Source organism: Nelumbo nucifera, chromosome 7 (genome assembly GCF_055504915.1).
Source record: "Nelumbo nucifera cultivar China Antique chromosome 7, China Antique-T2T, whole genome shotgun sequence".
Classification (NCBI taxonomy): domain Eukaryota; kingdom Viridiplantae; phylum Streptophyta; class Magnoliopsida; order Proteales; family Nelumbonaceae; genus Nelumbo; species Nelumbo nucifera.
This window is the reverse complement of record NC_142655.1, coordinates 8,304,683-8,435,214: the sequence shown is the minus strand read 5'-3', so window position 1 is coordinate 8,435,214 and position 130,532 is coordinate 8,304,683. Positions and strand designations below refer to the sequence as shown.

General features: G+C 40.1%; 6 protein-coding genes and 1 non-coding gene across 24 annotated transcripts in view; 3 read left to right on the top strand and 4 right to left on the bottom strand.

The window, feature by feature from the left end:
* Window positions 1–2,905, top strand: part of LOC104613421 (putative disease resistance protein RGA3) — an 8,150-nt gene extending 5,245 nt beyond the window's left edge. For 4 of the 16 annotated variants that reach the window (XM_088892036.1, XM_088892035.1, XM_010281225.3 and 1 more), the window contains one exon: window positions 2,575–2,905. The gene's annotated coding sequence lies outside the window, so the exon portion shown is untranslated. The other 12 variants (XM_088892033.1, XM_088892023.1, XM_088892030.1 and 9 more) reach the window with 11 other exon arrangements.
* Window positions 2,906–15,995: 13,090 nt separating this feature from the next.
* Window positions 15,996–18,124, bottom strand: LOC104613420 (serine/threonine-protein kinase-like protein At3g51990). The gene has a single exon (XM_010281224.3). It carries the CDS (start codon window positions 17,844–17,846, stop codon window positions 16,326–16,328), a length of 1,521 nt encoding a protein of 506 aa, XP_010279526.1. The 5' UTR covers window positions 17,847–18,124; the 3' UTR covers window positions 15,996–16,325.
* A 5,782-nt stretch (window positions 18,125–23,906) lies between these two features.
* Window positions 23,907–23,979, top strand: TRNAR-ACG (transfer RNA arginine (anticodon ACG)). Its single transcript has one exon. It is a non-coding gene; the product is annotated as a tRNA-Arg (tRNA).
* A 7,702-nt stretch (window positions 23,980–31,681) lies between these two features.
* Window positions 31,682–33,959, bottom strand: LOC104613419 (cyclin-D4-1-like). The gene is made up of 6 exons (XM_010281223.3): window positions 33,448–33,959; window positions 33,245–33,331; window positions 33,037–33,138; window positions 32,698–32,902; window positions 32,456–32,592; window positions 31,682–32,349 (listed from the first exon to the last, which is right to left on the bottom strand). Exons 1-6 carry the CDS (start codon window positions 33,727–33,729, stop codon window positions 32,122–32,124), a joined length of 1,041 nt encoding a protein of 346 aa, XP_010279525.1. The 5' UTR covers window positions 33,730–33,959; the 3' UTR covers window positions 31,682–32,121.
* Window positions 33,960–44,441: 10,482 nt separating this feature from the next.
* On the bottom strand, window positions 44,442–65,976 carry LOC104613418 (protein transport protein SEC31 homolog B-like). Its single transcript, XM_010281221.3, has 22 exons — window positions 65,317–65,976; window positions 64,307–64,361; window positions 64,056–64,178; window positions 62,462–62,558; window positions 62,323–62,359; window positions 62,115–62,220; window positions 61,948–62,005; window positions 60,235–60,332; window positions 59,954–60,073; window positions 59,398–59,440; window positions 57,088–57,209; window positions 56,863–56,990; window positions 56,181–56,742; window positions 55,952–56,044; window positions 50,984–51,169; window positions 50,690–50,900; window positions 48,448–48,563; window positions 48,198–48,368; window positions 47,106–47,231; window positions 46,722–47,007; window positions 45,064–45,302; window positions 44,442–44,984 (listed from the first exon to the last, which is right to left on the bottom strand). Exons 1-22 carry the CDS (start codon window positions 65,631–65,633, stop codon window positions 44,889–44,891), a joined length of 3,390 nt encoding a protein of 1,129 aa, XP_010279523.1. The 5' UTR covers window positions 65,634–65,976; the 3' UTR covers window positions 44,442–44,888.
* Window positions 65,977–87,620: 21,644 nt separating this feature from the next.
* Window positions 87,621–89,506, bottom strand: GLYI8 (Lactoylglutathione lyase / glyoxalase I family protein). Of its 2 annotated transcripts, XM_088892101.1 has the most exons (4): window positions 89,270–89,506; window positions 89,077–89,185; window positions 88,695–88,984; window positions 87,621–88,125 (listed from the first exon to the last, which is right to left on the bottom strand). In XM_088892101.1, exons 1-3 carry the CDS (start codon window positions 89,458–89,460, stop codon window positions 88,724–88,726), a joined length of 561 nt encoding a protein of 186 aa, XP_088748227.1. In that variant the 5' UTR covers window positions 89,461–89,506; the 3' UTR covers window positions 87,621–88,125; window positions 88,695–88,723. The 2 variants fall into 2 exon arrangements, with proteins under 2 accessions (XP_088748227.1, XP_010279599.1); XM_010281297.3 differs by lacking the exon at window positions 87,621–88,125 and having other exon boundaries at window positions 88,612–88,984; window positions 89,270–89,505.
* A 25,558-nt stretch (window positions 89,507–115,064) lies between these two features.
* On the top strand, window positions 115,065–117,353 carry LOC104613417 (xylan glycosyltransferase MUCI21-like). Of its 2 annotated transcripts, none has more exons than XM_010281220.3 (3): window positions 115,065–115,468; window positions 115,563–115,640; window positions 115,778–117,353. In XM_010281220.3, the coding sequence occupies exons 1-3, from the start codon at window positions 115,252–115,254 to the stop codon at window positions 117,088–117,090; spliced, it is 1,608 nt and encodes a 535-aa protein (XP_010279522.1). In that variant the 5' UTR covers window positions 115,065–115,251; the 3' UTR covers window positions 117,091–117,353. The 2 variants fall into 2 exon arrangements, with proteins under 2 accessions (XP_010279522.1, XP_010279521.1); XM_010281219.3 differs by having other exon boundaries at window positions 115,136–115,468; window positions 115,560–115,640.
* Window positions 117,354–130,532: the final 13,179 nt, after the last annotated feature.

Genomic DNA, 130,532 nt, shown 5'->3' with positions numbered 1-130,532 from the left:
TGGAGACATCCAATCGATTGGGAAACTTTCAGTTTTGGAGTGAAAATTCTGTAGAGGATTGGAAGTTGGAATCTGAGTTTGGTGGAATGGATCTTGAATCTGCTTCTCAGAACTGGGAATCTATTTTGGTGGGTTTAGTTTCTTTGCGTGTTTGTTGAATTTTAGTTTGAATGTCGACTGTCATGTTGGTTGGTATTTTAGGGTTTTGGATTCCTTTGGACTTTAAACTTTTATGCTTGATGTGTTGTAGTTATTTAGTTTCGAGGCATAAAGGAACTAATCTATATTTCTACTAAAACTCAGTTTTCTGTGTTTCTGTTGAGTATATTAGAATATAGAGTAACACCAGTGTTACTGGACGGACATTTCTTAATTTTAAGTGGTTTTCAATAAATATTTGATTTTCTTTTCCTGTTATTGCTGCTCTGTCGATTGCTAATGTAAAAAGAATTGATGCTCTGCTATTCTCTGGGTTGTAAGTTTTTTCCTTCTTTCACTCTTTTCGACAAGGAATTTAAGTTATTGGTCCCTCTTGCATGTTTGATTTTGGACTTAATCTTTTTATTTTATTGCTTCTGCTTGTTTGTTTGCAAATGGTTTTCATTGATTTTTTCTTCTTTTGAATTGTATGTTTTATGCATGATGTTTGGAGGAGGATTTAACCAGTTGGTTGATTTTACTGAATTATTTGATGTTTTTTATGCAATTTGATCCTTTTGCAATTTCTTTGCTGGGGCTACGTCTGCAAAATCTATACTTTTGCTCTTTTTATTGATTTTGGTTTTGTTTCCTTATTTGGTTTCAATTCTCTTGTTCCCTTCACACTGTATTAAAATCTTCTAAGCTCAGGACCATAAATTGATTTTTAAGGATTTTCACCATGCCTTTTTATTCTTTTTAGCTATTCTTAGTTTTGAATTCTTTCTCATTTTCGGGAAAATGGCATTATCTAATTTCCAAATTATTATTATAATTTATTGCGTTTAGCTCTTTCCCCATCTTTTGTGTGTTTTCTATTAAATTCATTCCTGTCATTTTGATTCGTAAAGGGTTAAATGGTCTCATGGTTCCCTTCTTTGCAGAAAGCACACAAGACCACACTTTCTGGCCTACCAGAGTTTTGGGGTCATGTATGGAGACCTGAGCACATCCCCCATGTATGTCTACAAAAGCACTTTCTCAGGGAGGTTCCACCTTCACAAGGATGATAATGAAATTTTTGGGGTACTCTTTTTAGTTTTCTGGACTTTGACTCTGATCCCTTCACGAGGATTATATTTGTATTAAGGTCGGATTTTATTTCTAGTAGTGCATTTGTGAGAGCTTATTCAATAGCATCCCTTGTTGATGAAGCTCCTAGGGTGTTCAACGGGATGCCCAAACCAGATTTGCTTATGTGGAAATCAATAGTTTCAGGTTATGGGCCTTCTTGATGCTGGGATAAGGGCTTGGAATGGTTTAGCAGAATGCAGGAAATAGGGGAAAGGCTAGATGGGTATACCATGTTTGGATTTCTCTCAGGTTTATTGGAACCTATCATGCTTCAAGTTGGAAAGGGGATTCATGGTCTTTGTTTGGAAAATGGATTTGAGTCGTACACACATGTGGGAAGTGCACTTGTGACTATGTATTCAAGGTGTGGTTACTTGAGTTCTGCTTATAGAGCTTTTAATAGTTGATCTCAGCATGATTTGGTTCAATGGTCTGCTCTCATACTGGATTCATTCAATCAGGAGCTTGTGAAGAAGCCATGTTCTTGTTCAAGGAAATGAATTTCAAGGGCCAAAAAGCAGATGCTATTTCAATTGCTTGTAGAAGTTGTCTAAAAACTATGGCAGCATTTGGTAATGTATCAAGGGAAGGTTTCTGGTGTTACCAGGTACCAGAAACATTCCCATGGAATGTTACCAAATGGTTCCTAATATACCTTAATTTTGCATCTCCCATGTAAAGATTTTGAAGGTCCCTTTGCTAAATAAAGATTTACCCTTTGATGGTCTGAATAGTCTAACATGTTTTATGCAACTAATCCAATACGTTTTCAAGAGTTAAAATTTTCATCTTCTGTCCCACATTATTTGGAGTTGATACTGAGACAATTGTCTTTAACAACATTTATATGTATGTACATTAAGATTGGAAGGGAAAGAATTCAATTCATTTTAGGTCCTGGTGATGCCAATTCAGCAAATACACTATATGAGTCAACTGGTTCAGAATGCTAATTGGACAACAACAATATTGTAGTATTGGACTTAAACCAGTGTGATACAAAATCAGATATTTATGTTTAATTGTTCAAACAGAAAAGGCAAGTGAAAATTGGCCAACATAAAGGACATTTATGCTAAGTTTCCACTCATCTCCTCTCCTCTGTATATTTAAGTCCATTATCAGATAACCTCAGTGTTCAGATAGTATTTGGAAAGTATAATAGCCATTCCTGAAAGATACTGCCAAGACTCAATTTCCATTTATGAACCCTCATGCAGTTTCCTTTCTGTGGAGTTACTCTTTAAAGGCCCAGATTTCATGTTATTAGTTCCAAAAATTAAACCATTTGATGTTATGCAGGTTTCATCTTCAGCATGGAGATTTACCCAAGGATCTCATTTGAAAGCTTCATGGGTTCTCCTTGAGGATTCATGCCTAACGAAATATAAAACAGGATTCATGTAGCTGATCCCAGATGATGATGATGATGATGATGATAGGTTCTCCTTGAGGACTGCAGTACAAGGTGAATGCCATCTTAAAGCTCAGTGTATCCACAACACCTGCATTATATTGGAAATAACTACTCCTAATCATTTATTTGTATGATTCTCTTCATGGAATCTTGATTTTATATGATGTTTATACAAGATGGGTGCAAATTACTTCCTTTCTGATAGCTCTCTTTTTCTGAAATTTTTTTCTCCAAACATAATACAAGTATGATTGGAACTTTATTTCTAGTAATTTATTTATATGGATCGGGTTTTATAGAAATAAGGATTAAGCATATCTCAGGCACGATGGGTTTTAACTGCACTGTTTTTATGAAAATACAAGTATGTTCAATACAAAACCTTGTATTTGTACTTGTGCTCTTCCCACATTGAGCCTAAATGGCTGATTTGTAATTGATTCAATCATACTACCCAGGTCTTTTTCTAATGATTTTAGATGATTTAAGATGTCTAATAATATTTTCAAGGCGGCTTTAGTATTCAAGATAAATATTAGCAAGAGTGAGATTTTGAAGGCAAAGGATGCTCATAACTTAGAGGACTTCCTTTAAATTTTCTTTTATATTTTCTCTATCCAACCAGATGCAATAGCTTTTCGGTTTCTTGTCTTTTTTCTTTTTCATACCTTTTGTTACTGATGTGGGGCCCACATGGCTGATTTGTGTTTTGTTGGTGTCGGTCTTTCATGTTTCCACTATACATATCTATCATTGAGTATTGCATGTATAATTATGCTATTATTTTGGTTGATGAAAAGAAGGGATGGGAACAGAATTTGCAACAAAACAGGTTCAAAATTGTGCTATTATTATCTTGATTAATGAAAAAAAATGATTGAGAATGAAATTTGTAACCAAATGGGTTAAAATTTATTCTCATTCTTGCTACAAAAAGAATTCATTTTTAGGAAAAAAGCGTTTAGTTCGTGGAACTTTTTTTTCATTCTTTCCATCTTAGAATTTCATTCTTGGTAAGAATTAGAAAGAATGAGAGTTGAACCAAACATGGCTTAAAGGCACAAATGGAACTGAAAACGTTGGTGGAGAAAAGAACAAGGTAATGCTCCACTTTCTGAAATTGTCTTCTTGAAGCCATTTTGTATACGATGCAAATAATGGGGCATAGAGAAAATGCTTTGTATGGTTAATCTTTGAAGGAATGCCTATATTAATGTGAACTATAGAAATTCACAAGATGAACTGTGACCGAAAAAGGAATACACTCACCTATGTCATCCCATTGTTACACAATGCCTGGCATTGAGCTATAACCATACAGCAAACCCTCTCTGTGCATCAATTTAATAAGACCCCTGCTTTATCATTGATCTCCTTTCTGACCCACTTAATAATAACCAAGAAAAACGGGCAGCAGGTGTGGTCTTTCTTAAGAAGTGGAACAGGCTCCGTTAGTTCAAGTAAATAGACTTGCTCATATTATAGTGCTTGCTCCTTCCATTGGAGTGGGATAAAAATGAATATGTTTAGAAATACAGGGTCCAGACAAGAGAGGTACTTTGATCTTAGGGGGTGTTTTTTTTTTTGAATTTTGAGAGGGGGAAAAATTGGTCAATGGGATTTTGGTTCCCATTGACCAAGAACCCCATATTCATTTTTCAGATTTATGTGGGGACCAGGGAAAGTTAATTTTCCTGTGTATCACTTACCCGGGTAAGTGATACCCATCTCCTAGGGAGACGGGATCTGCTCCTCACGAATGGGCGCCTCACATGCACATCCACCGTGCATTGAGAACATCTCCCGTGAATAATAATTAATTAGTACGAGAGATGTTCCCAATGCATGGTAGGATGTGCATGTGAGGCACCTGTGAGGAGCAGATCCCATCTCTAGAAGGGTAAATAACTTTCCCACCTAAGGGGAAATTGCTAACACTTGAATGGGACAAAAATGTCCCTTTTAATAATGGATTTTTATGGCTAAAATGGTCATTACCTTATTTACCTAGGAAATAAAATAATATGGGTAAATAAACTTACCCAGATAAGTGTCTCCCCAGAAAAACTTACTTTGATAATTGCATTTACCCGGGTAAATAACTTACCAAAAAGCAAACAGGGCCTTAGAGGCATTAGCCTCTTCAATGGGACCATCAAATCCCAAATGCAGGTTTCCTGATTGAGATGTATACCTCATACTCAACCAGTTTGGTGTTCACTTGAGTTACCATCAAGTTGCAATTTCACTTTATTGAATGAAAGATTCAATACATGATTAAGATGAAATGAAGAGTGTAGCACCTCAAGAAAAGATTCCTCTTTGGTAGCCATGTCTGGTTACAAATTCTGTTATTTTCTTGTGCCTGATCTTCACCTGATACAATGTGAAATATTGATTCAATTGAAACATTGACCCTTAGTCTTTTCCTCCTTTTCTCTTATAATGACAATAGGAATTATGTTACATGTTTTTATCAAGATGACCAAGCTGGCAAGGTAGGCTCAAAATCAGGCAATCCGAGAAAAGTAAATAATAAAGCATTAAAGCACTTAGGAGACAAGAAGGGCTGAGCAGTAGCTATTAGTTCTAAAGAAACTATTAGTATTGCTTTTCCAAGAAAGAAAGAAACAGAAAAAGAGGGTTTTAATGGAAAGGCAATTTAGTCTTTAAATATGGGCGTGAAGGACACTTAAAATGGTCTTTTATTTTTTTGTATTTGACACTTAAAATGGCCTGGGCCCATAACAAAGTTTCAGTACTTCGAAAGATTAAAGATCAACCACGAATATAGTTGGTCCAAGGATCAGCTCATATCCGAAACCGACGATTCATTTGGACAGTAGTAAACAACCTCCATTAAACCCAGATAATGGAAACCAGCAAAATAGTTGTTAACCCCTCCATCATCTGCTCCAGAGGCTGTTCACCCTAAACAACCTCCATTGTGTACCCTGTACTCCAGAGGTGCAATTACCCTAGTTGGGACTTGGGAGGCCAACCCAAGGGCTGCGTTTGGGACGGCCTCTAATAAGAGCTTCAGCGTTATTGCCTATAAACACCCCAAAAGTCCAACAAGCGCATTTAGAAGAAGCAAAATTTTGGGTTTCGGGCTTCTTTCTTACGTTTTGGAGAAGTCCTTTTACAAAGAAAAAAAGTGCTTATTCAAAAGTTCAACAACCGCTCAAAATATATTTATCTAATAAGCAATTATTGAAAAAGTGCTTATTCAAAAACCCGTTTAAAAAGGAAAAGCACCACCAAACACCTAAACCGTATGAACTCCAAGTCAAAAACAAAGAATGCAATAAAAAATAAATAATAGGCATTGAAATAAGCCCAGAAACAGAATCGGACCAAATTTAAAACCCTAATCGAGGCCAACTGAAAGGCCAGGTTCAGATTGAGCCCAGATTCACACGGGCAAGAGAAAATATCCATGGATCAAACATCAGACAGAGACCAATGCAGCAGTACACCATCAGCGCAGGTGCAGAGATGGCTGATACTGTCTTGTTGGAGTGGGACCAAAGGTCCAGTACGCAGTGATACTCTTTGCCGTGCCTTTGGACGACATCAGGTTCACATTTTCACCAGTATAGACTACTAGAAATGATCAAGACCACCTTTTCAGCATTTGTTCTGATATGTAGTTTTGCTCTGGTAATATCATTTCTCATAGTTAAAAGCTAAACGAACAGCCATGGAGATGGCCCATCACTCAGAAGTCTCAGAACTCAGCTGCTGCTGGGACTGTCCCTCCTGCTGCAAAAGATACTGTTATTGATCGGTAAACATCACCAAATATTATTTTGCACAAAGTGACCGCTGGCCGATTGAATTGGAGATCCGGACTCTAGCCGATCGATTCAAACTAGTGTTCTCATGCTTGTCCGCCAAGACTTCTCCATGCAAATTTGCCATTAAAAAATGCCTGAGGCCAGGAACATCGATCTCTTCTTGTACTTTATATCACCGATATTTCCGATGTGTGGCTGGATGAATGTAGCTGGGACCAACATTGGGTATTGACCCTTGTAATGCTTAATTGATGAATTTCAGAGTTTCTGTGAGTTGGTTCTGGTTGTACTAATCCATATTACACCCATTGTTGTAAGTTGTAACAGGTGTGAAATGGAATTTCTACCTTCCAGATGTTTGTTCATTTAACAACATTTGAGTTGCTACTTGTTGCAGTTGGGTTCTATATCCGTGTGCTTTCCTTGATTGCTTCTCTACCCATGCAAGCTTGTCTCTGTTAGGAGCTTCCAAGAGGAATGATTTGCGATTTGCCATTGTTGGCCCAAAGGTCTCCTCACTCAACAGACTATTCATCAACTTCTCCTGCTCCGACTGTGTTGTGCCTGTTGTTATGAGCAGCTCACACTTCCATACACCTTCCTTCCCGCCAGCAACTTGTAATTTGTGCTTTTACTAATTCAATTACAGCCTTCCAGAAGGGCTATTACATTTCAAAGGGAAAAAACCCATAGGCCGGGATCTTCTTTTCCTTGATGGGGCAATATAATAGAGACAAGGACAAACTGTTCATGCTAAAGAAGAGGACAGCCATGCCTTGCCAATAAAATAAAGTAAAGCATCAGTTGGGAGACCAGAAGATGCACTAAGTCCAACAAATTCATCTCCCCTTGGGCTTGACATTACTTGTTAGCTTTATGCATCATGCCTGTAGACAGCGCCTTGATCAATGGAAAAGGTGGTTTCTTTTTCTTTTCTTGGTTTGGTTTCAGCATTTTGGCAATCCCAAGTGCTGCAAGTAATGAGAGATAAAGAGAGTGTCTGTACTCGGAAAATGAACTCACTTGATAATCAGACGAATCGAGTAGCTATGATATTAATTCACTTCTACAAATTAAGGTTTTCATCCATGTTTAATTAAAGGTCGTAAGATCATGCTTGTGTGAACCATGGTCATCACATCTCAAGTAGTAGTTGGGTTAGCTTGCTTTCTCATCTTATTGAGTTAAAAGGCTTTGCTGAAAGTCCAACTCTAGCTAGTTACTATCACTCACCATCATTTCCCCTCTAATGAAAGGGTTATGAGGAGATGACTCAGGCTGACCCCTTGTACACGTTTTGCCTCTTTTATGATGGAATCCTTGAATTTACATCAGAACAAATAAAGGGTTGAAAAATGGTCAAATTATTTGGTGGTTAGAAGCTAAGAATGATATGATGCGACTGCATAAGGATCAAACGGTCTGTAGAATGTAGTGTCCATGATAAAACCAGCACCACACCACTCATCCATTACTCACTCAATTAATGAGGCTCACCAAACACCAAGCCCCAAGATTAAACTTTTAAACAGACCGGAGGGTTGAAAGCTCTATTATATTGCAGATAAGATAACTTTATCAGTGGCAAGTTCTCATATCAACTTCACTCTTCTCTTCTGTGTGCCACAACTTTAGTAAGGCCATGTTTGGGAGTGTTTAAGTTAAAAATAAGTGTTTATTCAAATAAGTACTTATTTGTATTTGGCACCCAACTTTTTTAAGTGTTTATTTTTAGAGGTGTAAAGTGGGTTGTGGCGGCCTACGCAAAGTGCAGGCCATGCCGTGTTGGCCCGTGGGCCGTCATGGGCCATGCTGCCCTCCCCAATGAAAAATTTAGAATGACCTAGGCCTCTTGCAAGCCCGTGTTGTGATGTGTCGTGCTGCAGGCAAAGCTTTGGGCCAAGTTGGGCCATGCATCGGGCCAAGTTGGGCCATGCATCGGGCCAAAGCTATTTATTTAAAAAAAAATGACAAAAAACTTAAAATTTTAATTTTATATGAATTTTGTGTATGCAATTACTTATATATACAATAATTAAATAAACTAGTGTAATAAAATTAAAAAAAATATTTATTTTATTAATATATTATTATATAATATTATATAAATATATATAAATAGTATATATGGGTCGTGCCGCGGTGCCAGCTCATGGACCTAAAACCCCAGGCCCAGCATGGCCAACATTCCCGACACGGCCCGATTTACACCTCTACTTATTTTATATTGGGCATTTGGTAGCCTTTTTCTCTAATAAGCACTTATAAGCATTTGTGACTATTTTGTCCTTCATTTGCTTTCAAATTTTCAAAATATACCCTTTGAAAGCACTTTTACGAAGCACTTTTATAAAAATACTTTTATGGAAGTGCTTTCATAAAAGTGCTTTTACAAAAGTACTTTGGTAAAAGTGTTTCCATAAAAGTATTTTTATAAAAATGCTTCTGTAAAGGTGCTTTTGTAAGAATTTTTTTATATAATTAAAAATGCTTTTATAAAATTCAATTAAAGCTAATTTTATAAGTGGTATTTTAAAATTTAACCAAGGATAATTTTAGAAGAAAAAATTGAATAAGTACTTATTGTATAAACACTTAAAAAAGATGGGAACTTGAACTTAAAAAATAATGCCTTATTTTTAAAATAAACACTTATTTTTAAACACTCCCAAACGTAGCCTTCTTAAGTCTAGGAGGAAAAAGAGAATAACCTCATATACAGCTAAAGGGGCCTTGGATGCTGATAAATAGACTCTCGTTTTCTTTATTAGCAAGTAGTAACTAGACTAGATCGGCCCCGTCCACATGCAGAAATTAGTGCATGAGCAGAAAAGAAAAAGGGTAAAAAATAAATAAATGTTATCCAGAAAAAAAAAATGGGATTCCTTATAAAGTTTTGACGTCTGGACCTTTCTAATCTCATGAAGCATTTCAATTTTCAAGCCTGCATAACTCCCAAAGCTTCTTCCTTCCGAAACCGGCTTCAATCAGGGCAAATTCATGCCCACACTGTTCTACCAGCCTTTTCCAACCTTGTATTGAGAATATCTCCTCATGAAATAAAGTATATAAGCTGTCCTGACTGAAACTCAGCTCCTTCCTTAAATGGGCCGGTTAATGCGGTGTTGTTTTACAAAATTCATTTAATATTTAAAGGTAGTCCTTAAAATAAGCAAGGCGTACACCAGATGAATCATGAATGAACCTGCTGTTTACAATGATATAATAGTCCCGTACTCCCGGCTATCCCGGGTCCTGGGTCAGACAGAATACGGACCTAACCTTTTTCCATTCTGATTCTTCACAAATAATTAAATAAATACCCAACGCAAGGATTACAAAGTCAACCATTTAATACACCAGATCCAAGAATCATGCTAGACCCGGTTCAAGTCTTAATTATTCAGTTCTAACCTAATTAAACTTGAATCGGTCCTTGTTGGACGGGCTTACCATACAGCATGGTTTGGAAAATCAAATCGCTTTGACTACTGGTCCAACTGTACCCCAAGTCAAACAGTTTTAGAGTTTAAAGCCAAGCCCAGAGCCACAACCAGTTCCCGAGTCAAGTGGTCCGATCCAGTTTTAAAGCCATGCCTTACAGTATCAACCAAATTTTCTTACTTGTTTCTTTGCTCCTTTGCTTCGTATCTTGCTGATGCTGCTTTCTTCGCATGCTGGCTATCTCGTGCAATCAATGAAAAATTCCTTCGCTTTTAGCTTAGTTAGCTAAGGAAGCCTAATTATCCAGGCACTCTGCTAAGATATGGATCACTAATGACAAGCATGGCCTTCTCCGTAATGTAAGTTAAATCCATACATCTGAGCACCAAACATTGATAGAAACTAAATACACTTGTAAAACCATACTAGGAATGGCAAGAGGGCGGATTCAGCCCAGGATCATATTCCTATCCCCGACTCCGATCCTTGTCGGAGTTAAAAGTTGTCTTCCATCCCCATTCTCAAAGGAGTTAGGTTCTCCACAGGGACCCAAATCCCCCAAAATGTTTTACTAATAATATTTTTGGAAAAATAAATTTACTTAAAATAAAAGAAAATTTTAAAATATAATTAATATTTTAAATATATTTTGATAAATAAATAATATATATTTAATTGGAGTCAGGGCGGGGCAGAGACTTCATTCCCATCCCCAATCCCGATTCCCAACCCCTGGGATTCTTATTAATCCCCATCCTTGTCCCCACCCCCACCATATATTGTTAATTGTCATCCCTAAACCATAACCTACAGACCTTGGATGGGCTTAAGATTCAAATTATTGATATGATATATTTAATACTCATTAAATTATAATAGTAGGTTCCGCTGCATTCCCATACCAACGTAGATTATAATTGGATGGGTTTAAGATTCAAAGTATTGATATGATATGTTTAATACTCATTAAATTATAAGAGTAGGCTCATCTGCATTCCACATAACAATGTAGATTATAATTGGTTCATGTATGGTATGTTGGTTGCAATGTATCATACAAGCCATTAAAGTAGATTTTTAGTCTTTTGAACAATATTATTGATGTTTTTTTAAGATTTAGGGAAATTGTCTAAAACTTACCTTGACTTTTCAGCATTTCTCTTAAACTCATCATAACTTTTCAAAACGTCCAGGGAACCCCATGTCAGTAAAAATTTTTTTTTTTCCAAAACTCACCACCTGTTAAAGAACGGTTAATATTCACTAATAGAAGTTGTTTCTCATGACCAAACTGCCCGTGAATTAGAGAAAAAGGCTCATTTAGTGTTAGATTTATTCTCCTAAAACTCTCTCTCTCTCTCTCTCTCTCTCATTTTGTTGATCTTCTCTTTGCCTCTGTCACTCAGAATTTCCAGCCCTGCACCATCTCTCTCTTTCTCTTCACTCGGGTCTCTAGATGCCGCATCGATCATCTCGCTCAGATCTTCTGGTCATTCATAGTCTCTCTCTCTCTCTCTTTTCACTTAGATCTCTAAGGTAGACGTCACACCACCCTCTCTCTCTCAGATCTATAGTAGATGGGCACCACACCGCCCTCTCTTTGCTTAGGTCTCCAAGACGCCACACCACCCACCTTCACTCATATCTATAGTAGGTGGGTGCCGCACCGCTCTCTTTGCTCAGATCTCCTAGATGCTGCATCACCCTCTCTCACTCATATCTACAATAGGTGGGTGCTACACCACCCTCTCTTGCTCAAATCTATAATACGTGGGCACCACATTCTCTTTGTCTATCGCTTAGATCTACTGTTTGAAGGCCGCTGCCACACCACCACTATCCCTCTCTCACTCGCTCATATTTCTGCTTTGAAGATGTGGAGGAACAGATATAATGATAAAAAAATTTTAGAGATTTCTAGTGTTTTGAAATATTTGCATTGTATTGTAAATTTTTACAACTTGAATCTAGAATGTAAAACTTCATTGAGGGCTTTATAAATTTATGCAAAAATAATTTTGTAAATTTTTATCTGATTGTCTAAAATATTTTTTGAAAATTTATTGCAATATCCCTTGGAATATTGAAATATTTTTTGAAAATTTTTGTTTGGTTATGCTGAAAATTTTTATCATTTTATTAGTTTATCTGCAATTTTTTATTTTTTCTAATATATAAATGAGCATTTCTTTTTTTTCTAAAATTTTTAATTTTTTATTACTTTATTTATTTTTTGTAATTGATTTGTTTGAAAAAAAAAGTATCATTTTCTTGTTTTCTATAATTTATTACTCTTTTCTATATAATTTTTTCATTTGATGTATATTTGCACTTCCTATTTTTATCCAATCTCTATATTTTTCGAGTTTTTTTTGTCTTTTTCAGTTTTAAACTTTATTGTTTTTTTTTGCATTTTTAATGTTTTTTATAATTTCTATTTCTTTACATTTTTTTTATTTTCTAGAATCTATAAACTTTCCTGTATTTTTTTTATATTTATTTCAATTTCTGTATTTTTTCTATAATTTTGAGTTTTTTTTCTACAATTTTTATTTTCTAGCTTTGTTTTTCAATTTCTATAGTTTCTATAATTTAAAAATAATTTTTATTTTGTTTGTAATTTCTATAACGTTTTATATTTTTTACAATTTCTGATTTTTTATGTATTTTATGTTTGAAAATATATATACATTTTATATTTTTCTATAAAAGATCAAATAGTAATATATTAACACCAATTTAATCTGTTTAACGTCAAATTAGTGACATGGTAAGTTTTAGACATTTTGAAAAGTTATAATAAATTTAATAGAAATGCTAAAAGTGATGGTGAGTTTTAAACACTTTACCTACCATATCCTAGATTACCTTAGATGAATTCCCATGTATCTCTTAAAATCTGTATTGGGCCCCACACACAAAGTTTTAGCACTGTGTTAGGAATTGAAAGGAAGCGCATACAATTCTGAACATGCCTGCTGGAAAAGTAATTTGGATTTTGGACGGTCCAGAAACGGAACAGAAATTCAACAAGCAATGAATGCAGAATGTAGACGCAAGCAACGGGTTGGTCGTCTCGTGGCCATTTGGGGGGCCGAGCTCTCTCGGGTCAAAGACGGCAAATTTTTCTCTGTCGACGGTGATGTTACACCTTTTTCCCCTTGAAGAGCTTGGTTTCTCCCTGATGGTGTAGCCTGGCTGGATATTGGGATTAACAACCAGAGAGAGAGAGAGAGAGGGACGTATCTATATCACTATATGTGCTTGGCAACTAAAATATGAATTTTCAGTAATGGAGAAGTGAAGATGAAGAATGCAGCACATGCAAATGTGAAGTTATGAGCTGTAAAGCCATAACTTGAGGAAGGAATATAATTCCTGACTTGTTGCTTCTGGGTAGGGACACCCTATATTTTGTTTCAGGAATCAGGATTGAACCATCCCTATCACACCCTCTTCCCGTGTGTAACCAACTGAACTCTAGCATTGTCTGTTGTAGTCCGTATTTGCAATAGGGTCGTTTGTTTTTGCCATTTGGTTGGCTTCTGGATAGAATGACCTGATGCAGAAAACAAATATTCTCTTTCAAGATCCACTTTTACCTTCAAAGGTTTTGCATGTTCTGAGCATGTCTAACAGCATTAGAATGTAGTACTCAATACAAGAAAAGACCCAAATCGTCCCCATTCCAGGTTTACCCACAACCCAAAAGATAAAACAACATAATATGAACAAATGCTTTCAATTGAATGGTATGGATGCTTCTCAAATGCATACTTAATATCTACAGATTTTGTATTAAATATCAATTGTTATAACTTCACAACCCAGTTTTCCAGAGGCAATTAAAAAGAACCTCATATAAAAGAGTTTGTATTATCATTTTTTTCTAGCAAATGGGTTACAAGCACCATCCCCCAAACCTCAAACCCATGCCAACTCTGATGAAGGTGGGAATAGATCCAAATTCACAACAACCAACTGAAACTTTACTGGTCAGCGAGTTGGCGTTGGCACCTTCACCAGAGTTGGTATCTTACCAGGTAGAAATGCTTTGATTATGGAGACAATGACAAGTACGATGTACGTATAACATAAAATAATTCTTCACATGCTTGCGTGAAAGGTATAAACAAAGAATAGGAGTTAATTATTAATTGTATGTACAATTTATGTACAGGCATGCACATGGTATTAACAAAGACTGGATAGTGGAGAGTATTTTATTCATGAGAAAGATACAAAATATAACAATGTAGTAATTTATATCCCCATGGAATTTTCATGTATTATAAGAAAATTCAAGATTATATGGATGATGGGTATATTTTGTTTCCTACTACAATCATTATACTATTAGAGATTACCAAGTATAGAATTATAAATCATGAGCACCCACTGTTTTCGGTTAGCAATTGCAGTGAATGATGTGGTCTAACAAGCTATTTAGTTGGTCTAGGAGGAAAGATCTAACACTCTTAACAAATCAAATGTACCAACCAACAACTTGGTCCTTATTGCATCAAAAGTCAGCATGGAATTGCTTAGGTGGAAAGTGTAAGAGATGACAATAAAAGTAAGTCTCTTCAATTCTTCTGGTATCTAAAAATCAAAAAGTCAGCATGGAATTTCTTAGGTCCATCAATAGTTGACCCAGTATGAAATGTAAGAGATGGCAAAAAAAAAAGGTTTTTCTCTCAAATTCTTCTGGTATGTAATGACATTTAAAGAAATCATGGTGAGAAAAGCTAGATTCAGGTTATTAACCTCACAGAAACTTAGTCACAACCCCATAACCAGGATAAATTGTTATAGATCAAAGAACATATTCTTCTCAAGGGAAGAAGCAAATATTATAATCAGATCCAGATGACAATGCTGCTCCACTTGTCATGAGAATCTCAGTTCAGTGTCTCAAATAATATGATAGTACTGTAGATGAATGAAATTATTGTTTAGCAACTGTTAAAACACATGGAAACCAAAACAATAATAGCCATAACAAGAATAATGACAGATGCCAACAAATGTTTATCTATTAATTTCTTCTGAAAGTACAAAGATGCAAAGAAAAAAAAACCTTGGAACAAGTTCAAGGTACCCGATCTTTTAGATGACTATCCTATATTACTTGCAGTCAACTCTTGTAATGTCAGATTTTGTCACCATCCTTGCTTTGTTATATATATCCAAAGATGTTAGGTGTTCAGCAATTGATGTCTCTCAGTACTGCTGGAGCTTTGACATGGCTCCATCTTATCCATCACATGCCCACAAGAAGTAAACGAAACCCACGATATAAGCAGATCCATGTTGATTAATAGAACAGCCATATGAAATACACCATCAAAAATTTCTAAACAAGCACCGAGAAACCATTCCCTGAATATATGACATCTTATCAACCCTTTGAAGCCTTATATATAAGCTCTCTTTTCCATCATCACATAAAAAGTTGCAAAATATCACACTTTGGAGCCTGATATATTGGCTCAGGACTTATTAGCCTCTAGCATTTGAGCATTAGGAGGGACCATCACTCAGAATTCAGAATCCAGGCTGCAGATTCATGCTTTACATTTTGAAACTTCACCAATACCATTGTTCCCAATAATCAGAGATGGGTATGCCATAAGAAATTACATGCCAGGCCCAAAACCAGAGACAAGATACAGTGCAACTTTTCAAACTAAGAAATTATACTGATCTAATGGAGTGGTAATAAAACTATTTATATAAATTACAGAAATCTTTTATCTAACATTTATCTACATCCAATTAATGGTTAACTGGTAAAGTTCCATCTGAATTCTAGTACTCTTTTCAAGAGATACAAATAAAAGTGAGTGAAACAGAGTATAAAATTTGAGTCACAAAATCCTGCCAAATATCCAGTATAATAGATATTAACTGGTTTACATTGTACAGAGATGCTAATCCAACAATAAAAACAAGATAATGATGATAGCAAACTGTAAACAGGGAGAACTAAAGAAATACACATCAAAATTCAACAGAAGAACAGAACAATTACTGATGACTCAAATGTTTCAAGTTCTATGTAAGTTAAATGAATTTAGCATTTCCAATAGCCTTAACATTGGGAATAAGATAACATAAAATGAAAATGAATAGGAAAAAACAGATCAAAAAATTTAAAAGGAACATCAGAGATGTGCCAATCCTTTTAAATCTGTGATGATAATTCAACAACACAATAATTTATGAACATAAAAGGAGGCCTTTGAGAGAAAGCCTTACATAAATGAACTACTTACTACTCTACACCAATGTGATGTACCAGAAAGTGAAGGATGTGAATGTAAGCCTTGTTCCCTTGTCAAATTGCAACAAGAGATGAAAATGGCCATTCAACTAAACCTCAAGAAGAACTAGACAGGGTCTCTTGCTTGAGCACTAGCTGCCCTGTTATCCTGACAATCAAACCCATTCCTTCTAGTAAATGTCTCTAAGCTTCCTCCAACAGTTCGATTTCTCCTTAATCGGGAGATGCCATCTCCATCATAACCATGAGCGACAGACTGAATTTTCCGCCTGCCAACAAATCCTCCGCTTCCCATTCTATAGCCACAGCCCTGCATTACTACAGGAACAGACTGAGCTCCATCTGCCTCACCCCGGAAACTGGAATCTCCTTCCCTCCCCGCCAGGAGGTCCATTAAATTGTTCCTTGAACCAAAGCCCAAATCAGAGTATACCCTTCTGGAATTCCTCAATTGCCGAGAACTTTTCGTATCCCCCACGTCTCCACTCTCTCCTCCTTGCTGCCTTGACCTTGAACTCAAATGGGTCGCTTCGGGTCCAACAGGGCGACCCACTGCATCTACCATCATGCATGGATTAACAGAGAAGCCATTCCATGAATGGAGTGGAATCGTCTTACTCAGAACAGTAAGGTACTCGACTATCTCCTTCATCGTAGGGCGACGCTCCTTGCTTGACCGCACGCACTTGGCTGCGAGCACCGCCAGTTGCTTCCCCACAGAGGGGTCCTTTGGAGGAGGAATTCTTGGATCATAGACAGCAAGAAGCTTCCCTTTCCGAATAAGTGGTACAGCCCAGTCGACAATTGAAGGAGGAGAATACCCAACATCGATTGCCTTCCTACCACTGATAATCTCCAAAAGGAGAATACCAAAACTGAAAACATCTGTCTTTGTACTCAGATTATCCGGCGTAACATAGCAGGGATCTAGGTATCCGATTGTGCCGGCAGGCGGCGTCGACCGGAGTCGGAAATCATCAACATGGCAGCGCAATGCCAGACCGAAATCACCCAACCGAGCATTGAAATTTCGATCAATTAAGACATTAGCTGACTTGATATCTCTGTGAATTACCGGAGGAATGGACGAATGAAGGGTATCGATAGCCTTAGCAGTCTGAAGGGCAAGCCGAATTCTTCGACCCCAATTAGGCGGACGAGGACTGGTATGAATGACGTCGTAAAGGGTACCGTTGCTCATGAACTCCACGACCAAAAGCCGGTCCTTTGAGTCGTTGGTGAACCCCACCAAATTCACAAGCCGAGGGCTGTAAAGCTTGGAGAGGATATCAATCTCGTTGTCCACTTCATTAGTGCTGTCCGCCGACGACGCAACGCGTGGGGTAGCGCCTCTAGAGGGTTTCTTCACGGCCACGAGGCGGCCACTCCGGAGCACCCCTTTGTAGACGCAGCCATGGCTACCTCTACCCAGAAGCTTCTGCTCTGAGAAACCACTTGTGGCTGCTTCAAGGTCACAATATTCGAACTGTTGGATTTTAACGGGCTTCTCTGATTCTTCCTTGTGCTTGTTCTTCTTGGCTTTAGAGGTGGTGGCGCCGCTGCTGGTGGCGGAGTGGGAATTGGCGGTGAGGATGGCAGAGTCAGCTCTGCAAGACAGATACCCCATGAAGTTCGGATTGGAGAATCCTTGAGAGAGGAGAGAGAGACCAAAACATCAACAAACAAAACGAGGGATTAGTTTAAGAGTTGGCCTTGGGGGGCTGCAAATCCAAATGTACTTGATTTTGTGAACTGTGCTAAAACTACAGGATAAAGAAATTTATCAAGTAATATGGGGATTGGGAATCTGTTCAATGTTCAATGCTCATGCCCACTGGATGGAGGATGCCGAGTGAATTGGAATCATAGGTTTACCGGTCTCCCCTACTATTCAACTCTCATAAACCATAATTATGGTATACCATACCAATCCCCCATATTTTGTCCTATATAATTGACTCTTGGAGGATGCCAGATTGCCAGGATGGGGATAGGAACTTGGAGCTGGAGGATAATAAATTTTCTTGTCAATATATGAGATAGTGGGTCCAGATTTTTCAAGGGCACAGATGGGACTCTAGCCCATTGGATTAGAATCTCTTTAATCTTTGGGTTTTGATTACTATAGTAGTATAGTATACAAAAAAAACACTGCCCGAAATAGGAGATTCCAATCCAATGGTTTTGCAATATTTTAGTGTAAATGCAGCAAAAATGACAACTTGATCTATAAAATATTGCAACAGTGAGAGACTGGACAGATCCGGTAATTGATTGGAGTGACTTTTTGTTCTATAATTACTACTTTTTTGTCACCATGATTTCTCTTTTCTCATCTGTGATTATAGACCATGGAAATTGTACATGAAAATTCAATAGATTTGCTTTTTTTTTCATTTTTTATTTAATTCTTTTTGACAATCATTAACTGTTTGGTTGGTCAAAGTGAAGCAGTAACCTCTATTAAGCGGTCCTTGTATGGCCAGAGGCCCGCAGGCCGCAGCACTTTACTATGTTGTAAAAGCTATTGGTCGGTCGGGCTGCAAGGGAAAGCTTTAAGACTTAAGCCTGACAGGCCCGGGCCCAGGTTTTTTTGTAGATTTAAGCTAGCCCAAGCCGGAGTTCAGCCTGAACCTGAATCTTGCCTGAAATTCCTCAATCCCGGTGGGCTGGCCCGTTTATCGGGGCATCAGCCCTCAGGTTATTAAACCCTCTGCCCTGTGCATTCATGAGACGACGAAGGACGAACTACCTTTCCGAGGAGCTGATGGGCCCGGCTCGCCGACTGTGTCTCCGAGGACTCGGTGGGGTCGCCGGAATAAAAAGACAGTGATGCCAGCCACATATAAGACAACGGGAGCAGGAAACCTGGAAAGCAGGCGGACGGTATAAGTTGATACCGGATGATAGGTACTCGAATAATGATGAGTAAACATTGTTATAATTGAAGGTCTGAAATTAGTAGGCTTGGGCCCAGCACTAATATGGGCTTGGATTGGTTGGCGTCTTGGCGATGCCTAAGAGAGCTTCTGGAGGAAACAGACTCGGAGTAAAAAAAATTTCACCCTATCAGCTTTAATAGCAATAATGTAATATAAGCTATCAAGGTCTATACTAGTAAGCTACATATATGATCTAATGATCCAACAGCTACATCAATTGCTGTGATTTGATATGAGCAGAGAGATGCAAATGGGTCGGGTTACCCAATAGAACCGGACCAATTGAATCAACTGGTTATTGATTTGTGTCCTGGGTCGTGATTGGTTCTTTCTTTTCCAAATCAATTCAGATCCAAATTGGTTATGTTAATATGGGTAAATTTCATAAATAATATATAAAATATTTTGGGTAAAAAACATTTGTTTTAGCTTACTATTTACTCTCATTTTCATTCAGGTTATATAATGAAAATGGGTTGGATTATAATATTGAAAAGGCATGATACCGAAAAAAAAAATTGAGAGAATGGCCAATATCCCTTGGGTCAGAATTTGTAAGTTTAATATAGGTCGGAGTAGGTATCAACTTGGAATTAATGCCAATTCACAGACAGGCATAAATGCATAGAGTATAGGTATCGGTCCATTTGAATGTTTATAGCCCTGCAGTGTGAATCAAAAATCTGCATTGGACAAATCTGTACTTTTCAGAAAAAAATTTCAACCAATCAACCATCATAAAATGCTAATCAGTCAGGTGGTTTTTTATCGAATTCAGGGGGAGGGGATTTATTGGCTAAAGCTCTTTCGGTATTATTCGTTTTCGGTAGCATAAACTTTTTCCTATCAATAATCAAAATTGAAGTTTCAACTTTCCAGTCATTATGATGATAGGCTATGTATAGATGACAAGTACAATCGGGACTAATTAGATCCGACCCAACTATACTTTTTCTGAGTCTATTTTATAGAATCAAATTAATAATCGGTTTGGGACTGTATCCACAGTATCCGGATTCCCGAACCAGAGCAGGTCCATAATCCATTGACAGATGTAGAGATGATTCATGATTCTTTTGGGATTTCAGATTTGATCTTGGAGCTAACCAACTATTGCAATAGGATAATTGGCAAATCTCCCAGATCACACATTTTCCTTTTCATGCATGGCAAGTGATGTCTTTTCGTCTTCTTTTTAATAATTTCTTAATGTGGGGTCCTACAAATTCCCTGGAAAATCTTTTCCCCCTGTATATGAACAGCTTCTTCCTAGGTCTGGGCTCTGGACCAATTTGTCATGGACCACATGCAGTAAAGAGCTGGGCCCATTTTCCAGACAACCTTTTCTCACTACTTTCATATTACAGGAATGATTAACAAAAAAGCTCTTCCATGAATGGATCAATCTTTAATGGGTGTGGGCTTTGAAACATTGACATTGTGAGAAGATGGGTTCTCCACTTTACCTTTTCAGGGTGTGCTCAGGAAAACAAATTGGCTGGGCCTAAGCAAGCTTATATGCAAACCAAACCGGGTTTGATTATTAAAGAGGCTGTTGTGTCTCTTGTTCTTGTTTTCTTGGGTAAGAGGGGGTTCACTCTTCACTTGCCATACGCCTACTACACTTGTGGATAAGGATAGATCCTTATGAGTTTGTCTTTTCTGAGGGTCATCAAGTATACAGAGACCAAAGTGGCCAGTCTACCTTATCAGGTCTATACCGCTTGGACCTGTCAGTGGTTGGATCTGCCTAGAATAGAATAAAATTGAAATATTCAGATTTCAGATTCAAGGCTAAGAGGATTAGACGGAGACGGATAGACTGATAGAGAATACTCGATCGAATCGTAGTTGATGACAGTGTAACTGGTAAACTAGAGATATCTTTCCATAATAACAGATAAGATACCTAGCCTAAAGCTGGCTTAATTTGTTTTATTTACGCTGCTATAAAATAATGTGGTCCCTATTTTATATGAAAAGAGATTGGAGAAAGAGTTATAGGATTTTGAGAGTGTGCATGGCAGGAAATAAGATGATATCATGATCTCCACTTTATATGAGAGAATTGAGGTATGAGCCTATGAGGAATGTGGTGCAAATTTTGCATCAGATTTTTAGATGAAAAATTTGCACTGTCGGTAAAAGCAAATGAGACAAACAAACCCATTAAGGATGCATTTGAACCCAACCCAATCCCTCCCTGACACAGTCCCACCCGTTAGTTTATTATACAGAGTGAGAAGTGAGAAAGAGGGAGAGAGATTGCGTTCGGTTTTGGTTGACACAATGGGAAACCATAACTCAACCCATTTTACTTTACTTAATTGGTGGTTTAACCCATGTCCAACACAATAAGTAAATGGGTGGGTTTGGGTGGATTGTGAATGGGTGAGTTGGGTGGGTCGGGATGGATTAATTAGAAATTGGCAAATTGTAACCCCTCCTTCCCTTCTCATGTCATATCATCATTGTTAAATGAATCCATCCCCATGTGGATGTGGCCATGTGATACATAGATCCTGTTCCTTTTTTTCTTTTGCAAGAAATACAATATTATCATCATCATATCTCATCCCAACTATATGGGGTGGACAACATAAATCCTGTTTGGCCAATAAATTTAATGCTGCCAACTTTCTTTTGGGATCACCTAACCAGACATCTTTCCCTCAGATCTAGTTAACAATCAATCAATCTTCACAACAAATTCAGCAATCTCGATCATGGCATGACATGCTAATGAAAAGGCCCAAATCAATCGTTCTATCTTGATGACAGATTGATGCATCAATCAAATGTTGAAATATCCAGGTGGATCAATTAGCTTACCACCTCCTTTGGAACTCTACCAACAATTTGATTAATTGAAACCAAAAACTACTCTCCACATGGTGCCCTAAATCACCAATCATATCTTGCATGTAATTTGGATGGTTTGGATTCATTGAGAATCAACTTGATCTTAGCACATCATTTGGGGGGGGGGGGGGGGCAGGTCTACAGTCTGAGAATGCAAGACACGCACTGGACAGCCTGGATTGATAATCAACCTAGCTAATTTAGATGTTGGTGCACTGTTAATTCACATTTACTTTCTGGGTGTCATCTTATCTTGAAAATACAGAACCAAAGGCTGGTTTGGATTTTGGAAGTCTTCTGAAGCATTAATTATTGCTTAAAAGTACATTGTTTTCTCATTTGAAACAGAAGAAGCATATTTTATTCACCAACCATCTAATACAACAAGCTCAGAACTGACAAACAATAAACAAATCTATGTGGATTACATGCTCAGAAGTCAGAACTGAAAAGACAATAAAAAATTGTGCACAACCTTAATAATATTTATCCAACCAGCTGTGGAGCTCAGTTGCCAATCAACTGTCTAGAAAATGAACCTTTGACTCTTCCCAAAGCTGCTTTCCTGTGTTGCAGCAGCATAAGCGATCCATTATCTCATCTATGAGCTTCAACCTATCATCTGTGTTCCTTTTGAAGGCAGTTGGTTGAAGCACAAAATAAAGCTTTCATATTTTGTATCCCACTATGTACTGTTTGCTCACAAGAAAAAAGATGATATATGTAGTAGTTCAACATCTTCACCATTTTCTGCCAATAAATAGTACCCTTTGAACAGAATGTGAAGCAGATGAAGTTTTGTTTTGTAAAGCACAGTGGAAAACACTAAAGGACGCATTCGTAGCTCCTTTTGCATTTATTTTTACCAGTAGCTATATTCAGATATTGTACCCCAAATGCCTAACTTCAGCTTGCCATTGACAGTAAAATAGTAAATGAATATTAAAGTTCAGCTAGTTGCAACCATCTCTCCAAACTGCTCCCCATTTTTGTTTACATTGCAGAAAGATGCAATTACAGGTGCTAGAATAAGGAAGCTCATCCTTAAAAGACATGTTTCTCAATTAGAAAAATCTATTTCAAACTTTTTGATTCAAGATAGAGGAGCTTATCTTTTTCCAGATATGGAATCATGTTTTTAATTCAATCACTATAGTTTCACCTCTCTCCTGTCTCCTGACATCCTTCTAAAGTTCTAATACCTAAAACTTTGACTTTCTCTCTTTCACCCATTGCTTTCCTTTCCAGAAAACTCTCTCTCTCTCTCTCCAGTCTCCCCCAAAAAAATCTGCGTTTTTTTTCCCCAGGAAATTCACTCCCAATCTCTAAACTCTATTTGCAGTTAAACTTCATATATTGATTTTAAATAGCTCAATCAATGCATTGAATAACAAAGATGCAATGAAATTGAAGGAGATTATCTCTTTATTTTTTAATCAGCCTGAGGTAATGGCACCATTGATGCACTTGGTCAATCTCTGTCTAGTCCATTTGAATGTAAGAAGATCCAACAGTGAAGCAAACATAAGAACCGACAGCAGTAAAACAGTTCTTGCATGATTTGCTAATCGAAATCAGATTCCTTCCAAACCTGTATTGGGCTTTACAATCTGAAACAAAACATGGTGCAGGAGGAATGGAACACCTTCGACGGTGCCTACAAGAAGAAATACTTTGATTGTTGTGTTAGTGGAAAGGATGAGATACACGAACCCTGATGATATCTCGGCGTTGCTTATGATGTTTTCCTTCTTGTCCGATGATGGAGATGTTTTTGATGGCCGCCGGAGGTGACTCTTGTTGCTTTAATGGAACACCTTCGACGGTGGCTGTTCAACTTCATTCGACTAGATATATGGTCTTCTTCACTAAATGAAAATAATGACTCCATGGCCCAATGGATAAGGCGCTGGTCTACGGAACCAGAGATTCTGGGTTCGATCCCCAGTGGAGTCGCTTTTCGCGATTTCTTTTTTCATTCTATTTTTAGGAAGTGTTGAAACGTTGGGCTGGGCTTAAGCCTTAAAGTCATTAGTAACTGTACTGGCGCTGTCGCTTGGTCAGGCGGTAAGAATGGACTTCAGATGGGGCCATTCCCAAATCTCTAAGGCGAAAATATATATCCCACATTGGTGCGGTTGACATGAGTCTGATCTCAATCTAAGCCCAATCTTAAAATTGGGCCTAACGCCTAAGCCCAAAGTCAAATCTGAACTATTTAATTTGAGCTCAAACTGCACTAGAATTTGGTGCATTCTAGTTGGATTTGGGTTCATGTTGGTCATTAAATTAACACTAAAAATTGATGATATAAATATGTGGGCTGAATCAATTCGTGCACAGATTGGCACAGCCCAAGTTGCACCCCTATAGGGGCCGGCTACTTAGATTCAAGCTTGGAAGGCTGGAAGCTGGAAAGGTTTTAGTTCATCAGTTGTTAGCCGAAAAGCAGGCACCCATGTGAGTTTTTTAAGTTTTTTCCTCAATTGCATGAAATTCATAGTGGAAGTTTGAAATTTCAACAACAGAATCAATTACACACATGGGCTGGGACCTGAAGGAAATTGGAGACATGGCTTGGTTCAAATAGTCTCTACGAGGACCTCCTATTGGACCGACAGTCTGGAGTCTGGTCAAGGCGCATCATCCTCATTCAGAATTCAGAATCAAAAATGCCTATAACCATCTGACTTGTACCACTCTTCAGAGACCCCCCCCCCCCCCCAACTCCTCCCTGATTTGAGATTGAAAAGAACTTTTTTTTTTCAATGGATTGGGTTGGGGTGGGCCGGGGAAGATAAGAAAATGCGAGAACCTGTCCCGACCCAAACCCTATAGGGTCTGTAAGTACCAGCCTACCAGGCCTACGGTTGCAATTTGGATGAATCTGACCTAACCCAACTCGAGTTTTTAAACAGATTAGGTCTGAGTTTTAGAGCTGTGGGCTGGGTTTAGGCTAGAAAACTCTAGTCTGGCCTAAATTTGGGTTGGTTTTGGGTTAAGTCTTGGGTAGCCTGAGCCTGGCCCAACCTGACTTGGGCCCGGCCCAATCCAAACCTGACTGAACAAATACATAAATATTCGTATTAAATTTATATAAAAATATCTTTTTAATAATTATATACATGAATATATGTATATATACATCAAATTCATTTTATAATATCTTTAATCAATTCTACTCTTAAATTGGGTCATAAAACCAAAGATGACTTTATAAAAATATATAATAATAAGTTTATTTCAAACCAAACGAATCCACCCAAATCCATTTATCCTGACCCAGCCGTACCCGAGCCCAAACCCAACCCAAATACTATTTGGTAAGGCTCAGTTTAGGCCTGGGGCCTGGGTTGAACTTCAACCGAATTAACTGCTTAGTAATTTGACAATAAACCTGCAACATCTCTCTCTCTCTCTGGTCTGTAAGCCACAAGAGTTGCTCGCCAATAACATCTTCCTTTTTTTATGCCCAAAGTATCTGTTTTTCTGGGCATGTCAACTTTCTCTTGGCAAATCTTCTTGGACTTCTCTTTCAATTCGTCATATAATCCTCTCTTGGCCTTCATTCTAGTGACACAGTAGGGCGTTCTACTCTTTGGTCGTTGGTTCACTTTACCATTGAAGCATAGGATTATTGTTGGTTTAAGCTTTCAGTTTAGTTTATTTATGTATGGACCTCTGAAGCATTATAGAGACTCCTATATTTAATTGACATAGGCGGTATGTTGCCAAGTTTCAACTTTACGCTTCCATTCTTGAATGCCAATAAATATTTGAAAAATAAATCCAAAAGGGTTCAATTGAGTGATTAAGGGTTAGAGTTTTAATGGCTGACAGAAATATTCTGATGCCTTCTTGTCTCTGTACACATAGCATTCAGTAGTACATTAAGAATATTTTATGTACATAAATGTTAAATTTACGAGGAGATGTTCTCAATATGCGGCTGGCATATTTTGGTATCAAATAAAATTCACTTTTAATCTCCATCTATCAATACTCAACTATAAAAATTTGACAAATGTTTCAATATCAATTGCCCATCTAATACAACCTTTCTCTTTTTTATGCGGGCAGTGAATCAATGGTATAAAGCAAGTCATACTGATGGAATTTTTATTAAAATTCAATTAAACCTAAAAAAAAAAATATGTAATTAAATATAAGTAAAAAGAAAGCAATCAAAAATTGAATAAAGATCAATAAGTGTAATAGATTAATGATGATGCATTAGAGATGATTAATCTGATGAGGGAACATATGCATTATAATTTATAACTCCACCCTTTTTTGAGACAAGCATTATAACTCCACTAATAACTAATTACATACCCCCGCCCCGGGCACAGTAGCTTTGCCTTTTTATAATATTAATATACCCCCACGGAGGCAATGTCCAATGTGGGTCCTCCTCTAACCTACCTTTAGAGCATCCATGATTTGGGTTAAATCTCACTAATTCCATCCATTATCATTGCAAAAAGGCAGAGAGAATTAAATCGACATAATGAGCATGGGTCCCACTTTTGCCCCCAAAATTTTCAATGAAGTTCCAACTTGATCCAAGCACCAACAGCCACCCAAAGCAAAATCCACGGTCTCCGCATTGATGTTAAGGTGGGCCCCCAGTAATAACACCATCTTTTAGCTCCGGCAAGAAGTACGAACGAACATGGTGTGGCTGGTGTTTCCCAAAGGTCAAATTACTTCACCCAAAAAACAACGTCGTTAGAGCCCAAAACCAGATGTATTTAGGCTGCTCATTGATTAGGAGTCGACCACGTGAAAAGTTGGGCTTGGGCCTGGCCCTCGGGCGTACGAATGAAGTGATGGGCTGGACAAGGAGTAGGGGAAGAAAGAGACAGAAAGAGGAAGGATTTAAACGTTGGAGCAATTGCAGTACAGCCCAATTGCCAACTATAATAAAACATTATCTTTTTCATTTATTTTATGGAGGTTTTAATTTTTACAGATCCAAATCCAATCGACCTTTGACGGTGAACCAATAAAAATTTGTGGGATGGACTGAACCATAAATCGAGCTTTGACCGGTCAAGTCATGGACGGCGGATCCACAATTTTAAATGTTATCAAGGCACGCATTCGAAGGGTTGAACCACACGACGCCAACAACTCTCATCGAAGCCTGAGGCTACTGCAACCCGACTAGTTAGATGGATGTAATTGTCGAACCCGATCCGGCCCGCCTCGAATACAGTACGTCTACTGTACCTATACTATATTCACATTTTACTATTTAGGGATGTCAACGGTAGGGTTAAAAACCGGTTTACCTTTAACCCTAATCCGATCACATTTTGGCTAAAGAAACAAAACCCTCGGGTCAAGATGGGTTTACAGTTAAACCCAACCAATTTCATCCAAGATGGTCTGTGTCCACACATTAAAGATAATTCAGATTAGTTGAACGCTTTAGCTGTTTAACGGGCTGTTGAATCAATTATGAGATTTTACGTTAGTATTAAATTTATGGGCTCCATATATTTAACACCGACAAAATTTTACCATTGATTCCACAACACGCTAAACAATTAAAGCATTCAACTAAACCTTATTCATTAAAGACATGGAGGGTTCTAGTTTCAGGGGTGAGAGTGCAAAGAAAATCATGTTGGAACAGTATTATCATGAACAGATACTCAATAGATTGGGTGTTGTTCAAGATAGGATGGGCCACTCTTGAATTGATTATTAATGAATTCTAAATAGAACTAGAATTGTACCCATTATTAATTGGGATATTGGGCTTGACCTGATAATACAACAGCTTCATAGTTGGAACTTCACTCTTGAAATATAACCTTAGACTGATTTGGAAGGAGTACAAATGCAAATATGTAGAGTATAAAATCTTATATTTTATGTTATTTTTCCAAACTGAGCCTTAATAAAAATGACAGTAAATAATGAGTTGTTTATACGTTGATAAACCAACTTTTTTTCAATCAAAATTACCTTATATATGTCTATAAAATCCACCCACTTAAATATAAAATATAACAAAAATATAAGGAGACCTTCACATATTATTAATTACAAAAAATCGGTTTGGGTCTTAATCTATTTGGAAGAGTAAAAAACCAGTCCCAACCCAATTATAATTTTGACACTAACCCAAACTCAGCCTAATACCATTTTTTAAAAAAAAAAACACTAGAAGATTAAGAACCTATAACTTATAGGGAGAATCTCCTCCAAGGGCCAAGGCATCCACAAAACAGGTGACTCTTGTTTGCTAACCAATTTGCTTCTCGCGAAGGATATGTCTATAATCAATCGTCAATTCGTTCGTTTGGCAGACATTGTAATTCGGCCTAATACTAAATTATGGTTGACTTGACCAGAAACCGACAGGGTCAGCTGGCAATTGGCATGGGCTTACCATTTAACCCTACCCACTGACATCCCTGTCAAGGAAAATGTGTGAGTGATTTGCACACCACCAATTCTTTATAAATGAAGTTATTCTTTAGCCTGTGTTTGGTTTGACAGAAAAATATGAGAGAAACAGAAACCTGACCGAAGCTTCTCAACAAATTTCACATTCTGTTTATTTCTCATTTTTCTATCAAACCAAACTCAGCCTAAAGACGTGCTTTTGTTTTAAACAATAATTAGAGATATCCTAAATCATTATTCTTTTTATTATTTTTCTTGTACAAAGGAAAATTGAATTAAATGATTTTCTTCATTTGTATTGTAGCAGTCGTAGGATTGTAGGAACCAGCTAAATTAAATTCTATCTCTATTATACTCAATGGACCCTATCCAATTGAGGTAGTTCCAATCCATGAGAAGGCCCATTTCACATCATTTCAGAACACAATGAGTGAATTCCAATAATTTTTAATAATTTAAATTGCAATCATCATTATGTTTCGCCCATACTTGAGTTGGGCCCCCAATAAGGAGGTTCCAGATATTGAAACGGATCTCACTACAGACATTAAGGCCAGCCACTCAGACACCTTGCATCATTCTAAATCATTTTAAAAATAATAGATTTTAATTTTCATGTCATCCATTCACATTTTTATCCACACTTAGGGTGGGCCAACTCCAACAATTGAGATAGGCCCACCCCACCTGATCTAACTTTCAGTTTAACGAATAATTATAAGCATTACACTAAAGATATACACCTATAGCTTTCTAAGAACAACAACGAATGGGTGTAATACAACAATACAACATTTTTCTTTTTTTTCTTGAAATTTCTATATCAGAAAAGAAAAGAATAAATTGGTTTTGTTTCAGAAAATAATACATCTTTTTGAAATCATCAAAATAATGGCTTTTAAAATAAAAACAGATTTTATAGTGTAGAGATAATATGATTTATAGAATATGAGATTAATTAGAAGGAAATATTTATTTGGAAACCAAGAATTCATGAACATGTATTTGTGTTTCAGTTTTTAAAACAAAAAACACATACATGACCAAAAATGTATTTTTTTTTATCAGATGGTTTTGATTTATTTTTAGAACTGGCAATAAGAAAAACGATGCATATTATATAATACCCCCAAAATAACTTTTAATTTTAGTGACATCCATTAAAATTATTAAATTGGTCGGGTGGGTCTGATCTGGGTCAGGATAGAAAAAGAGATTTGACAATCAAAATCTCATGAATTTTGATAAATACACCTGATTGGTTAACTATACTAGTCGATTAATCGCGAATTTTTTAGATATCATGTCCTTCCAATATTATAGTCAAACCCATTTTTTATTAGATGAGAAGCCAAATCCAGGGTTTGTATTGGGACAATCAGGTGTAACAAATAAGAGTCAATTATAATTAAATTAGTTTGATTCGGGTCTGTTGAGTCTGCCCGACCCATTGATAACCCTAATCAAGATATTGAAATGGGATTCACTCTTAATACTTAAGTGGGTCCTATTCCACTAAGTGAGAGTAGGCCACACCATGGAGAATATGATTCGAAAAAACATGGTAAGCAACCTGATCAAACAAAAGCAACTCCACACTGTCTAAATTCTAGAATCTCATCGTTCACTTTCTAAACCACAGAAATCCATTGACAAAGAGAAATTATTGACTCTATAATTGGCTTCTTTTATTTGAAAGGCGACATACCTATTTATAAAGTCAATATACCAACTTAAGAAGGTTAGTAAGAGATTCAACACTAAACAATTCAAACAAGAGAAATCACGTCACTAGTAAGTAATGCTGCCAGACTGTTGAACTGGTGATCAAGTTAACTTCCTGGGTCCTGGTTAAATGATGGATTCAATGGATCAAATATCCCAGTTCACAACCAAGTGATGGTGGCTTATTTGGTAGGCAGGTTTGGGGGTGGTGGATCTCAGACAATACACTGTGTTACATATGGATACTTTGAATTTGAATCTAGCAATCAGCAGCAACCTTCGTGATAGTTGGGAGCGGTTAGAACTTAGACGGTAAGTTGGTGGGTCCCACAGAAAAGAATGAATTCTGAGTGATTTATTTATCTGGGTAAGTAATACCCTCATGAGTCATGAGACCATGCTAAATTCTAATTTATGATAGGACAATATTATTTCTTCAATAATGACCGTATTATAGATAAAACGGTCATTATATAATCTTATATAAGAAATAAAAGAACACTGATAACTGCACTTACCCAAATAAATATTTATCAAGAAATACTTCGCCAGATAATTGGATGAATAATTTGCCAAAAAATTATCGAAACCTTACAGCTTGATGTGATGGGATGGGATGATAAAAGAAACAACAAAAAAATGGAAAGAATTTACAAAAACAAAAAGAAAAGCCTGAAAGTTCAAATTCACTCATTTCCATTTGCACAATTTAAATGAAACTTACCCACCCATCCGAGCATGGGTAAAGTTGTTGAGGATTAATGAATCACAATGCAGAGGCATTAGAACAAACTACCAAATTGGTTATAGGCAGTAGTACTGTGGAGCCTGGACGACTCAATGAGGACCGCCGACAGCATTTTTAGGTTATTGATTAATCTAATCAATAATCATTAAAAACCAAGCATATCTCCACCACCATTAGAACAAATATTCATTACAACCGCCACCTCCACCCTCCCAAAAAAAACTCAACAAATTAGATTATTGATTACTTAATGTAAAATTAACACAAATTTGTAAATCAATATATTTATAGCAGAACATCTAAATTAATATATAGTTAATAAATTGTTAAAAATTAATTGCCCCCTTATTAACCAAGTAAAAAAAAAAATTCTCTGCTGGTAATTTTTTTACTCGTTTTTTTGTAAAGAACTTTACTTCCTATTGTGGGTAAAATCACATTGAACCTGTAAAGAAGTGTAATTCAGTAATTGTCACACAGGTACTTCATTTCAGTTGGAAACCAGTGAAGCCCTAATAATTTTCCCATCAACTCCACCTTTTTTTTTTTGTTTTTTTCCAATTCGTACGTGTATATGTAGACCACGGTCAAATATAATATGACGAAATTACTTAATTACCCTTAGTCAAAATCAATAAAAATTGTAAAATGATCCCATGTTACGCCCCCATATATCCAAAATGAGCATGGCATCACATAATAACATCATCTCCATTCTTCTACTTCCATCTTCCCGGATCCACCAAGAAAAAAAACAACATAGAGATCAACCGCACATATAGAGAGCACACATATACATACATTCGTGCATGTGTATGTATATATGTACATCTAAAGTATGCTTTTCATTAATTAATTATAATTTATGTAGATTAATGTTTGATAGAAAAATAAATAAAAAAATGGAGACCAATCCGAGAAACCAAACCCACCAAAGTCTGGTCTCCATCCAAGACTACCTCGACTCCTGTCGCTCCTCTCTTTTTCTCTCTGTAAACCGTAACTTCTTTTTTTTTCCTTTTTGTTTCTTTTTCCTTGATTGAAAGTTGAAACTGCATAAGATCTCTCCTTTTAAGAGCTCCTTCATCCTTTCTTTTTCCTTCTTTTCTTCTGTATTTTTCGCTGCTTTTTATCTCTTCGAGAGTCCAATCTGTAAGAAACGCTCGGTCTCTCCCTAGCTGCTAGCTCATGTTTCACGTTCTTCATAGAGTTAACTTTCTTCTCTTCGTTCCCGACCCAGACTCAGCACCATTAATGACGACGAATAAAGAGGAGGAAGATGAACAGGTGGTGCTTGTTCTGTTGCTGCTCTCGTAGCTCAAGAGCGCAGCAGCATCAAGCACCCCGGCTGGGCTCATCGGCGGACTCTTGCCCACACCAATCGAAGTAATAATCTCCTGAACCAGCTCGTAACACTTGAACACACTCTCCTGCATTTCAACAATAAGTAAAACCATTAAAAAAAAATCCAGAAAGCAAGGAAATTTAACAGTCAAGATTCTGGGGGTTTTGTCTGTTTTTGTTTCTTTTGTTTACCTTATTTAGATGGGATGAAGAAAAAGAAGAACAAGAGTCGAATGCGCGTTCGAAATCGATGGTCTGGCTTTCTCCAACAACGGAGATTGCTACAGCTAATGCAATCTCTGATGGCCGGAACTCCAGGAATTCGACGCCTGCCCATTCAGTGAGAGCAATAGAAACAATATATGAAATCTGTCATTTTTAAGATCTTGAGATTGAATATGGAAGGGATAAAGAGAAATAGAGGCGTTAGAAACCTTTGGTGGTGATTAAAATCAGCTCTACGGAACGAAAAATCAGAGATTTGGGGTTTGGGTGTTCTGGGTCTTTGAGTTTGCACAAGAAATACTCAATGAAAGAAAGAGGCGTCACTGCGTTTGTTCTCCATTTAAGTACTGACAGCAACATAAGCTCCATTCTCTGAATCGTCCGAGCTTCGAATACCGGCTTCCCTTCAATCACCTGAAGATGGATTTAAACCGTTAAACCCATCTCAGAAGTCTGAAACGCATAAAGGAATGAACATGGCATGATGGTTTTGTTTTGCTCTCGTTTGGTTTCTGTTCATGATTTGGTGGAATGGGTTTTTGTTCTACCTGTAAATCTATGGGTTGGGGGCAATCAGTTTCCTCCATTTTTGCTGCCAAGGCCAAGCAAGCTACAGAAAGCAACGAGACCATCCATGCCTTTCCACCACGCTGGGGATGAAGAAAAAAAGAGACAAAAAATTACTGGATTGTGTTATCATTCACTCTAACAACATAAAAAAACTCCATTTTGTGAGTTGACGCTTTGATAGCTTACAGGAAGTTCGTACTGCGATAAGAACCGATCCAGATAATTGACAGATAAACAAGCAGTCAGTGGTTCAAAGTTGTAATGGCTATGGACCTTCAGAATAACAACAACAAATCGGATTAGAAAATCTACCCACCATTAAGAAGAAAAAGAATAGTAAAATCAAAAGCAGGAAAGACTGATACTTGGATCGATAATCCGAAACAAACCTTGTAAATCCAGTCAACAGAGTCATTACGAGCAGAAACATCGAGGTCTCCGGAATGAAGCCTGGTCAAGTAATCCTCCTTCGGTACCATTTCTTCTTCTTTCTGAAGGAGCAACAAAACTCTAGTGTCATCGACGGCCGAGTCATCGAAGGAGAATAGCTGTTCCTGCTGGTCCATCCCGCAAGGCTCACTTGCGACTTCATCGACCTCATCGTTGCCCACGATGAGTCTGCGATCTTCGGCGCAAAGAAGGCTCGAGAAGCAGTCCATGGTCAAAGGCATGGAAACCCTCTTCGTCTTAGAACGGTTTCTTAGTCCTTCAAGAATCCGCCATTAAAGCTCTTACAGACTGCAGAGCTTTACAAGAAAACGTAGCAGTAGCAGCAGGCCAGTAGCAGCAACAGAAGACAGAGAGAGAGTGTGTGTGTGTGTGTTGTATACCTGTATATGTGAGAAGGGCAAAGCCCAAGTTTCGGGGCGAAAAGAGGAATTGTCTAAGAGGTGGCGCCCTAATTAAAGCTTGCTTTCGGGGACTTTTATTAAGGAAAAGCAATTAACTTAATTGTTTTATTTCAAAAGTAATTTAAATTTAACGAGAAATGTTAATGTGATGCCACGTGGCCATAAAATTTCTCTCAGATTTAAGTTAGTTACGTGGCAGCCACCTGAGGGTAGATATGCATCCTTTCTAGATGTGGGGTTTATCATTTTATTAAAACCCACTAACAAATATGTTATTTGGTTATGATTTCATTATTTCAAAAGTTGAATCTTCACAGTCTTATCAGCAATAGTCAAGAAATTGGACGGCTAGAGTTAATCATCACTTAAAAAGTTAATAAATCTCTTTTTTGCCTTTAATTGGCGTAATAGATTACTTGATTAGCAAGGACTTTTGGGCTGTGGGTCATCTCAGCATATCGAGTGGTTCAGATTCTGTCACATGTGCTGTATGAATGCTGCAGCTTATCACTCCTGCTGATAGTACATGTGGCCCCACAAAAGCACTGACATGTGCTTGCATTTGGCCCAAATAGAATCTTGGAACCCTAGAAGGGTTGGTCCGTTGAGTGTTGACTGAAACAAGGATTCAAAGAGAAGAGAATCCCTGGGGCTTATTTGGGTGAACCTTTTTTTGGTTTTATTGGAAAAGCTTTTTTAAGAAGTGCTTTTGTGCCGCAGATGACAAAGAGAAAAGAAAGAAAAAGAGCTTAAGAGCCATTGCCCATTGATGGTCCTGGCTATCCAGGGTCTTGAGAGTTGAGACTGGAAATTCAACCTAAGAGAAAAAGAAAATTTTGACTTCCAACAGTAATGACTAATGAGATATCAAATAAATTTAAGTACTTTTATATAGAAAAGAAGCTCCTTTTCAACTTTTTTTACAACGTAAACATAAGTTGCTTTTTTTTATGAAAAATAAATTTCTTTGATTTGTAAAAGTTAATAAAAAAACTTCAATATTACCCAATTGGCCAATTCATTGATGCTTTACTGGGTAGATTTTTCTTTTTACTGCATAAAGATCAAAAGCTCTGTCCAGAAGCTCTTCCAAGAAATTGCTTGGTTAATAATATAATTAATTTGTCCAAATTTATTTCTACCAAACCAATTTCTATTCAACTCCTAGTAAAGGTAAACCTCCATTAGTTTTTCCATATTTATTGGTCAAGAAGTGGTTAGCTATTACAAACTCTAATAAGTATAAAAAGTAACTTCAAAGCAAAAGATTATCCAAGACTTCTTTGATTGATTGAGGAATAAATTAAAGACACAGATGAAAAACTGGGAAATCAATTCAAGAGAACTTAGGCCTGACTAGTGACCACCATCAAGTTGATTAATCTTTTATTTAGCAAATAAGTAAACAAAAAAAAAAAAAAAAACAGTGGAATAGATCGTTTGCTTGTGTGAATGGTAGTCCCTTTTGTACTACTACTATTCTGTTCTTTAAATACCTAACTACCAAAGTTATTTTGAAAGGTTTCTCTAATGAATGTGTGTGAGAGAGAGAGGGAGATCAAATAATCCTGAGCAGTGGACCCTTTGGATTAGATGAAAGAAACCCTCTTCCCCTAAGGCAAAGGCAGCAAGAGTCAATATGTCCTTCACCCATGTCATTAATGGTTCTGTGACTTATGACAAGCTATGCTTGTTTGGCATGTGGATAACCTACCTAACGGAGATGTTGTGTCGGACATGGAGATTTAGAAACAGCATCTTGGTCATTCAGTCAATGGGTTAAGTGGACATACAGAGCCAAACAGAACCGGCCCTATTGTACGGGGTTTGGTTCTGCATTCTGTCCCAATTATAGTTGGGGTTAGGTCCGGTCTTCGTTGTTCTCAACTGATTAAGACCCCAGCTGATTATATGTTACAACAAAGATATCCCAACTCTGATACCTGCCTTTCGTAGTGCTAACCCAGCAACAAAGATACGCCAAAAGTGTCAAGTGGAGTGCTCCCATTCACCATAAAATTAAGGCTCAGTTTGTCAAATTAGGGGGTGGGTATTAGTCAATGTGAATAGTTTTGTTTTCACAAACAAAAATTACTGCCACATCAGCAAAAGTATATTGTCTTTGCTGACATGGCACTTGTTTTTGGTTTTTGAAAACACCCACTTAATTAGAGTTTAGAGGTTAAAAGTACTGCTATCAATTATGTTTGGGTGCTATAAGGTCAGACCCCACAGTCCCAACTCCCAACTAATCGTTGGGTTGGTTCTGGGCTTGTTATCACCAATGTTTTTAAAAATTATCCGTAACTAGAACCGCTTTGGCCACTTGTTTTTGGGTTGATGGTTCGACCGTCCAGTCTGAATGGATAGCTCATTCCGACAAAAATTTAAAAAAAATAATTAAAATAAAAAATGGCCAAAACAAGTTGAATGGGTTGATGATTCGACCACCCGAGTCAACAGGTCATTAACCAATTCAATGGTTTTTGGTCAGGGATCAGGTTTGGGGTAAAATAAAACCGGATGCCAGGACGGTTCCTGGGTTGAACAGTTCGACCATCCAAATTAACAACAGTTCGAAAACCATGATACAGGACCTATACGATCTGGTTTGGAACTGGTTCTGCTATTTTTTCATCGGTTCAGGACCAGATCTACCCTGATCCGGAACAGATACAACTCATTAACAGTAGTACTACATCTAGGCTTAGGTTCACTGTGGTAGTCGGTCTCCTGAAAACTGGACCAGGCTATACTATTAAATATTGAAGATGGGTCTATTTCACTGCTTCATTCTTTTTAGAAAGACAGGACTGTGGTGGGAGTGATGCTCTGTGGTTTTGGAATCAAGTGCTCTGTAATTTGTTTTTTTTTTTCAGTCTATGGCCCTGTCATCAAAATCTATATATGTAAATAATCAACAAAAAATCTTCTTCTTGTATTCCTTACTTTGAATAAAACCCTATTACAATAACCTAATTAAAGATAACAAATTAAGAAAAAAAAACATATTTTCATTTGTTCTATTATTTCTTCCCAAATAATGACTTTTCTATACCCTATTTCTCTATGAACTCTACCATCTGTTGCCACTGAAGATCCATTTCTCCATAAGTTTGTGAATTCTATCTCCACCATATTTATTGTTTTGAAGTATGATGGGTGAGACCATTCACAAACCATGAAAAACTGAAAAGGGTTCATCAAGGTAGAATCATTTTCTTGTTGAAGATGCCAGCTAAGAATCTAAAATATTAAGTAGTGATGCAATGATGCACAAAGAAATTATCAGACTTGATGGATTTCATGGACACTATAATTAATCTCTCTATATTATTTTAATCAGATGGGTGTTATTTTAAAGGCTTGTTTCTTATTTGGTTCATCTTTTATCTAACAATGAGGTTTTATTTATGAAGACAGAAGAAAAGATAAAGAGTAAAACCCTATATCTGACCTATAATGTAGATTAGGGGACCATAGAAAAATCACTAAGAATATAAAAAATAAGCTAAAATATTAATAGCTATACACAGGTATACAATTCCATCAGCCATGTAGTTTGCACAGATCTAGGGGTCCATCTTTAAAAATTCTTCAGTCAATATGGCAAAGATTTAGCTTGTTTGTGTGAATAGGCCCTGGTTTGTGAGGGCTCTCATGTTGCTGCTTTTGGTTTTGTGAGATGGGACACACCCAAAAGCCTGTAAGCCCAAACTGACTATTTCTCAGTGACACAGCTCCTCCTTGAAACTTCAATCAGTGGCTTTTTCAGAACAGCTAGCATTGCTCAGAGAAACTGAACCAAAGCTCAAGCCCTCCCAAATGGGTCCTAGAAGTGGAAGGATCGTCCTAGAATCCTTGGAATTTGATAGCATCCGATGCTTTACTACACAGAGTCACCTTCCTCCATGAATCCATCTCTGCAACAGTTTGAGCACCTGAGTAAATCAATAAGACTGTCTCCATTTTCTCCTCCAAAAGTGGACCAGTGGTGTTCTGTAATTCCCACTAGGAAATAAAGAAATAGTTTACTACAACATGCCAACTTCTTAAGACAAAACCTACTGAAGTTGGAAACTCAGAACTGTATTTTAAGCTGGTTCATTAATGGTGGGCTCAATCTTTTGATGGCTATTCACGACAAGTATGAGGTTCATGAACGTTTTCTTCCAAACCCAAGCTTTATAGTACCAATATGCTCTGAAACAATGTTTTGAATTTTGAACTACTGAGGCTGTCTGTGCCTGGTTTCAGACTCTCAGTGGTTCGACTGAGTTGTGTGACTGGGTCAGCACTCAGCCGCGGGCTAGTCACTCGATCGGTATCTGGCGTAGACTAAAGTCCATGTGTGTCAAATCAGACTAAAGTTTGTTCTCTAAATATGCCTTATTAATAAAATTTAGGTCCAATCACAGGTTGACACATCACCCAAAACTTAAATTTCATTCTGATTTTATAAAATCCCAATGAACAAGAATTGTTGGATGACAAAGCTGGCTCACATAAGTTACTCTCCTCCTTCGAAGAGGGATATACGTGGGGCCTGATCTTTCACATCTAAGGTTCTAATTTGCCACGTGGTCATCACTTTGGCCCATGAGGACATCCAATTTCTTTTGACCATTATTCAACCTTGACGTCATCGTGACGTCGTAATTATTTCATTTATGAAAGAAAATATTTAGGAAATATCGATCAATCCTTTATTTAACATGAAATAAAAGAAAATATAACAAAACAAGCGAATAAATTAGTATTTTTTTTGTTAATACGAAAATAAATTAACTTGAGCACAATGTGGTGAAGGCAACAACGGCTATCAGAGTGAACTGATTCATTTTCTACTGAGCATAGTTTGCATCTGTCTCTAAGATTCTCTTTTTGGATTTAAGGGATAGTCTCTCAAGAAATCGCTCAGCCTAAAAGCTTAAATTGTTAGATGTGGTTATTGAATAATTTTTAACGCCCATCTATATGAAATTTTAATAGTTTTTATTTTATATGTCCTACGTGAAATCTTATTGGGCTTGAAGGATGAACAAGGACAGGACAGGTCCATCCATACTCTGATATCATCTCAAGAAACCGCTTAACTAAGAAACTTAAACTGTTAGATGAAGTTCCTGAATAGGTTTTTATTCTTTTAACATAACCATTGGATTCCCCTCAACTTAGAAATAAATGGTTCCTTAATTGAAAAGGTTTGAATCTAATTACCAAGATTGAAACCCAGTAAGGTGAATCAACTGATAATTTCCATATAAGTATAATGGCCCTGGCAAAATCTAATGGTTAAAACCTCCTATTTTTCTGTTTTTTTTTTTTCTGAAAGAAAGGTTCCATAACTCCATTCCAACACTAAATACCCAGTTGTCTCGACCCTCTAAGGAGTGTAGAAACCTTTAGAAACAGCTCGGTCTCTCCTAGTCTATACTAGGAGGCCATCATAGCCTGAGCCAACTACGAGCATTACCTTTGGAAACACTATCCAATGATATTAATGCTGACTCATTCAAGGCCTATCAAGGCAAAAAGAAGCCATGGAGAAATCATTGAGAACCCAGTTGAAAAACTAGCTGGTTTTTGAGAGCCGTTATCAAGGCTGAACCATAAACGTTTACAGAAGAAGTTACCCTTTTCCAGTAAATTAAACTAGACGACAGACAATGGCAATACGAAAGGAACTGCCTTTGGCCTTTGGGTCTGGAATTTGCGCTCTGGGGCTTCTCCTAACTTGCCACGTGATGAATAGTTGGATGATCAGGACCCATAGTTGGACTGGTCTCACCCACATCATGAGTAAAAGCTTGATCAAAAGCTTTCAACCATCTGGTCCATGAATCACCCAACAGAAATTGCCAAGGGTTATATAGAATATTCTCCACCCTTTAAATATCCTTTTCTTTTTGCTAAGCACACCGTCCAATAACCCATTAACCTGCAATAAAAGAGTAAGTATTTCAACTTTCAACCCTACCCCATCTCCTTTGTCCATCTTCAAACTTTCAAATCCCAATGAACCTCTAATAAAAGATAGAATACTCTTTCTTTCCACCCTCTTTTGTCGATCTTCGAACTTTGAAATCCCAATAATACTCTTGCTTTTCCATTCTCTCTCTCTCTACAGTACTCCACTCCTCTTGTCAAATGAGGTTTGGGTTGATGTAGTTCTGATTGCTTCCATTAGGTTAAAACATGATTGTGGACCATTCTGTGGCATCATCATGTAACTATCACGCTGAAGCCTCAGCTTTGCAGGTGACGAAGAGCCTATGAGTCAGTACAGGAGTAATTAACTGGGTGATTAAACAACAGTTGGCTCAAGTATCTTCCCTATTGATGATAGTCTTGTGTCATCTTTTAGCTCATCAGTTTAAATAATTTGGTGCATTTCATTGAAACTCTAACTTACTTCCAAACTAAGCATGAAATAGCCCAGATTGTATCCTCATGGGATCACTAAATAAATGTATTTGTCAAGCAAGCAATAAACACTTGTCCAGGCAGTCAATATGGTCTATTTCTTTACCAAAATACAAAAGAAAGAAGCAGGATCTATTTGATTATTGATTAACTATGATATCCAAAAGTTTTCTCTATCTTCTTTAATTTCTAACCCGCCACCACCACCACCACCCACAAAATATAATCCAGCATGTGAACTTCATTAAAGAATGAAGCTCTGTTCAAAGTTCAAACAGGATCCAGTTTCTTCACACAATTAAATAATGAATAATGGCCTCTATTAATTTAGTTTTGTTTTAGCAAATAAAGAATGTACCCATCCACACTTTGTTCCTTGTTCTTTTTTCTTCCCTTGACTGATTTTCTTTTCTTTGAGAAAATTTGACTGATTTATTAAGTGATAATTTTTCTTATTTCAAAAATACCTTCACATTTCTTGACTGATTTATTAACTTTATATGCATGTGCACACAAGTATATATTAGTGAACGTGCCCTTATGCTAGTTCATTGAAAAGAACAAAGTTGGAAACTTAAAAGTTGTATTTTAAGTTGGTTTTTAGCCCAGTTAACCTCCATGATTGGATCCATGAAAATGGTGGGCTCAATCGCCAGATGGGGGGGACACCAAGGCAAGTTATGGGGCCCATGAATGTTCCTTTGGTCTTATGTCCTTAGACCCAGGCTTTTATAGTACAAATATGCTCTAAAGCAATGCTTTGAGAGCTGGGCCCCTACTCTATTGAACTGCTGAGGCTGGCAGTGTCTGGTCCGAGTGGTTCTACTATTATTTAACCTTGACATCAGCATGACTTCATGATGACATCTACAAAACAGAAAAAAAAATGTTTCCTAATTGGGTCGAGTAAGGAGTTTCCTATTTATCACACGGAGGGATGATGTGGCCACTTACTACATTCATCACATATTCAATTCAGTCCCATTCATTACAACTTCAAACAGAAACATCCACCACATCAGCAAAACTATGTTGTTTCTGTTCATATTACAGTTTTTTTTTTTGGTAAACACCTCCGTTAGTTGCCCATCACCATCATCATCTAAGTCATATTGTCTTAACTATATCCTATTTTGTCATTCCGTTCTATTCAGTGTCATATCCATTGTTAATTATTAAATTATGAGTGCTTGAATCATTTCTTATTATATCCGTCCAAAGTCCTTTCGGTTTGCCCCTAGCTCTTTTAATGCCTTAAAATTGTAACAGATCAGTTATCTTAATAGATACCACTGACGGTCTTCTATGCACATGAATAAATCATCTTAATCTACTTTCTCTCATTTTAATTATCATCTACATACTCTTTACTTATCCATGTTTTCATTTTTTATCAAAGATTTGTTCGGAATTGAAAGATTCAATCATTGGGCTAGACAGTTTTTAATGAAATTAATCAACTAAGTCAATAGTTTTCAGTTTTCACGGGAATGATGGCTACACTTTGAGGACTGGTGACCCCTTCAATTACCGGTTCAACCATCTGGCCCAAGACGATTGTCCAGATTCCAAACATTGCTCTCGGATTTGCAAGTAGTTATGGCATGAGAGATGCCAACAAATCAATCTGCATGGGTCAAATTTACCCGAGGCCTAGAGAAGCACTGAAGCAGATAGTGCAATATGAAAAATCCACAACTTACCAAAAAGAAGAAAGATGAACACAAAACCCTATAATCAGTTTTTTTAGTGTTTCCAACATGTAAGTTTTTTTTTTTTTTTCTGTGTCCTTGGTTGTTTTGGGCAGATAGAATGAAAGAATGTTGTTTAGACAGGTTTTACATTCATATTCTGCAATTCTATCCAATCAAGATGATAAAAAGGAAGGGAAATGTAGGGATACCCAAAAAAAAGTGGATGAGTTTTAACTGGACTCCATGAAACCCATCAGACGTGAGGCCTACCAAAAAGAAAAAGATACAGCAATAAGAACAGCATAATGATGTTTCAGGAATGAGTTTTAACGGCCTAGGCCGCCTCGTTACTTTCTCAACTTCACATGGCTGGTGAAAATCAAATTCAAATCATTGAACCCTTGGCAACAAATATTCTCGAGTGAGTTATCAGTTAGAAAAGAGTTGGTCATGAGCGTTGTACCGACACTTCAGCCATGAATCCTTTCAAGTTCCATCCATAAAGTAGGATAATGGGTTTCAGTTTCTTTGATTACCATCATATAAAGGAAGAATCATCGAAGGATATCAATCTCTATGTTGCCAATCAGCAGCTTCACCACAACAAAATGAGCGGGAAAAACAAAAAAGAAAAAGAAAAAAAAAAGACAACTATATTCCTTCTGAAAAGATCCTATATATTCGTATCTAGTTGATGTATTTCAAAATCAGAATTTTATTTATTTATTTATTTACCGCTTTGGTAATTGGTATTGAAATTGAGCTGAATAATGGCCCGCTGTAATAAATATTAATGATGAGGATGAGAGGAAGAGAGATGGAAAACTCTTAAAATGCCTGAATAAAATGAAATCCAATTACTCAACCCACCTTTCCATTTCTGAAACTTCCCTCCGTTTTGTAAGAATTATAATAAGGCCTTATTCCTTTGCTGGGAAGTTGTTTATTTGGGTAAATACATTTATCTATGTTCTTTTACCAGGAAAATGTTTATTGGGTAAGTGAGGCAATTTTCCAAAAGCCCCTTGACTTTGTGTATTTGTAGGGGCATTTTAGCCCCACATGGCTTAGCCAATTTTTTGCCAACTGACGGGTGGTTCAGTTGGTTTGTTAGCTGGTTAGCTCCAGCATAGGCGCGAATTCAATAACCACAAAGGCCACAACCACCAACTTTGTTAGCTGGTTAGCTCCAGCATAGACACGAATTCAATTCCCACAATCACCAAATACCAAATTATCAAACGGAAAGTTCACATTCCATGGGCCTTACACTTCCGGCAAAAGAACACAAGGAAGTGGGTCAACTCCCCCCCCCCCCCCACACACGCATGCACCCCTTACCAACAAACGAACAGGCCCTAATAGTAACCTAAGTATCTGCTGCAGTTAATAAGGTCTCCGGCTATAGTTACCACATCTTGGCGTAAAAGTAACTGAGAAGCCAGAGTTGCAAAGGAGACCATTGCAATCTGCTGCAAAGGTGAGAATACTCCAAGGAAGCGTCAGACCGTCCCCCCAACAAAAGTCTGATAAGTAATTCTGCATCACTTTCTAGTTTCAACTATGGCTGAAGAAATTCCAAGAGAGCCGGCAAAACAGGGCTTTCTAACAAAGCAATGGCTTCAGTTATCAAAGCAGGGTTGGAATACAGGGGCATAGCACGAGCAGAGAGCAATTCCCCACGATGTATTTGGTGTTTCAGGGGGTTAAAAGCCTGGTCGATGTCACATGATATGATACACACCAATACGTTGATTCATTTTTAACGTTGCTGTAAAATACCACTGAAAGTAGGAGCAGTTTAATGATGGGAAAAAAAGGGCCCAAAGGCCAAAAGCCTAATGACCACATTGCCCAGCCTACTTTAAACAACACGACAAACAGTTACAGAACATTTCTTAATTTGTGATGGTGTACTTGTTGGGCCTCATCCAGATTCCAGATCTCGTTGGAGCTCGTGAGTTGGTTCTCATGATGCATGAGAATGGAACTGAACCAATTATCAGATCGCATGATGTCTGAACTTTCAGAACATTCCTTCACTCTCAGCGAACCAGAATTCAGGCTCTTTACGCCCCAAATGCCAACAAAGTAGACATGGGAACTCTTCCATATCTGCATATTGGATAACTTTTTTTAATAGATGCATATGAGAACTTGGACCAAGTCCACTAGGATACCGTACGCTACTCGTTGCATTTTCTAAATTTTAGTATTTCTCGTCCAATATCCAAAATCAACCTTAGTTTTGATAATATCTGTAGATGCAAAGCTCAAAATTCAACTCATAATTATCATCACCATCATCTAAGCCTTGATCCTAGTCCAACTATATGGAATCAGCTTAGAGTTTTCAACTCACATGAACACGATACGAACTGAACTGATTCCTTTCCCTCTTTCTGCACGATATTTGGAAAAACCAAACTTGTAGATAAGTATGCAGGTATCTCAACATTCCCAAATGGTAACAGAACAATCAAAATTCAAACCAAAATAAATAGAGCTCAATCACAAGGAGGGGGCAGAGAATATATATTCAAAAAAAAAAAAGAAAAAAAAAAGACTACAAAAGACAACTAGCCTCTTCAATGCCCCCCTAAACAATCTTTTTTCTAATTTTCCTTTGAAGGAGCTTGAATGGGCAATGGCTCAAGTTATTGGAGGACAAGGTAGTTGGACCCTAAAGGAATAACACATGGAAAAAAGGAAAACAAAGAACCTGCAATTTGCTATTTAAGAAGGCCAATCTTGTGTACATGAAAACGAAGGATCAGTGCTCCAAAACTACACCACTCCTGTGTTTTGCCTAAAAAAATTGCAGAGCCGCAGCGAGATGCCTTGTGGAATCTGTACCTTCTAGTTTAATCTCACAGTCTGCCTTGCCTTGATCATTCGCTTAAGTGCAGCGAGCCAGAAATTGCATTCATCCCACTCACTTGTTGTCAAAAGAACCTAATTGCATACATGGGCATTCAATAATGAGGAAGAGAACCCTCTAGGAAACCTTTCCAAACATTCATAAGGTACTTACCTGGATTTGTAAAGCAGTACTGTAATCCCCATTGTCCAAAGCCTGGCAAAGCTGAACAAGCCTATCAGCAGCATTTTTAGATATATCTCCACTATTAAGCTTTGCAAACAGTGCTCCGAATTTCTTTGAGTTGTCTTCAATTTCCCTCTTCTTAGCTGGGTTTGCACGTGAACCTCCCATTGCTTCTGATGTCTCATTGAAAAGTCTTGTCAATGTTGTAATGACAGGTTTCTGATGGGCTGCAGCAATCGATGTAAAAGTTAAAAGTTAGAATGGATAAATGCATGTTTCATAGGAACAACCTTTGTGGAAGATGAACCATAGAAAGAATATACTTTTTGTAGTAAGATGCTTTTGCACTCAGCAAATCAGGACAATATGTTTCCACTCGAAAAACCAAAATTTACAAGCATAAAAGAGTAAAAAAAAAAAGAGAGAGAACACTAACCATCATGACAGAACAGATAGCAAGACACTCTGAATAAGATCAGTCAACTAATCTCAATCATCAACATTATGTGCCAAGATTTCATCTAATCTAGACCATCCAAATACCAATCAACGCAAAGAGTTGTGCTATTAAAGTGAGAGCACATGTGCCGTGACCAGTCACAGCACACATTTGTGACCCCTCAATGAAACACAGAGAAGTCAATGATGGAAATGTTTCATGGCATCACATGAGCTGTGTTTCATTTTCATCATTGGTGTGCCTATGTTTCATTGGGAGATCGCAAGGGAGTGCTGCGACCATTGTCACAGCAGATGTTAACTCTATCAAGGTGATCTCCTAAGATCAGTGAATTCATCTCAACCATTTAAGTAAATCTAACAATAACTTGGGTATATTCTGTCCAATTCTAGCAGTACTATGGAGTGAATATTTTCACTATATGTTTATTTATCTTCTTGGACCATTGCACTGGTTCAAATGCTATAAAAAGCTAGTATAAAATGTTTTAATTCCATATTTTGTAAGGCTTTTCAGATGCCCCATATTCAAATAGCTAGATAATGTCGAATATAAAGTACAATGGATTGCAAGTCCACAATTATTCCTGCTCTGCATAAGTCTTAATTGTCTAAATTGATTTTTCACATTTTTTAGTGTTTAGCTTTTTTTTGGTATTTAACGCAACACAAACTTTAAGGTAGGTGGTAACAGGTAGTGGGACTTCAATCTAAATGTTCATTTTTTTTGTCGCACCTTTGCCATTTAACTTTTTGCTAAGCTATCCAATTAAAGACTCTGAGGGTGAGCCCTGGCACAATGGTTAGATTGTTCTATTGTAACCTGGGTGGCCAGGGTTCAAATCTTAGAAACAGCCTCTCTGTATAGCTGCAGGGGTAAGGCTGTATACATCTGTCCCTCCCCAGAGCCCACATTGGCAGTAGCCTCATGCACTGGGCTGCCCTTTTATCTGAAATAAGAAAGTAATAGAATTTGGGGTGGGAGTGGATGGGGTGGAGGGGTGGGGGAGAGGTAAGTGCTAGACCCCCCAAACTAGGGGGATCCTTGGAGATTACCCTATCACCCTGTCAACAAATTTCAACTTTGACCAGCTTAAATGCCATATCTTACATCCGGGTGGCAGAAATGTTGCAGGTCATGTCAGGATGCTCACTAAATTCAAAGATGTAAACAGATTTTAGCTTACCAGGTACATTTGATGTATCAACTGTCTGCACTGTAGGAGCTGGTGCTGCAGGCACAGGGGCTGATTGTACCTGTGCGGGCTGAGTGGGACTTGTTGGTTGCATTGCTGTCGTCATAGGTTTTTGTACAAACCCTGAACTGCTCACTGGCATAAATCCACTCGGTGTAGGTGTAGGTGCAACAACTTGAGGTAATTTATTACTAGGAACTGAACCTAGTTGAGCTGGAAAGGATCCAAGTGAACCAGTAACAGGTGGGCCATGCTGATAAGTAGGGCTACCAGTTCCCTGCAATTAATATGACAAGGAAATCAGTACACCAGATCTTTCTAGTTGAGAAACATGTCCAAAATATTGAATTTGAGAAGAATGGCAGATGTACAGACAGGATACAGCTGCGAACCCAAAGTGGGATGCTGATACTGTTCCACATTTCGCACCACGGGAGGTGTTGCAGGAACAAAGGGCCTCACTGCAGGTTGAGTGGGAACAAGAGGGGGAGAAAAGTTGGCCTGAAAATCAATGGAAGAAAATAAAAGAATCAACAAATTAGGAACTCTGACTGGTAAAGTACATTTTGTAGTTCAGTAACAAATTAACAATGCATACACAAAGACAATAGTATATCTGTAAAGCATTTATAGTTATACAGCACATGTATTGCAGGGGATGACATACATTGATTTGATAGCATGGAGTTCAAGTGGGTTGAAAAGAAGAAGGGTGCATGCAGATAGTCGTGCAGCCAAAGAATACAAACCAGGCTAACAGGAAAATTATATAAGATGACTACAAAGCTAGCAATATTATATGGATCAGAGTATTGGGTAGTCAAGAAGCAACACATTCAAAGAATAAGTGTGGTCTGTGGTGGACCTCGGATATGCAAAAGTTGAGATGAAAGAGTGTGGCATCTGGAAAACCACCAAAAATGACAGAAATATAAATGAGTATGTTTTTTTTTATGAATGAATATAAATGAGTATGTTAATGTAATGGAAGCCTAATCAGCCTGACTAATTGATGATAAAATAAAAGTAGGCTAAGATGGTTTGGACATACGAATAGAAGACAACCTAATTGGCCTGTACAAAAATAACTGACATCTTGCAACTTAAAGGTGTATCTCAGAAAGTGCTTGGTTTGAAGTAGTGAGAAATGATGTCAGTGCTCACAAAATCAATGGATATGGCCCATGGTACAATGTAATGGCAAAACAAAATTCAAGTAGCCAACCCCATACAATTGGAACAAAATACAGTCAAGAAGTTCAAGTGCATGTAACTTCATCAGTGGAATAACTGAAACAAAAAGACTCTTCAAAGGAGGAGAGTCACTAATATACTCGTTATTATTCAACCAATACTTGAAAAACTAAGATGAAGAAGCTCAATGTAGAAATAAAAAAGCATAACACAACTACAGTGTTTCTGAAGAAGAAAGTATTAATGCTTAGTTACTTTCTGAAAGGAAGATACCTGAGGTGGCTGAGGTGCTTGTGATGGGAGAAATATCTGTGGTGGTTGTGCAGGCTGATATGGGGTAGGAGCAACATATCCTCCTCCATATGAAGCACCAAGAGGTTGTTGATAGTTTTCACCATAGGTACTAGCAGGGATGTTCTGCTGCAGCTGTGTATGTGTTTTATCCTAGTAAAGAAGATAAAGGAAAAATCAGAAAATGCTCAAAACTCATTATTGGCTGCAAGTTACCTGCATTTCAGCTGACCTGATAATACTGTTGAGATCCACCAGCTACGCCAAAACTGGGTTGTTCAGAACCATATATAGGCTCTGGCTGTGGTTGAGTGTTTTCATAAGGCACTGTCTGAGGTACCTCTTTCTCTGCAAATAAAGGTATGGCAAGATCATCAACTCACAGTTGCAGGTATCACCTAAATATTTTTCTCAAGAAGAAATGAATATAGTGCACCATCAAAATTAATGCATTGCTTCTGACACAACTTATAAAAATGATAAAGCATAGAAGACAAACAAGATACAGAGTAGGAGTAATACTGCTCTACAAATGAAAAAACAAAAACAGTCATTTTATCATTCACTTAATGAGAGGTATTTTCAGACAAGAAGACAAATAAACAAAAAGGGGAAAAACTGTTGGTTGAACTGAATAAGAGGTATCTTCAGACAACAAGACAAATAAACAGAAGGGAAAAAACTTGTTGGTTGAACTATTAACAAATGGGAAAAGAATCCATTCCTAGATCTTATCTCAATTGTCTCCAGGTGCATAGCCAACTTTGACACCAAAGATACTTTAAAATAACATATGTTGTATGGTCCCATTCTGCTGGGTTTGTGGATTTAAGTGAATAAGCTCTTCAAGTTTCCTCTGGTAATGAAGTGGTTTGGTTTCCCCAGTTCCAGCAAGGTAAATTACAGGGAAGTTAATAATCCTGTTTATGTCCATTCTCAGCTCAATCACCCCCCCCTTTCTTCTAACAGGGATGATAAAAGAGCAGAGAAGATTGACACCCATGGATGCTTCATGTGAAATCCTTTTATACCAAATTTATAGGAGAATACTGAGAATTTGTTTCCGTGGAAGTGGATCTCATAATCATATAACCCCTCTGAAATTACTCGTTTTTTCCATTTGCACTTGAAATCCAAGAGGAGCGAGGAGCATAAGGAGTGTCCATGCAACACAAGGCCCAAAAACTGTGGAAAATCTCTTGATTCATTGTATCTTCTCCTGGAAAGTATGGATCGACTCTATCCAAGAAACTAAATCATCTTAGACATTAGCCTGGCCAAACAAGGAACTTCAGTAAGAGTAGAATCCTAAAGAAACTTCTATTTGTGATATGTTGGTGTGATGCATATGGAAATATCTCAACAATTAGAAATTTTTCATGGTAAAAAATGTCTACTTTCTATGGGTGTAAGCAAAGTCAAGACTCTAGAGAAAGATCATTTTCTGGACCTTGATTCTAAAGGAGCTTATAGGCTTATTATTTGATCATTTATATAAGAATGGAGAGTTATCATTTACCTACTATTCTCCCATGTGTCTACACTCAGGAACATAATGCTTTCACAACAGAAGTTTACCCTTGTTGACTTTCTATAAAAACATGCTTCCTTATTATTTGAGGAAAGAAAGGGGTATGCCAGCATTTTTTAGGTAAATTGAAAGTTTATTAGAAAAGCATCAATATATACAAGCAGTACAAATAAATAACCCAAAGAGAGGAATGAGATGCAACCTCTCACATAATTAACTCATAAAGACCAAACATCAAATTGATCCCAATTAACCCCTTGCTTGGCTAAAGCACCCACCATTCCACTAGATGATCTTCTAAGCCATTGTATCCTCAAAGTCATGCTGCCAGTTAGCCATTTAAACTTCTTTGTTTCATCTCTATAAGTCCAAATTACAGATTCAGGTTTCTTTAACCATCCCACTACTATCTTGGAATCCCCCCTCAACAATCAGGTTGTCCATGTTCATATCTTTCTTTATCTATATCCCTTGAATTACTGCAAGAAATTCAGCCCTGATCAAGTCCCCCACACCCACTGGGCCCGAAAACAAAGCAACGACATTTGAGTAGATAAGAATTTGAGCTGGTTACTTGTAGATAAGAATTGGTTTGTTTAAGTAGCTTTCAAGGTAGCCTTACGTAGGAATTCAAGTTAAGATTAGAAAATAGTTAATTGGGCATTTAGCAATTTCTGGACTGTAGAGGAGAGTAAATATGTTCAAACCAAGTGAAAATTATGGGGTTTTCCCTAAAAATGTTATGTGCTTGCAAACATGATCTATTTGTTCATGTTATATCAGAACATTTAATTATAAGAATGAAGTAAAATTAAGACCTCTTTTTGAACAAGTTGATTGTCCTTTCCTTCTACCTTCAAAGCAATTGTTGCAGAATATAGGAATAATTTAACCAATGCTTCTTAATATTGTACACAGCAGAATAACAAAAAGAAAGTTTTACCTTCCACAGAGAGAGCAATGCGGTCTCGTAAGATAGCTAGCTCGAAGGATGATGCTTCAGACCCCAAAAGCTTTAAGTATTCCATTGCTGTTTTTAGAAGCCCTTGGCTTGCTAACAGTTCAGCATAGTTCTCAACAAGTTTGGACAGAGATGCACTAAATTGCTTTTGCCCAGTTGCTAAAGCAAGGACAATAGTCTTTTCCATTAAGTCCTACCAACAAAAAAAGAGGATAAACTGTCAATCTGAAGTTGGATCAGAAAGTGTTTCTAGAGACCTGACAAAAGAATATCCACCTGGAGAAGGTCAACATGGGCTTTCCCTTCATGCTCAGCCCTCAGATTCTGAGACCATATTTCCACCGTTTTGTCAATATTCCCAGCACAAATATAGCAAAGAGTTGCAGCTAAAGTGTTCCCCACAAGCATGAGTCTTGAAGCAAGTGTATCACAGAGCAGCGTCCATTCCTCCCTCTGTGCAAACTGTTAAATAATGACAGCCAGATGAAATAAGAAATTCTTGTAAGTCATGTAAGTATCAATGTAATTTGCAGCACAATTACATGTACAATAATGACAATAATATAAAAGTTGGTATTTGCTTTTTTAAAACTAGTATGGATATATGAAAGCAGTTTTATCATTTAAGAGGAGGAACACTCAAAATAGTATTGGTAATATGCTCAAAGCAAAGGAGTGTGGTTGATACTCGATTAGCACGGGGTTCCTTTTCACCTTACCCCAAAGAAAGGTCCTATCCCCCTCACCGATAGCTCAGTGTTATCAGAAAACCAAAAGAAGTATACAAAAATAGAGGTGATCTTTTTTAACCCAGTCCGGCCTGGAAATAACACACCCAACACACATAGTTTATATATGTATATATGATAATGATATGTTCTGAAGGGCTACACAACGGGGAGTAGCCCATCCCCCAACCCAGGTGCAGGCGGGATTTGATCCCAAGTCTCTACTACAACCAGCAGGAGACCTTACCAACCAGCTGCTTGGCACCTTGCATGTGTGTCAATTAATTTATTATACATAATAATTATATATTTGTATAAATTATAACATATGTTTTATGCATATATTATATGTCAAAATATACTATATTAACCAGAGTTCAGCCTGTGAAGAGACTTGACATATCCTATTAGGGTAGCCCTTGTATATTGTACATATGTTTTATTTGGCTTTATTTCTTTCATCCATCTAAGGGCACTTTTGTAATTGTACATAATATATGACTTTTAATATATTAGAGGCCTTTTGGGGGTGTGGTTGACTGATTCATTCAACACCCCTGGAACTGTTCTTTCTGTTCAAACTAGGGATTGACATGGTATCAGAGTAAAGACTGTCAAGAGACTTGAAATATCCTATTAGGGTAGCCCTTGTATATTGTGCATATGGTTTATTTGGCTTTATTTCTTTCAGATACGTAAGGGCACTTTTGTAATTGTACATAATATATGATTTTTAATATATTAGAGGCCTTTTGGGGGTGTGGTCGACTGATTCATTCAACACCCCTGAAACTGTTTTTTCTGTTCAAACTAGGGATTGACATGGTATCAGAGCAGGTCCTACAAACCTATCTTTGATTGAATCTGTTGTTGGGGATTTGAAGGAAGATCCAAGGTTGGTAGATCGACTGTTTTGATCTGTTTAGAAGAGCTCTGGAGACTGTTCTGTTCAGTATGAGTTTTCCTGGGTTGCTCTGGAGCCCTTCTAATCACTATCTTTTTGTTCATAGGAGACTTTAGGGTATTACTATCTTCTTATTATATGTTGATGATATGTTGCTGACCGGAAATGAATGAAGGAATTTGTGAGCTAAAATCCCTTCTTCATAATTCCTTTTACATGGACTTAGGTCCTCTCACTTACTTGTTGGGTCTTGAGGTTCGACGCAGTGATTGATGATGTCATCTGTCAGCAAAAATATGCCACTAATATTGTCAAACTAGCTAACATTGCAGATGATAAGCATGTTGATAGCCCAGTGATTTAAAAGGCGCACCTAGGCGCACAGGCAAGGCGCATTTTAGGGTATGCACTTCGCCCAGGTCCTAGGCACACCCCTTTCAAAAGGCCCTAGGCGTGCGCCTGATGCACCTTGCGCCTTAGCTTAGGCATGCACCATTTTAAAATTTTGCGCTTTTTGCTTTTTTTTAGCCTAATGGTTGGGTGGGGGGCTCCGCCCCCTCCCATGCCCCTCAAGGCAAGCCCGAACAAGTCCATGTTAGGGTCTTAAATTCTTATTTCTCACATAAAAAATAATGATTTTATAACTTTAATTGCCTTTTAAGAAGATATTTTATCCGAGAACCCCCTATTTGCTAATGTTGTTCATTCATTCATTCCAATAAAATATCTTCTTAAAAGGCAATTAAAGTTATAAAATCATTATTTTTTTATGTGAGAAATAAGAATTTAAGACCCTAACATTTGGACTTGTTCGGGCTTGCCTCAAGCGGTGTGATACAAAGGCAACTCATAGAATCAAGAATGCAATATGTTTTACATCACAATAGCTACTTGAAGTAATGCAATTGAGGAAAAAAAGAGCTTGTGGGTTTTGCATGCTAGAAAATGCTTTATATGTTTGCTTTTACTTTTAAATTTTCATTTGAATATGCTTGACATGTTTTTTTAATACGATTTACATGTTATCTTTATGTATTTTAATTTTAGATAATAGGTTTTTAAAACATTTATTTTAAAATTAAGTTTATATTTTTATTAACATTATGTTTAATTGTTTTTAAATTTTTTGCATTTTTTTAATTTTTTGGCTTTTTTTATTTTTTTTACATTTTTATTTTTTAGCATTTTTTTTTGTAATTTTGCGACTTGCTTCAAAAAGGCGCACGCCTCGCCTTGTGCCTCAAGCACAAATTGGCCATTGAGCTTTTTTTGCACCTTGCGCTTTTAAAACATTGTGATAGCCCTTTAGAGCTGAGTATCAAGTTGTCCAAATCAAAAGGCTCATTACAATGCCACTCCATATCTATATCAGTAGCTTGTGGGATCCCTTATTATCTTACTATGACATGACCCAATATCACTCATGTTGTTCAAGTTTTTTTCTATTTGATAGGAAACGGTAACTTTCATTGATGAGATTAAAAAGTACATCTGTCTCCACCCGAGGGATGGCTAGAGAGACCAATAACTAACAATCCTACAAGCAAGCCCAAAATAAAGCCTTCCTATTTACTCCTTGCTTAGTTAAAGCATCACCCATTCCATTTTCTATCTTCTTGCCCATTTAAACTACACCCATAACTCCCTTGCTAAGTTCAAAGTTTCCCTTAGTGGTTGCCTGAAAGACCATGTACCCAAACTTCTTTCTTGCCTCTTAAGTTGTTCAAGTTATAAGTCAGTTTCTTTATGCTCCTCGCCAGCCTCATTTGATTGTGGTTCATCGGGTCATCCGTTATGTTCGTGATACAATTAGTCAAGGTCTCCTCTTCACCCATATAGTTGAGAGCATATGCAGATGCTAATTAGGCTGGTTGCCCAGACACCTGTCATTCTACTACCGGGTGGTGTGCGTTTATGGGTGATTCTCTTATCCCTTGGAAATGCAAGAAACAATAGACCATCTGCAGCTCTTCCACTGAAGCAGAATATAGGGTGTTGTCTTTTGTGTGCAACGCGATAGTCTGGCTCCAATCACTATTTATGGATCTTGGTGTTCATATTCCTACACCCACTCCTCTTTATGTGGATAATACTAGTTCTATCAAGATTGCATCAAATCTTTTGTTTCATGAGGGGACTAAACATATGGAGGTGGATTGTCATTTTATCAAAGACATGTTTCTTGCTAGGTCTATTTCTCTTCCTCATGTAGCCTCCAACATGCAGATTGCTGACATCTTCACTAAGGCTATGACTAGATCCCGACATCTTTTCCTTGTGGGCAAACTAATGCTTATGTCCACGCATCAATTTGAGGGGGAGTGTGAAAGAAACTTGACATATCCTACTAGGGTAGCCCTTGTTGTATATTGTACATATGTTTTATTTGGCTTATTTCTTTCATCCCTGTAAAGGCGCTTTTATAATTTTACATAGTATATGATCTTTAATATATTAGAGGCCTTTTAAGGGTGGGGTTAACTAATTCATTCAACACCCCTGAAATTGTCTTCTTTCTGTTCAAACTAGCGATTAGGACAGAAGTGGAATTATATTTTCTCAGGAAAGAGCATCTAAGAAGTGGATTGCTCCCTCTCTCAAACAAAAGTCTACCACTCTCAAATTTAAGCTTTCTTCTTCAGACATGTGTCTACCCACTCTAAAAAAAAAGTGAGAGTAGTTAATTCCATTTTCACAAAAAAAAAGTGCCAACTTCATCAGACATGTGGCTATCTATCAAAAAATACTCACAACAATAGATGTTGGACCCATATTAATGTGTTTCTTCAATTTCCTAATTCAAATAAAAGACATTATAAAACTTTCGATGGTGTTGGTCCCATTCTTTTAAATGAAATAGGTTGTCAATTACAAATTAAACCTGATTTTATTTTTTTTTAATAAAGGGCAGCCCAGTGCATGAGGCTCCCACCAATGTGGGGTCTCAAACACAAAATGATGCATAGGTGTAGTTGCCCCATACTTTATGGAACTATGGGAGCCATCCTCTAGTGTAGATATGCATTAAATCTAATGTATTTAACAACTTAGACCCAAAGACCGGCCCAGCCTGGCCCAGGCACATACAGACCTGGGCTCAGTCTTATATTTCAGACCTGGGCCCAAGATATAACCCTTGTCACAAGTGCTAAGCCTGGTTTGGCCCCTGATCACTGCCACCAAATACAGAGTTTTGAGAATAGAAAAGGATGCTGATTAGAGCACATCCCAGTTTTGTTTGTTTGTTTGTGTGTGTGTGTGTCGCAGAAAGTACATCCCAGTTAAAAGACATAAGATATCCTTGTCTTGTAAACATAGAATTAAATAAATTGGGGTGCTTTTGTCTTTCAGAACATATACTTTAGATTAAGAATTAGAAGCTTCTTGTTTTATCAAAAATGGGATGTGCCAAAATCATTCCCCTTAGATTTCAAATAATCAACATCAAAGCAGTATGCAGTTGCCACACAGTCCAATGCAGTATTCAGAGTTCAATGAGTTGCCTAGAAAAACTATACAATCACTGACAAAGGATTGGACATACAAATGAAAGCCAAAAAAATAAAACACTACTTAGCTCTACTTTTCCTTTTATGTATTTCAACAACTTACAGTGCAAAGCAAGGCAAGTGTTTCTTTCCAGGAGCTCAAGGGTCGGGTGTTTACAAGAGTTGCAAGATCATTGTTCACCATTGCAGCAACAATCTGAACATATAAAAATTTTTCATGTAATAAGGATTCCATGAAAATGGGCGTGAATTCATTACCATTAACAAATTGTATGTTCTAATACTACATCCATGCCATTAATTCACCAGGAAAGAATTGAGATGTTAACTACCTTCAAGTAAGAGGAATGGCTCCTTTTCAGGTATTGATCACGTGTGCTCTCCCACAGAGAAGGACTACCCACATGAGCAATAACTAAAGCATCAGCCATTCTATTTGCTGATATACACAGGGTAACTGCTTCCTTGTAATCTCCGACAACCAAAGCACGCTGAATACCATCTTCAACTGAAGGGTCAATGTCCGCTACCACTCCATCAAAATCTTCTTGCAGTTGCTCCCCATTAGGCACTGCACTACCTTCAACTACAAAGTTCTTACCAGAAGGTGATTGAGATGGATCTGTCTTGGGGCTTTGAAGATTGTTAAAGAAGTCTTCAGCATTATCCATAGAGAATATACCAACATCATTGTCTCCATCTAGTCCAGTTTTATTTGTTGACTTCTCATCAAGACTCACAGCATTTATTTGCTGGGAAAGCTCATCCTGTACATTATCATTTCCTTCGGTGTGTATGCTGAATCCAAGGTGAGTGAGTAGCTTCGTCCTTGCTGTCCCTTCCTCCTCAAACATGACCTTCAATAAGCCCCATGTTTCTCTATCATCCTCAGATCTTCTCCAGACAATACATGGTACAAAAGCATTGACAAACAGAAATTATTGAGTCAAATGATGCTTGTAATGTAGAGAATAGAAGCACTTTATACTGAATTTATTTATACGGATAACCTACTCAGACTCCTGAGATTTCTTCTCACATAAAGTTCTTAAAGAAGATTTTTCTCCATTTTGAATAGCAGCTTCAAATTCAGTAGAGCGGCTCACCAAGCTTCGTTCAGTGACCAAATTATGCACATAAACCTGAGTTAAAAACAAAGGAAATGTGCTGAGAATTTCCGGTTATCAGTATTGAAGGCAGACAATAGAAGCAGGACAACCAATTAGAGGGATAAGCTACCTGAGAATTTCCGGTTTGGACACCTGTACTTGATGGACCCAGGTGAAATGAAACAAACTTCCCTCCAAAACCAAAAGAGGCCCCAACTGGACGTTTCAACCACTTAGGAGCTCTCAAATGCGCTGCAGAGAGAATACAAATAAAGCATATAAAGAATTTTTATTGGAAACAGTAACTTTCATTCATTAATTAATAAATATACTAACAAGCACCCCAAAAAGGAGCACTGAACCCCACAACCTAGTCCACTATTACAGTGCTGCCAAAAAACTCAGCCATGACGCAAATCAACAGTCATGCCACAGGAAAATAAAAAAAGTGGAAACTAGGAATGCATACAGAAAGAAAGAAAGAAAGAAAGGAACACAGGGCATATAGCCCATAAGAGGAAAATCCAGAAAATAAAAACAGTGAAAAAGCGTATCAAGATTTTGAACTTTTTATATTTAGCAATACAAAAAAAAAGAAATCAGGAAATAAGCATAACTGCATGAGGCACCAGATGTCAACCACAGTATAGATAATGCATTCAAGTTTTGCAATAAGAGATTCTAGCATACTTCACAGGTATAAGAGTTCAGTATATCTCATAGTAAGTAATAAGCGAATTTTTACCACTTAATGGTTTTGTATAAACAGACAATTCTTCCTAACCTCAGAATTATTTGTGTATTTATGTGCAACATAGATTCATGAAAGCATTATGCAACAGAACGTCAGAACCTAAAAAAGAGGTTCACATTTCACCATTTTTTTCAGTTCTGTATAAATCTAAATCCATGATTTTTGCCAAAGGAGATTTTAGAACTTATAAAACATCAAAAAAATATATTTTCTATTGTGAAGAAAAGTCTTCTTCAAATACAGGAAGGAGAGAGGAAGGAAAACAATTGGAAGGTGGATCAGGAAACTGACATATGAGGAGATAAATAACAGTCATATGAGGAAAAGAATCTGATTGTGTTAATCTTTTTTTTTTTTTTTATAGGAAACGGTAGCTTTCAGTGATGAAGTGGAGTTAAATAAAGAGTACAAATATCACCACCCAAAGGATGGTTGGAGAAGCCAAAACAATATTAGCCTTACAAACAAGCCCAAAACAAAGCCTCCCTATTAACTCCTTGCTTAGCTAAAGCATCATCCATTTCATTTGCTCACAATTTCTCTTAGTGGCTGTCTGATTGTGTGTTTATCTTCATTCTTGACCTTGCTGTAATGTTGGATTTGACTAATGGTGCAAAACTTTGAAGGAGACAAGCACTAAGGGGAAAAAGGATTTCTCTTGAGAGATAAGATTTCTATTGCTAAATCTACATTTTTCTAGTCTTCTGATTCATTTACTGTCTCTGCAAAACTCCAGAAGATACCCAAAAGGATTAATTAACCTCAAAGAAGTTCACCTCAGGCATATGTGGTGAGGAAGAAGAGATAATAAAGACATTATTCACAGGGTCAAAGATTCCAACAATAAGGTAATTCACATGATAAGAATAGGGTTCACAAAAATCTGTAGTATGGCAGGAGATGGCTCACAATATCAACAATATTTGGCGAAATTTCCCCATTTGCTAGGTGGTGATACAAGATCTTCTAGGAATCTTTTTTTCAAATGTCCCTGATATTTTGCCGATAGTTGGCAATATTTCAGATTTCATTGTAGACTATATATTTAAAGTTTACAATTTTAGAATATTATTAGAAACTTCTCAAAAGATCTAGTAGAAAATTGGTAATTGGATAATTGGCTTACTACTTTGATATGCTTCATTTACTAAGTCACCATAATACAAAAGAAAAAGAAAAATGCATATAATTACAAAAAAGTATTCTCAATCTAATCAAAACATATAGTAACAATAAAGACAAAACTTAAAATGGCAAGTAATTAACATATATAAAGAAAAGAATATGGCTAAAGACCAAAAGGGAGACAAAGATAAAATACCTATTATAGTCTCTTAATTTTTTTTCCTATTTGATTTATACAATTATTTACTATGGTTTTTTGAGCCTTAAATGTGCAATTATATTTCTTCTAATGATCTCTTGATGGTTTATTTACTAATTCCATGTTTTTGGAAAACTTTACTGATTTTTTAGATTTTCCAAATATCTTAATGAAAATTAGCAAAATTTCTCCAACTCTGCATGATGAAATGTTCATCAATATCGAAATTACATACCATTGGCAAGACAAACAAAACAAGGACGGTAGCACTTAGGTTGCATGAAAGACAATTTAGTCACAATGATGCAAAATTGGTACAATAACTAGAAATCATGGTCATTATCAGATGGAAAATACATTACCTGCGCCAAAAGCACCTTCACCAACAGCCAATTTGCTGCAGGCCTGCACCAAGATCAAGAAGTATGAGCATGAAATAATGATTATAATCAAGGATGCTTGCAAGAAACAACCCTCAGAAAACCAGAGGAATACTAGTTTTCAGTTGAAGGCAACATAACTAATAAAATGCACCAAAACAAAGAAGCAAGAATTACGTTAGAGAAAGGGCATATAAGATGGAGGTTTAAGTTGGTCATGCATGACAGAGATCCTAACTTGGGGGTCAATGGCCAAAATGTAAGAAATAAGTATATGGAACCAAAATTTTTTCTCTCTCCAAATAGGCAAAATGTTTGAAAAACTATTCTTCATTTGCCAGTATAATTTTACTTAAAACAGTTGAGAACTGCCCCTAAAGATTAGAAAACCCATTTTCCAATATGGAAACAAGAATCATTGAAGACCAAGTAGACCAGTCACGCTGCACCAAGACAGCCTATGAAAACCATACAAAGAAGAATCTTCTACAAGGATGTCAGTTACAAAAACAATAACAAAAAAAGAAAAACACAATACCTCAACATTATAGATACCAATTTTTCCATCAAAGGATGAGGTTGATATTATTCCTGGTATCTTAGGATACCAGTGGACATCGAAATTCCAGTTGGTGCCTGCTGGCAATTCAGACACAATCTGCATAAATTGAGAACAGAAAGAAGCACTGCAAAATAAGAAATATTGTGGGAAAACCACACATCCCAATCATATTATGAAAGAGGAGATTGAAATCAAAATAAGCCCAATAGGACTGTAAAAATAAAAATCTACTTATGCTGACTAAAATATTTCCCTACCTCTCCTGTAACTGTGTCCCAGCAAATGGTCCGATTATCTTTAGCACAAGTAAGCAAGTACAAACTGTCACTAGGACACCATGACATTGCTATCACACCTGGCACAGCCAATAAAGAGAACCAAAGATGAAACAGCCAATACCAAACAATACAACTTTTTTTGTGGATGGGCTAGCAAAGCAGGGGATTAATAGAGAACAAGCTTTTCGGGGCTCAGGTCCAATGAAGAACTTGTATAACGTGTTTTATTTGGGTGGTTAGGGGTACTAGGCCAGATCAAGGGGCTCTTTCAGACACACTCCTATGTAAGTACCATCTTTTTTTAACGGAATTAATAAAATTAAAGCTATACATCAAAATAAAATCAATCCAACTTTTTATGTTGAGCAAAAGTCTATGTGGTATTATTAACATCTAAGAAAGAGAAGAGACTAGTTCTGCAATGATAGCAAGAAAACCTAAATAATAAGACAGGGAAAATATGCAATAGATGCATAACACAGAATGTAAAGATGTAGCACATAAATAGAAAACTTGTTCAAGTGAAGGCTGTCAAGAATAATAGCAGGATAAAGTTTAAAAGTGTAGTCCACACCTTAACTGAGAGAAAACTTGTTCACTGAGAGAAACTGAATCAAAAGAAGAACCCCCTACCACAACCATTCAGTACTACTACACAACTCAAGATAACAATAACCATGTGTAAAAACAAACAAATGATCATTACACTCCTCTTCCTACCACATTACAGACCATCACTCACCATTCCAACACAAACATCACCCAGAAAACCCAACCCACCCAAAACAAAACTCCAACTTCTAAATCTCTACCAATCTCTAATTGCTTCATTTCTCCAATTCCTACTAAACATCTTTCACCCGCCTACACCCTTAATATGTTCTAAAACTCCATCCCCTCTCCCCAAACTTGTAAGAAAGTTCTCTCCTGCTTCCCCCATGAACATCTCTTTCCCTTTCTCATGTATCTTATAATAGGCTAACAATATTGGTAACACTCCTACAATGATGATAGTTTGGGGGAATATATGTATAGGGATTCTGAATTGATATTTGTGTTAAAGCTGCCCTTTGTTGTCACTATCTTTCCAAATAATAAATTGTCCTATCTAATAAATCTTCTATATTGCCACTTCTCTCTCAAAGAGATTTCAAACAAAAAAAGGGAGTATATTCTATGCTTTTGGCATCGGGTTATTTTTCAGCTGCATCTCTAGCTGATATCTGAAAGGTGTGGATTTTTTCTTTTTTTTTTTGGGTGGTGGGGGGGTGAGGGGATAAATTCTGGAATAGGCTTTGGCTCTTTGATGGCAATTCATTTATCTTTTATTATGGCCATTTGATCAAAAAATCCTAACTTACATATTCCCAAAAAAAATCAAGTGATGGAAATAAAATCCAAAAAAGAAAAAGAAAAGGCAAGAAAACAAATATAACATCAACAAATTAAGAAAAAAACAATGTATAATGAACTAAAGAAATTAAAGCAAAATTCAACCATCAAATAATTACAATTAGTACCCTAATTTTCTAAAACCCAAGGAGACACACCAAGGATTCCCAATCACAAAATAAAGTTATCAAAACATAGCAACAGCCGTATTATTATAAACAGTCTAACTTGTAAATCATGCCCACCATACTAGCATTTAACAAAAGGAGAAATGAAGCATTATCATGTTAGATAGCATACCACGAGTGTGCCCAACAAATTCTTTTGATGGTGATATTGGGTTCCTCATATCCCACAACTGTTATAAATATCATAAAAAGATTACTTAGACTAAAATCGATAATATTTATAAGATAAGACTATGATAATAGGACCAAAATCCTAAATAATAAGACATATATTTGTACCCTTAGAGAAGGTGAACTGTCATCATCAGATGCAACAACAAGCTGAGTTGCAATATCAGGATTCCATTGTAAAACAGAGCTTCGCCTTCTACTTGAATCTGACAAACTGTCAGAAACAGAAAATCCATGTCTAAATACACAACTCACCATGAAGATTCATTACCAAAAAAGTGCATAGAACATCTTACATCAAGCATAAACAACTTACGTTATAACTGGCTTCTGCCGCCTTAAGTCCCACACCACTGAAAATGGTAGAAAAACATTCACTCTCAGATAAACAATGTGCAAATTCTAAATAGGTTTTTAAAATATTCTGGAAAAATAAATATATATTCATTGTCCACCTGTCGTCCCATTATGTGAAGTGGATGCAAGTATATGCTGAACCTTGTCATTCCATGATAAGAAAGAAACATCACTTTGAGCACCAGAACCAACACCCTGAAAAAGTTTTCACAGATTAAATGCTGCAAATATCTCAAAAGAAACAGGATTGCATAGTGGAAACTCAAGTCAACTAAACATAGCCTTATCCCAATCCCTAACTATTGGGATCAGCCACATGAGTCCTGTTTCAAGTTTCAAAGTTCCACTTTATGTTGAAATACTATTCAGGATTTGTGATCATAAAGGTCTTGTGAAAGCTTTGTGCCTACCACCAACATAGCAAAATCCTCCTTTACAATGTAAAAGATAAAGTAAAATACAAAAATTGTTACTTCCCTTGTACACCATCACATGTGCCAATTTTTTTTTTTTTTTTGATAGTTCTCCTGTACCAGCTATTTCTTTATTGAGTTCCTGTTACTTTCTCAAAAAATAAAAAATGATGCATATCAATTTATGACTAAAGCACCAAGAAATTGTGAGACTCCAAAGTGGGATATCACTGAAGATATAGGCCAGTTTACAAACAATTTTGAGTATGTTCTGGACCCTGTCCAATTGTACTTGTAAGCAGTAATACAGCCACAGGAAGGAAATAGGACAAAAAACAGCTTAAGTTCCAGCACAACTTCAAATATATATTAATCATATCTGGATATATTTAGATAATTAAACTCAACATTAACAACTCACAAATTGAAACACCTGGAAAAAAGTAGCCATTTTATATTTTAAGCATTTGAAAGGACTGCTTTGCTATGGACAGTTTGGGAGGAAAGAAACAACAGAACTTTCAATGATAAAGAGAGGGATGAGGATTCTGTTTGGGATTTCTTGCTAAACAGGGCTATTAATTGGGCTAAAGTATCGGACCTTTTTTAACAATTCTCTTCAGCTGACTTGTGGAGAAACTGGGAAGTGATTGCAAATTCCTCTTCTGTTAAGAACAAATAGGTTTTGCTTGGAAGGCCCCTGAAGAAGGCTTTATCAAGCTAAACTTTGATGGTATCTGCCCCGGGCCCCCGGCAATCCCAGGCCTTCTGGTATTGGAGGTGTGTTTAGGAATACAGAGGGTCAGGTTGTCACCTTGTTTTCTGGCCCAATCAGAGTGGGGGATGCTGTCAATGCAAAGGTCCAAGCAGTTTAAAAAGCACAGCTGGAAAAAGATTTCAACTTCATGAAATTGGTCATATAAGGTGGCTATGAGAAGACTTAAGTGGCTGAAAGAGCCAGAGACTGTAGTGTGGTGATATATGAGGACAATGAGAAGATTTAAGTGGCTAGCCTCCAATTTAACAGTTAGAGTTCAGTGGGAAAGGAGATCAGCTAATGTGATGGCAGACCTTTTAGCCAAGCAAGGGGTGCATAGGGATCAATTATTCTGGGCTCAGTTGTAACTTTGCTTTGTTTCAGAGGCCTCTCCGTGAGAACTCTATCATGTACCTTATGTTGGTCCATATTAATTATTGTTAATAAATCACTTTATTACTTATCAAAAAAAGGACCATGATGAAGTTTCACTTACATTTAGAGCCAAGGAACTCTACATACCTTGAGAGATGGGAAATGAATGGGTTCTACTGGTTTTGTCAAATCCCAAATGGAGATTTCACCCCCATCAGCCCCAGAAGCAAGTAGATTTGGTGTGATACTGTTGAACTCCAAACCAAGAACCTGTGCTTACATAATATTTCATTACAACATCGGTTGTTCCACAGAAAATATCATCATCAAATTTCTAAGAGAGGAAAGAAACTATACAATCAGGGTGAAGAAAAAGCACAAACAATAAGGAAACTTACAGATCCTGTGTGCTTATTAAGACGACTAACAAGAGCCCCTTCAATTTCATCTTGGCTGCAAAGAAATCAAATCATCATAAGTCTAACTAAACTGCACATCTGCTTCTGATGTTTTTTTTGAGACAAGGTAAAGTACAATATAAATGATGTGAAAAAACATGTACTACAAGCTTCTGTACACAGGGATTTTGCAATCACTGCCCGTGCAGTCCTACACCCCAAAAATCTGCTTCTGATAGTTTACAGACAATGCATAATTTATGGAAACAGAAACCATTGTTTCGCTATCAGAAAATTTTATCTTCTTATTAAAAGAAAGTTCATATGTTCGTCCAAGATGGGCTTATCCAACTTGCCAACATGCAACTAAAGCTACAATTCAATGAAAAAAAGTAGGTTTCTACAGTGTTTCCTAATGGGTTCCGTTTTTAGGGGGTTTGAAATATACTTTTCCCAAATGATTATGTCCAATGTGCCCTCCAACAACACCAATTCCCCGTTATTTGTCAATAGTGCAGCTTCAGTTTCCAATTATTTCATCTAATTGGTCAGTTTAAAATGTCATGTGACCAGAGTATGCTCCCAAGAGGACAAAAGTAGAATAAAAACAATATCAAAATAATGAAAGGGGGAAGGTAGCAATTATAGTAAGTAATGAAAATGACAGTAGAATATTAGATTTCTATGATCTTATCACTTAAGAGATTTCAATTTGTCAAGGAAACCACCAAAAGAGAACCCTGATAGCATACAGATGACAACCAATAAAAATCTCATCTTATTGATCAAAAAATAAATAAAAATTGCATCTTGTTCTAATTTGACGCATAACCAGACATCTACGGAGAGATCATAAGCTCTCTGTGAATTACCAATTCTACTCGATCCTCGAAGCAGATGATATAACAAATAGCAAGTGTACAATCCGACTTGGTGGAGAAAATACAAAATATTCAGGTAAATAAAACCAATCGAATTGAATTCAACGAATGCAAGAAAGAAACAAATACCGCATTAGAATGAGAGGATTCCAAATGCTGATATGCCCATCGACGAGGCCTCCGGCAACAAGCCCGAGGGCAAATTCCTCGGTTCCGGATCCAGCCTTACTCCATGAAAGCCTATTAAACCGTTCGCTGCTCGGGCACTCACCGACGAGCGGGAGCTCCTGATCGTCCGACTGGAAATCAAGCTTGAATATCTCGAGATTCGCAGACGAACTAAACGATAGATCTACCGCCCCGGCCATGGTCCCCGCCGCGAGGTAAGGCGACTCCGGCGAGAAGGCGACGGAAGCCGATCTGTTAACGCTCTTTATACACGCCATGGCGTGAGTTACAGAGAAAACCAAGATCCTACAATCCGCACCTCCTTGGTAGAGATAATTCGGCACAGATCTGTAGATCGAAACCCGAAGCCTCTTTGAATTAGGGCTCAATTTAGGGCTTTCTCTTGTTCAGTGTCTTCGTCTTCCTTGATTGGAAGATTGGATCGTAGAGACAAAATGGTGGAAATGAGAGGGAAAAAAAGCGGTCTCTTTTTCTGTCTGTCTGTCTGTCTCTCTCTCTCTCTCTCTCTTGTATTTGTTTCTGTGCGTGCAGGAACTGGGAAGAAAAAATTCGGATTTGGGTCTACCGGCGAAACTGGTTCGAGCCGGTTTATATAAGCATAGAACGGGGACTGAGGGGCGGAAGCTCAGTACGATAATGCTCAAGCTAGAGAGAGATGGTGGTGCCTGGTCGCGGGTGACACATTTCGACTAATGTAACGGTTAATAACTCCGCTGGGTAATTGGGTATAAACGGCGAATTTTAATCGAATCAAACAAGTTTTGAATTCGAATTCGAAACTCGATCCGAATTCAATTTGATGTGACGACTATTGAAAAAATTTTGATTCAATTGAACAATCTCATATCGATTCTTTTTTGGGTAGAATCTAATATTCGAATTAGGGGTGGCCACGATCTAGCTCTTTATTCGAGTCCGGCTCGATTCAGTTTCAACCGAACTTAAAACCAAGTTCGAGTTTAATTTACAGGCTTATTTATTAATAGAATTGAGTTCAAATTTAATAAGGTTCGGCTGGTGAGGCTCACAAACCGATTCAAATAACTACATACATACATATAATAATAATAATAATTAATTATTATTATTATTAATATAATAATATTATAATTCTTAATAATTAATTATAATTCTTATTTTTTTATTACTAATATTATTATTATTCTTAATATTATAATAATAATTAATTATTATTATTATTATTAAAATAATATATATAATATTTTTATTTTTATATATAATAATAATTAATTATTATAATTCTTAATTTTTTAAATATCAAATAAAAAATATTTTTTAAATATAATTTTTTATTTTTATAAAACATTTTTCTCAAGTCGAGCCAAGCTCGAGCCTTGTACTACTTTGGTGAGCTTAGCTCAAATAGCTAGTTATTCAGCTCAGCTCGGCTTGAATCCACCCCTAATTCGAATCGATTTTTATTCCACAAGGGTTGGCGATTAATTATTTTATGTTCTTAAAATAATATATAAATTATTTGTATAAATATTATATATAAATTATTTATATGTTAATTACTTAAAATAACAATATATAATCAGTTTGGATATTTATTGAATCAAATCAAGTCATATCTAGAGGTGTAAAACGGGTCAGGTCGGGCTGGCATGGCACGGCCCATGACCCAAGCCTGTGCAGGCTCGTGTTATGTCGTGCCATGCCGTAGGCCTAGGCTGGGCCGAGCTGCAAGCGGTGCCGTGGACCTGGGTCATGTCGAGCCTTGGGCGTGGACCGAATCAGGCTAGACTAGCTTTTTACCTTTTTTTGTTTTTTTGTATTTCTTTGTTAAGTAAATGTGCAAAACTAAAATATTTAACTTTCCTTTGGGCTTTGGAAACTATTTGAAAATATAAAAAATGAGAAGTCTAACAAATAAATGAAAAAAAATACTTCACCAAATAAGAATGGAATAACAAATTGGAAGAAAAATATGAATTTTATTTCATTTAAATTTGAATGATACAAATTACTAAGCATATATACAATGGTTGGAAACTTTGGTGAAATAAATATGAAAAATGGGAAATGGAATAAATTAATAAAATATAAAAAATACAATATAGTTACAAATCAAAAATACAAAATTACATTGTTAAAAAAAGCAAATAAATTAAAACAAAATTTACAATAATTTGAAAAAAAAATGGTATACAACTATTGTTCATGACTTTCATCATCTACTTTCAAGTGAAATATTGGGTGTAGTCTTATGCCCTCATTTGTCTTGTAATGTCTTTAACATCTAGCCAATTTAAAGCATACGCACATCTCTATACTTTCATCATTTATACCGCTTCTTTTATCGTCCAACACCTTAGTATTTGCACTAAAACAAGACTCTAGTAGAACTATAAACATCGAAGGGGTTAGTAGATCACGTGTCATGGCAGCGAGAACTAAGTAATTTTTTGAATGTTCACTCTACTAGGCTAAAATATCAAAATTATTTGTTCCCTCACCTAAAGTAAAAAAAAAAAAAAAAAATTGCTTGAAAATAAAAGTTAAGTTCACCTAAAAAAGTTTTATCTTCTACTACTGGGCTCAAGTTCAAAAGTAGAAGTCGCAGCTATACAACTTGTAGAATTATTTCCTATTACTTCAACTTCATATAAACTGTACATTTCAAATAATAAACTATTAATTTATTCTTTTTTATTTTCAATTTCATTATTCATATTTTCACAATATGTTTCAAGTAAAATATCTAAACCAACTTTCCTAATCCTAGAATCTAATATTGTATCTAAGCAATAATAATGAGAAATGTTCTCCCAATATTGTTTAAATTTATTTTCCATTATTTCAACAATACTTTTAAATTGTGGATTATTTCTATATTTTGCAAAACAATCACTAATCACTATTAACTGGTAAGGTAAATTACAACTAGTTGGATAATAAATACCTGATAATTCAGTTACATCATAAAAATGTTAAAAAAAATATCTTATACAAATTGTAATTTCCTAACCTTCATCAAATATAATATCATTAGGCATTTTTGCATTATAAAAATCAGTAAGAATGTGTTTATGAGAAATACAACTTTACCATAGCATAGGTAGAATTCCATTTATATTTAACATCTAATATAAAATTTTTATATTTTAGACCATCATTTTGACATAAATATTTAAATTCTTGTTTTCTTGCTCCAAAACTTTTAATATATATAATACAATTTCTAATTTTAGAAATATGAGTAGAAATAATATTTAAAAAATCCTGAATACATAAATTTAATATGTGACATGCACATTTGATATTAAATAATTTACCATTTAAACATGGTTTTAACTGAGATTTTAAAATATTTATTGTTGAATCATAATTACTGGCATTATCAAATCTAATAGAAAATAATTTATTCTCAATTTCATAAGCATGTAAAATATTTAAAATGCTTGCAGCAATAGCTGGGCTAATATGTGGCCATTCAAGCCTAGTAAAATTTACAATTCTTTTATTTAAAAGCCAATTTCCATTAATAAAATAACCGGTAGCACAAATATAAATTATGTTAAACTTAGAAGTCCAAACATAGAAGTAATTGCAACTTTAGAATTAAGATTTGGTAACATATAAATTAAATTTTATTTATGTGAATAAAATTTTTTAAAGCATCTAATCTAATAGTATTCTTATAAACTTTTTTATATTGTGGGTTTATAGAATTACATAACCATTTTTCAAGTTTAGTATCTTCAGCTAACAAAAATGGTTGTTCAGTATGTACAATGTATTTTGCTAATTCTTGCCTCATTTTTTCTTGAGAATATTTAAATGTACCGACCCCCCCCCCTGCCCAGTTTGTGTTTGTGTTGTTTTTCTTCTTCTTCTTTCTCATGGGTGAGCATATGTCTGCTCAAATGGCCAGTACCATCCTTACTATAATAGCTAAAGTCTTTCCTATATTTTTGGCAAACAACTCTTTTTCCCTTCCCCTCAACATCCTCTACTTTAAATATTTTCCAAACCGGACTAATCAACTTAGATGCCCTCTTTTTCTTCCCCTAGTATCAATACTAGGGGTGGAAGTTCTATCAATATCAGTGCTAACACTATCATGATGCAACTGAATATCGTTGACATTGAACATGTTGGGGAATTGGTTTCGGGAGGAGTCGACCATTTTTTAAATTCTAAAAAAAATAAAAATTAATTTAATTGGACTTATTTGAATTGCCAGTTCGGAATCCCAACTTGATTTCAACTGTTGAAGCCTTTCAACTCCAAGAGTCCAAGCCTCCGAAATTGCTAATTTGAGATACTTGAGCTGGTTGAGCAAGCCTTATTGTTGAAACTTCAATAAAGTTGAGAAATAGAGAATCGGTTAATCAGAGTTCAGATCACTTCAAACTTTAGAGAATGTATGAGAGAAGATATTAAGAGAATTGTTGAATTGGTGTGATGAGAATGGTGGAGGATAAGGCTATTTATAGGAATTGAAAATAATTCAATTGGCCAAAATACCCTAAAAACTAGTCATTTTTTAGTTGTTGGGAGGGGTATTTTGGTAATCGTAAAGTTATTTATCATTTTACCCAAAATGCCCCTAAACTAGATGTTACATAGGTATTGGGGGAATTTTGTCATTTTTCTCCCCCCATAACCAAAATACATAAATACCCTCCTATATAGTTGTTTATAGCTGTTTTGGGGGTATTTCTGTAAAAAATCCCCCAAAAGCGCCATGGGGGGTCCCCTAGGGGTGAGCATTGTTTGGTTTAAATTGAAAAACCGAACTGAAACTTTCAGTCTCGATTTGTTTGGTTCGGTTTTTTTGGTTTTTAGTTTTTCGGTTCAGTTAATTCAATTTAAAAAAAAAATCGGTTTTTATTATTGGAATTTGATTAACCGAATTAACTGAAATTTATTATATACATAATATAATATATATTATTAATATGCAAAACATAATATATTATAATATGTGTATAATATTAAAATATAAAATACATTAACATATACATATATTATAATATACATAAATATATAATATATAATATTAATAAAATTCAGTTTTAATCGGAATAACCAAAAATTGCGCTTCCGACTTGGTTTTATATTTTATAAGTTCGGTTTTTAATCGAATAAACCGAATGCTCACCCCTAGGGTCCCCAACGACTAGTTCTCGAGTGGACTGAGCGTGACCCTTTATGGGCCCGTGAACTGTGCTAGCCCATAGACTCCGAACCCCAAACCCAACACGGACTATCGTGTCGGGGCCTGGCACAGTCCGCGTACCAATCCAAAGTTGGATTGGGGCGGGCCAGGCCACAGGCGGCACGGCCCTATTTACACCTCTAGTCATATCTGGTTCAATTATATCAAAACTCAAAATACATACTTGGATTTTTGGATGCCATTTACACCCCTACATCCAACCTTAACATCCATCAAATGAAAATGGGCCAGATCGATGAGACCAAATTTTTGGTATTGGTTGTATGTAAAATGGCCAAAACTTGAATTTTTATTAAAAACAATTATTAATCATAAGGCATTAGTTTTAAAGCTCGATCTTCTTGATTGATTTCTCTTAAAATTAAAAACTGTTCAACTGTTAGATGAGACCATACTAAGTTTTATTCATTTTTCAAAATTTGAGAGGAAAATGTCAATCAATAGGATTTAGATTCTCATTAAATGAGATATTCATGTTTTTTTTTTTTTTTAAAGAATTATATGAATCCATAAAATTTTCATTTATTCTGAATATCACTTTACGGGGATAAATAATACCTATCTTCCAAGAGAATAAATTTACTCCCTAATTGAGAGTATACAAACAACCACGTGAAGCGTAATTACGCTTATTAAGACTAAGAAGAACAGGCTTAACAAGATGAAGGGCCACCATGCTACAACTTACAAGAGCGATTACACAGGAGAACTGAGCACACTTGAAAGTCACCGACGAGCTTTCTGCAGTTCATAATGGCCCAAAGAAACCCTTCAGCACAATCTTATCAAGTTAGAGGTTTTGAACTAGAAAAAAAGCCCTTCATGGGTGTAAGGTTTTAGCACGGCCCATGGGCCCAGCAAGCAAGAGTCCATGTGGTTTAACCGTTTTGAAACAACAATACCAAATTACCAATGCTGCTGCACCTTTCGGTGAGGACTGAGGAGGTTCCATCCACATTAATGTTGAGATAGTTGATGTCCCGCTTTGATTAACATTGATGCTGCAAGCGAGATAGTTGTAGTAGCTACACACAATAGCTTCTTAGAAAGCTATATAGAACCAATGATAATGCTCCACAGGGGTTCAACCTTTTTACTGTGGTCCCCATAAAATTTATCACTTTCACAGCCCATACACGGATAATGCATTCAGCTAATCGAATTTTGGTGCAAGCACTCTTGATTTTAGTATGATTTTGATAATGTGGCATTCGTACGTTTTGTTTAGAAAGACACATGTTGCTTAACACCCGATAATCTTTGCATCACTATTTAACTTTAAGAAAATTTTCTCCACTATCCAACTGAACATTGTAAAACCAAACAGTCGTAGTAATGTAATCTTATCCATTATATTTATATCAGATTACAGTAGAATTCAGATTAGGGGTGCAACTTTTGCGGCCAGAAACCCGAACCCGAAATAGAAACAGTGTAAACTGTTGACTCATGCCAACCCGACTTGCACCCCTAATTCAGATAGCAAGTGCAAGCACGTATTGAAAAAACTTAATCAATCACTAAAAATGATCAAAATACATAAAGGGTATTCATTATTTGGTCCAGACCATCAAATTGAACCGAACCAAACTGAAATTGGTGGTTTGGTTGACTGGGACTTAAATAGTTTGATTCAGTTTAAGAAAACTTCAAAATTTCGTTTATGGTTTCATATCGGAATTTCAATAAACAAACCCAGCCAGATCATAAACACCTCTAAATACATGTATTATTAACAAAATGAACTAAAATTGGAAATAACTTATACGGAATTTGACTATTTTTAAAAAATTATTACATTCAAACCAACTCTACTAATTGGGTCATACAAACTGGGTTAAACAGGGATGAATCCATATTCAATTCAATTATAAGCGGGTCAAATTCAAGTTACCCTTAACTAAATTGAATTGAGATTTGAATACCGACATTCAGATATCTTTGCAGCACTATTAGAAAACCCTAAACCAAACAACCTTAAAGGATTTAGCATCAATTCTTCTATTTTTTGGTAATATATAGATTGGCCATTCTCCGGTGGATGTTTTCGAGACTGATTTTGAGGGTGTTTGGTGGGAGGGGGTATGATTAAATATACAGCCGGTTGAGTTTGAAAGTTCAAATATGAAAATACATATTTTGCAAAAACTATGCTATAAATTACACAACCTGGTTGGCATTGATGTCGTTTTCTGAGAAAACGGTGCCACGTAGACACCACATCAGAGAAAGCGGTGCTTCAAATAATGCTCTCTTGTTTAATATCATTTTTCAAAAAAAAAAAAAAGAAACATTGCTCCAAACTACTTGAAAATCGGGAAAGTGTGGTTTGGAGCATGAAAAAAATGGCGTGTTGCTGTTAGCGATGCAATGATGTGGCATCATGTTGGACGTTGGATAATATAAAGGAAAAATTCCCGATTAGTACCCTGTACTTTGGGCCTAGTGCCACTTTGTTCCCCAAACTTTAAAATGCGACAATTCAGTACCCGGACTTTTAAAGCGTGTCAAGCTAGTACCTACCATTAACCAATTGTTAATCATCTGTTAAATGCCTTTGAAAAAGACACAAATGCCCTTAGAGTGTCATCTAACTTTCTTTATCAACCATGCAAACATTGACAAAAAATTAACAGCCCTAAACCCTTGCCTCTTTTATTTAAGAAAGTTGGGGTCCATAATGCCCACTGAGACATGACCCCAATTTTCTTGAATAGATGAAGCAAGGATTTGGGATTGTTAACTTTTACAATGTTTGGATGATTGAGAAAGAAAATTGGACAACACTCGAAGGGCATTTGTGTCTTTTTCAAATGCCACTTAACGACTGGTTAATAGCTGGTTAATGGTAGGCATTGAATTAACACGCTTTGAAAGTTCAGGTATTGAATTCTCGCATTCTAAAGTTCGGGGACCAAAGTGGCACTCGACCCAAAGTATAGGGTACTAATTGAGAATTTTCCCTAATATAAATCAATGTTGAAAACGTTACTGCTAGCACTAGTACCAAACAAAAGAGTTCGGCTTCAGTCTAGGTAGCGTTCGCACATTCGGAGGACGTGCCACGTGTCTCCGAATCGTGTGAGGGGCTGAAGCGTGTGAGAAGCCTTTAGCCCCATTAGTTACCACTACTGTTAGTCTGGGTTAAGCAAAACACGAGTTTTGCTCCTCTCCTCTCCTCTCCTCTCCTGTGATAAACCTCACACTCTCTCTCCCCGTTCACCCGACAGCGACTGTACAACCATCACCGCTTGGATTGAAGCCGAACTCAAACGTGAGTTTTGCTCCTCTCCTCTCCTATCGCAGACTAACCTCACGCTCTCTCTCCCCATCCACATGGCGGCAACTACACAAGAAGCAAAGCCAATTTTGGTCGCGATCGAAACTCAAAAGCGAGTTTTTCTTCCTCCACGATTACCATGAACTCGTTGAGTTCAAGATCCATTCCAATCTCAGTACTACAACCACCACTCGGATAACTTTCGTGACCGATTTCTTCAAGAAGCGAAGCCAATTTTGGTGGCGCTCCGACCTGTCAAAATATGACAAGTACTTAAAATCTCATTGGGAAATTCAAATGGAGATCAAACGGGTTCATGAGAGGACTGGTTACTTTTTGACATTCTATGTAAGCAAACACTAAGTTAGGATAACGAGGATGATTAGCTATCTGAGCTTTAATCAGATCGGACATCTCCAATCCATAGATCTCTGCCTCATCCGGTTTGAATTGAAGTAGATTATTGAGCTGACGGTGAAACCTCAATGGTAGAATGACATTTCCGACTCCGGCAATCTCATCTGAGCACAAAATCGTTGGATTGATACTGTACAAATTTTCCATGAAACCATAGAGCGAGATAGAGTAGAGTGCAGAATTAGTTCTCCATTTCTATGAGATTCTAAAGAAGCAAAAGGTCCTAATCTCAAAATCAGAAGAACTAACACAAGTGACGACACGAACTTGGAGTCATTAACTGACTGTAACTCATCTCTTGATTCTTTTTCTCAAAGGATTTAAGATGTCTCGGTTATCCTAGGTAGATTATTAATGCTTGCAAACCATTCCGAACCTTTGGAGAATAAAAAGAAAATACAGCAATTGGCAGTTCTACTGAAATCCTCAAACTTTAGTATTATCCAAATAATACTTATGGTGTGCCTAAATGAACTAAAACTCCGTCGAGAACCAAGCTTTGGGAAATAGCACGATTAGCAAAAAAGAATTCAAGTTCCAAAATCACAAAATCTTTTCTACAGCGTATAAGACGATCTGAAGCCTTCTGAATCAGCGTATACTTTCGGTTGTTTGTCACTGGCGGTGATGGTTGTGCAGTCGCCGCCGGGTGGAGGCTACCATCCAAAACCATTAGGGTTAATTTTCATGGAAGAAGAAGAGATGCAAAAAATACAATACCTGAGGTTGATCCCGCCGCCGGTGATGATTGTTTATCGCCGGTGGCGATGGTTGTGCAGTCGTTGCCGGGCGGATGGGGAGAGAGAGTATGAGGTTCGTCTGCAACAGGAGAGGAGAGGAGCAAATCTCGCGTTTTACTTAACCTAGACTAACAGTAGTGGTAACTAATGGGGCTGAAGGCTTCTCGCATGCTTAAGCCCCTCACACGATTCGGAGACATGTGGCGCGTCCTCCAAATGTGCGAAGGTTGCCTGGACGTAGCGTGCCTGGACTGAAGCCGAACTCCAAACAAAAGTAGTGTTGTTTTCTCAGAAAATGCCTATGTAACAACACTGGTTCTAAACAAAATATAAGCATTGTTATCTGAAAAAACAGTACTTACAACTCCACATGCCCAACACCATTTTTATGAGAAAACAGTGTGATGTTCAATGCTGATGCCAAACACCTACTTTGTGATTTTCAGTTTGCTAAAAAATAGTATGATGTTCAATGCTCACCAAGACCATCTTGAACCAACAAATTTAGAATGTGTGCACAACATCGGACAGGAAATAACTTTCCATCACAAAGCAACTTTCTATTTCTAGAAAATATCTCTCAAAAACCTCAAGCATGAATCATTATCCACTGAAATTGTAAATACCTTTCTCAAGGCCCCACTCATTCAAACATTTATAGATAGCATCTGCTATATCAACCCCATGACGAGGTGGAGGAACATGGACAAAGCTGAGGACACGTTTTTGTAACTTCTAATTGGCATCTACAAAGTAGCCAGTTAGCACCATATATTCTATCCTTTGGTTTTGTGACTTCCAAAAGTCAGTGGTTATGCTAATTTTGGAAATACCCTTTAAAAGATTCTTCAACTTCTTCTTTTGGTCCTTATACACAGCCATGCAGTCATTTTTTTACAGTCTTTCGAAAGATTTTCTCAAAAGAAGGATTACACATCTTCATCATGAAGTTAAAACCTTCCTCTTCTACTATAGTAATGGATGCTCATGCGTAAGCACCCTATGAGCAACCGCTTCCCTCATTTTGGAATGATCATACTTCACAACAACACTAGGATCTAAAAGAGGACCTGCAATATCCACATCAACATTTGCATCTACTGGTTGGAAATTCAAAGTCATTTGTTGCTTACTCTGCTGCTTAGCATTCTTAGCCACTTTTCTTGGTATACATGATTTCAAATGCCAACTAAAGTGACTTGCCATCCCATTAATCTTGTCCAGTTGTCAAGACACATGGTTCCAGTCTATCTGTGGCTCAGGTTGGAAATAGTTTCTCATTCCACAAACTCCAGCCATTGAATTAATTTTGTTTTAACCCCCTTGTTTTTTTTTTTAAATTTGAAATTTAAGTTTTGAAATTCAAACTCAAATTTGAATTTTATTTTTTTTTTATTTTTTTCTTCTTTTTCTTCTTTTTTCTTTTTTTTTTATTTGAAGTCTGAAATTTAATTTCAAATTTAGATTTTGAAATTTAAATTCAAATTTGATTTTTTAATTTTTTTTGTTTCTTAATTTTTTATGAAATTCGAAATTTAAATTCAAATTTGGAATTTTAAAATTAAACTTAAAATTTGAATTTTTAAAATTTTTTATTATTTTTTAAAATTTTTAATTTTTAGTTTTTGAAATTTGAAATTTAAATTTTTGAAATTTAAATTCAAATTCAGATTTTGAAATTTAAATTCGTGAAATTTAAATTCAAATTTGATTTTTTAAATTAAAAAATGCAAGAAAATCAACCACACAGCCTAGGGGCTGACCTAGGGTTTCCTAAACTAGTGGTTCAACCAATGTGAATCCTCTTAGGTTCACTTGGAATTAAACCATTTCCTTTGGTCAGCCAGGTAAGAGGTGGGGATATGGGAGGCTCTCCTTGCTCTCGCAATGACCTAATTAAGTAATCACAAAACCCGCTTTGGCGTAGCCGTTTAACCTCTTTCCTTAGACACCAACCGTCGGTTATGGAAAGTAATTACAAGCTTTCCTAAAATTCAACACACCTTTGAACCAAGTGTGAGGCTTTCCTAAAGGATCTTGCTATCTAAATTTTAAATTAGGGTTTAGGGTAAACCGCACGTGAAGGGTGGTGATTTTTGGGCCAAGGAAGGGTGATGAAATCCCCACATTATCTTATTTAAGTTGGGTGCCCTTAAATGGATTAACGAAACAAAACAATCAAATAAAATGATTGCATCTTACTACAATGCATGAACAATTATTTCTAAAATGCAATTCCGCAATATAACATAAAGAATGAAATAAACTAAGCAAAAGAAGCAATTAAAATAAAAAGAAAGAAAACCTACAACTAACAATGATAATTTCAACAATCAAATAAAACTATATGATGCATGCTCTAGAATATGAAATCCTAAATGTTGGAATGCAAATGCAAAATTTTTTATTGTTCTATTATTTTTTGATTTATTTTTTTCGAAATTTGAAAATTTAAATTTAAATTTTGAAATTTGAAATTTGAAATTCAGATTTGAATTTAAATTTAAATTCAAATTCAAATTAAAAAATTTAAACAATTTCCTCTTTAACAATTAATTATTTTAAAGCACTAATAAAAAGGAAATTAAATAGGGCAACAAATAATTATAACAAGCAGAAAATAAAAGAAATAATTATGCTAAAAAGATTAACAACTACCAAAATAAATTCTAACAAGAAAATTGCTATTCTAAAAATTAAACCGAAAATAAAATAAGTAAAAAAAATGCGGCAATAAATAAATAAAATAAAATAAATGATTTTTTTGTTTTTTTATCTGAAATAAAATAAGAAAACAAACCTAATCAGACAGAAATTCGAACAAGAAATTAAAATAAATAAAGAAAAATAGATTTAGAAATAAAATAGGAGAAAAATAATACAAAAAAATAAATCGGATCTAGAGAAAAAAATTAATTAAAAATTCAAACATCAATATTCTACCAAGAAAAAGAGTTGAAAAATAAAAACAAAAAAATCCAAAATAAAATGGGACGACTACACCTGAAACACAATCCAATTTCTCTTCTCTTCTCTCCCGCAGTCCCACAACACTCCGGTACCCCACCTTTTGCTATTTCGTCCTGTAGAATCAAAGAAAAACAAGAATTAAACTGAGATAACAGACCAAGTAATAAAACGAAAAAGAAAAAATAATGAAACAGATCCGGATTAAGCAAATAAATATTTATCTCCATTGCTTCCCTAGCAACGACGCCAAAAACTTGGGGTGTCCGGAAGCACGTCGTTAAACACTCCGAAACTCCATTTTAAACATTTATAATTTTTACCGTTTTTCAAACAACTACTAACGTAGTAAATGGTGAGAATGGATCGTATCCATAGGGAAGTGAGGGAAAAATTATTACAAACCTTAATCCGGGTAAAAGAATGCAAAGGGAAATTGCAAAATCATAAAACATTCATTAATTAAATTGGAATTAAATAAAAATGGAGTTTGAACACTGCTAAAAATAAAATAAATAACAACAATAAATAAACAACATAAATTAAAAAGAAGAAATCTGCAATTCGATCAGAGGTAGTAGTCTCCGGATCTCGCCGTTGACCCTCGAACTTCTCGAGCTAGGCCTTCCGTCTTACCTGGCCGAATTTCAGATTTGCAAAAAAGAAATAAAGTACAAATTAAATATAATAAAAGTAAAATTTGCAGGAAGAAAATATAAGTTAGAAATTAAAGAACAGAAAGTAATTCTAAAACTAAAGACAAATGGTTGGGATTCAAATCCAGAGGTGGTAGTAGTGGTATTGGCGAACTGCAAGTAGGAACCCCTACTCTTGCTTGGGTGTCCTCCTCTTCCTCTATCCTTGAACTTCTCAAGATCAACCTTCCTTCTTACCTAAGTGAATTGACCAACCCCTTCTCTAGGGCCCCTGGGGTCCTTTTTATAGAGAAGAGTGGATATAACTAGAATTAGAGAGAAAGAGGGGACGACAACTAGGTTTTAGCAAAAATATGGGTGCCCTAGGGTTTAGAATGAAGGACTAGGATGGATCTAGGGTGATCCTAAGGCTAAGAAGAGAAGGAGAGGTAGCCCAATATTATGTAGGGCTGAGATTTAATGGCTAAATGTTAAATGGTGAAGATTAGAAGTTAGGTGGCTCCCTAGGGTTATAATGCTAAAAGGAGAGTGCCCTAGAATGGACGGTGGAGATTAAAAGGGATGGAATGTGAGAATTTAGTAGTTAGGGGCAGCTAAGATTTGTTAAGAGTGAAAAGAATGGGTTAAAAGGTGCACTAGGATTTGTTAAGGCGTGGGGAGCATGCTAATACAGTATTTAGCAGCTAGGAGGCGCCCTCCTGCTTTCAGTTTTTCACAAAAACACCCCATATCTCAACTGGATTTCACACCAGTTTCCCAAAATCTGCATTTTAGCAATTAAAATTTCCAAGTTTTACCCAGAATTTGCACAGAAACCCTCAGAGGCCACAACATTGCATTTAACTGGAAAAATGACACATCTTGACTATTTTAAGGTCGAAAATACCCTTGAATTGATGCCCTTAAGGCATCAAAATGCAGAGTTATCATGTACCTTTTGTGGTAGGAGTGGTAATGTGATTGCTTGCATTGTTTGTTATTTGACTAACCTCATTTCGAGAAGAGTCATCAGTAGTGTCAACCATGATGAGATTGATAAGGGAAGAACCGGATACATAATGAGAGAGTAAGGGTCCTATAGAGGTAGAGGGAATATTTGTTGATAATATGTTGTGATCATGGATAGGGGATGATGGCATTCATACACAAAAGGAACTTGTTATGAAAATTTCTCTAATAAGATTTAACATATTTTGATAAAAATGGGTCATCCAACAACATAGAAACACATCAGTTTTAACTTGACATATGTATTTCTCTTTTTTGATAAGTATACTTGACATTTAAGTTTTGAGTTCAATTCTTTTAAGGATATTTCAGCATTCTAAAAAGTTTCAAACACCCAAAATTAAATATATTTTTTCATAGATAAGCTACATCTTTCCTAAAAATTCCATAATAAAGCATTTTAAGTCAAATCAAAAGGGTTTACATAAGCTACATCTAACAGGAATGATAGTTGGAATTGGATTCCATAAGACATACATAATTCTTAAAGAAACTTGGCATTCAGTAAAAAAAGGGTTTAGGGATTATTTAAGTTACTTGACCTTTTTTCTTTGGTTGGTTGGAATGAGATTCTTATTTTCAAAGTGGGATACTAGAATGACCATTCTCTCAAATAGGAGAATGCCATTCTACCAAGAATGGGAATTGAAATCCCATTCGGCCTAACCAAATGGTTAGAATTAGAATGGGCAATTTCAGTTCAGATTCCAACCCCCCTTTTCCTTCAAACCAAATCCACCCTTAATTTTTACAGAAATTTTGGAGGTACTATTTTAATCCAACCCAGCCCTATTCATTCAAAGGCTATACAACTATGAAAAATTCTTTTGGGAAATTTGATTGTTTTCCATAAACATTTTATATTGAAACCAAAATAGAAAAATATCAAAATTTATGATCAAAACCATTCATTTTCTTCACTTCAGTTTATGAGAGAACAAAATAACCGTAACCAAGAGTAAAATAAAACAAAAAGTAGCCATGCATGAAGATATGGTTAAATTGTCAGTCGGATATGCTATTTAGTCCTTGGTAAGGGTGCCTCAAACATTCAAACTCACTTATGACATGTGTTTTATGTGAGGGTGATCATTTTGTTAGTAAAATGAGTTAAGTGGCAAACCTTCTACAAATTTAATTTGTTACAATGGGAGACAACTTTCTAACTGAAAAATGACTTGTAGCAAATCAGAATGAATGGTATTATTCTTTAACTAATCAAGAAAAAGAAATTATAAACTAAAAACATGGCATGGGCAATCATTCGCCCCTTTTGAGAAGTCAAAGGAATCTCAAAACATAAAAAACGAAAAACATTTTATAACAAAAAACAACTAGAAACAAATCAAGAAAAAAAACTAACTATACTAAAATTTACAGAGGAATCTGTAAGATGAATCGAAATCACATAAGTCCCTGTAGAAGCCATAAGGATTACAGATGAATCTGTAAGATGAATGGTTGAACCTAAAGGTCCTAAACTAAAAATTATATATTTCAAATACCTTTTTAATGGTGTGGATGCAACTTGCAAGATGAACCAAAATCACAAAGTCCTTGTAGAAGCCATAAGAAGAAGAAGAAGAAGAAGAAGAAGAAGAAGAAGAAGTACCTGGAATCAATTTGCAGCTTGTCCATTTTTCTAGGGCTTTTGAGCTTGTCGCAGTGATTTGTAGGTTGCAGCTTTGCAAGTTGCAATGAGCCAACGACCTGAAAGGTTGGAACCGATTTGGCGATTTGTAGGCTTGTTGCAGAGTCGCAGATCGTAGGTAATCCAGTAATCCTCTTTGGCGTCTTCACTTGTTGCACACTCGCACTGTTCAATGCTCTGACTTTTCGTATTTTCAGTCTTCTCATCTCACTTTTCAAACTAATTCGGTAGTTCAAGACTTCAAGTTTCAATCAAGTGAGGGTTTTTTCTTTCCCTCCCATCCCGTATATTACACAAAGTAAGAAAATCTAAAATACAATAGGGACCACAATATAAGTGTGTGTACACCAATAAAATTAAATATAAATCATATAATTATATATGAATATTATATATATATATATAGGGCTCGACTAGGCTTGCGAGCCTAACAAACTGAATTGCATAATATTCGAGCTCGGTACTTAGGCTCAAATTTGTTTTGAAGCTTGGTCTGAACTGAGCTCAAATAGCTCGCGAGAAGCTTAGTTTGTATCCACCCCTAACTGTGTGGAACCTTATCATTGATTCCACAACCATCGTGTTCAACTAATCCAAATTCATTTAAATGACTTGACAATGTCAAATTGGGCTCTTTAGATTTTCACAAAGCATGGTTATATACATGGTTTTTAAAGCCGACTCAGTGATCGAATCGATCAAGGGTTCAGTTAATGGGTCGAATGGTTTGACCATTCAAACCAAATGCTCAACCCATTTTGATAAAAAAAATAAGAAATGCCAAAACTGTTCGAATGGTTAATCACCCAGTTCAGCGGTTGAACCAGTCCCCATTTTTTCAGTCCGGTTTTGAAAAGCATGGTTATATAAGCTACCCATGTGGGGCTCACCTCAGTCCCTCAGCCCTCCCAAATAATTCAGATTAGCTATTGTGATGGCTGTGGTAGGCTGCGGAACTAATGCTAGCCATAAAATGTAAATAAGAGAATGAATGATTATAGGCCATATGTATTTTATGACTGCCGTTTCCCTTTCAAGACCTAGTTGAAAGTGCTTAAAATAAGCACTTATTTGGACCAAGACCACACTATTAAGCACTTGAATAATAAGCACAAATTTTAAGCTTTTTTAAAATACTTAAACAATTCAAAATTTTTCTATCAAAATTGTCCCCATTTATTATTTAATTTTTCAATCATGCCTTTTGAAGGTAAAAATGTGGGGTTTGAAACATCAGGCTTTATTCTCCTATGCCAACTAGCGGCCCGATCAATGCTCTTCTCCAAAGACTTGCGTAGGGTTGGAGACATCAAGTTTGTTTACCTATCTTCAATACCAAATAACTTGTGTAATGTTTGAAGCATTTCTTTATAAGATGGAAACAAATCCCTACTTATAGCGGATGAAGAGGGTGACTGACATTCTCTCCTTTGTAAGTCAAATCAGTCCAATGGCGTCGTCGAGTTAATAGAGGTAGCAGGAAAGACCGAGAGCTCCACAGGCCAGACAAGGATGGAGTAGTCAACTTGTCGCCGCTCTTGGCTACAGATGGCACAGCTAGTGGCACCACCGGTGGTTTCCTGTACTGGAACGGGTGACATGTTGCTCGACAATCTCTGATACCTTAAGCGAGGGAGAAAGAGAGAGAACCCACCACCCACATAAGTTTAAAAAATTTAAGGTATTTTTTGAAAATTTGGAAGAAAATGAAAAAAAAAATCACAAAACGCCCAATATGAAGGAAATGCTTATAATAATCATCTGAAAAAGTTAAGTGTCAAATGTAATTAAAGGCCCGTTTGATTCGCAATTGGATTGGAATCAAAATAATCTATTCCCATTATCAGTTTAGTTCAAACATGAATGAAAACGAGAATGGAAATTGAAATTTTCATTTTTCAAATGAAAATGAAAATGAGAATGCCATTTTATTCCCTCAAATGAAAGAGTGTCATTTCAATAAAAATAGGAATGGGACAGTTGAAATCAGAATAACCCATGGAGATTCTGATTCCAAATCCCTATTCCCATGAACTAAATCGAGTATAAGTACTTATTTGAACTTGGCGGCTTGGCCTAAGTTAGATTAGGCCTGACCCAATTTTGAACTCGGCCCAAAATGCTACATTCAACTCAGTATTCTTCAATTAGCCTAGTTAAACTAGCAAAGAGAATAATGTTAACCTGAGCCCAGCCCCGACTCGATATTGCTATTGGACCCTATTCTAGGTCCTAGCCTCTGGCAGCCTAGGATAGTCAGGGATATTCCAAGCTGAGGCCAACGTCTATTCTTGTTATTGTCAATGATGACGTGTAATGAAAATCTTACCGTATAGCCAGAACATCATCCTTTATTCAAGATTAGACTAGTTTTGTTAAGTCCACTTTTAGTCTCTTCATCCACTTCATTTCAACTAGTAAACTGCAGTTTTAGACTTTTAGTCTCTTCATCACTTCATTTCAACTATTAAAATGCAGTTTTAGACTTTTAGTCTCTCCATCCACTTCATTTCAATTATTTAACTAGTAAATAATAATGATAGTGCGCAATTCGATCGGTCTGATCTATCAACGATCTTGCCTCGGGCTGGAGCAGAAGGTGCCTGAAACGGAGGAAAAAGCGAGTAATCACCGGGGAAAAACCCGGTGAGAATGCTCCGAAGCTTAAGTTAGTATTTCCTCAAAGGCAAGATAAAACCAGATGGCGCAAAGTTATCACATACCTCTCTTCTTGGGGGGAAGGGGGCCTTTTATAACCACTTCGCGCACTCACTCCCAAGCTTCTGTCAGGTCGGGTATGATTACCTCTGCGCTCTTGCCAGTTTGGGTGTCACCACCTTTGCTGGGGCAGGACCGCCACTGCTCTCTTTGTCAGAGCCGTTTCTGTAACTGGAGATGGCGGTGGCAGGTGGCCGTTGAAGTGCGGCTGTCAAGCGTCAGATCCCAAGTCAGTCAGGTGCGCTGCCTCATGATACGAACTCCTTCGGTGTCAGGTACGGTACGGTTGTTCAGTTCGGCGTCTTGGGGGCGAAGTGCTGGAGTGGTGTGCGAGGTGAAGTCTTGAGTTCGGATAGAGGTGTGGCCCGAACTGCCATGGGGCGGGCCAGTTTGGGTAGTTGCCCTTTGTGTTCGTAAGGCTCGGGGTCTAAGGGAGAGCTTGGGCTCCTTGTGGGGAGTTCGGACCATGGGTTCCTCTTTTCGGAGCTCGCGCCTTGGGCGTATTGTTGTGCCGAGCTGTTGCCTTTGCCACGTGTTGAGTGGTTACGAGGTCGGGCCAAATCTTCCTTCATCAATTGCCCCCCACTCCTCGCGCAAAGGGACTTGCCCTGGCGCGGGGAGTTCGCGAGGTGGCGGGTGGATTTGACCCGTACTTCGAACTGGTCTGACTGATAGCGAGAAGTGTGCATTCGTCAGGATTTTTCTGGGTTTCTCAAGCGCCAGAAAAGTCGGGAAACACACTAGTCCGTCTATAAATGCTGACAGACGTGACAAACGCGCCATTGGAAGACGTGACAGCGGGCGTCTTTTCAAATTTGAAAAAACGCGCCGCTGCCGCCTTTAACGCGGGGAGACGTGTGCTGGCGCTCTTTCAGTTTCAAAAGACGTGTGGCCAGTCATGTCTCGGTCTCAGGAGACGTGCGGTCAGCGCGACTGCGAGCCGTTGGATTTGCTTTGATTAGAACCGTTGATTTTCAGTTACTGTGGGTATAAATAGTGGGGGACCCCAGTCGCTTTGTCATTCTCCTACGTTTTGCTTCTTGAGCTCGCGTTCAAGTTCCCGTAGTCCATTTGCTTTTTTCCGGGTGAGTACTTTCCTGGAATCCTTCTCCTCCCGATGTCTAGCTCGGATAGCTCAAACAGTTCTTCAAGGGGGTCAGATGTAGGTTCTACGAACCGAGCTGCATTCCCCGACAGCCCTAGTGAACCCGAGGTAGAGCTCGAGGAAGAGTTCGAACCCATAGGCCGAGTCGCCTCGGGTAGTTTGGCGTCCTCCTCCCGTCGAGGTCGGACGTTAGACAAGTTTGGGCCCTTGACCATGACGCCTGAGGGGCTTTACTCCCTTATTACTCAGTTCAATTTGCCTAAGGAGTACACCTACTTTATACCCTCGGGCAGTTTCCCTTGGGAACACGGTCCTGATGAGATCGTGATATTCCGGGAGCAGCTCGTTGCTGAGTTGCGCCTGCCTTTCCACCCCCTCATTGTCGAGGTTATGAACCACTTCGGCGTTACTGTCGGCCAGCTTCACCCGAATTCTATTCGTAACTTGGTGGGGACAATCTCCCTATTTTGCGAACAGATCTTGCCTTTAGACCTGGAGGTATTTTCTTCCATTCTAATGCTTAAGAAGCAAGCGGGTCCCCTTCCTGGGCGTAGGCGAGCGTATTACCTGTCTCCTCGCCTGGGGTTTAAGCTTTTACACGATCTTCCCAACAAGGTCCCAGCGTGGAAACGAGACTATTTCGGGGTGCAAAGTGCATTGGGGTGGCTGTTCCAAACCGGGTGGGGGATGGCTGCCCCTGATGCCGATGTTACGCTTGATAGGGAGACGGCGAAGGGCCTCCGGGAATGGGCACGGCTTGGGCTAAAATGCCACCATTATTTGACAGAGGCCAAGCTCATCGAGGTCGGTCTGAGTTCGGGTAGGTTCCTTACTCAGAGGCTTGCCTTTTGTTTTGCTTTCTGTTCTTTCATTTTCTTGATGCCGAGCTCTTTTTGCAGGTGCGATGGACGCAGAGAAGACTCGTGGTGAGAACCTGTTTCACGCCATGAAGAGGAGGAAGTGAGTCGCCAAACGAACTCGTGCCGAGCTGCCCCGGGATGCGGAGCTCGAGGTACTGGATTACCCATCAGTGGATCCACCCCGAGAGCCCGAGATGGCCCCTCCAATACAAGAAGCGGTAGGGGCCCCTTACGCCGAGGCTACTTACACGGGGGCTCCCGCTTACTCTGAGTCTGCTTATACGCGAGCTGGGCCTTCAGGTTCGGGAGCCCAAGGCGAGTTCAGGAGCGTGTTGTCGCCGAACCATGCTCTTCAGAAGAGTAAGGAGGCCATTTACCCTGAGGAGGTCGCGACATGGACCGAGCTTCCTTTGAACCAGGTAACTTGTCGTGCTGCCACTCATGCCATGGTGGTAAGTCAGCGATTTTTTGTCGGGCTCTTTGCTATTATCTTTCTTGCTATCGTTCTGTTGATCATTTGTTATTTTTCCTTTTGGTAAGTGAATTCTTCTATCCATGCCTTGGCAGCCCAAGTGGAAAGGAACTCGAGGCAGGTGCGAGCTGCCGAAGAGGCTTCCCGCGCTGCCGAGGCGGCTTCTCGAGCTGCTGAGGCGACTTCTCACGCTGCACAGGCCAAGCTGGCGAAGTCTCAGAAAGATACCGAGACCATGGGAGTTGTGGTGAAGCATATGGCGGACCTGAGGCTGAATTTGCAGCATCAAGTTGAATACCTTTAAAAGGATATTAAGGAGTGGACAAAGATCTTTTCTCAAGGCATCAAGAATGCCAAGAAGAAAGCGGTCAATGAATATATCGCCTCATCGCGCTTTGATGACCTGATGGTGGGCTCGTACAGAAAGGGCTTTAAACTAAACCGGTGGATGATCCAGAATACGTACCCCATACTCGATATTAGCGTCATAACCACTTCGCGCATTACTAAGGAGATGGCCAACGCTGCAGACGGTGAACCGGACTTTAAAGATGAAGCAAGACCTTCAGGTATCGTTGAAATGTCTTCTGATGGTGAAGAAGTACCTCTCGAGATATATATATATATATATATATATATTTCAAAATGTACATTCTCTGGTAACAACTTAGTCCACTTCGCTTGATAATCTATAGATAGTATCGTCTCAGGTTAACGACGTTTCGGGGTTAGTAATCTATAAATAGTATTGTCTCAAGTTAACGATACTTGTTTGCCCTCTAAAGTTTGGAGGGCGTATGCCCCCATCGCTCGTATCACTAATACACCTATCTACTTAGTTTTGTTTTTGTAACGATTTATCTTTTTAATATACCTTTTTTTATTTATTTATCATAAAAAATATAAGATTTAAAAAGAAAGAATTAAATGAAATACTGCATCTGCATCTTCATTTGTACTAGTGAAAATGAGAAAAATCGATTCAGGTTTCAATTTACTTTATTTCATTTGCACTTGCAGGTAAAATGTGAAAAAGAAAAGAAAAGAATTTACGCTTACATGCTTACAAATCAATTTACTTTATTTCGTCCACCGTTGATTCGTCCCATAATCCATAGCCAAGATCCAAGAAGAAAAAGGGAATGGATTACTTCTTTCAAATATAAAAAACTATACATTATTTATTCATTCAAAGTATCCATGATTTTGGAATATGTATAGAACTAAAAAACATAAGCTACCGAGCTTTCATAAATTACTAAAACTGAGCTTGCGCTACTAATATAAGCTCGATCAACAACCTGCTTGTTGTGCTTACATAGTGACAAAATTGACAATTGAAGTAGCTCATGCTACTGTCAAAACATTGTCCCTAGAACCTAATTCCCAAACTTAATGGGCCGCAGTCAAGCCCAACCCAATTTTTATACGTTTGAACCCGACTCCCACTAGCATGCCCCAGATACTGAATTCACCAATTCAGCTATTCTATTGGGCTTATTGAGCTCAATCTTGTCCGGGACTCCGGGTCTTTTCTTCAGTTGGGGTTATCAGAGACTCTGAATCTGAGTTCCTTCAAATAGTACAAAGGGTCATATATCGTGTGGTGATTCTCAGGTCTTCATATCATATCTACATCATCATCAGAAGTTGAATCTCCCTCTTCCTAATATTTAAGGGTCCCACAATATATGTATCATGTTAGAAAGTTGCAAATAAAATTGTACATTTTTACTAAAAAGAAAACAAAAGGTTCGACAGACAGTCTGCACGATGGATTGGCCTGTTGCTTGATTTCCTCTGCAGAAGCATACAAAAGAGACCATATCCATCCATAAATTAAAAGAGGTATGTGCACTTGTGCAGTGAGGCCGAGGACACGCTACACTACAAAGTACAAATTGTTTACTATATATCATGAACATCATGTGGGAGAGTGGGAGTGGGACTGTTCAGTAACTTGCTTCTGCACAAATTTCATGCAGAAGTTGCAATCCAGTTTTACATGAAGCAGAACCACCTAAAAGGCTGAAACTAACCCAATATGATATCGTGGCCTAAATTAAGAACCTGCTAACCTTTCTGTATTTAAAGGTCCATGTATGAGTTCTTATTATTTGGGTCAGACCCAACAAGGGAAGAAGATAGAAGATAGAAAGAGATAATTGATCTAGGAAACTTTATTTGAGATTTAAGCAATTGTCTAGAAACAACAAACTAAGTTTTCTCAAATACCGAAGTCGTTGCTTCTTCTTCCTCTTTCATCAATGTGTAGAATTGGGGTCGTTTTTGTGGTCTAATTCAAGAGGCGGATTGTGGTGGTCCATAGGAAGCTTTATACGCCCAAGCGAACCAGCAGGAACAAGCTTCAGATTCTCGCAGTTGCATATCTCGATCATGAATCCATCTGGGTCATTAAAGAACAACTGATCAATGCTCGTGTTATCTTTATCTTCTACTGTTCGCTTTATATATTTTATGTTCATATCTTTAAGCTTCTGCTCCATGGCATCCATGTCTTCACACTGCAAGATGAAGAGAACTGTTAAAAACATGTTTTAGTCTTCTGATCGATACCCATCTCTCTCTCTCTCTCTCAAATCAATATCTACAGGACCTGAAACGAGACATGATTGTCCATGGGGTCGAGGTGGTCAGTAGAATCAGGCAACCCGTCCTCATCTTTCGCTTGTATCAAGTGAATCCCAACGCCATAATTGAACAACCTGTACAAGGCACAGCATTAACAAAACACCCAGAAGAAAGAGAGCTCGAGATCCCAAACGCCATGTCGATGAGCACCTACTTACCAAGCACCGTCGAAATCAAAGGCTGGTGGACGTTCAATCAACACGAACCCAAGAACCTTCACGTAGAAATCCACCGAATCCTTGACAGACCTGCAGAGCCTTGATAAGTGATTAATCGCCATGAGAGGCAATGGATGCTCCTCTGACTTATCTTCCACTTCTTCCTCTCTCTTCCCTACCATCTGCGCCATGTCTGTGTACCACCTGAAATCTCCAGGCTAAGCCGGGGTAAAGCTAGATTGGTTAAAAAGATGATAACAAAAGTTGATACTAGTGAGTAGTAACCGTGTTGTCGAGACAAATTGACACGTTCTATGTGCATGGTTACACTGTAACTCTTGGGCTTGAGAATCAATTGACACGGTTGCGACGTTCGCACACGTTGGTACCTCAGCAGTCGACACGATTGCTCTTCTCACAGGCGGTGGCACTGTGGCAGCGCTTCAACTTCAAGAGTTGACCTAACCAGGTTCATTCCTCATAATGAGTTGAGTTCATTTTGGGCCAAAGATAATCTCTGGCCCACTTTAAGATCTAGGCCCAATGGAAGATGGGCTTACTCTGAATGCAGTTCCCAGTTTCGGACCAGGTTGAACTTGTGTTCTAGGCGCCATGGCTCGGGCTAGGTTGCTTCTTGATGGGTCCAACGTTCTCTGTACCCCGTCAGGCCCATGGAGCAAAAATGTATTGGACATGTATTGTGCATACCCTGCACTAAACCAACAAGATTTGAATGTAGACAGCAGACAGGATTGTCTGGTTTGGATTCTCAGAGGACTTCATCTCAATTAATGTGTAAGATATGGATAATCAGATGTCACCTTCAGCTGCAATAGGTTTCCCAACCTTCCACTTTCCGCCCAATTTTGTTGATAGCTGCACCTAGCAAGCTCAAACTAAGGTTTATAATTTTACCGGAATTTCATTCTAGTAGAGTAAATTAAAATCCCCATATATCAGTTAAAAAAACTACTAGATGGGATTTTGACATTTCACTAAAATTTCAGCTTATTTTTGGTAAATATATTGGATTGTAATTAATAAAATGATTAAAACAAGAACAATAAACAACAATATATTAAGCATCTTTTAAAGTGTTTGTTTTTTTCAGAAAAATGAATTATTTATGTATATACATGTACATGTGTATATTCATATGGTCCCCAAATTTTATTTTCGGTGGAGGGGTGGTAAGCATTTTATTTTATTCAAATAAGAAATATGAAGCATGTAATACAGGTGAAAGATCCATGGCCTTGCTCTACATAACTCAAAAAAACTTTGCTTCCAATCCAAGAGAGGAAAATGTTTCCCTTTATGTGGACTTGCATCTATAACTTACAAAAAATCCAAAATAGTAATAATAATAATAACATAAAAAATATACAATAATATGATTCATGAAGATATCCCTTTTCTATGATAAGCAGACAGACCCATATGGTCCCTCAATTTTAGGCAGTTACTTTATGCATTCAATGGTTGCATAGGCAACAGAGAATCAGAGATCTATGTCATACAAGAATGCTTCATTGGAAGGTATCTTGCAGTCGATAAAGGCTAAACTTCTTTTTGCCAAGTCACACTTTCATTTTTGTGAAGCTTCTCAGCAGAGCAGATCATGTGCCAAAAGAAAACAGTATTAGATCCTTTCTCTTTTTTTCCTTCTTCTCAGGCTTTAATAGCTGGCATTGCAAGATGAAAAGACCGTTTTATGGTGGCCCACCAAGCTAACATGGATAGAAAGTGCATTTGGGCATCTATCTTACAAGGGGCCCATTGGGTTTAAGCTGGTCCATATTGCTCAGTGTATAGTGAGTGCATTGTCATTGTAAACACAGCTTTCTTTTAAACCAGAAAAGCCATAAAAAAATTGGCTCTATGTTGCTGAAATTTTGCCTCATAGAGAAGGATGACAAAAGTAGACACCACCACTCTACATGCAACTCACATGCAATGGACATCGGAGTAGCAATAGGATAATTGGTTTGCTTTCTTTGCAACAAGCACTACCTCTTGTCTGACTTGAAGTTTGTGCTCCCCCAAAAAGAAAAAAAAGACAATTTTGGCTCTCCCCATGCTCATCACTATATAAACAACATTAGGGGTGCAAATGGCTTCGGATCGGATTCCAATCACCCCTATCCGATCCGATACATATATTTGTTATTTATTTATTTATAAATTTGTTATATTATTTATTTTTTTCTATAAAAAACATGTATATATATGATGAAACTAATTAAAAATACTTGTATTTTTTGTTTTTACTTTATTTAAATTATTAGTATATTTTATTTTTTTTTATTTTAATAATTTATTAAGTTTTAAATAAAACAAGTTAGATCAGATCAGATATGAAGATCCAACTTAACGATAGGATTCGAATTCAAATTAAGTCCTGCATGAACATTGTCGGATCAAATTCGAATATACCATGATCTGAATCCGGTCCGATCCATTTGCATCCCTAAACAACATGAATATACTCTTTCATCATATGCTTGGGTCTCATCTTATGTTAATTTGCAGGCTAGCTCGTGCTCCCCTTCAAAACAAGATCAATACAATAATAACTATTAAATAAACCTTATATAAATACAGAGAACTGGGGCAAGTTGCTTGAGGGGTTAATCTTAATCCAAGTACAAACCCAACTTGATTCATGTTGACAATTTTTAATCCTAACCCTAATAATGTAAGAACAACCCTATTTTTATATAGGTTGGGTTGGTTTCCAGATTGCAGGGATGGAGATAGAGCAGAGTGAACGTGAAGTCCACTGGCCATACCAGTATAGGGATGTAATTAAATGGATTGGATTCGGCTGATGGTTGAAATTTTAAATTCTAATTTGTTATTAGTGATATTAAATGAATTCAGGTTTAATACAATTCTACTCTATTGTCATTAAAATACAGAAAAAAAATTAAAAAACTGATTATTTTTAACTTATATAAATATAGAATATTGTATCACATATAATCGGACTCCAAGTTTTATTAGACCGAGTGGGGTCAAATCCTCGTTAAATTTGATTACTAAATGGACGTGGGTTCTAACATACAGAAAATGGGTTCTATGTTGCTGAAATTTTGCCTCATAGAGAAGGATGGAATAAACACACTACCACTTCACATGCGATGTACACGTTGGAGTAGCAAGAGGATAATTGACTTGCTTTCTTTATAACAAGCACGACCTCCTGTACTGACAACAAGTTTGTGCTCCCCCAAAACAATAACAAGTTTGACTCTCCCCATCATATATTTATTAGCCTCATCTTATGTTCATTTTCAGTCTAGCTCGTCAAGTGCTGCTCCCCTTTGAGTTCAAAACAAAATCCATACTACTAAACAAAATATAAATACAATTTACAAATAATTGGATGAAGTTTGGTTGAGGGAACAGTCTTAATCGAAGTACCCAACTTGAATTAATACTTGTTTTAAGTTGACGACAGTTTTCAACGCTAACCTTTTTTTTTTTTGATAAGCCCGAAGCCAATTTCATTGATTTAAATCTTTCAACAGTACAGGCGTAAGAAATGGCGGAGAAACAGACCAGGTATTTGGTCTGGAAATAGTACAAGCATGTTTTGTCAAACAGTGAGCAACAGAATTACCCGTACGATGAATGAAGGAGATATGGAACTGATCAAACTCAAGCAGCAAAATGCTCAGCAATCGGCCAAAACATGATGTAGAGATCGGTCCAACAGGAACTTAGCATTTTGCTGAGCATCTCCTTCAACACAGATCAACCTAATTCCTTCGTCAACAAGCCTTCCCTAACTGCCAAAGCTTCCAGAACTTCTGGGTGATTACGAGCCACATTAACAGCCCGACCCAAGAAAAATTCTCCTTTATGATTTTGAAAGACAACACCAAGGCCGGATTGAAACTCTTTGGAAGCCCCATCAAAATTAATTTTAATCTGGGATGTCGAAGGAGGCATCCAGGAGATGGGAAGATTTGAGGCCGGACCCGCAATCACGTGATTAGCAGCTTCCTCTAGCTTGGCAAGTTCAGCATACTGGGCCGACGCCCGAGTGATAATACTTTCAGGAATAAAAGGATCCCCACTTACAAGGGACTTGCATATGGCCTTCCAAGCATTCCACATTAAGATGGCCCCAAATCTAAACATGGCTTTGTCATTATTTTTCCACAGCAACAACAACCACTCATCCAACCCCCTGACTAGCCCAAAGTCCATTTTTGAGCCCAAAACAGAACCAAACCACACTGGCATGGTGGGACAAAGAAGAAAACGATGATTTATTGTCTCCGGCCCCAAACCACATAGAAAACATATCTCGTCCAATTTAGGAGCATGTCTAGCCATGGCAGCACTGGTTGGTAAACAATGGTTCAAACATCTCTAAAGAAAGATGAAAACTCGAGGAGGTAACTTACTACAACTCCAAAACTCTTTCCAAGAGACATCGGGGAAAGCCCATCCACTATTAGAGGAACACGCCTCCTCACCACATAAAAAGCGATATGCTGATGAACAAGTGAGATGGCCTTTAGGAGAGTGTGTCCATCACAAGCGAAATCTGGGTTCAATGATAGGGGAGTACGAAATATAGTTTCCATGGTATCAGCATAAAAAAAGAGCATGAATCTTAGAAGAGCACGAGCGGCCAGTGGATGGATCAATGAGTTCAGCAACCCTTTTCACCCCCAAGGTCCAAACAGATTGTGCATGAGGTGAGATGGGCCTGTCAAGCCAAGGATCTTCAAAAATTCTGACACTCCAACCATCCCCAATCAGAATTCTGCACCCCCCCCCCCCCCCCCCCCCCAACAAGCTCTGTCTACACTCCAGCATAGCACACCAAATGAACGAAGAGTGGTTGTGGTTCTTGGCTGCCCAGAAAGACTTTTTATTCTTTAAGTATTTTGCAGTAAGAACCCGGGCCCATAATTTTTGGTTCTTAGTAAGGAATCTCCAAGCAAGTCTCATCAACATTGCAGAATTCTTCACCCCAACCGTTTGAAACCCAACCCCCACCAATGGCCTTGGGCTTTAAGAAGGAGTTCCAAGCTTTCAGATAAAAAACTCGTTTTTCGCCTGTGCTCCCCCACCAGAAGTCCCTGGCAAGCTTCGAGATCTGATTGCAAATGCTAATAGGGAGTTTATTTATTGCCATATGGAATGCCGGTATGGCATTGATTGTTGACTTAATGAGAACCTCCCTTCCAGCATGAGATAGGCAGTTCGCCTTCCATCCGTGCAGCTTAGATTGGATTTTATCTACCAAGATTCTCTCCTCCTTGCATTTAACAGCAGAAAACCCCCCAAATATTTGTCCTTTGGTTTCATAAACTGCACTCCAAGAACCCCTGCAAGCAGGGACCTCAGCCTACGATGAGAGTTTTTACTAAATAAAATTGATGATTTTCCAAAATTAACTCTTTGGCCCGAGAAACGATAGAAGGAATCAAATGTCTATTTGATACAACTTATTTCCTGGGGGTTACTTCAACCAAATATCAAAATGTCATCGGCAAAGAGGAGATGTTTACCTTACAAGAACCCCTACCAAAGTTGAGACCCTTAAGCTGACCGAGCTCCAACTGATGCACCAACATTCTGGAGAGGACATCAATACAAAGATTGAACAGATAAGGGGAGAGAGGGCAGCCTTGTCTTAGCCCCCTCCCCAGCCGGATTATCGGACCTAAATCTCCAGTTAGAGAAACACGCATATTTGTAGTGGAGATACAACCCCTGATAATGCTTCGAAAAGAAGATGGGGAACCTCGTTGGCTGAGAACCCAATTGATAAAATTCCATTCCATCTTATCGTATGCTTTGGAGAGATCTAATTTCAAAGCAAAGCAGCCCGTTCTACCCTTCATGTTCCTTAAACTGTGAATAGCTTCTGCAACAATAATGCTGTTGTCATGGATACAACAGCCTGGTGTAAAAGCATTCTGGAAAGGCGAAAGTAGGTGATCCATCAACGGTTTAAGCCTGTTAACAATGATTTTGGCGATCACCTTGTATGGGACATTCATTAAACCAATTGGTATGAGATCACCCACAAATTCAGCCTTCTCACTTTTCCGAATGAGGCAAATGATGGTATCATTCACTTCACCAATCCTATTAGGATTTTAGAAGAACTCCTTAATATATGTCGTGAACTCTCCGCCAATTTCATCCCAACACTTTTGATAGAAAAGAGTAGTGATGAAGGAAGATTTGGCCCGACCTCGTAACCACTCAACACGTGGCAAAGGCAACAGCTCGGAACAACAGTACGCCGAAGGCGCAAGCTCCGAACTCCCCGTAAGGAGTCCGAGCTCTCCCTTAGGCCCCGAGCCTTGCGAACACAAAGGGAAACAACCCAAACTGGCCTACCCCACGACAGTTCGGACCACACCTCTATCCAAACTAAAGACTTCACCTCACACACCACTCCAGCACTTCGCCTCCAAGACGCCTAACTGAACAACCGTACCGTACCTGACACCGAAGGAGTCCGTATCCAGGGGTGGTGCACCTGACTAACTTGGGATCTGACGCTTGACAACCGCACTTCAATGGCCACCTGCCACCGCCATCTCCAGTTACAGAGATGGCTCCGACAAAGAAAGCAGTGGCGGTTCTGCCCTAGCAGAGGTGATGATACCCGAACTGGCAGAAGCGCAGAGGTAATCATACCCGACCTGACAGAAGCTTAGGAGTGAATGCGCGAAGTGGTTATAAAAGGCTCTCTACCCCCCAAGAACAAGGTATGTGAACTTTGCGCCATCTGGTTTTATCTTGCCTTTGAGAGAATACTAACATGAGCTTCGGAGCATTCTCACCGGGTTCTTCCCCGGAGATTACTCGCTTTCTCCCGCGTTTCAAGCACCTTGTGCTCCAGCCCGAGGCAAGATCATTGACAGCTAGGACCGGCTGGATTGCGCGCCATCAATTGGCGCCGTCTGTGGGAACGCTTCTAAAAGCCTCCCTCTAAAACTCTCATAACCATTTTTTTCCAAAAAACCCCAACACTCATGGCTTCTTCCAGCAATGCCAGATGTGGCACGGAGATGAACACCACCGGGGAACAACTTCAAGTCCCCGTGGTGTGCATCGGACAGTTCACCATCCCCCTTCCAGTGGATGGGATCCCCAACCTGAATGCACCACGAACAGTGGCGCCCGTAAACCTTCCCGCCATGAACGTCCCCTTTTCTCTCCTTGTCGAAACAACCTTTACTGAACCAACTGCTGTCCCACTGGCGACCAGCCAGAACCAGTTTGACGACCTGATGCAATGCATGCGGGCAATGCAAGCCCAAATGCAACAATTCCAGCAGCATCAACTCCAACAGCACCAAGTACTGCACCACATCTCTCAGTATCACTATCAACAACAGTTCCCCCAACTGCCTCTGAACCAACCACTGCTTCCACCTCAGCACCCTGCTCCTAAGCCAGTTAAGCCCTCCCCTCAGGGTGGATGCCATCACCGAGGAGAAGCCTCCCAACTTCAGAACCCCCACAAGAGCCAGGTCTCATCCCCGGGCTGAGGGGAAAGAAAAATCACCCCCGCCTCGCAGCTCACCGGCAGGTCGGGAACCTCGCCCGCCAAGTCAGTATCTCGGCACTCCAAGTCTGAGCTCCCGCTGACAGAGAATCGGTTTAGCGTCCTAGCGGTAGACTACCAACAGTCCGGGCCCATCGAGCTCGGCAACACAGAGGCCAGCAGCGCCAGTACTAGGCCCACTCAGCAACGAAGACGCCGGCGAAGTCGCCGGATTGCCACCCGTGTCCTGCCCGAGCTCAGAGGTAAAGAAGAGACAAGCTTGGACGAGGTAAAAACTGCCCCTATTCTCTCAGTTCCTTCCCCCCTCTCATCAGAACTCCTCGTAGTCCCCATGCCCAGGGACTTCAAGCTCCCCCCTTTAGACAAGTATGATGGGTCCTTCGACCCCAACGACCACGTCGATGCCTTCCAGTCCCAAATGCACCTAGCCAGGGCCAGTGAATCATGCATGTGCGTGGCCTTCACCACCACCTTCAAGGGGGTGGCCCACACTTGGTACAGGAACCTGGCCCCTGTGTCAATAAGAAGCTGGACCCAGTTCGTGCAGGTCTTCACCGCATACTTCGTTACCAGCAAGCGTTGCCCTAGAACTGAGGAAAGCATCTTCGGAGTAGTCTAGAGGGAAGGAGAGCCCATCCGGGGCTACATCAAGCGGTTCAATGACGCGTGCTTGCAGATACCGCGACTGGACCCTGTGGTGCAGCTCGCGGCGGCCAAGAGAGGAGTAACACACAAGGAGAACATGAGAATTCTTCAAGCTCGCGGATAAGTTCCTGAGAACAGAGGAAGAGATCAACCAAAGGACCGAAAGTAGGATCGAGAAAAGGAAGAGGGAAGGCAAGCCCTCCAACCCAGTTGACAGAAGAAAAAACCCGGTCCGGGAGACGAAGCCGAGCCAGCCGTTCCGAGTTCTCTTAGCAGCTCGGACGGACTACACACCCTTAAACACGAGGCGGACCGAGATCTTGATGACGATCAAAGACGCCCCAAACGTAAAATGGCCACCTCGCCTAAAAGGGAACCCAAACGAGGGAAATAAAAACTTGTACTGTAGTTTCCATAGAGATTATAGTCATAGTACCGAACAATGTAATAATCTCCAGGACGAGATAGAGGGACTCATCCATCGCGGGTACTTGAGAAATTTTGTACAGCATAATAATAATAATAATAATAATAATAATAATAATAATAATAATAATAATAATAATAATAATAATAATAATAATAATAATAATAATAATAAGACAGGTCGGCAAGGGGAGCACGAAAGGGATGCCCCTGAATCCAGCAGCAGGCCAGCCGAACCATCGCAAAGACAACCTCTGGAAGAGAGGCCAGTTCGGGGAACCATCCACGTGATAGTGGGAGATTCGGTGGTAGCAGGTTGTACTTCGGCAGCGGCTCGGACGTCAGTTCTCGAAGCGGCCCGAGAAGAACAGAACCTTCCAAAGAGGCCGAAGACGGAAGAACCAATCTTCTTCACGGAAGACGATGCGCAAGGGGTCCACTACCCCCACGATGATGCGCTTGTCATAAAACTAAGGATCAGCGACTTCGTAGTCAGGTGCGTACCTGTGGATTCAGGTAGCTCGGCAGACATCGTCTTCAAGTCGGCGTTTGACCAGCTTCAGTTGCAGAGAAGCGAGTTGAAGCCCGTGAACACTCCTCTGGTGGGCTTCAGTGGAGAGGAAGTCAGGCCCCTCAGGAAAATAACAGTACCTGTGGAAGTCAGTACATGGTCTTGTGCGGTCAGACTCAACCACGATTTCCTGGTGGTCGTGACCCCCCATACAATGCCATAATAGGGCGGGCAATTACGCATGTCCTACGGGCAGTGGTCTCCACCTACTATTTGGCAATGAAGTTCTCTACAGACTTCGGTGTGGGGGTAGCGTGGGGCGACCAACTTGAGTCCCGCAAGTGTTATGTTGCCACCCTGAAGGGAAAAACCAAGGCGATCGATGACCTCGAACTGGAGTGGCCTACGGAGCAGGGCGAGGAACGAGCTCACCCACAGAGGAAACGGTCGCAATCCCAACTTCGGCTACGGACCCGGCTCAAACGCTACAGATCGGTGCTTCCGTCAAGGAACCTCTACGAACCAAACTGGTGAGTTTCTTATTTCAAAATTTAGATATTTTTGCATGGTCCGCGGCCGATATGCCTGGTATTGACTCTAGCCTTATAACTCACAAACTTAATACTGATCCTGTAGTCAGACCCATTAGACAGAAGAAACGCAACTTAGCCCCGGAGAGTTGGAGGGCAGTCGACGAGGAGGTCGAAAAGCTCCTCGCAGCAGACTTCATAAGGGAGGTTCATTACCCGAGCTGGGTAGCCAACCCAGTGTTGGTGAAAAAAGCAAACGGCAAGTGGCGCATGTGCGTCGACTACACAGACCTGATCCGAGCTTACCCGAAAGACTGCTTCCCCCTCCACAGAATTGACCGCCTAGCGGATGCGACCTCGGGACATGAGTTGCTAAGTTTTTTGGACGCCTACTCGGGCTACAACCAAATCAGGATGGACCAGTCCGATGAGGAAAAAACCAGCTTCATAACCGAGTTCAGCCTGTACTGCTATAAGGTCATGCCCTTTGGACTGAAGAATGTTGGGGCAACCTTCCAAAGACTTGTGAATAACCTGTTTCGAACCTTAATTGGCACGAAAATAGAATGTTATGTAGACGACATGGTCATCAAGACAGTTTTCACAAGAATTAATACCAGACTTAGATTTTGTCTTCCAAATTCTGCGTCAATTTAACATGAAACTGAACCCAAACAAATGTGTCTTCGGTGTCACCTCGGGTAAGTTCCTAGGGTACAATGTCAACCGGTGCGGTATTGAGGCCAACCCGGACAAGATAAAGGCCATCCTAGATATGAGACCACCCCAAAAAATAAAAGAGGTTCAGAGGCTAAACGGCCGCATAGCCGCTCTGAGCCGCTTCATGTCCAAATCGGCAGACCGCTGTCTGCCTTTCTTTAAAGCAATCAAAGGCAAAGGGTTTGAATGGACCCGAGACTGCCAGCTCGCGTTCGACGAGCTAAAAACTACCTCGCTAGTGTGCCGATCTAACCAGGCCCGAGGAGGACGAGGTCTTAGAACTGTACCTCTTGGCAAGTGACGAGGTGGTCAGTTCGGTACTAATAAAAGAAGTAGATCGGGTCCAACGACTCATCTATTATGTTAGTAAAATTTTGCAGGGAGCAGAGACGAGATACCCGCAGATAGAAAAGCTAGCATACGCACTGGTAATTGCAGCTCATAAACTCCACCCATATTTCCAGGCTCACAATATCATCGTCTTGACTGACAAACCTTTGAGGCAAGTCTTACTCAAGCCCGAGGTTTCCGGTCGGCTGACGAAGTGGGTCATCGAGCTCAGCGAGTACGACCTCCAATATAAGCCACAAACTGCTATTAAGACCCAAGCCTTAGCAAATTTTATCACCGAGTGCACGTTTAGCCTCGAAGTCCCTAGGCCGGTTGAGCCCGAGATCCCCAGTTCGGGTGAGCCCGGAGCTCCCAAGCCAATAGAGTCTGAACCCCGTGAAGTAGCAGCCAGTGTGGCATCTCTCCTAGTTAGGCCAAACACGAACTGGGATGAAGAGCACTGGATCCTTCACGTAGATGGCTCCTCGAACCAACAGGGCAGCGGGGCTGGAATAGTGCTGCATGGCCTGGGTGGCACGAAATTGGAATACACACTACGCTTTGAGTTCGCGGCATCCAACAACGAGGTGGAGTATGAGAAATTGATAGCCGGGCTGAACCTAGCGCAAAAGGTAAGAGCAAAACATATAGTTATTTGCAGCGATTCCCAGCTTGTGGTCAACCAGGTTACGGGCGAATATGAAGCACGCGAGCTCATTATGATCGCATACTTGGAAAAAGCAAAGGAGGCTCTGCTCAACTTCCAGTCACACTTCATCAGGCAAATCCTGAGGTCAGAGAACACTGAGGCCGATGCTTTGTCCCGGTTAGCCAGCACGAGTCACAACACCATGAGAAACGTGTACATAGAGGACTTACCTCGGCCTAGCATTCTCGGTGGGGCAGAGGGGGTCGCTCCCGTCCTTGAAGCAGAGCCGAGCTAGATCGACCCACTTGCAGGCTTCTTGCTAGATGGAACCCTCCCTGCGGACCACAATGCAGCCAGGAGGGTCTAGCGCCAGGCAGCCAAATACGTCATAATAGACGAACGGTTGTACCGATGGTTCTACACGCTCCCCTACTTGCGTTGCTTGCGACCTACCGAAGCCGAGCTCATACTCTGCGACACTCATGAAGGTCTGTGTAGCGGACACTTAGGGGGCAGAGTCCTCGCCCAAAAAACACTTCGACAAGGGTACTGAGGCCGTCGAAATCGTCAGAAAATGCGACAAGTGTTAGAAGCATGCCAATATCCACCATCAGCCTGTCGCCGACCTCAAGTACCTCCCCAGTCCATAGCCCTTTGCGCAATGAGGCATTGACCTCCTGGGGCCATTCCCGCTAGCAACAGGTGGGAGGAAGTTCCTAGTGGTGGTGGTAGATTACTTCACAAAGTGGATAGAAGTTGAACCTCTAGCAATAGTTACAGCCTGAAACGTACATAACTTCTTTTGGAAGAACATAGTATGTCGCTTCGGGTTACCTCGGGTACTAATCTCCGACAATGGCAAGTAGTTCGAGGATATCAAGTTTCAGGAATGGTGCCAAGATATGGGAATCCGACAGAACTTTACATCGGTCGCACACCTGCAGGAAAACTGTCAGAGAGAAGTAATGAACAGAGCTATCCTCCGCGAACTGAAAGCGCGACTAGACCGAGCTAAAGTGTTGTGGGCGGACGAGCTACCAAGTGTTCTATGGGCTCACTAAACCACAGAAAAAATTGCCACAGGAGAAACCCCCTTTAAGCTCACATACGGCACTGAAGCGGTAATCCCGGCGTAGATCGAAATACCTACACTACGACTAGAAGCATACAACGATCAAACATACGGAGATGAGTTACGTACCAACCTCGACCTACTGGACGAGGAAAGGGACCTCGCATACATCCGGACCGCAGCTTACCAGCAAAAGGTAGCTCGGTACTACAACGCCAGAGTAAAAAAGTGGAACTTCCGCGTCGACGACCTAGTCCTCCGTAAGATCATGGCACTCGAGCACGGCGTGGGCAAACTTGGACCGAATTGGGAAGGGCCCTACCGAGTAAAGAGAGCGCTCGGGGGGGCATACGAACTCGAAACTTTAGAGGGCAAACAAGTACCCCGAGCATGGAACGTCGTTAACTTGAGACGATACTACCTATAGATCACCAAGCGAAGTAGACTAAGTCACTACCAGACCAAAGGGCTAGGATGCCGAACTAACAAGGACCTCGACATGGGCAAGCAAAGGCAAAAAATGCAAACTAAATGCTTGGGCAAAGTGCCAACAACGAACTAATAGGGGCATCAGCATATGGTCAGTTCGGCAATACGGCCAGTTCGGAGGAAAGAGTGACCAACACTTAACCAAAAGAAAATCATTCCATTGTAAAATACTTTGTGTACATTTCAAAAAAAAAAAAAATAGAAGCGAGCTCACAGACCCGGAGGTACTTTTTCACCATCAGAAGGCACTTCAACGATACCCGAAGGTCCTGCCTCATCCTCAGAATCCGGCTCACCGTCAGCGGCATCGGCCATCTCCTGAGTAATGCGCGAAGTGGTTATGGCACTAATATCGAGCTCGGTTTAAAGCCATCTCCTGTGTACGTATTCCGGATCATCCACCGGCTTAGTTTAAAGCCCCTTCTGTACGAGCCCACCATCAGGTCATCAAAGCGCGACGAGGCGATGTATTCATCGACGGCCTTCTTCTTGGCATCCTCAATGTCTTGAGAAAAGATCTGTGTCCTCTCCCTAATATCCTCTTGAAGGTATTCAACCTGATGCTGCAAATCCAGCCTCAGGTCCGCCATGTGCTTCACCACAACTCCCATGGCCTCGACATCTCTCTGAGACCTTGCCTGCCTGGCCTGTGCTGTGTGAGAAGTCGCCTCAGCAGCTCGGGAAGCCGCCTCGGCAGCACGGAAAGCCTCTTCTGCAGCTCGCGCCTGCCTCGAGCTCCTTTCCACTTGGACCGCCAAGGAATGGATAGAAAAATTCACCTACCAAAAGGAAAAAACAAATGATCAAAAGAACGATAGCAAGAAAGATAAAAGCAAAGAGCCCGACAAGAAATCACTGACTTACCACCATGGTATGAGTGGCAGCACGACAAGCTACCTGGTTCAAAGGAAGCTCGGTCCATGCTGTGACCTCCTCAGGATAAATGGCCTCCCTACTCTTCTAAAGAGCGTGGTTCGGCGACAACATGCTCCTGAACTCGCCTTGGGCTCCCGAGCCTGAGGGCCTAACTCGCGTATAAGTAGACTCAGAGTAAGCGGGAGCCCCCGTGTAGGTAGCCTCGGCATAGGGGGCCCCTGCCGCTTCATGTACTGGAGGGGCCATCTCGGGCTCCCTGGGCGGATCCACTGACGGGTAGTCTAGTACCTCGGGCTCCGCATCTTGGGGCAGCTCGACACGATTTCGTTTGGCGACTCGCTTCCTCCTCTTCATGACGTGGAACAAGTTCCCACCACGAGTCTTCTTTGAGTCCATCACACCTGCAAAAAGAGTTCGGCATCAGAAAAACGAAAGAATAGAGCAAAACAAAAGACAAACATCTGTGTAAGGAACCTACCCGAACTCAGATCGACCTCAATGAGCTTGGCCTCTGTCAGATAATGGTGGCATTTTATCCCAAGCTGTGCCCATTGCTGGAGGCCCTTCGCCGTTTCCCTATCAAGCGTAACACCGGCGTCAGGGGTAGCCATCCCCCACCCGGTTTGGAACGACCACCCCAATGCACTTCGCACCCCAACATAGTCCCGTTTCCATGCCGTGACCTTGTTCGGAAGATCGTGTAAAAGCTTAAAACCCGGGCGAGGAGACAGGTAATATGCTCGCCTACGCCCGGGAAGGGGAGGCGCTTGCTTCTTAAGTATTAGAATGGAAGAGAAGATCTCCAGGTCTAAAGGCAAGACCTGTTCGCAAAATAGGGAGATTGTCCCCACCAGGTTACGAATAGAGTTTGGGTGAAGCTGGCCAATAGTAACGCCGAAGTGGTTCATAACCTCGACAATGAGGGGGTGGAAAGGCAGGCGCTACCCAGCGATGACCTGCTCCCGGAATATCACGATCTCATCAGGACCGTGTTCCCAAGGGAAACTGCCCGAGGGTATAAAATAGGTGTACTCCCCAGGCAAGTTTAACTAGGTAATAAGGGAGTGAAGCCCCTCAGGTGTCATGGTCGAGGGCCCAAACATGTCTAACGTCCGACCTTGATGAGAGGAGGACGCCAAAGTACCCGAGGTGACTCGGCCTACGGGTTCGAACTCTTCATCGAGTTCTACTTCGGGTTCACTAGGACTGTCGGGGGATGCAACTCGGTTCGTCGAACTAGCATCTGACCCCCTCGAAGAACTGTCTAAGATATCCGAGCTAGACATCGGGAGGAGAAGAAGGATTTCAGGAAAGTACTCACCCGGAAAAGGCAAACGGACTACGGGAACTTGAACGTGAGCTAAAGGCTTGAACGCGAGCTGAAACTTGGATGCGAGTTCAAGAAGCAAAACGCAGAAGAATGACAAAGCGACTGGGGTCCCCCACTATTTATACTCACAGTAACCGAAAATCAACGGTTCTGATCAAAGCAAATCCAACGGCCCGCAGTCACGCTGACCGCACGTCTTTTAAGACCGAGACGTGACTGGTTGCACGTCTCCTGAGACTGAGACGTGACTGGGCGCACGTCTTTTGAAATTGAAAGAGCGCCGGTGCATGTCTCCTCGCATTAAAGGCGGCAGCGGTGTGATTTTTTCAAATTTGAAAAGACGCCCGCTGTCACGTCCCCCAGCGGCACGCTTTTTGAATTTTGAAATAAGCGCGCGCTGTCACGTCTGTAGACAGATTGGCGTGTTTTCCATCTTTTTGGCACTCTAGAAACCCGAAAAAATCCTAAAGAATGTGCACTTTGCGCTATCGGTCAAAACCAGTTCTAAGTATGGGACAAATTCACCCACCACCTCGCGAACTCCCCACGCCAGGGCGTCCCTTTGCGCGAGGAGTGGGGGGCAATTGATGAAGGAAGATTTGGCCCGACCTCGTAACCACTCAACATGTGCCAAAGGCAATAGCTCGGCACAACAACACGCCCAAGGCGCGAGCTTCGAAAGGAAGAACCTGTAGTCCGAACTCCCTACAAGGAGCCCGAACTCCCCGTAAGGAGCCCGAGCTCTCTCTTAGGCCCCGAGCCTTGCGAACACAAAGGGAAACAACCCGAACTGGCCTGCCCCATGGCAGTTTGGGCTACACCTCTATCCGAACTCAAGAGTTCACCTCGCACACCACTCTAGCACTTCGCCTCCAGGACGCCAAACTGAACAACCGTACCGTACCTGACACCGAAGGAGTCCGTATCCAGGGGCGGCGCACCTGACTGACTTGGGATCTGACGCTTGACAGCCGCACTTCAACGGCCACCTGCCACCGCCACCTGCCACCGCCATCTCCAGTTACAAAGACGGCTCCGACAAAGAAAGTAGTGGCGGTTCTGCCCAGCAGAGGTGATGATACCTGAATTGGCAGAAGCGCAGAGGTAATCATACCCGACCTGACAGAAGCTTAGGAGTGAGTGCACGAAGTGGTTATAAAAGGCTCTCTACCCCCCAAGAACAAGGTATGTGAACTTTGCGCCATTTGGTTTTATCTTGCCTTTGAGAGAATACTAACTTGAGTTTCAGAGCATTCTCACCGAGTTCTTCCCCGGAGATTACTCGCTTTCTCCCCCGTTTTAGGCACCTTGTGCCCTAGCCCGAGGCAAGATCGTTGACAGCTAGGACCGGTCGGATTGCGCGCCTTCAAGTAGGAATACCATCTGGACGCGGTGCTTTTAGGGACCCAATGCTAAAGATGTAGCTCGGCCCTCTGGTCAGCTCATCACCTAATAGGCAGCTCGGCCCTCTGGTTTGCTCGACACCTAATAGGCAGCTCGACACTCTGGTCAGCTCAACACCTAATAGGCAACTCGGCCCTCTGGTCAGCTCGACACTCTGGTTAGCTCGACACTTAGTAGGCAACTTGGTCCTCTGGTCAGCTCGTCACCTAATATGCAGCTCGACCCTTTGGTCAGTTCGGCACCTAATAGGCAACTTGGCCTTCTGGTCAGCTCAACCTCCTGGTCCTCACCCAAAAAATTTCTCCACTTCGGCTGTGTCATCGACCACTTGGAAGCAGACCGAATGATGAGGTACTTAGCACAAAAAATTGATTCATCAATTGGCGCCGTTTGTGGGAAACGCTACAAAAAGCTAAGTGCTCATCTTCTGAATGACGAAGTCTTCTTCTTCTAGAAAGCTAAGTTATCACCTTTTAGAAACTAAAGCTCTCACTTTCTAGTTTCCATTTTTTTATGAACTCAAAGACTATGCAGGAAGTTGATGGCCAACAGACTGGCAGTTCTGCTGACTTTATTTCAACTCGGATAAAGCCTCATTAGTCTTCTTCGCAAGGTACCCTCTACAAGATGAGCTCTTCATGGCTTTCGCGGGATTTGGCGGCCAACAGACTACACGAATGCCCCTTGCTGGTCGAGCCTTCCAAGGCTCCCACGCGAGCTGGTGACCTAAAGTCAATAGTTCTGCCCCCTTAGGTCGAGCTCCCAATAGCTTCTTGTAGGGGTGAGTGACCGACATCACTAACGAGGCTGATGCAGCGCAACCGTAGCTCTAAAAGTGCAAACTAATAAAAGACCTTGGCACCACATAAGACCCAGTCGCCTCTTCGGCATGGGCAATATCTAGGAGAGTGGACTACGAGTCGCTCCCAGTGCCTAAGGGCTAAAGTGCCAAATTGATAAATGTCTTCGACACCACATAAGACCCAGTCTCCTCTTCGGTATGAGCAAAACCAAGGGTAAGGAGAGTGGACTGCGAGTCGCTCCCAGCCTAAGGGCTAAAACAATTCGTATTCAGCACGAGGAAACAAAAGAAAGACTAGTTCACTCTCAGCACCATGATGGATGCAAATTTGATTTCTTCATAGCCGACCTCCACCACGATTGCAGGCTCCGCATCAAACTCACTAGCTAGGGCCAGCTCGAAGAACGTTGCGCCGAAGTCTACCTAGGTGGAGCGACCTGATAAAGCAGTCACACAAAACCCCCTCTTGAGGACAACATGATGAGATTCACTCTTGAGGTATTTAGCCGGATTGCAGAACCTCTTGATGGTCACATCCCTAATAAGGTAGATGTCCTCGGGGTACCTGCTCCACCTCTCCTCGAGCAGATGAATTCGCTCTTGGGCCCCAAATTAAAGATGGCGAGGTCCTACACAAGGTTGCAAACGCTTGGACTCTTCCGACATAAGAAGAAAATTGGATTGACGCTTATGAGCTCATCAAATTAGTCATTCCAGGCCAAAAGGAGCAATCTACTCCCTTCGCCGAATTACTTTAAGCTCGGGAGTGGGGGGCAATTGATGAGGGTGGATTTGGCCCTCCAATGACATTGTGACACATGATATCTTGGAACAACTGGGTGATTCCCGGAACCACTTAGGCAACAACTTGCCTTAGCCGAGATGATGGCGACCTAGCACAAGCGCCGACCTGGTGACCTAGCATAGGCGCCGAATTGGCGACTTGGCACAGGCGCTGAACTGGCATTCTGGCACAGGCGTCGACTTGGCGAGCTGTCACAGGCGCCGACCTAGTGACCTTGACCACAATTCAGGTTGGCAAGAAGCACCTCCTCTAGGGCCGACCTACAACTCCTCATCACTAGCCGAAGTGACCTCGACGCAAGAAGCAACCTCCCTTGAGGGCGTGCTGGCTTGATTGAGGTCTAGGTGGCGACCTGCGAAACGTGCTCGTTGACAAATTCGGCAAGCCTATCCCAACATTCCCATGATCCTTGGAAGTTGGCCCACGTACCAAACGTTTTAGAGGGTGTCAACGTGCATGATGGTTGCTGATGGAGAGTATTTTGACCCCACCTATGAAACGGTGACACATGGATACTGAGTCAGCATGAGCAACAGCTCAGCGTTGTAACCTGGTATGACCAAGTGACGGGCTTGCAAAGCAGCTCGATACGTTGTAGCTCGCGAAAGGATTTCGCCGCCTCGCGAACTCCAGGCTCCCCGAGCTACCTTTGAGAGATACTCCGAGGCAACCCTAGCTCGCGAGCTAAAGTTCTTAGCTCGTCCGAGCTCCCAAGCAGACAAGTTATTCCGAGGACCAATTCCATTAAGGGTAATCCTGAAGTGTTCCGAGCTCGCTACAAAACAGCTCGGGAATGAGCCGCACGAGCGCTATTCAGGAAGCTTTTGACTAATATACCGTACCGATCAGACTGCACCATATCCCTTACTGACGGTGCAGTCCCAGTCCTTTCAGCAGTCTGCGTCTACGTCTCTCAGCAGGCAGAGGCATGCCTGCCACTCTAGAAACGTGTCACTCACCCGGGCGAGACGTAAGCCACAACGGCCACCTGCGCAGCCCTGGTAGGTAACGGCTGTGGCAGGAGCCCAGTGGCAGTTATGCCCGCCCTGATGTGAGTGCTCCTATAAAAGCCTTTAGGGCAGAAGAGAAACGTCTCCTTGAGACCTCTAATCTCTCAAGTATAGTGAGAACGTGCGATCCACACTCTTAGCCTTCGTCTCTTTCTTGCTTCTCCTTGATAGTTCTAACTTAGGCATCGGAGTATCCCCACCGGGTAACCCCCTCCCCCCCCGGGGATTCTTCTTCTTCCTCATCTCAGGTACCTTCCAGGAGCCACGTGAGTGCCAGCTAGGAGTGACCGGATTGCATCGCATCAGTTGCCTCTGGGAATCTCGAACCACTTAGGTGACCTCTCAGAAATCTCGGATGTGGTGCGTGAAGCCCATGCCAAATAATGCCTATATAAAGGCACCAACCCCAATGGCATGGGGGGGGGGGCAAGTAAGCATATTCTAGCTCTCATACTTTATGATTTTTAGCTCGCAGTCTACTCAACAATCAATGCAGCTCGACCCTCTGGTCAGCTCGACACCTAATAGGTAGGCCGACCCTCTAGTCAGCTTGTCACCTAATAGGCAACTCGGCCCTCTGGTCAGCTCAACACTTTGGTTAGCTTGGTACTCTGGTCAGCTCGACACCTAATTAGCAGCTCGGCCCTCTGGTCAACTCGTCACCTAATAGGCAGCTCAGCCCTCTGGTCAGATCGGCACCTAATAGGCAGCTTGGCCCTTTGGCCAGTTCGTCACCTAATATGCAGCTTGGCCCTCTGGTCATCTCAGCACCTAATAGGCATATCAACACTCTGGTCAGCTCGGTACCTAATAGGCAGATCGGTCATCTGGTAAGATTGTCACCTAATATGTAGCTCGGCCCTCTGGTCAGATCGGCCTCCAGGTCCTCACCCAACAAAATTCTCCATTTCGGCTGACTCATCGGCCATTTGAAAGCAGACCAAATGACGAGGTTTTTAGTACAAAAAATTAATACATCACCAAAAATTGATTCATCACCATCATTTCGGTTGGATCAGAAATCCGACGACCCGAAGCAGAAACCAGCTCATGAATTATGTTCTTCTGCCTCCGGATGGTAGCCTGGATATGAAAATAAGCAGTGTTTCGATCACCCACTCAAGGCCAATCAGCCCTATATCTCTGCTTCCAAAACAGCTCCTCGGTTTCAAGGCGATGATCGAGTTCCATTCTTAAATTGACTTTGTCTTGTTGGTTTCTTTCTGAAGGCACCTTCATTCGAAGGTTCAGTAATTTCTGTTCTATATGACTGATTTTCTGCCTGAAATTACCAACCTTACCCCTAAATTTGCAAGCATGACATTTTTGCAGAAAGTTACCGTTGCACTCGTTCCATATTCTGCCCAGCATAACCCTTTTTTAAGTTTGGATCGGTTTCCAAATTGCAGGCTAATCATGGATGGGCATAGAGCAGGGTGCACGTGAGGCCCACTTACAGTACAATTAAGCCTGTAAATGGGTCAGATTTAATTACATCTAAATTGAATCCGGGCCCAACATTTTTTTATTTCGGATTAGATTTGGATTTAATTTAGCTCTATTATGTTTTTTACTTATATATATATATAATATGTATATTATACACCATTATATCATATAATTGGATTTGATTTTTTTTTTAAAATTGGATGAGATCAAAACTCCGGATCCATTTGATTCACAGTTAGAATTAGAATCGAAATTAAAATTCATCAAAATTAGAATCAGAATAGTCAATTCTCATAATCTGATTCAGACAAATTAAAATAAGAATTAAAATCAATTGAAATGGGATTTCATTACAAGGGAAGGAGAAAAAATAGACATTCCCTCAAATGGAGGAATGCCATTCCATCAGAAATAAAAATGAGATTCCCATTTCGTCTAACCAAACATTTGGAATTGGAATGGTCTATTCCGATTCCAATGAATCAAATGGGCCTTACCATATGGATGCAGATTCTAACATCCTAATCTGTATAATTGGATTGGGTATTGTATTTTTGGACTCATTTACAACCCTACAAATCAGAGAGCTTGCTGCTCCATGGGTTTGATGAGTTTGATGACACATCCCCTATTTTGGAAGAATACTGACGAGCGATCTCAGCCATTGGGTCATCAGCCTATAGGAATGTCTAATGAATCAAAATGGGTTTTCGAACCTACTTCACCTGATTTTGATTTCATGTAAGAACACAGGCAGCGCTGGTAATTGCTCCATGAAGATGGCTTGAATATTTTACTTCACGTGAGTACATTAAGTGCCTTTGGATCCACACAAGAAGACATGAACCTCGGATTCCAATCCTCTCTCAACCTATGCGACCGTTGCCCCCATAAAGAAATAAAATAAGTTTCCCCAATCTAGAGGACATAAGATTCCAATCCAAGCGTTAGTAACAATAAACAACTCTCACACTAGAGCAGAAAGACAGTTGCAACTTGCACAAGTCTGATCCAAAAGTGGGTAAAGTATGACAACAGAATCACATGCAACAGTGATCAGAGCAGAGCATTGAAGGAGAAAAGCTGATTGGTCTGTTTGCATACAAGATACAACCAGCCTTAGGCCCTTAGCATGTCTCAATCAAGGCTTCAAACCTCAAAACCAATTAATGGGTCCCTCTAATCAGGTACCAAACAAGACATGACCCACCTAAAAAATTATGATCCAATGGTTGAAAATTGAAATCCCTCTCCCCCTTTATCTCCATCCTCACAAGACTCTGAATCCAACGCCTCTCCTAGCTAGTTAGTAGCTACAAAGATATGACCTGGGTTTGCATGTTTGTGTGGTACAGTCATGTGAGGTTGTGTCCTTGTCCAACGGTAAAGGGTTTTCTGTAATCTTCCTCACATTATGCCAAAACATGTGAGATGTGACCTTCCTAAAATCCTCATTAGTATTCTTTTAATCTGAAGACCTTCTTTCTATTATTTCTTATTAATGCTTCAGGCCAAGCAAGCTGTTTCCCTTTTGATATGCTTGCAACTAATCTTACCTACCAGAAAATAATTGAATGGCCCTATCTTATCCACTCATCATTCCTTTCAAAGATGAGCTTTTTGAACCCCAATTTGTAATTACAAATTAGACTAATTATGATTTGAATGCAGAGAATAATCCCAAAACTTGATAATGAATTCAACTTCGACCCGTTGCCAAGCAAGCCCATACTGGATTCAAGGACTGGACTGGTCACCGGAGCCCTGGTGGGTCAAGATGCATGTGGTTTGATTTGACAGGCTATAAATATGGGTTGGACCAGCCTGATTTATTAGTTTCACAGACTTTCATGACCCTTGTTGTCTGGGCCAAGTTCAAAGTTTCAGTATCATAAATAGCATTAGAAAAGCAAGGTTAGGACTTAGGAGATATATTGGGTAATTTGGGATGAACTCTGAATAATGCACAGAAACAATAATGCAATGATTAAGATATTCATAGATGTATAAGGAAAATTTGTATTTATATTTTTTAAGAATACATCAATATCATTAAACATAAAGTTTCATTATAATTTATAAATAAGGTTAAATATTCCTTTTTTTTCTATTTTACTTTTCTTTTTTGTTAAAAGTCATTTAGGCAGTACTAGGAGTCTAAGGAGTCCCACATTTAATGTTCAAAACCCAAAAGATTAAGGCCCAGTTTGATTCACGGTAATAGGGGTTTAGAATCAGAATTGGAATGGGCTATTTGGATTCCAACTATTTGGTTGGGTGGAATCAGAATCTCATTCTGGTCCTAGTGGAATGGCCATTCTCTCATTCCTCCTTTCTTGGGAATAAAATCCCATTCCTACTGAAATCAATTCCTATTCCTATCCCTATTTGAACCAAGGAGACTATGGGAATAGACCATTCTGATTCTAATTCCAATTCTGACTGTAAACCAAACGGACCCTAAATAGATTGAGGTGTGTTAAGGAGAAAAATATGGATCTGCTACCTACACCACCCACACGACATTACAGCCACACATTTGGAAACATCTCCTGATAGGTGTGAATAGTGTTCTTGTGGTTGTGGGTTGCAGATGCAAATTCATACAAACGAAACCCATACCCCCACCTTGGTGATTCGATCCTAAGTCTCTGCTACAACGAGCCAAACCTTACCGCTTGAACCAATTGAATTGATACCTCTAAATAGACCTATTCACAAGCCGGGCTGGGCCGGGTTTTTCCTCTACATTAATAGAATATGTTCAAGCCCGAGCCCAAGCCTGGCCTAACCATCGGGCCTAGGTCTTGAGCCCGAGCCTAATTGTCCTATAAAGCCTGAAGCCCAGCCAAAAATTTGGAAAAAAATATTTTTTTCCTTTTTTGTTTAATTAGTAACTATTTTATTTATATTAAAAATGCCTTAAAACCTAAAAAAATAATGAAAGATCTCACTATTACTTGAAAAGAAGAAGAAAAAACAAAAAAAAAATATTATATATATTTTATTATATAATACATTATCAAGTTGGATTCGGACCGGACTTTTATGAGAAAGCCTGAACCGGGCCCGATATTTTAGGCCCAAGCCCAAATCCACAGGCTTGGAATCCTGTCTAAACTTGACTTAGATTGGGCTGGGTCGGGCCTTTGGGCTACCTGGCCCAGGAAAAGATCTATCTCGAATTGAAAAATTCAATGTTTTTATTTTTTAGTGAATAGGATTTTAAGAAAATTATAGATCCTGAAGTTGAAATTTAGTATATTATCATATTCCTAATTATTTTATTTAATGATAAAACAATAAGATTTTCAATTCAGCAACTTCAGCTGTTATCAAATAATCTCTTAGAATAGTTAATGCCATTCCACTCATGCGGTCATGCCACATGCCAGTATAATCCAAAATAGCAACGAGATTGTGCCTCAGGGCTAATTTATTTGACATGACTCCGTGGTTTTAACCTAGTCCAAGTTGAGCAACAGGTTCATTTGGGTCGGCCCGCTCGATGAACATGGTCCAGATTAATTGAATTGGAGTTGGAGCCCTAGAGGCTAGAGCCCACATCACATGGTTTTGTGCTCGTGGGCTCAACTAGATAGTGGCAGTGGGTCCTCCCAAGTCCCAACTAGGTTCGGATTATGGATGAAAAACAATTAAAGAATTCCCACTGTTTTTGACACACGTGACCCGCATGTGCAGTCTTCAAATTATTTGTCAGAAATATAAAATTTCACCAATCGAGAGGGTTAAGATGGTATGGTTATTTGGTGGTCCCCAAAAAGGCCCATGATAAATTATTCTCCTTATCCATTTAAAGAGTCTGAGACCAGTACCTGGCGGGATCCATACAGTTAAGGTTCTCAATTCACCAATAACCTGTTTGGAAAAGTTGAAAAACCCAGCAAAGCAAACTATACTTTATTGGCAAGGTAAAGTAACATGCAATAAAAAAAAAAAAAAAAAAAACAAACAAAAACGCTTTTTTCTTTTCTCAATGCTGACGCCGTCTTCGGTGGCTTTCAATGTCTTACTTATCACATTATTTAATATTCATTTTATTGCTTTTCGACTTTTGAGTTTTGAACTTTTGTGGGAGTGGCCCTCAGCTTTAGGAGTCAGGTCCAATACGTATACTAACCAAACACGGGATTTGAGAATTTAGCCAAACCCTTTTCGGAATACTATTAATGGATTTGATTCTCTCCCCTAAAACCCACTTACATTAATGCATCCAATCCACATAATGCTGTTTTCTTCTCTAATAGTTTACAGATGGGTGTGGGTCGGGTCGTATACACTTGTCATAAATCTAAGTACCCGATTGAGACTGAAATTCTTTCAGAAAAATTAAGCTGGGTGTCTGGTCTAACTAATGGGTTTAGGTGATCAATTTAGCTTTAATAAAGATCAGGTATAAACGCTGACCTGTACAACCAGATTACATACTCGTATGGCTCCTAGGCCAGCTCATCTAACCAATACCAACCGCATTGGTCTGTTGCAGTTCAAATGTCGCCCCCTGGGACTCAATGTATCCTAAACCCGGATTCCCGGCGGTCGGCGGGTTTGCCCAATAAATAAACAAGATTCTTTCAAGGTTGTCAATTGATGGTCCATCCCCTTCGGCCCTTCCCCTTGAAAAACTCGTCGAGTCTTAGTGACCGTTTGGGAGGGCTTGCAGCAGCAGCTTTGACTTTGCAAGTGGGGCCTACTCACATAGCTTAATGAAAAATCCTAAAAGCCCAAGTATGCTGTCCCTGGCTAAAAAAAGGCTTATCAATAAAGCTTCTCTTGATAGCTTTTTTAAAGCAGCTCCGTGAAGTTTCATTTAAATTTTAAATAGCTTTTTACAAAGCGACACAGTGAAATCAGCTCAATCAAAGCTTGAGCCCTTCCAAGCACAAACGAGCCCTTTATAAGGAGGGGGATTAAGGATTAAATAATAAAGTAGTGAAAATACTTTCTGATGTAAACCATCTCCGTAGTATTTTTCTTTTTGGCTTGAATAGTCTCTGATGTAAACCCTCTGGAGTTGGGCCTGTCCAAATCTCAACTCTCAAACTGCTCCCGTCTCCGCTGGTTCACGCGTTTGACTGACTCTGTCCAACACGCTACATCCTCCTCAACGCCAACCTTCTGATTAATACCTTCCTTTTATCTTCTTTGGTTCCGTCTTCCTCTTGTTCTTCTCCGTGGGTGCAGGGTAGAGAGGACGGAGAAGAAGAGGCAGAAGTACCCCAGAAATAACCCAAGCCTCTTCTTCAAGTATAGATATATAAACCCATTTCTTCTTTCAAGTTGACGTCAAGTGCTTCAATAGAACAGCTCAGAAAGCTAAGCAAAGGGGAAAGAGAGAGAGAGAGAGAGAGAGAGAGAGAGATGGTCCATTACCAGCGTTATCAGCTGAGAAAATGTGGAGGCGTTGGAGAAGAAGATGAGGAGGCTCAAACCCTTGTTTTAGAGTTTGGGAGCTCTGGTTATTACAAGAGAACAAAACCCAAGATTCTTCCTCTGCTCTTCGTCTTCTCACTTGTTTCTTGCAGCTTACTCTTGGTACCTCATCTTTTCAGCTGTTTCTCCACTATTTCCCTCCTATGTAAGCGGTTTATTTTCTTTTGTAGTTTCTTGTTTTGTTCATATTTCCTTTATTGGGTTGCTCTCTAAATGCTTTTTTATCGTTTTTCTAGCAGGTACTTTTGAAGTTGAAAATGATAGAGTGGCGGTTGATAGAGAAGCAGATGCTCCCATTTGTGATTCTATCTCTAATGGTATGCGTATGTCGATCTTTTCTTCTTAATCTTCTTTCTTTCCTTCATCAAATCAAACAAATGAAACGAACAACATAGTGTTCTTTTACTTTTTCAATATTTACATTTTTTTAACTGGGAGCAAAACATAAATGCAGGGAGCATTTGCTGTGACAGAAGTGGTTTTCGTTCGGATATCTGTTTCATGAGAGGGGATATAAGGACTAAATCTGCATCTTCTTCAATATTCGTTTATACCTCTGACACCGATGATGACTTTATCAGTTATTCATTGGCCAAAGAAGGAGAGGGAGCAGAAGAAAAGGAAGAAGAGTTGCAACATGAAAAGATCAAACCCTATACACGAAAATGGGAGACAGGCGTCATGGATACCATTGGTGAACTAGACCTTGTTGTGAAGAAAGACAAATATGGGAGGCGCCATCATTGCGATGTCCAGCACTCTGTTCCAGCTATCTTCTTGTCGACAGGAGGATATACAGGCAATGTTTATCACGAATTCAACGATGGACTTATCCCTCTGTACATCACTTCTCAGCACTTGAACAAGAAGGTTGTGTTTGTCATGCTTGAATACCATAACTGGTATATGACCAAGTATGGTGACATCCTCTCCCGGCTCTCTGATTATCCCCCCATAGATTTTAGTGGAGACAAAAGAACCCATTGCTTCCCTGAAGCGATAGTTGGTCTCAGAATCCACGATGAACTCACAGTTGATTCTTCCCAAATGCAGGGGAGCAAGAGTATATTGGATTTTCACAACCTCCTAGACCAGGCATATTGGCCTAGAATAAGAGGATTGATTCAAGATGAAGAAAGGGAAGCCCAATTGAGATTAAAAGAGAGAGTGTCTTTATTCCCATCATCATTATCACCTGAAGCAGGGGAACAGAAGCAAGAAGAAAAAGAGAAGAAGCCGAAACTGGTTGTTATATCTCGGAATGGATCAAGAGCTATAATGAATGAGGATGCCATGGTTAAACTGGCTGAGAAAATTGGTTTTCAAGTTGAAGTCTTGAGGCCAGACCGGACGACAGAGTTGGCAAAGATTTATCGGGCTCTCAATTCTAGTGATGCCATGATTGGTGTTCATGGCGCTGCCATGACACATTTCCTCTTTATGAGGCCTTGTTCTGTCTTCATCCAAGTGATCCCGCTGGGTACTGACTGGGCTGCAGAGACTTACTATGGTGAACCTGCAATGAAGCTTGGCCTTAAGTATGTTGGCTATAAAATTCTTCCACGAGAAAGCTCTTTGTATGGGCAGTATGACAGAGATGATCCTGTCCTGAGAGATCCCAAGAGTGTGAACGCCAAGGGATGGCAGTTCACAAAGAAGGTCTATTTAGATGGGCAGAATGTGGAATTGGACCTTAGACGATTTGGCAAGCGATTGTTTCGTGCCTATGACTACATCTCAAAGAAGAACCAGAGGGCAGTACAATAATCTTCAGATCATCCATTTGCTATTCAACTCTGGTTCTTTCTTCATCCATTTGTCAATCCATTATTGGGGAACAGTGTTGTATTACTTCACAGGATCAACACAAGAAGATAATAGAGTTCATGTATGTAGAGATTAGTTTGCTGTTTTCCTACTGTATAGGCAGCAGCAAACTAATCATATTTTTTGTATTAAACCAATGTGTATGAAGCAATTATCCAATTCTTTTATACATAATAACATAAATTTTTTGGCCCTTCTGTAAATTTCTTGTTGATTCTTCAAACTATTTTTTACGTGATTGCAAAGTTCTTGATTGTCTTATGGAAATAAAATTACTCTTTGAAAATCCAGGGTCTGTCTACATAGCGCTTGATACTGTAACTGTATGGATGATCCGCTCTTTAGTTATCACTTGACCATATCGGGGGAAGTAATATTGCTTTGCCATTTTATTCAAACATACGTCTGATGGGCTGTTGATTCTGAGTTTTCTTCTTCAAATGTAAAGTTTGATTTGATTCTTAAAATATTAAACTAAGAGATTGCCTTTACCCTGGGGACCATGAAGAAGCTTATTTATTAAAAAATGAGTTATACTGACCAAGTCTAATGCATTAATTGCCGAACTAAGCTAGTTATTGGTCTAAAAGATAGACTTGAATAATTCCAGTCATACAAGACTGCTATTTCAAAATGTGTTTTAAGTCCCTATGAAATTCATTAAATTTCAATTGTCAATTAGAGTTGGATTGAGATCCAATCATGAGTTTTCTAGTTTAATATTTACTTCTCACCACAATTGTTTGGTTGCTATTAAGGGCTTAAGGCTTCCATAATTCCATTGACATCCCATCACACGTTAGCCCACAGATGAAGAATTCTGGCTTGCTTTTACAAATAAAAGGAATTATTTCTGCATTTGGTAAGAGTGTAAATGCAGAACTGAAATGAATTTGCACTCTGGTTCAGTTTTGCAGGTGTTTGGTAAGAATGCATATTTTACTGAAAATGAGAGCAAATTTGTTTCATTAACTGTTTTTGCATTCAAAATGGGAGCAAAGTCGCTTCTGTACACTCAAAGTTGTTCAATGTCAAATAGGTTGGTTCCAGCCTTGAGATTCATGCCTGCACCCATCACACCCAAACAAGATACATTAAATTCCTTAGTGCAAAACGAAATTTGCATTCACATTAGTGCATTGTACTTCTGGAAGCTGTAGTTGTACTTTTCATAATTGGATATGCTAATCTATATTGGCATCAAACCCATGGCCAGGTAACCTTGCAATGTACAATGAATCTCTACTCTGAGTTCTTGATTCAAACCTTAGCAAGTCTGAAATTTCAACCAACCTATTTGTCCAGGCATCCAACAACCTCCATTAAATTCCTCACATGCTTGTGAACTTATATTTGTTGGACTAATTTAAGAATTTGCAAGCAGTGGTTGCTACTGGTTGGATACCAAGTGAATCGCCATTTGCTGGATTTCAAACAACTTAGCTCCTGGGATGGTTATTTTGGATATTGTGGCTAATATCACTTGGGCTTCATAAGTTAATATCTACTCTCATGGCTAAAACTGACAGACCTTGTAGCCAATTTCAGGATTTGTAAACCCTAGCCAAGTCAACCTTTTTCATTAGACATTCCAAGCTTCATTCTCTGTTTGGGAGGGAAGACACTTTGTGCAATCCTTGTGTAAGCTATTCCAATAGAAGTAGAAGAGAAGTTAATAGTTGATAGAGTTCCAAAAGTTCATATTCCTGCATATTCTGGCTTCCTTTAAGAAACCAGTTTCCAATGCAATTATCATTCAACATTCATACTAGGCCGATTCTGTTGGGTTGAATCTCTTATTTATTTATTTTTTCTTGTTACTGGTGTTGGGTTGAATCTACTCTTTTACAAACTGAGGGTTTGAAAAGGGTCTCCACATATGGGATGGTCTCATTAACCACAGATCGACTTCAAAAAAAGAGAACTTGACCAGACCTAACAACTAACAAGTTTGCCAGATGTGGGCACGTTTGTGTAGCCCATTTTAATGTAGTATATGTGGAGAAATGTAGACCAAGACTATACCCAACCTGACCCAGAAGCAAATGATGATACCGAATGGACTGGTGTGGGATCCACATGCTGAACCAAGTTAGTTAGACTCCAGGCTCCAGTGTGATCTGGCCGACCCATTTTATGCCATAATTCTAGCCCATCCGATCCACAGATCGTAGGGCCTCTTTAACAATTTCAAAGTAAGGTTTTAAGACTGTCGTTGACCTGGACGGTCGGACTGATCGGTCCAGAAACTGGTTAGGGTACCTGATGTGGGTTAGCCAGGCCCAGCCCACTAACGTCTGACAGTGTCAGCCACAGCAGGGGGAAGCCTTGCTGCCTTCGTACGGAGCCAACCACAGGGCGGTCGGACGTCTCGTCAGGGCCTGCTGCCTGATCTCATATGGCCTTCATCTAGTGCGTTCATCTTCACCTACCTCCAGCCCGCTCAAGTATAAATAAGAGGTAACTCCCCCTTAATGTGGGGTAGAACTTGGGATTCTGACGCAGCTCCCTCATTTACTTTCCGCACCTACCTTGTTTCCTTAGCATTTACTCTTAGAGACACGGTGTATCCGAGGACTATCACCAAGACCTCATCTGCACCCCCTCCTACTTTATACCTCGTGCTGACTTGAGTGTCGGAGCCTCCACCTCGGGTCTCCACCCGAGGCCTCTAACACTTCCTGTTTTGTAGTACCTCGGATCTCTAGGAACCTTGCCACCGGAGTGATGACTTATAGTCCTCGGAAGGAATACCTCGCCTCGGCCTAAGGTTTTTTGGCCTCAGCTTACCTCTTCCAAGGCCTCGAAGTCTTTGGCCTACCCTCGGAACTTGGAGAGTGAATTTACCTCATTGCCCCTGGCTAATCCGTGAGGCAACAATTGGCGCCGTCTGTGGGAATCGTTGCTAAGACAACCCCCTTTTTAGGATAAAGACCATATTCTTACTCCAAGCCCTCCTAAGCTTGAAAGCCATGGTGCGGAGAACCAGGAATAATCGGAACTTGGTCACCTATAAACAGTTTTAGGATGTCCTCGATCATTTGGATCGCCTTACTCAACGTATAGAAGAAGTCTACCCCTGAGCAGAAGGTCCCTCTTGGGGCAGCCACCCTGCTAGGGTGTCAGAGGATCAGTGCCGACACGAACATGTTGAGCCACTAGCCCTCGGCCAGGGCAACAACTCGCTGGCCGAGCCATTGGAGTCGGGCAACAACCATCCCCCCAATTCACCACGAAGGAACATTTGTCCTCCCAGTCGAAGGGAAAATGTGCTCGCTCAATCCGAAGATAGTCACTAACCTTCGGAGCAACACCACCGCCACCGAAGGGAGGTACCCAGGGACGATGACAGGCATCTCGGTTGCCCTGGAGTTCGCTCCCGAGGTGAGAGCCAACGCCACGCCACTCCACCTCCCGTCTCGGATCTCTGGGACGTTCTGAATGATCATCGCGCCCGCAGAGGAGCATGCGACCCGGTCTCGGAGTACTTGGGAGTCCGAGCTGACAGTCACTGAGTCCGTGAAGACAGAAGCGGGGACCACGCCCCCGTTGACCTAGGGCTTGCCGAGTTGCGAGCCGAGATCGGGGCCGTCAAGGATGAGCTCCGCCAGGTTAATGAGAACCGAGTCGACGCCTCAACCAGTCACGACAACTCCGCTGCCCGCATGGGCGCATTCACCCCAGAAATCATTTTGGAGCCTCTCCCCCCACACTTCAAGGCTCCTACTTTGGAAATGTATGACGACTCCTCAGACCCAGATGACCACATGGAGAGTTTCCGAGCACTCATGAACTCTATAGGTATTCCGACACCTTGACATGTCGTACTTTCCAGGCCACCTTGAAGGGGGCAGCGCACCGCTGGTTCTCCAGCCTCCCCCCGAGGTCAATTAGTTCTTGGGAGCAGTTCGCCAATATGTTTCTTGCCTGCTTCATTAGCAGCAGGCGATGCCAGAAGAGTGTTTTCTCACTCATGTCCATCAAACAGAAGCTAGGCGAAATCTTGCGGTCTTACATTTACCGCTTTAAAAAAGAAGAGCTCGAGGTCAGGGACCTCAACCCCATGGTATCAATGCATGCTGCCATCAACGTGACTCTGAGTTGGCTTTGTCCTCAAGTGTTCATTCGCCAAGACCCTACCGAAGATGAAGCTAGAATTCCTAAAAAAGGCCCAAAAGTACATTGCGGCCGATGAGGCTTTTGTTGGGGACCACCAGGACAAGGAAACCGAACGCAACGATTGGCACTCTAGAAAGAAAAGGAAGAAGGAAGATCATTGTGCTGATGAAGGCAAATATAATAGGAAGCCGTCGGCCTCAACCAGTATACGCCACTCAACTCCTCCCAGACCCAAATCCTGATGCAAATAGGCGAGGAGAAGTTTGTAAGGTGGCCATAAATTATGAAAAGAAACCCCAAGAGGGGGGGGATCCTAAAAAGTACTACAAGTTTCACCGCGGCGTGGGCCTTGGTATTGAGGACTGCTACGAGTTAAAGAACGAGATAGAGTCCCTCATCCACTGTGGACACTTGAAGCAGTACGTTGGAGGCAAAGCCAGCGCTTTGTCCTCCTAGCAGCAGTGGCAACAACAACAACACCAACAGGTCGCTGGAGTCATTGACATCATCATTGGGGGCTCTGCCTCAGGAGGAGCCTCAATTTCGGTCCGCAAGGCCTACGCCAGGCAGAGCATCCGAGGATTGGCCCCCAAGAGGCCAAAGCAGCAGGAGGACCTCTCCTTCACGGACAAGGACTTAAATGGGATTACAGCCCGCCATGATGATGCGTTGGTAATTTCGGTCGTAGTGGAAAACTTCCTAGTGAAGAGGATTCTCGTCAATAGTGGCTCCTCGGAAGACATCCTATTCTACAAAGCTTTTGAAAAGATGAAGATAAAGCCAGAGTGCCTTCAGCCTGCCGACGTCCCACTTGTCGGCTTCTCCGGCAATATTGTTAAGACGGAAGGAAAGACCACCCTACTAGTCATAGTAGGAATCGAGCCTCGGCAGGTGATGAGGATGATGGAGTTCCTTGTTGTGAGGATCAACTCCCCCTACAATGCAATCATGGCCGACACTTCATGCACTGTGAGCCGCTATGTCTTCCTACCACCTCGCCCTCAAATTCCCAACCAAGCACGACATCGGAGTCATTCGGGGGGATCAATATGTTGCTCGCTAGTTCTATGTGGCAGCGCTGAAAGGCAAGAACGAAGAAGCCATGCCACTGGAGGGCCTTGACTTCAGGGAAGAGCCAACGAGCTGAGGCTTATCGGCGGAGGACCTTGTCTCGATTCCTCTGGATGAGGACGGGCCCAAGAAGACTGTCCATGCCAGATCCAACCTTCCCCCACAGAGCCTATCTGAACTGGTAAGTTTCCTCAAAACTAACATCGACATCTTCGCTTGGTCCGCCACTGACATGTTCGGAATTGACCCTTTGGTCATTACTCACAGGTTGAGTGTGGACCCGAGCTCTAGGCTAGTTCGGCAGAAGAAGAGGAACTTTGCACCGGAGCGATGGAAAGCCATAGGAGAGGAGGTTGATAAGCTACTCGACAAATGGAAAGCCATCCGAGAGGCATACTATCCTAACTGGCTGTGAAATGTGGTTTTGGTTAACAAAGCTAATGAGAAATGATGAATCTGTATTGACTTCATAGACCTTAATCGAGTCTGTCCCAATGATAGTTTTCCCTTACCAAGGATAGACCACCTTGTCGACGCCACTGCAGGATATGAACTACTTAGATTTATGAATGTCTTCTCTGGATACAACCAGATAAAGATGCACCCCGAAGACGAAGAAAGACCTCATTCATCACCAAACATGGCACATATTGCTACTGGATGATGCCCTTCGGGCTTAAAAACGTAGGAGCAACCTACCAGCGCCTTGTGAACAAAATATTCAAGGATCAAATGGGGAGGAATGTTGATGCCTATGTAGATGATATGGTGGTTAAGAGCCTGAAAGTCGAGGCCCACCTCGGACCTGGCCGAGACCTTTGACACCCTATGGAGGTTTAATATAAAGCTGAACCCCAACAAGTGTGCCTCCAGCATCACTTCGGGCAAGTTTTTAGGCTTCATCATCACTCAATGAGGTATCGTGGCCAACCCCGAGAAAATACAGGCCATACTAGACATGGCACCTCCTCGGTCAGTGAAGGAAACCCAGAAGCTCACCAGTCGTGTAGCAGTGCTCAACCGCTTTATGTCAAAGTCAGCTGACTATTGTCTTCGCTTCTTTCGAGCCATCAAGAAACTGAAGAACTTCTAATGGACCAGGGAATGTCTACGAGCTTTCGATGAACTCAAGGAGTACCTCGCCTCGCCTCCCCTCTTGGCCCACCCGGTACCAGGAGAAAGTCTATACCTTTGCCTATCAGCCAGGGTGAAGTGGTCAACTCGGTCCTTATTAGAGAAGATGGAGCACAAAAACCGATATACTATGTTAGCAAAGTACTGTGTGACGTTGAAACTAGATATCCCGAAGTAGAGAAGTTGGCCTTCGCTTTCATGGTTTCAGCCCAAAAGCTTAGGCCTTACTTTCAAGCTCACTCTGTTACGGTGTTAACAAACCAGCCCCTCACAACTGTCCTCACCAAGCCTGAGACCTCGGGGCGCCTAATCAAATGGGCCATAGAGCTTTCGAAATTTGACATATGGTAGTAGTCGAGGCCCACCATCAAAGCACAAGCCCTCACAGATTTCATAATGGAGAGCACCTTTAACCGAGCTCTCCCTCGGGCCCCAGAAGACAAATCAAGAAATGGGTTTTCCGCTGGAGATGCCCCTCCTGCGTGGAAGCTTTTTGTGGACGGGTCATCCAATACCAAAGGAAGCGGCGTTGGCCTTATCCTGCTCACCCCAAATAACTCAACCATCAAGTATGCACTGAGATTCGACTTTCCAGCATCCAACAACGAAGCTGAGTACGAGGTCCTCCTCGCCGAACTTCAACTGGCCAAGGACCTTGGCTTGTCATACATCGAAGCCTTCAGCAACTCCCAACTGGTGGTTAACCAGGTGAATAGTGAGTACGAAGATAGAGAACAAAACATGTCTAAGTACCTCACCAAGTCCAAGAACTAGCCTACCACTTCTAGTACTTTACCCTGTAGCAAGTCCCATGAGGGTGGACCGCGAGGCTGGCCATGTCTAGCATTGACAAGGCGGAGAAGGAGAAGTCCGCCAAGGAAAACCTCCAGAAGGAACGGGAGAAGTTCCAGAAGGCAGCTACCGCCACCGAGGACAAGTACCAGAAGTTCCGAAAGGCGTTCTTGGACAAGCCATCAGTTCGGGAGAGCCTCAAGATTCAGCTGAAGGAGGCATGGCGACTACTCTCCAAGGAACAAATGGAACGGGTCTGGCTAGAGAGCATCATCACTGAAGTGGAGAGATGGGCAACTAAGGTTGAGAAGAAGGCTGTCGAGGCAGAGAAGAAGGCTGTTGAAGCCATGACTTCCACGGATCAATCAAAGAAAGCAGTGGTTGAGGCGATGGGGGTGTACAAGAAGTCCTCCGATTACCTGGACGCACTGGCAGAGTACACTTCGTCTTCCTACCTCGATGTTATCGAAGATACGAAGAAGGCGCTCCTACTGGTGATGTCAAATTTTGACATCGAGGGGCTGCAGGTGATTCCCGGCGCTCCTAGCGAGGCCTAACTTGCCGATGACTTCGTTCCCCCTCCTATCAATGGCGAGGCATAGGCGTAGATTCCCCCTCCTTTTTGTTCATCTACTGTAGTGTTTTGTAGTTTGTTTGTTTGTTTTGTTTTTTTTTTTTTGTGAATGTACATATGCTTGGCATACGAGGCCTTAACAAACTTTTTGTAAAGGCGATACAAAACAAGAATTAAACGATGAATGAAGCCATTTTTTGTATTCACTATGCTTTATGTATGTTGTCTTTCTTCTTTTTCTTCTTTCTTCTTCGAGAGGTCCTTGCCCCTTTGGACAATCAGGACCACGACACACAAAGAACACACAATTCACTCATAGTGTACGTTTATTTGCACGCTCGCTTCAACTAATTGGGGTGTTGGGAGCCGAGGCGAGGCCACACGTCCGAAGTGGGGCTCACCCGGCTCCCAAATTCCTTAAGTGTCAACTTAGGCAAGGCCGAAGGGACTTGGGACCGTGGCTGAGGTCATGGGCCGTGGTATGTCGCCGAGGTACTTGGGGAGACGAAGAGCCAAGGTGGAGCAGCACTATCGAGGTGCAGTTCACCTGACTTGTTTTCTTACCAAGTGTTACCTCGGGGGAGGCTGAGGCGTCCCACCGACGAAGCTGAGGGCTCGATCTTATTATTTTCGTTGCGATAAGTATAGGTAGACGAGGGGGTCACCATGCTCCAAGGTGACGAGGCGTGTAGAGGCCTCTTTCACCTTGGCATGTCGAGGGGGCCACCGTCCGTCGAGGAGGTGACGAGGCGTAAAAGGCCTCTCTTGCCCTGGCATGCATGCTCTTAGCGAGGTGCTCGTCCTAGGGTCATCATTGTTTTCCGCAATGGCTCGTGCCAAAGGCTCGTCCCTTAGATGAGGGCTTTGCATGTCGGTAGGTCCCAAGGTTGCGGGTCTTGCTATGGGCTTGTCCCTCAAAGGAGGGCTTCGCGCGTCGGCAGGTCCCAAGGCTGCGGGTCTTGCTATGGGCTTGTCCCTCAAAGAAGGGCTTCGCGCGTCGGCAGGTCCCTAGGCTGAAGGTCTTTTAGGACTTAGGACACATTCATTCAATCATCTGAGGTGAAGAGGAACTTTTTGCTTCATTCATTCATCATTTAGCCATATGTAACTACATTCATTGGAAATATATTTGGAGGTTCTCCGAGTTCCATGTTTGGGGGACGTGTCTTCCATCCAAATGTTCCAAGTAGAAAGTACCGGGGCCGAGGATTGGCTTGATCCTATAGGGGCCTCCTAGTTGGAGCCCAACTTTCCTACTCCGGGTTCGGGGACCATGGCTTTTGTAAGGACGAGGTCCCCTTCCCGGAAGCATCTTTCTTTTACTTTCAAGTTATAGTAGCGGGCCACGCGTTGCTGGTAAGCGGCTACCCTGATCTGTGCCTGCTCTCGGGCTTCCTCCAATAGATCTAGGTTGGCTATGAGTCCGCTTCGCTATAGGCCTCGACTCGGAGCATCGGCTGGCCGATCTCTACAGGTATTACCGCTTTGGTATCATAGGCAGACTGAAGGGAGTTTCTCCCGTTTTCATTCGAGGTGTGGTTCGGTATGCCCAGAGTACACTGTTCTGTTCATCGGTTCATAAGCCTTTAGCTCGGTATAGCCTCGTCTTCAGTCTGTATAGGATGGTTCTATTGGTGACCTCGGCTAGGCCATTAGTTTGGGGGTAGCCCACCAAGCTGTACTGTTGTTTGATGCCAAGGAAAGCACACCATTCTTGGAATTTGACGTCATCAAACTACTTCCCATTGTCGGTGACTAGAATGTGGGGGAGGGCGAAGCGACAGATGATGTTTTTCTCGAAGAAGTTTTGGATTGCCCAAGCCGTGGTAGTGGCTAAGGGCTCGGCTTCGACCCACTTCGTGAAGTAGTCCACGGCGACGACAAGGTACTTCCTGCCCCCCGTCGCTTGTGGAAAAGGGCCAAGGAGGTCCATTCCCCACTTAGAGAAGGGCCAAGGGCTGCTTAGGGATGAGAGTGTTGTTGTAGGCTAATGGCATATGCTGGCATGCCTCTGGCATTGATCACATCTTTGCAGAAGTTCAACTGCGTTTTTGTGAAGTGTTGGTAAAAAATATCCCTACCTCAACGTCTTCTGGGCCAGGGCCTTGCCGCCGAGGTGGTTTCCGTAGATGCCTTTATGATTTCCCTGAGCACGTAATCCCCCTCCTTGGGGCGAAGCCATCAGAGGTAGGGCAAGGTGAAGGATCTTTTATACAACTTTCCTTTGAGCAATGTATAGTGGGCTACCTGACGTTGGAGTTGTCTAGCTTCATTCTTGTCGTCGGGCAATTGTTCTTTAAGGAGGAAGTTGATGATAGGGGTCCTTCCATGATGTCTCGGCCCCTATTGGTAGTATTTGAGTTTCTTCAATGGTCGGCTGAGATAGCTTCTCTACACAAACAATACTGCCAAGGACCGTGCTCGAGGTGCTTGCTAACTTGGGCAGGGCATAAGCCCTCACGTTTTCCGCTTGTGGGACTTGCTACAGGGTGAAGGGCTGGAAGTGGCAGGCTAGTTCTTTGACTTTGGCAAGGTACTTAGACATGTTTTGTTCTCTGGCTTCGTACTCGCCGTTCACATGGTTGACCATCAGGTGGGAGTCGCTGAAGGCTTCGATGTATGACGAGCCAAGGTCCTTGGCCAGTTGTAGTCCGACAAGGAGGGCCTCGTACTCGGCTTCGTTGTTGGGTGCCGGAAAGTCAAATCTCAATGCATATTCGATGGTTGAATTATCCAGGGTGAGAAGGATAAGGCCAGTGCCGCTTCCTTTGGTATTAGATGACCCATCCACAAAAAGCTTCTAGGCAGGAGGGGTGTCTCTGGCGGGGCGCCCATTTCTTGATTCATCTTCTAGGGCCCGAGGGAGAGATCAGTTGAAGATGCACTCCATCATGAAATTTGGGAGGGCTTGTGCTTTGATGGTGGGCCTTGGAGGACTTCTTGTACACCTCTACCGCCTCGGCCACTGCTTTCTTTGATTGATCCACCGAGGCCATGGCTTCAGCAGCCTTCTTCTCGGCCTTGGCTTCCCGTTTCTCTGCTTCAATGGCGATGCTCTCTAGCCGGACCCAGTCCATTAGTTGCTTGGAGAGTCCTTGCCACGCCTCCTTCAGCTGAGTCTCGAGGCACTCCCAAACTGATTGCTTGTCGAGGAACGCCTTTCGAAACTTCTAATAGTTGTCCTCGGCCAAGTGATGCTGGCCCTCGTCGTAGATGGCCTTGGGGTCGCTCTGCAGTAGGCGATAGCGATCCCTCGGTAGGATGGCCCCGGTCACCAGCTCCTGGATGACCCCCTCATCCTGAATGGAATCCCCTTCTTGGAGTTGCCACTGCGGGCGGAAGATCTTTGTGGCCCCCTCGGCTCTCTTGGGGTGCCCCTATACTGATGGAGGGGCTGATGAAGGCCCGAATGGGCACTTCCCGGGCGTGGACCTCTACACCACCTCCTCGGTCTGTCTCTTTGTATTGGCCACCTTCTGCAGTGGATCCTCTCTCGGTGTATCTATTGTGGACCTCTTCTTACTTGCCTCGGACCCGTCTGTGGGCTTCTTCGACGCCTCGTTCCCGGTAGTTGGCTCTTTCGGTGCCTCCGTTAGCTTTTTGGCCCCCTCCAAGGGCCTCTTCACCCCACTAGTGACTTCCTGGGGTGTCACCACCGGTTTCTTCCCCTTAGCGGGGACTTGCGGATTTCCCCCCTTTGCCGGGCCGCTTCGGCATTTGTCCCCCGACTTTCTTGCCGGCATGCTTCGCCCGGGCCTTCTCCAACAAATGCTGCTTGGCGTCCATGGACACTTTTGCAAAATACCAAAAGAAAACAATTAGTACATCAAAGCGAAAAACGTAAAAGATGTACTGAGTAACCATAAAACCTCTCCTACCAAGGGGGACTGGCTTAATCCCAATGAAGACTAGGGGGACCTCCTCCTCCACCAATGGCTTCGCCTAGAATGTCCCCATCACAAGCAAGTGAACTAAGTTGCAGCCTCTTCACATTGGAACGGTGGGGGACATCTCTTGGCGGTGACTCAGGCCTGCCCCCAGTCAGACTTGAACCGCCAGCCCTTGGGGCAGGAGACGTAGAAGAATTTGTCCTTCCACCTATGGATGGACGAGGGTTATGCATAGGCTTCCCCCTCCGAGGGCGGAAGTAATACATGTTGGCCTCGGAAGCGTGCTTTCGAGGCACGGACATGGCACAGAACATCCTCAATGTCATCTCCACACCCCTGAGCCGAGTCCACACTATCATCGCTACGATTGTCCTAAGGGCGTTGGGTACAAGTTAACTGATAGTGATACCGTACCACTCCAACAAATCAGAGATTAAAGAAGGGAGGGGAAACCTAAGGCGAGACTCGAAAAAATGCTGGTAGACACAGATTTCCCCCTCCTCGGGGGTCCACGGCCGATCGCCCACATTGAGGACCCTCAAGTCATAAGACCGGGGTATGTGGAACCTCCTCGCTAGGGATTTGACCTGGCCCACACCAAGGAGTTGTCAAACTCCGAACACGGAACACCAGCGTCAGCCACCCTTCGGGCAGCCGCCCACTGGCTCGATGACAACTTCCACGACATCCTCCTTAGAGAAAGGAGACCCTTCAGTCTCTCTCAGCGATGTTGATGCGACACTTTCATGGGGAGAGTTATTCCCCTAGTGGCTTCCCTCGGAACCCCCCGAGGCTAACCTTTCCCTCAGTACAACCACCTCTCGCCGAAGGGGGGCTACGGCTAAGGAACCTAGAGAAGATAGAGGGGAAGGGGTTGCAAGGGAGCTCCCTCCCGAGGTGTTTGGGAATTCATGGCATTCAAGGCCGGAGTCTGAAAATGACATAATCAATTACCTAAGTGAAGACGAAATGTCTTGGAGAATGGAGGAACTGGGAAAGTCTTAGAGGATTGAGAGTTGAGGAGCTGAGTTCACTCGATAGCAAGGGCGTCTAAGTTCAAATGAAAGGGAAAGTCACCACCAGGGCCCCTATTTAAAGGAAAATGGACGGCTTGGATCTCATTGAATTCGACGGCTGAGACATCTCCGCTTCCACCATCCAACTACAATGCGCCACCCGGCACTCGTCCTTGGAAGGCAAAACGATGCCCAAACAACGGTTCAGATCAACACGAGTCCAACGGTTACGGGAACCCTCGTATGGCCCTCATCTAGTGCGTTCATCTTCACCTACCTCCAGCCCTCTCATGTATAAATAAGAGGTAATTCCCCCTTAATGGGGGGGCAGAACTTGGGATTCTGACGCAACTCCCTCATTTATTTTCCGCACCTACCTTGTTTCCTTAGCATTTACTCTTGGAGACCCAGTGTATTCGAGGACTGTCACCAAGACCTCATTTGCACCCCCTCCTACTTTACACCTCATATTGACTTGAGCGTCAGAGCCTCCACCTCGGATCTCCACCCGTGGCTTCTAACACTTCCTGTTTTGTAGTACCTCAGATCTCCAGGAACCTTGCCCCCAGAGTGACGACTTATAGTCCTCAGCTTCTATGGTCCTCAGAAGGAATATCTCGCATCGGCCTAAGGTCTTTGGCCTCGACTTACCTCTTCCAAGGCCTCAAAGTCTTTGGCCTACTCTCGGAACTTAGAGAGTAAATTTACCTTGTTGACCTCAGCTAATCCATGCAGCAACAATACCGGTTCTATTTCGGCCCCAAATCGTTTTTTTCCTTAAAGCTG

Coding starts and splice junctions, on each gene's coding strand:
- GLYI8 (XM_088892101.1), bottom strand. CDS start 89,460: ATGGCGCAGATGGTAGGGAAGAGAGAGGAAGAAGTGGAAGATAAGTCA. Junction 89,186..89,269: donor TTTGATTTCGACGGTGCTTG/GTAAGTAGGTGC, acceptor TGCCTTGTACAG/GTTGTTCAATTATGGCGTTG. Junction 88,985..89,076: donor ACAATCATGTCTCGTTTCAG/GTCCTGTAGATA, acceptor TTCATCTTGCAG/TGTGAAGACATGGATGCCAT.
- LOC104613420 (XM_010281224.3), bottom strand. CDS start 17,846: ATGGGGTATCTGTCTTGCAGAGCTGACTCTGCCATCCTCACCGCCAAT.
- LOC104613417 (XM_010281219.3), top strand. CDS start 115,252: ATGGTCCATTACCAGCGTTATCAGCTGAGAAAATGTGGAGGCGTTGGA. Junction 115,469..115,559: donor CTCCACTATTTCCCTCCTAT/GTAAGCGGTTTA, acceptor TCGTTTTTCTAG/CAGGTACTTTTGAAGTTGAA. Junction 115,641..115,777: donor TTGTGATTCTATCTCTAATG/GTATGCGTATGT, acceptor ACATAAATGCAG/GGAGCATTTGCTGTGACAGA.
- LOC104613418 (XM_010281221.3), bottom strand. CDS start 65,633: ATGGCGTGTATAAAGAGCGTTAACAGATCGGCTTCCGTCGCCTTCTCG. Junction 64,179..64,306: donor TTAATAAGCACACAGGATCT/GTAAGTTTCCTT, acceptor ATGTAAGCACAG/GTTCTTGGTTTGGAGTTCAA. Junction 56,045..56,180: donor GCCATTCCTCTTACTTGAAG/GTAGTTAACATC, acceptor TTATATGTTCAG/ATTGTTGCTGCAATGGTGAA.
- LOC104613419 (XM_010281223.3), bottom strand. CDS start 33,729: ATGCCTTTGACCATGGACTGCTTCTCGAGCCTTCTTTGCGCCGAAGAT. Junction 32,903..33,036: donor CCCAACCCATAGATTTACAG/GTAGAACAAAAA, acceptor ATCCATCTTCAG/GTGATTGAAGGGAAGCCGGT. Junction 32,593..32,697: donor GATTTTAATCACCACCAAAG/GTTTCTAACGCC, acceptor CTGAATGGGCAG/GCGTCGAATTCCTGGAGTTC.